The following is a 144,179-nucleotide window of genomic DNA, read 5'->3' as shown; positions in this document are numbered from 1 at the left end:
ACCCACACCCACACCCACACACACACACACACACACACGCTATGTACAAGCACACTATCCCAAAGACATGCGCACACACACACACACACACACACACACACACACACACACACACACACACACACACACACACACACACACACACACACACACACACACACACACACACACACACACACACACACACACACACACACACACACACACACACACACACGCAGAGAGAGGCTGTACTTTACAGATATCAGCTGTTATCCCCGTCTAGCATCAGTCCCCAGGCACTATGCTAACAGCCTCCTCTACAAGCCAATTTACAAGGATTCTGCTCGTGTTTACATTAGCCCTCTCACAGTGCATGAAAAGAGCAGGGCCGCGGCGCGGAATAGAAATGAGCAAATATGAATAATTCAATCTTCCTCCTGGCCATTAACACGTTTCCCTTGAATAAAGTGATAATAGGTTATCATCTGTGAAATGGAAATTGCATAACAGAGAGACGCGGAGAGAGAGAGAGAACGAGAGTCTCCGGTTACACCAGAGGAAATTAATTTCACAGCACATCTGCTCCGCAAAGCCCCGACCCTCCAATGCTAAGTATGAGAAAATGTAGTCGTTCGGCTCCGCTAGCTTTCTAATTAGATTAGCATGCTTATTTGAAGGCGGGAATCTTTGGTCTAGTCAAAGGAATTAGTGTTCCCTATTACAGATACCTAATATTTATAATAATGAAATGACTTAGCCAATTAGGGAGGGTTAAAAATGCATTACGTTAGGTTATTATATTAGCCAGATGGCACACTGAATGGCGGGTGTTGGTGCAGTGCATCTGGATGAGCACTATAGGGGCCCATTCTATAGAAACATGCTGTAGTAATAGCTTTGCAGTGGGCAGCTTGGCTCTCTCAGCTGCCTTTCCCCAAGAAGCAGCTTTAGCTTGAGGAACAATCAAAAGTTTAATGGGGGGAAAAAAGAGCCAAGCTTTTCTCCTTCCCTCTCTCGTACGAAAAGATAAAGGCCCCGCCTGAAACAAATCAATTTCGGGGAATTGAAAGCATCCGGGTTTTGAGGATAAGTAACTGACAGCAATGTAAACAGTTATGATTTCGATGGCTATCGGCGTAAGGAGGCTAACAATGGCGCCGAGCGAGTCAAACCTCATGAGGGAAAGAGAGGGGGACCATTGTGCCATTTAACTTCTTTTTTTCTCCCCTTTTCATCCATTTCTATCATTTTTTTGGGGGGGGTTTGTTTTGTTTTGTTGTTTACCGGTAGACAGCTGTAAATGATAAGAGATTGAGGGCCCGGTAATCTGAAATGGGGATCAGCAATCCCTCTGGTGCACCAAGCTATGAGACTCGAAGCAGCATGGCTTCATGCTTCGGAGGAGGAGGAAGCTGGCTCGCAGTGTGCAGTGCGTTGGATGATGAAGATGAGGAAGAGTGAGCCTCTATTGTTGAACACCTGCTGCTGCCATTTGTGGTCTATGACTGGTGCTGATCCGTCCTAAAGCCTTCCCGCCGTCTCGTCAGTCAACTTGACAACTGTATACTTGTGTTGTCAGTCAATATTCGGTATCAGCATGTGTTACTAGTAGTAGTGGCCCCTTTCTTCCGCTATTTATCCTTGATGGTCTTATCTATTAAAGTCCCTGTGAGTTAAGAAGAACTGCCTTCTGCGTACGTGCGTACAGTTCACGTTCACATTTGGACTCTTTCTCCGTGCCGCTACCTGAGAGAGTGAGCGGGTCTCGTCAAGGTTAAACCGAAACGATTGACACTTTGTTTTCCATTGGCAATTCTCCACTATAGTCTTCTACTTTGCTCTCGTCTCATAGAGAGTAAAAGGCAGTTGTATTATAAGCCACTGAATTAAGCTCAACCTCCTGTCCTCGCGATATATATATAAAACCCAATTCACCGCTCTTAATTTTGCAATCCCATCACACGGGGTGCTGCAAAGCCCTACTTCTCCATCAAAACCATTAAGGGCATTGAAGCCTAGAGTATCATCAACAATGGCAGGTAAATATTTAGGCTGTCTCAGTGGAGCAAATAAGCCACCCAAGGTCAAATGGCTGTGTTAGTCCATTCCAGCTTAGCTACATCAGGTCTTAAGCAGAAGCTATGTACACAAAGTCCAAGGCGGCGCGTATGGGAAGGATTTGTCCCTCAACTTGCACCGGGAAAATATTGCCGATACAGTCAAGGGGCTGTAATGCACGGTGAATACAAGATAATGTAACATTTAGAATATTCAGATAAGAGTCAAATGGAGAGATGTATACTTGTTTATACCATGCCTTTCACTTTATATCATATCAAGGCATCAAAAAAAGCATTCGCTGAAAACGAGGAACCAAACAATTGGATCACAGGGAAAGGTCATGCTAGCCTATTTGCCGCTCAACAAATCGGCACATCTTCAACAACTGACTTCTAAACACGTCATATATCAAATATATCTGATATATTGAAGCCATGCTTTGGGACGGGGGGGAAAAGAAATCATAATTGGAGTTTTTATCTCTTCCATTATTTCCTTCCATAACCTGTGTCAACAAAATCAAAATGCCTTTTTTGAGTCGGGCTTGGAAGTGCCGGCTCCGGGCCCAGCCACGGTGGCCTCAGAGATATGCTCCACAGGATAAGTAAGTAAGTGAGTTCTTTCGTTTTTTTTTTTTGTCAACAGGAGACTTTATAGCTTTGAAGTAATAAATCATAAAAAGCTACTCTGCTCCTAAACATTTATAGATAAGGGAGTTAGGAATCAAATCAATTTAAGTTTCTGTACACAAGGCCCCAGTGTGCTCATAGCAAACACACTTGCCGTCACACCATCTCAACGTGAACACACTGTAAATGGATTACCGTGAAGAGGAGAGAGATGGGTTCTGTTCATCCTCCAAGCACTGCTACAGTGCAACGGTCCATTCCAAACAGTGTATGACCCTGTAAACCAGTGGTGGGAAAAGTACTCAAAATCCTTACTTAAGTAAAAGTACCAATACTGCAATATAGAAATACTCTGTTACAAGTAAAAGTCCAGAATTAAAAATTTACTTGAGTAAAAGTACAAAAGTATTGGCATCAAAATGTACTTAAAGTACCAAAAGTAAAAGTACAAACCTATTTGAAAATAGCAGATCTACAAGCTCACGTCGCGATGCGACCCGTTGTGAGCTTGTAGATCTGCTATTTTTTTATTTTATTCTATAGTACAACATTTGCCTCTGAGATGTAGTGGAGTAGAAGTAAAAGTATTGGAAATTTGAAATACTCAAGTATAAATACCTACAAATACCTCAAAATTGTACTTAAGTTAATGTACTTACTTTCCACCACTGCTGTAGACAAAAAAAACGAAATGCAGCAAAAATGTTTGAAACAATGCTCTTATTTATACAGTAGAACAATGCACAGACTTCTGTAATGCAGGTTGGTCCGCATTCATTTTCATTAGAGGAATACCATATCAGTGTTGATTTGGATATCAAGTCTCTACCAAAGACCTGCACAATAAAAGACTAAATATAGATTATTATTATGAGTATTTATGACTACTGTATCTCTCTTTGAGTATCCATTTTTGAAAGCCTACAGTATAACAGAACAAACACTAGAACACATCACATGTTGTAATGTCTAGGTGGTGTTAGGCACCATGTTTAGTTATCTTAACTAAGTTATTATTTTCCCCAAACTTTGAGTTGATGACATTCTGTCAAGCTGGTGGTGAAGCAATAGTGCATATGGCTTTAGAAAACATGCTGATGTAATGTCCATTGTCCATGTATTTTCTTAATGATTACATTACACTAAAGATAACATGTAATTCAGCTATGTTTTCCTTACCTCAGACACTGTCATTCTCTTTTATTTGGTGTTAGAATGTATTTAGGTTAGCTTTAAACCCCTGAGTTAGTTTAGAGATTTTTGGTAACTAACTGACACTGCCCCAGCCTCCCTCTATCTTTGTCATTTTTGAATTCCATCATTGTCTCCGCCAGGTTGAAAGGCATGTTGAGAGAGTATGTTTTGCGCCCTGTCCGTCCGTCCGTCCGTCCGGTATACAGTACAGTATCTCTATAGTCATTAAACCAAACGGGTCTTTCAGATTTCTCATATTCCATCCTGATTGGCTAAGAATGGCTTCCAAAGTTAGCAGGAGTGCTCCGTTTTCAACAAAATGCCTCAAATCATAATCACAGCATGCAATTTCCGTAAAACTTTGCACGCACGCATAACTGCAATAATCTGTGTAAAACTTTGTATAAGCACTCCCGAGAGGCCAAGGAAAAAACATTGCCCTGCATATTTCACATCTGCCTTTTATAGCGCCACCAGGAGGCCGACTTATGTAAAACACATTTTTGGATATACTCCTTCAGCTTTTATCCAAATTTCACGCAAATCGGTACACATGATCTCTATAATAGTCATGTGATCAAGACAGATCTGTTTGATTTTTCATATTCCATCCTGATTGGCTAAGATTGACATCTTAAGTTTGCAGGAGTGGCCCGTTTTGAACAAAATGCCTCAAATTATGAACGCAGCGTCCACTTGCTGTGAAACTTTGCACCCACATTCGCACTACACGAGGAACAAATGCCACCCTTTCAACATTGCCCTATTATAGCACCACCAGGAGGCAGATTTTTGCACAAAAAAAAAAGTTATATTACTCCTACAAATCGGTACATCTTATCTCTTTTTTTCAAGTGATTTTTCAAGCCTGATTGGCGAATTCCAAACATTGATGGCCCACACTAACCTACCTGACCTGACGGAGACCTGTGCTCCGAGGAGCACTTTTTCTAGTTTGTTAAATGAATTATTCTTTACCACCATGTTTTGCTACTCCCTGTGCCCTAGACTCTTATCAGGGTCGTTAGATTAACACAGAAAGGTTCCATGGTTCCATTTGTACACTACTCTTCAGAGTTATGTTAAAGGAGCACTGGTGTCTCATTGCTGGGCTATGGACAGTTCAGTAACCTGCCTACCAGGGATATCATCAATGGAGATTCCAAGCTAATAGAAACTATACAGCCTTTCTGTTCCTGGATAGAGCAGAAGAAGACGTTGTTCTTGCATTAAAAAATATATATAATCTTGTGAAGGTGAAATGACCTAATCTCTCAAGACAGATATTGCTAACAGCAGAATCTGTCAGCACCACTGCCTTAAACATGTGATGTTGTTGTTAGTAGGAATAAACACAGAAGCAGCCGGGAGGAAGTGGACTAAGAAAGGGGAGGGGCCAAACCGAGTTCCAGTTTCACACCCAAAAAAAGGAGGTGGTGACCCAAGAGGCAGGGGGGGGGGGGGATATCTTTCCACAGAGCCCCATAACATTTCATTTCTCTGTATGGAATGTAAAGTTCCTCCTGTTCATGAATGTGGACTGCACTAATAAAGAATAATTAAGTGATGTTTTTGTAAAAACAAAACGTTTTTTGTAGTTAAAAAGTTTAAGTTATATTCCCTAACAGCTACGCATCTCTCCAGCTCCTAAGTAGTACATTTGAATACAAATTATATACCATTCATATCCAATCAGGAGAACTCCACAAAGAGCATTTATCAGAATCCTATATGTTATATCATTCCAGTTCCAATTTTGTCTGCTCTTTTTTCCCATCACTTCCTCTCTCTCTCTCTCTCTCTCTCTCTCTCTCTCTCTCTCTCTCTCTCTCTCTCTCTCTCTCCCCCTCTCTCTCTCTCTCTCTCTCTCTCTCTCCCCCCCCCCCCCCCACACTGGGTGTGGAGATGATCTATCTTGTATCATTGGGCACACAGCGTCCTTATTAAGCAGTGAGCATGGCGTCACAAGTATCTGTATGCTTATGCAGATTAGAGTAAATCTGTACACATACTTTCAAACAGATAAAGGTTACGCAGGGCAAGCCTAATATATCATAAGAACATAATGACTCCATATTTGGGCAAGGTTTCTGCCCGAATTGACCACCATTCACTTCCTCTTAAAAACAGCTTTTGCACTGGACAGACACACAGACAGACCCTCTTATAGACACACTGTAAAAACGACTTAAAGTGTCACTTAAAGTAGCAACATTTTTATCGTGGCGATTATAACAGATGTTTTATTCCTTTTAATAATATTTTTTCCTTTTATCATAATGGCTGCCAACTGTTTTTTTGCAACCAGATTCACTCACAATTTTATCCAAAAACACCATTTTAACGGTTAACGCGTAGAGAAATAGTGGGTTATCATGATTACACAACAAAGAACTTCAACGTCGTCACAATGGTGTAAATTCCAATTCGAACGCAGATTACACGCTGTAGCTCATACTTCTTTCCGTATCAAAAATGTATATTTCAGAACTTGTCACGGGGGCTGTTTGACTTGGCCCATGTGTGGGTGACAGGCTATTCATCACAGAGTTAAGTGTCAGCATTAAATTATCCCCACTATTATGACAGCGACATTATTCATCAGGATTAGGGGCTAGCCAAACAGGGCCTCCGCAGCTGCAGCCATCCCCCTGCTCCCTATCGATCGCTGTTCCCTCCATTACCAACACAGAGGCTATCTGCATGACACCAGCGCATCGCGCATGTTGATGATGCTCTTGTCTGCTACCAGGATGCGTGTATCATGAGGGAGGGAGAGAGAGAGAGAGAGGGGGAGAGAGAGGGAGAGAGAGACAGTGAGAGAAAGAAGGAGGGGACAACACAGACAAGGAAAAGAAGAGATAAAAGAGAGAGACTGTACGAAGAGACTCTCCAGAGAGTGGAGGTATAATGAAGTGCTGGATAGGTTTAATGCGAACGACAGAAGGGGCCACTGCCGTAGTCGAGAGCTGTTAATATCTCCCCCATTCCTTAAGCAAATCAAGTGATCTGCGACTGCCTGTGTTTTGATAAGGAGCGGATGAGGTCCGTTGAGAACAGCATGATTTAGTTGTTGTTTAAAGTGAATATCCAGATAGCTTGAACAGCATACTCTAGTATGATCTGAATCTGCTTGTATGTCTCAGTGGAGCCGTGCACTCGGACTGGAAAGGAGCCGAGATAAAACTGCAAGTGGCAGTCTGCATAAATCCCTCATTTCTATTCCCTCGCTCCCAATTCCTCAAACATGCCACAAGACATTACTTAAATAATGCCTGAAGGTGCAACAGCACTGACAGTGTCCCCCCTCTCCGTTCAATTTGAAACGCATCAAATCCTCTCTAATTCCACATTTCAGGGTTTTAAATTGCCGTGTGCTCTGAAACGTAACCAAGAGAGGCTGGAACTTTGTTTCAAGCCTTCGGTTTCTTTTGATTTTCTTTTAATGTCAACTTTGCACTATTCAGAGGAAGGGATGAGATAAGAGAGAGGGAGTCAGCCCAATTTTCCCCCCTCTGTTGTGACTGGAGTGTCCTCTGTCATTCACTCAGGCTATACAACATCCATAAAGATGGAACCACGCGGCCGAGGGCTTTCGATGCAGAGCCTTTTTTTACGGAGTGGAGATGAACCTCTTGAGGGAATTCCACATGGCATGTGTCTTTTCTGTTGTTAGGGGTCTCTCCGGACATCATTCCTTCAATGGCTCACAGGTGTGACCATGCAGGACCCCTATGTGCGACATGGTCTGTCTTCTCTCCTCTAGCATACCCCGCTGAGCATAAAGTCGGCTGCTCTGACTTAATGCGTTTAATCACTATGGAATTAGAGACAACATCACCAAGTAATGGAGCTTCTTGCTTTGCTGTACATTGCCACTTAAAGGAGCTGCCACTTGTCCTTCGGCTAACACACCTGGAGAATATCCAATATAGAGGATATGCTCTTTTTAATTCACGTGAAAGTGAAACTCTGTCAGTGTTAACTGGAAGGTGGGACGTACCTGTAAGCATCGGAAATCATAGCATTATGAGACATTTTGCTTTCATGAATGCAATTCTGCTCAATGGCCCTGATTCATAAAGGGATTTGCGACCATATTTTGTACGTACCGGCATTTAGGACAAGTCGTACATATCCACCTGATGCATAAAGATATTTTGGTCTGTGTTTTGTGCGTCAGGTGCGCACGTTCTCAGGTCAGCCCCGAGGCTGGCGTACCAGGGCTGAAATGTGCGCATGTCTTTAGAATGCTTTATTCTTCATGTCAAAATCAATTCAAAATCAACAGTGGCAAACCTCAAATAAAATATGTATGTGCCCAACATTTGTCAACACATGTATATAAAAAAATAAAAAATAAATGTCAAACGATGTATTGCTTAGACATGATGTAGATTCCACCGCTTTTTATATATTTTCTAGTCTATGAGTAGCATTTAGAGCTGAAAAGGTCCCTCAGTGTCACGTAATAATGAAAATAGGCTATCATGCCTTAATGAGACTGCGGAGGGACTGACGCACGTCAGTGTCCGTGCCGCGCTATTAATTTGTAGGCTAATAGTCTACTGTAGGCTACTCTACTGTATATTGATCACATGAACGCCACACACAACAGCCTAATAAATATTACCATCTGATGAGGAAACTAATAGTGGATGAAAGCTGTGTCCAGAAGATATATTCCCCATTCCGACGTAGGACAGTGATATATTAATCAAAACATAACTAATTTAATCAATAAGTAATCAATAAGCTCTGGTCCATAATCGGATAGCAGCGTTCCACTTGGATGCTGGATTTCATAATCTTTTTACCTTGGTAAAGGTGCGCAATGTTCATTAGAAAAGGCTTATATAATATCCTTTCCACGTTTTATTAGCCTTTTATTTTGTAATGGGGTTAAACCTTGTAAACTTCTTTATTCTCATTACACATGAGAGCATTTATTACGTGATCCGCTTCCAGACAGAACAGTAAGTTGGCATGGCGATGCGACACCGCATCTGTTATCTTTATTCTTTAGACGGCGGAGTTGAACTTGCATCAGCGTTGCCAGATGTTGTGAGAGAAATAAGCAACCAGGTCTATGAAAATAAGCCCAAAAGAAGCAACTGACAGCCCATTATAAGCACTTTAATTAAACCGTAGTGAGCTTGTAGATCTGCTATATATATAGTTTTAAATCTTGTAATAAAATGTGGAATATTTGGAAGATTTTTTAAACATTTTAACAACACAAATCTGCCTCCAGCGGGCACAAAACATGTTCAGATGGGGCTTATAGGGATAAATTAGCCTACATATTAACTTGGGGGTCCATGACATAAAAATATTTGACAACCACCGATTAAAATAATTGAACAATTGTTAAGCAAGCCCAAATAATGAACTACACTTTAGAAACAAGCCCAAAAAAACGCACCCCACAGCTACCAATATTTACAAGCAACTTTACAGAAAAATAAGCTCAGATTCGCTTATAATAAGCGGACATGGCAACACTGTTCAGTAAAGTGACAGATTTGATCAGAGCGAAACTGCTGAGTCACGGTTCACGCCTTTTATGGTGCAAAATGGGGCGTGGAGCAATGTAAATGAACCTCTCGGGATCATCACGCCCAGCTGGCTGTCATTATAATATAGAACTGGTCATACGCACGTCTCTGTCATATACGACACCCCTTTTGAATCGCACGTCCGTTAGTGAGTACCAGAAATACGACCTCCTTTACGAACTTCATTTACACCATATTTACGACCCTCGTTATGAATCGGGGCCATTATGAGTTAGATATCGTTGCTGTCCGGCAGGAACCAGCTAACTCCATTTTTCCGCTTTTGTATTTTTTTCCATAAATCAGGGCTATTGAACACCCTTTACGTCTGTGTGTTGGTAAAAAGAATATTGAACCGATGAAAAGTATTAAAAAGTGCTTCTGACAAAACCAGCTAACTCCATTGGATCCTCAAACTTTCTGCTAAACCAGCTAACTCCAGCAAAGGGCGGTGGAGTTAGCTGGTTTTGCTGACTCCAGGCTCCACCCCCTTTTGACCTCCAACCTTATTGTGAGCTTGGAGGTCCATTTAGCTGTTCTTATCAATGATGAACAAAACCTCCTAACTCTTGCCCCAAACAATCCTCATAATATGGGGTTGTGGTATAAAAAAGTAACCCCTGCTGTAGAACATTGAAAGTATCATAGTATTTTATTATAAACACAGCCTTGATAGAAAGTGTCATCCAGCTCTGTTTACATTAGCAATGGTGCTACTTGTGTAAAAAAAACATGTCAATTTCCAGAGGCAGATCCAGGCGTGTTCTCAGTGATTGCTTCCCAACAGCCTGATAAGACTTTTTACTGTACTGGCTAAATTTGAAATGTGTGTGACCGGAGGGTGATGATGAGAAATAGACGCTTTGTATCAGAGACATCTACGCGTGGTCTAGTGCCGGGACAATGTAACTCAAGCCACGGGTCGAAGTATAGATCCAGCAGTCCAAGAGCTCGTAAGGGGGATACGATCAGATAAGTCTACATGAGCAGTTGAGCTACACCACCTCTAAGCTGTTTTGAAAAGACGGAAACACGGAGAGTCCAAGCTCCCAGAGATGAAGGCAGCTTTATAAAGTCTGATTGCATTACCGCACAAAAAGCGGACCTTTGATGTTTCAAAAGAGAAACCGTGGTGAATCCTATGGTCTCTGTTTGATTAGCTTTACAATGGATGCGGAAGCTTATCTCACCAGGGAATCGTTCATCTACAAGTGCTGATGGTTGGATGATAATCGATGGTGATCGTATATATATATATACCCTACAACTGGGATCAAACCAAACACCAGTCAAAAAAGTCAATATTGACAATGATCGCCACCGCTGCCACTACCTTATATCATATCGCTGAGCCTGTGAAAACTTCCTGAGCGGCAAATCATTTTAAACTAAAGTAAAGGAACGCAGTGATACCTCAGTCTTTGTTCCCCACCCTTTTAGCTCCTCTTATCACGGCATTACAAATCTCCCCATTCAGACCAATGTCATTTTTCTCCCACGTAGCTATCAAGTGCCCCTGCCACCTCATGTATCGAACCACCCCCCACTCCCGGAGATCAATACCGAGCCTATGGAGGCGCGAACAAAAACTATAATTACTCACAAAGCTACAAATTCCTCGGCGATAACAGCTTATTTCATTCATTATCGGAAGCAAGAAAAATACACACGTTTTGCACACAGGGGCTAACTTGAGAGAGATTCCCATCTCCCTCATGTCACAGTTTATTTTTTAGCCAATCATTGAAATAATATCTGTTGGGGGTTTATATTAAGCAAAAGCTACTCATGCTCGCAACAATTACAACAGGGGTTCTCAAACTTTTCCATGCCAAGGAACCCCTAGTCTCGGATAGCCAGACTTTCAGATATCTACTGATTAGGCTATGCAAGACTAAAAAAAACCAAATAGCCAAATGCTTCCGGCTACATAGCTAGGCTATTCGCCTATTGCGAAAGGGCTTAAAAAATGGCTTAAACAGGGGAAAGGAACTGGTTGGAATAACGTGTTCCTTCCACGCGCCATACGTCCAACTAGGGAAACTCTCCCCTGTCAGGTGATAAGAAGGTCAGTTGGCTCTCATGCATTGAAGGAGGCATGAGCTCGGCCCTGGCCTCCCTAAGTTGGCAGAGGGAGTGTAGTGCCCAGGAATACATAGACAATTGGCACTGGGTGTAAAAAATGGGGTTACAAAATCGTGGGATAAAGATGGCTTAAACAATAAAAAAGAAAAACAGATTAACTACAAGCTTACAGCACATAAACTGGTACAATAATCTTATGAATATCATTTGAATTTAAATTAAATGTGTTATATTATACACTATAATACGTATCCCCCCCTTCTCCTTTCCAATTTCCGGCCCCCACTTTGAAAACCTGCATCCTACAACACAAGTACTGGATCAACACACTTTGAAAGCATAAGTCAGAAAAGCACGCTAGACCTGGTTTCTTTTCTCTTGGTTATTTTATAATACATATCCACTTTATGCTCTTCATCTCACCTTGGTGTCATCATCACCCATGTAACAAACAAGAGAACAAGGCCCGGCCCTGGGAAAAAGAAATCCATTTTAAGCCTTACCACTGAAGAAAGATGAATTATTTTCCACCGTGAGGAATAACGTGAGCAATAAAACCCTTCATGATACAAAAGGTAGGGTGGGAAAGGATAACAAACAAGTGGCCGAGATTTGCTACCTTTCAGCAACCCTCTTAAGTGGTAATGGGATAACCCTGGACACGTCAGGAGCCTATCAAACTGCCCCTCACATTCGACCCCTGGGTGAGACAGGAAGGGCCTGCTTTGTTTGCAGCAATTGGGTCTTGTGTGCAGGGGCCGTAATGAAGTGACCTGAAATAATGGAAAGCCCAGGGCCTCCTGCTCGGATGATTTTTGCCGGGATAAGAGCAGGGGGATCCTGATTTGGAGTCACAGTTCATTTCATTTTTCGCCTCTGATGAGATCTCCGCCGTTATCTGATAAAATTGAACAGCCATTACCGGGCAGAGGGGGCTCAGGCCTGGCCAAGCGGTAAAGCACTGCCGACTGCCGCCTAACAGAAATCCTATACACTCCACTTTGTCAGCAGTTTTGAATTCATCGTTGCTGTTGGGAGGGTTGAGACCAGATGATAGGAATAATCTCGGCCCCACAACCGAGATTGACACTTCATTTCAGAAATCAATATTTACAATTTACTTCTTTCAAAGTTCATTCTGCGGGAGAAGATTCCATATTATCCCTTTCCAAATAAGCTGATCATATCTCGCCCCAGCCCTGGAATGAGTTTTCCCCAAAATGTGAATTTTTTGGTAAAAAAAAAAATCAATGTTGCCATTGTGGGCTTTAATCTGCCCTCCGATGACAGTAAATCTTTATCTTTTTATAGGCAAACGGCTGTGGGCCGCTGACACCATTTCCTCCCAGAACAAAGCCCCTCGCCCCGTGTGGACTCTGGTAGATACATGGAGCCCTAATGTGGCTGGACATGCCACCGACGGGTCATTAATCAGACACTGTGACAGCCACCTCTTCCCAATCCACAGCCCCGGCCCCCCGGCCCCCCCTCAGACAAGCCCACTCAACTCCCTTACCCACAGGAGGCCATGCAGCCAGGGGGAGCAGGCAGGGAGAAAGAGAGAAGTGGAGGAGAAGAGGAGGAGGATGGAAGGAACTGGAGCAAAGAAAAGGATAGAAGGCAAGGGATAATTGACAAGCAGGAATGAAGTGCCGGTGATAGCATGGACAGACAGAGATCGGCAATCCTTCAAAAAATGTATTCCGCTATAAGGACTTCTGCTCCACATGGTGGGTCTAATGATAATAATGCTGGTACCCAAATCACAAGCTAAATGTATAGTCACACTTTAGTCCTTTCCAACGAGAACATCTCTCTCAAATGTCAAACATCTCAAATCATGCTTCTAAACCATCACGTGTACTGGGATACTATGGCTATATATATATGGTGATATGATTAAAGGGATATTATGATTAATTTAGTTCACAAAAAAAAAAAAATCTATCGATTAGTCACCCCATGGAGACTTGAATTCATGGGGAATTCATTCCTAAGCCAATAATTTCATGACCAGCGGACCGGTAGGCAGCGGTTCCGGTAGGAGACACAAAGGAGACTCTTTGTGTCTCCTACCGGAACCACTGCCGGTCATCAAATTATTGGTTTAGGAATGCGACAAAAAGTAAAAAATATCCATGAATTCAAGTCTCCATGGGGTGATTGATAAAAAAAAAAAAAGTCATTTTGGGGGTGAACTATCCCTTTAAGAGCTCAAATGAGTCTTTTGATTTTGACCATAAACAAAAAACAAAAAAATCCCCAAACCAATTCCAAACTGATATCCAGCATGTCAATAGGCTGTCTGTCGTTGAGACCGGACAACATCAGTCACATGGCAGCAGCTCACCAGGGAGGAGGTCAGTCACTGGCTCACTGGACCATCCCTATGGTCTGTAACTCAGTTCCTCACACCTAAGATAAAGACCTTATGCCACTCTCACTAAAACGTGTCACTGAAATCTCTCTCTCTCTCTCTCTCTCTCTCTCTCTCTCTGTCGCTCTCTCTGTCGCTCTGTCTTTCTCTGCCAACTTCTCCATAATATTAATGACACAAAAGATCTCGTATTGAGAGTTGTGACAGTTTCCCTCAAGATGTCAGGAATGAATGAATGAATGTCAGGAATGAATGCCACCCAGCGGCTTTCGCCTGCCAAGTGCTTTATGTGAAGGTCACAAACAGGAGGGACGTCAGGGCTATAGGGATCAGAACCGTTGACAGCTCAAGAATATCATTCTGACTACACAGCAGGCGTGATTTGTTTACCTTCTTCCCTACGTGTCTTTGAGCCATAGAAAAGGCGAGAGGAACAACACATTAACACAGATCATCGCCGGCAAGCCCTCAGAGGTATACGACCTGATGTAGTTAAAGCAGAAATAACCAATCACAACTTTGGCTTCAGTGAAAACCATAACGTGATTTGAGGCTAAGTTAGAGCCTGGTGAGCATGTGTGTTATCCAATTCCCCCCATTGTTTCCTTGGGATCGAGGTGATGTTCCAAATCATCTTATAGGAACAGCTAATGCGGTTTCAATTGATCACAGGTTTGAAGGAGAACCCGTTAGCTTTATGTCTGTCAGGATGCCTCGAGGATAGCATAAAACCCAGCGTTTACCTCCTCTGTGTGGGAAAAGAAATGAATATGTGAAAAGACTTGAATACATATGTTGTCTTTTTTTAACTGCACCCATGGGTGACAATAGTCATCCTCACACCCATGTTTGCCGGCGAGCTCCTGATACAGGGCAAGGCATGCTCCATTAAAAAACGTGCTTCACCATAGAAGGCCCCAGTGGATAAAATAAAATACTGCACTTCTCCTTTATTGACTGAGTGAAATGAAATAATCTATGATGCATGAACAAGCCCTAAATGAAATAATAATGTCCTTAGCGGTGAAAAACGGATTGGTGGTACAGTAATTGAGCAGATTTATTTTCACCCCTTTGGAAAACGGGTGGGGTGGGGGGGTGGTGGGGGGCTACTGGGGGCGGTAGGCTGCTGAAAACAGCTCCTGCTATTTTATTTAATCTCATATTGGGGGAATTATTGGCTGGTAATCCATTGTTAAACATCATTTAGAGTGATGGATGGGGGGCGTCAGGCTTTTCCCCCCCACGTAATCAATTCATATCTCATTAGCACGTATTATTTATGATTCTCATAATGTCCCCGCGGGGACGGGGGCGCAGGGGGGGGTGGGGGTAGGGGGCCACCCGCTGGAGGTCTCAGCTGTTGCTGAAATGAAGTGCGACATACTGTAGCTTATGACTTAATAACTGCATATATAAAAATGCTTTTGCTTGGCCGCTATTGATTTGTTTCATGGGCCATTCTGGAAATGAATGGAGAAGGTAAGGGGGTGGGGGGGGGGGTTAATGGTCCGGACCATGTACCCCCCCCCCCCTATTATACCTCCTCCCCTTCTCCAACCAAGAGCAAAAGGGCAATAGAGAGAAGAAAGAAAAAATAACAAACCTTACATCAAAGGCGAGAGATGTATGTTGCTCATATTCCCAAATTGGAAGCACAATATGTGTAATTGATTTTAGGCAGGGAGCACTCTGGAGGTGAACTCATTAGTATAACTGAAATGTTAATCTATGGGTGGAGAGGCTCATTGGGAAGTGGTTTGCAGTTTTTTTTTTTTCTTTTCTTTTTTCCAAAGCCTAAATTAATTTCCCGCAAACATAAACAGAGGCAGTAGTGCATGGGCTAACTGTTTTGGTGAAGAAAGGAAAACAGTGCAAAGACGATTTAACACATTTAGACCGCGGACGCATCTTGTGTCATTTTAAGATTTCTTTGGCTATTCCAAAAATAGTAGATATACAAGCTCATAGCACGGTACTCGCGCTATGAGCTTGTAGATCTGCAATGTTTTGGGGAAAATCGTGAACATTTTTAATTTGTGCTTCTGAGGGTGCCTGGAACAACATATTTTGAGATCGGGGTCCGTGGCCAAATACATATTATTTTGGGGGTCCTTGACATGGAAAAAGTAGGAGCACCACTGATCTAGCAACATACTGTTGGGATTTAGAAATCATTTTTAGATAAGTATGCTGCGGACCCCCATCTCAAAATGCTTTGTTGCAGGGACCCCCCAGAAGCAAAGATTTGAGTTACAAATGTTCGCTTTAAAAATATATATATTCAAAGATTTGCACACATTTTCACGATTTTTCAAAAAATAGTGCGGCGCTATGAGCTTGTAGATCTGCTATTTTTGAATAGCCCAAGAAATCTAAAAATGACACAGATGCGTTCCCGGTCTTAAGGGGTTAATACATTTTTCCTCAGACAATATCTGTTTCAGTGACCGGTCCTTCTGCCTGTGACTTACGAGCAAAAAGGACCAAGCTGGATGTTGTTGTTCTCGTTCCTGATGTGTGGCATTTCCAATCTGACCCTGTAAATAAACATGGCAGATAGCCTGAGGGACAATGCAACTCTTTGAATCGTTTTTTTCCCCCAAAATACAGTATCAACTTTGGCAAGCCGATGTTGTTGTAACACTACCGCCGCGGGGTACAATGCTTTACATGTTTTGTAAATTTCACTTCTAAACACATATCATGTGGTTGGGTTTGGCGACGTGATGATGAAAGACTTTCATATACACAAGTTTTCATATACAAGAACCCAGAACAGCTGTAAAGCCTGACAGGACAGTTTACAGTAGTTTCACGGAGCCCAGGAAAACATGTACAATGCCAAAACACGGTACACTGGGTAGATGTTTTCAAAGCATTTTTCGTTTTCTGTTCATACATGTGGCATGTTCTGTTCATACAAGTGCATAGCTATTAACCCATCAAGACCTGAGGCCGATTCTACAAAATGTCAGTTTTTTGAGAAAAAAAACGATGTTGCTACAGTATGTCAGTGGTTCTTAAACCTTTTCATGTAAAGGACCCCCAAAATGATATGTATTTGGCCACGGAACCCTATCTCAAAATATTTAGTACCAGGGACCCCCCAGAAGCAAAGATTTGAGTTACAAATGTTCATATGCTCATAGCGTGGCACTCTGTGCCACACTATGAGCTTGTATATCTGCTATTTTTGAATAACCAAATAAATCTTAAAATCACACAGATGCGTTCCTGGTCTTAATGGATTAATTATGACCATGATTTTTTTTTTTTGCAATCATACAGAGTGAGCTGAACATCACTAAATGCTAATGGTTGTGAAAAATATTCCGTTTTCTTTTTCCATAGATTCACTGATGCTATTGTGTGTGTACATTTTTTTGTACAATTAACTATTTTGTGCAGTCTTGAAAATAAGATTGAAGAATGTTTATTTCATATTGAACCATTATACAGCTCCTCCTAGCCTATCCTCCTCCTATATCTTCACTGGGAGGAGAGCGTTGAGAGGCTTGTGAGGTCCAAAGGCTTTAGATGTGTGATCAATACCCTGGACAGGGGCAATGCTGAACAGCGGCAGCTTTCCCTCTGTTCAGTGAGCCAGCACAGAAAAGGAAAAGTGTCATATTGTGATCTTTATCCAGTAATCGTCTTGACCCCCCAGTAAAGTGATATATGTGTCCACTGGTATATATATATGCTCCAGGGCTCTTTTGAGTGTCTCTCTCCCACACTCACTCTCTCTCTCTCTATCCCTTCTCTAAACCCACAGAGTGTTCAGCCAGCATCTGTGCTTGAGTCCTTGCTCTGGAGTGTTGCTCTTTGACTGGGTGGAAGCCATGGCAAGAGGAAGTGCACTCTAACCACTTTAAACCTGTGTTCCTAAGATTCTGGACATTACGCTGAAATGATGATGATGATGATGATTGATCTATCTTTTGGACACCTTTTGGGTATAAATAAGGTTAAAGGACCATACAAATGTTACTACGTCATTGTCCATTGCCAATGGCCACAGAGTTTACAGTACGTAAACCTCAACCATTTTTCCTAATTCTTGAGATATCATAATTTGTTTACACTTTGGCTTTAATGTTAAAAATGTACACACCTTTTGTCAGTGTTAGCTGTAACTCAGTGTCTTTAAGAACCTTCCTCAAGCTAAATATGAGTTTAGCTTGTAGTTGCAGCACTTGTACGGAACAATTGTTTCACGTGTATTGATACCCTGATGCGCAAACAAACAAATTTGAATGGCTTTTATTAGAGTAGTCTTGCGTTTTCCAGACGATCGTAGATCGGCCGATGACAAAAACAACACCTACTGCTTTGGAGACCAATCCTGTCACTTTCCCGAAATGAAGGACCGCCCCTAAAGACTTTGAATTGGTTCTGCAATGCAGTTGTTGTTGTTTTTTACTCCCTAATTATTTTCCAAAACTTCCCAATTTGTAATATTTCTTTGTAACAAAAGCTGGGAGATTGTCCCCAGTCTCTAGTTGAGGAAAGCGTTCAGAGACTGACTTGTACGTCTAGTAGGCTATTAGAGTCATTCTTGATCAAATAAACAGAGTAGTGGGATTTCAAAAGGGTGAAATACCAATACCTACAGTACCACTTTCAAAGTCTAGTAGAATGTTTTCCCACACCGTTTTAACATGAATGCCAGTGAATGACATTTTTGAATGTAGGTGGAGATCTACTAAAACATACACAGCATAGTTACAGCATGTAGGCTACTCAACATCACTGCTAATGGCTAGAAGTAGAAATCTGGCAGGGTAATTTAAGCCTAATTCATACGTATATGTAGTGTTTTCCACTTGTAAATAATATTTCGGCAAGCAACACGATGAAGTATGAAAAAGGGGTTGTGACATCCCCCCCCAAAAAAAATCTACCGTAAAAACAAGTTTTCAAACTGTTTTCATAGAGACCACGTGACGTACAGTATAATACATGATATTTTTGGCCCATGTCACAGGCCCTTTAAGGAAAAACAAGAAGAGTACAATGTAAGAAACAATACTATATACATTCCAACGTGTGTTGCACCTTTAATGCCATGAAACAGCACACACACATACTGTAGAAGAGGAATGTTACTGTATGTAAGAAAATGTTTGTTTTTAACATCGTACCAGCTTATTGCAGTCAAACTATAAGCAAACACGTGCAAAATGATAAAGTGGCATGCTGATACCATGCCAAGTATGTGTGTTTATTGTGCATTTACTCTATTTCAGCACATGTACCCTAGCGCATTGGTTCTCAAAGTGAGGTCCAGGGACCCCCAGGGGTCCTTGGGAAAAATTTGTTAATAAAGTGTCACAATCATTTAAACCCCTTTATCCATATTTTATACTTTGGCTATTAAAAAATAGCAGATCTACAAGTTCATAGCGTGTCACTTCGAGCAGGCTATGAGCTTGTAGATCTGCAATTTTATTTAAATATATCGTAATTTTTTTGCAAATCTAGATAAATACAGTATATATATATTTACTCAAATCTTCACATCTGGGGGTCCCTGGAACAACATATTTTTGAGAAGGGGGTCCGCAGCCAAATACATATCATTTTGGGGGTCCTTGACATGAAAATGTTTGAGAACCACTGGTTTAACTGGTTAAAATAACATAATACAAAGTATATAATCTCACACATTGTATATGAATAGAGGAAAGCGCTACTGCGCTTAGGAAGTATTATGTCTCTTTTCCACTACGGAGGGTAAACCAGAACCTTCCATAACCTGAAACTTTCCACAACCCGTGAAATACGTTTCATGGCACTGCACGGTTCACTTAGTTCTTCTAGTGAAAAAGAGCCATCAGTGAATACGAATAGGCGAGCCTCTCACTGATGACTTTGCTTATACAAACCTGCCATCTAGTGGACAACTGTTATACTCCACTCTTGCAGAGTCAAAGAGGATACTGAGACAATGCAAAGTTTACATACGTAATGTACCCTTTATCCACCCCCTTCATTCTCTGTCTGCTTCACTGAAAGTTGTTATTAAGTATAATGAATTAAAAAGAAAAAGTGAATCAATAAGTTAGTCGATAAAACCTTTCAGTAAATTGAGGACCACAGTTGGGTCTAAATATATGATGCTCTGAGATTGGAGTTCAGAGTGATGGCCTGTTATTATGTACATAATATTGTTATGCTTTACAAATTCAAAATATTTAAAATAAGGAGGGCAATAACTTAATGCATTTGTCCTGTAAAAGTAAGCCATTAGACTTTGCTGGTGGATTTTTCCACAGTGCTGCAATGTGCAGTGCAGAGGACAGCTGTCAAAGTGTATGAGCCTTTTGTTGCTTTTACTACGCTGTAGCAATGGAGAGGCATCTGCTAAGTTATTCATAAAGGCCCATTACTCCTTATGCATTTTTAATTAGCCAGACATAGCCTTTTTGTCACGATATGGAGGGCTGTAATGAATATTTACTGCCCAGTTATTAATGGTCTGGGCAATTAATAATATGCTGGGAGGATGGCACATCTAGGCAATTAAATTCCACCATGTTCATCATTTTACCAGTAGTGGTATTATAGATGGACTTTTAAATGTGATTACCATAATGTTGGGTATGGTTTTATTCATTGAGTATATTGAGCATTTATTTCTCACATGTAATGCTTTCATTTATGTTGTCACTCAGCCTAATATCTGTATGGCAAAAGATGAAAACCATCTCATTGTCTCTCATTAGTGTCTCAGGACCATATCACTGGGTCATAGGATATTCTTTGATTAACATTAATTCATATTGCTGCATTTTTATCATATTAAAAAAGTGCAAATATTTGGTCTGTGATTTGTGTTGATTAGACACTATTACATAGCCTTGTATTTGAAAATGTGCTTTACACATCTCCAATTATTAAAGGAAACTTCAACTCAAAATCCTTTCACAAAATTGCTAAAACATACATAATCATATGTATAATACAATCATAGTCTATAATTTTATACTGATATACTGAATTGCCTATTAAATGAGCATGCAAATTTCCTTACGCACACACATAAAGTAAAAGCACAAAGTTCTTGATCATTTAAACAGAAAATACTAAATACAAGTATAAAGTACAAAAGTATCTCGCTGAATTGGATGGTCCCTCGCCCAAGTGCTTTGGTGGTAATTTAGTCCCACAGACACGCAAAGGCACAGATACAAACCATGCTCACACAAACAGGCACACACACCCACACACACACAAGAAGTTACATGCACATGTACGTGCACAAACACACACACACACACACACACACACACACACACACACACACACACACACACACACACACACACACACACACACACACACACACACACACACACACACACAATAGCTGTCCCGTGTCTGTCTGCTTCTAGCATTTCTTTAATCACATTTGCAGCTGCATACCTGACCTGTGGTGTGGTGACATTAGACAGCTGATACCATAGTGTGACTGGACAGCACTGGAAATGTCTACAGCCATGTACCGAGAATAGTTAATGAACACACACAGGCTTAATCACACACACACATCCATGCACGCATACTGTATACTGTACACACTGACACACACACACACACACACACACATCTCCATGCCCAAATACTGTAGATATATAGGCCTACATACACGCACGCACACACACACGCGCACACGCACACGCACACACACACACACACACACACACACACACACACACACACACACACACACACACAAAGCCCTCTGTGGTTACATTGCAAAGTCAAGAAAGCAACATCTCTCTATTCCTCCCATGAATAATTATATTTATGAGTGAACTGAAAGTGAAATAAATAAATAAAAAAGTCCAACATTTCCAATGTATCTAGAGCAAAATTCCAATCTCCTTAATTGACGGAAAGGAAAATGGTATTGATATCAACCCCCGGTATTTCATGGAAACCATTTTTGACAGAGCTTCGGTGATTGAATTTCTAGATGGATGTCTCCTATTCTACAGGACACCTGTCTCTTATCTCCCTCTTATCTGCGAGGATCGAAGCATGCAGACTCTTGAATTACCTATCCATACAATGTCATCCGTTTGTCCCCCAAGTTGGTGTAACCCGACCTTGAAATCAGAGCCACCTAAAATAAATAAATTACAACCCTAATCAAAAATGCTGCTCTCCTTTTGGATGAGTGTCACCGTGGAAGGATGATCCGCCCTGATTTGATTTTGCCTCCAAACCACATGATGCATTCGGTACAATTAAAATTTCAACAAGTCATTCGCTGATAGCCTGTGAGTTGAGTGCTGCCAGGGCCGGGTTTGGGTTTTGGGTTTCCTTGCGGTTCTGCCGACACTCCGAGGGCAGGTTATTTGTTTTGGCCTATTGCCATGTCTGAGAAAACCATGTTTGTCTGAGTGTGTGTCTGGAAGCTGGAGAGAGAGAGAGCAAGGTCAAAAGTGTTCAAAGACCAATAGAGAGGCTTACCCTAAACTTCATATACTGTACTGTAAAGTTCAGCATGCTGTCCTTTCAAATGAGGCTGGACTGGTCATGTCTACTATAGGGGAACGCATCTGTGTCCTTTTAGATTTTAGCTACAACCATTATTTTATACTTTTACCATTCAAAAATAGCAGATCTACAAGCTCATAGACCTTGTAGATCTGCTATTTTTCAAAAGCATAAGTATAAAATATGGTTAAAGTGGTTACAATGATTGTGACTCTATATTAACTAATTTTGCTGGGGATCCCCTGGTACCCCCCAAGGACCCCTGGGGGTCCCCGGACCCCACTTTGAAGAACCAATGGCCTATATACTGCCTGAAGGTCAACATTCAATTCATCCCCTCAGTAAGGCAGGCATGCTCTTTTTAGCTCAACGGTATAAAAACAATGTCAGCGCTTGCATGGAGGACCCGGGTTTGAATCTCAGTTAGGACATAATAGTTACAGAGTGCAACTTTATCTCCATTTTATTTATTGTAGAAAGAGAATTCAAAAACATATGGTGCAGTACACATGGTACAGTAACCACTTGTCAAATAGACGCCTTAACAGACGACGTCACACTGATACGAAACAGTATGCGCACGCAGGTCGGCAGCAAAAGAACCCCACCGCTCATAAGATGCAATGTAAAAGTGGTCACAGTCTCACGTGTAAAAATGCATCCCATCACACTTTCAGATGCTGTTTTTCTCCCAGTGTGGAGGAAGAATGCTTAGGATTTTTACTGTGATCTCTCGCTCTTGAAATATATAATCCTTGGTTTCTGTTGTGTGTAAACAATAATAACAATTCAAAGCAGTTGTCCTCAAAACTCCACCTCCAGTGGCTGTCATAGGAACGGAGGGAGCGCTCTATGATCATGGCATCAGAACCTGCTTGGCTCGCGCAGCTGCAGCCCGTCAAGACTAATTTATGCTCCGTCCCGCGAAGGTGTCGCGCGCAGAGAATGGCCGAGAATAGCAGATCTCCAAGCTCACAGCGGTCGCATCCGTGACGCGGTTGTGAGCTTGTATGTCAGCTGTTCTCGGTGCGCTATACCGTTGCGCGATGAAGTATATATATGTGTCGCCAGGGCGCACCCCACTAGCCTACACACAGAGGAGGTTGAATGAACTGAAACAAGCTCACCCCAAAACAGCAGGTTTGGGGATCTGTTGGGAATTGATTACATGAAGCAGTCACCTGTGCGTCCAGTCTCAATGTTTGTAAACAAATAATTGGTCTATAGCATAAATATTAGCTCTACAAACTCACAGAGATGTATGTTAATCTAGACAGTCTATCTACAGCCAAATGTTCTATTTTCACAGAATGTTACTCCATTTTACGTGCTCAGAATATGGATGCTATAGGGGCAGGGGTCTTCAACCCCTATAGGGGATCCTCAGAGTTACAACAGGGGGTCCGCCAAATCTTTGTGTGATGGGGGAACGTTAGCTGAAAATAGCCAATCTACAAGCTCATAGCGCCTCGCGAGCGCTGTGAGCTTGTAGATCGGCTATTTTCGGAGGGTTGGTGTAGAGGGAAAAAGAGCAGTCCAAGTACAGAGCTCAACGGTCAAGTTGACAAAATATTGAGGGATTTGAAAGGTTAACTGTCTAAAATTACACATTAGCATGAATCCAACTATCTATGAAATCTATGTAAAAGTTTTATCTGAAACATAGTTTTATACAATATGTAGTGGGGGGTCCCTGCTTCACCTCCCTCACAGCTAAGGGGTCATTGGGTTGAAAAATGTTGAAGACCCCTGCTATAGGGTGCATAGAGTGGTACAGGGAATGATGATGTCTGTTTGGAGGCCGACACGGAAACTACTGCTGCCATGGCTTCTCAGTTCCCACCACAGATTTTCAATGGATTTGTTCAATGAATTTAGAAAATAAGCTCTGTAGCAAACATGCAGAGGCTTATGATATTAGCACGCTTTGTTCAACAAGAAAATCTCTTTGAACCACACAGGCAATTATTCTTCCTTTTTTTTTTTGTGTATGCGATAACATGCGATAACATTCAAAATAGAGATATTAACTAAATGAATCATGACACTCCTAGGTTAATATTTACCAAAGACCTTATTTTCTCAATAAATCACAAGCCATATTCTAAAAAAAAAAAAAAGTAATTTGTTGAGGGAAATGCAAATTCACTTCCAGGTTGTAGGACTGCGAAGTGTAGCCCTCCATGGTCATTGCGCAACTTACTCTGCCCATGACATACAGCTCAAGTATGAAAGGTAGTGGTGTTTTGACCAGGGGCGTCAGTTGGGTCATCAGGGGATGGCAATTGCCACCGCCTAGTGTTCACGTTTAACCTTAAATTCAGTTATTCTATAATTATTGTACCCAACTCTGAATCGTTTTTGCAGATTAATCTGATCTCATCGCAATCGATGCCCGTCCATCTACATGTGACACGTGTTATAATTTAGATAAGCGTTTTATTGTATGCAACCATTCATTTATGAACCACTTTCAACGTGGCATCCCTATTTTGGGAATGTCATTATATAGGCAACGTTTTCAAACATTTTCTCTTTTCGCCCCCAAAAAAATAAGTTACCACTTAAGCCCCATTTCTAAAATAGCGAAAATAGTGGATCTACAAGCTCGCAAAAAAAATAAGTGGTAACTTATTTTTTGCCACCCCCTATTTCTTTCTGAAATTACGCCTCTGATCTTGACCAAAGGAAGAATCTGAGTTATTCCAAGTTAGGGAATCGAAGCATTCTGGGTAGAGGTAACAGCCCTACTGCACACATTTAAGCATACAGGTGTCACAAATCTATGTATTATTATATTTATTGTATGTTATATTTACATATCGATGTAACAGCCACCTTGCAATATAGCCACTCATGAATGGTGGCTGATTCTTGAGTCCTGCAACATTAACTCATGTGTGCAAACGTTGTTCCTGTTAGCAGATGGAATTGACACGAGCTCCACGTACGCACGCATGTACACACTTTTTTGGAGTCACGCACGATTGCATTTGGATGTGCGTGCGTATATCGGTCGGCTAATAATAGTCAAGCTCCCCCTCAGTATATCCCCAATAAAAATCATCTGGCACCGCCACTGGGTAATGTAGTATCAGAGCGGGCCAGGGAATCCAGAGAAGATGGAGAGAAGTACAGCTGGTGTTTTTTGTATGCACACAGGGTGCAAATCCTGCCCGTATGCCACCATCTCTTGTTCTAGGTCTCTGTCCCTGAGATATGAGCGATTGCGTGATTGTAATTATTATGTCATCATGACCTTGAGTCCTAATCTTCTATCGTTTCAACCCAAACATTTCTTTGGGGCAGGTTACTGATGATTCCCATTTCCCAACAAATCTCATGAAAATCAGCCCATCCGTCAAATATGAGTTATTTCTTTTCACAGACAAATACTCAGACAGGAGCGATTACACACATTCCATACAAACCTTCCATACAATGCCATGGATGCATGTGGTCAGGGTTACTATTGGAGATAATGTGAAAATGGCGCAATATTCCTTCAACTATGTTCTACTGTGATATAATGAGTCTAGCCATTTAGCATGAGTGAAGGAATACTTGTACTCAAAATGCTACAAAAGTACTCTGTTGACCTGTCTCGCAACTGACTAATGTCCTCAGTAGTATAGTAACACAAATGTCTGTGTGAAGAAAGCACACTGTGTTTTGCAACCAGTGTGGCATGGAGGAGGAACTGGTGGAGATGAGAGAAAATGAAATGGAATGTGATTAAGATGAAGTCGTCAGCTATAATCTGCTTTTGCTACAAAGAAGCACTGCAGGGACTTTGTGTGATAGGCGGAGAGGGAACAACTTTACGTTGGTGGCCCATGGACGTCCAGATATGGGTGTGTGTGCAACAGTGCGTGACTGACCGCCCTGTACCCATAGGGCTCTGTCCGGAATGAGACTGACAGTACTGATGATGTCATCAAAGCAGGCCCCATGGGAAGATGTGCTTGAGAAAGAGGGGGGAGGGGGGGGTTGGCGATTTAGTAGGCAGTGAGGCATGGCAACGCCACTGCAGGCAAGTGAATAATTCTGCTCAACACAGAGAAGGGCATATCTAAAATTCAAAAAGCGGAGAGGAAAGTCGTATGGCTTCGACACAAATAATCAAATCCAAATAGTGTTCACTATACCTTCTGGCTGACTATGCTATTTTGTTCTTTCTTATTTCCCCTCTGTTGTGTTTTTTTCCCCCACCGGATTTTAATCTTAGACCCGAGAAAAGAACACTCTTCAAAAACAACTCAACAGGAAATGAGTAAATGAAAGCACTCTTCAAGGTTCAACAAAGTTCGTGAACTTTCTTCATGAGCTGTGCATTTTTTCTTTTCGTCTGCGTAGAGTAGGCTCGCTGTGTTTTCATTGAGGATAAATGCAAGTGTTGTATTGTGTATATTGTGCTTATTGCCTTTTGTTAAAGATGAAAGGATTTCTGTTACTATTCATCAATCATCACCATATACATCCTTGTCAGATTGGGGTGCTGTCTATGTAGGTATTGTCTGTCATTGTCGTATTAATGAATGTAGCCTATATACAAATAGCATTCATAAAAGAAAATCAATTAACATTAAAACAAAGCAACAAAGGTTGAAAACAGTTTGGAAACAATGATGGCAGGGGAAAATAATGGCAAGGACAAGCTGTGCCCTCAGACAAGGTTCTGACACATTTCAAACAAGGTCTTCTATGCCTATTTACACTTGGTCTTTTATTTACTTTGATTCAAACAATACAGAGCGGGTGTATGCATCGTATTGGCTACACTGACATAAATAATTCAATATGGCCTTGATCGTGTGGTAGTTGGCCCTTATAGGCTGCATTCACAATGAAGGCTGCGTTCCATAACAGTCGCAAACCTGCCATCAAGTGGCAGATTCTGTGAATTACAGCTGAATTATTCGGCAGCAAATACACATCCACATGATTACTGTGTCTTGAGGATCACTTTAACTTTAGTCAAGGCTTGCTGATTAACTGCTTAGTATTCTAAACAATATACGCCACAATATAAGTAACAAAAGATAATAAAATAACAACAAAAAACGATTCAGTAATGTCAGTTACCTTTTGCTGTGGCCAAACAATAATTTAATAATAATAACATAATATTAAAAATAAATTAAATAAAACTCTAAACTGCCATATGAGTTGCAGCCAATTTCAAAATTGCAAAGGCTGCATTAAATAGAGAGAGGGAGGTACAGAATGGACTTCTAAACCAGACATACAGTATTAATTCACTATCACAGAAGGCTATTCTCCCTAATCTCTATTCTTATGACTATTTTTGAAACGGCAAAGCACTGGGAGCTTGTAAAATTATTTTTACACCTGTAAACTTGTGATGTCACAATACATTTTCACAATAAACAGGCTGCTGAAAATAACCGATCTACAAGCTCTAGGCCTACATGTTGCACCGCGATGCGTTGTGGGGGGACATTTTCTAGATATCGTATCATCATAATATATGTCACGACAAAACTATGCTTCTAGAAAGATGGTTCTAGGAGTGCAGTCACCAGTGCTGACACTGTGGTCTACGGCTCTGGAACCCACTATATACAAGTGATTCCCCACCCCCAGTTTGATATGCATTAGGCCATGGACCCCCATGACTCAGAAGCACAAATGGGGCCAAATGGACCCATATTTGTACAACCTTGAAGTTACAGACCTGTAAAGAGTCATTCACACCAAACACTACAACTGCACTACATGTAGACCACGTTGCTGCGGCTGCCAGCGTGCACGTCCTGTGTGAAAGACCTGTAACAGGAAATGTTCAACTGTCATGAGTATTGGCCTAATAAAAGGGTACCCAGTGCGTTGACCCAGTGACGCCAATGGGGGTGAACAGTATGTGACATCAAGTTGAATGTGAGGATGTGTTAGAATATCAGTTGCTGGCTGACTAAATGTGGACCCAAACTGTTTTATAGCAAAGCCTGGGTGCTCTGCCCCTGCAGATGCCTTTTAATTTAGTTTATTCTGTGAAACAGCACCACCCTGTGGTAATCTATGTACAAGGTTTGGCATGTGTAGTCGATGTAACAGCCACCTTGCATTATAGCCACTCATGAATGGTTGCTGATTAGGGCTGCCAAAATTTAAGTTGACGATTAATTGCTCAAACACAAATTGATTTAATTGTGTGTTTGGCATTGAACATTATTGGAACATATGAAGCCTTTCGGGCTTCGTAAAGTTGCACAGGGCAGATATGACAAATAACTGAAATATGCAATGAAATGATTGACATATTATATTTTTTTTAATGAAAATTAAATAGCAGATCTACAAGCTTACAACCTTTCATATGTGAGCTGTATGTCTTGGGCAGTGTACTCAGTCATGTAAGGTTGCACATGTTTGTACATAGAAGTTTTTTTTTCTTAAAAGCCTGCAAACAGGAAATACCCCTTTTTGGGCATTTCCGGCTGAGAGTAGTTCTTGGTGCTCAGGTGAGTTTCAGTGATTTCTGTGGTCTGACAAAACATCTATAAATAATACTGCTTATACATGTAGGCGTACTCATACGAATACCAAAAACGCTCGCCCCCAAAACACAGTGGCCCCGGGTGCAAATCTGGCAACCTCGGAACGGTGTCTACCTGGTATTCCTAAACGTAACCTTAGTAAACTATTCCTGAACCTAACCTTATTCCTAACCTTCACCTCAGTAAAACGGTGCCAAAACCTAACCCTATTCCTAAACTTAACCTCAGTAAAACTATACCTAACGCTAAACCTATTTCTAACCTTATCCTCAGTAGAACAAATACGAGAATACAAGAACCGCCCCAGCGTGCAGTGGGCGGAAAATGGGGCGAGCTACTTCTCCAAAGAATCTTGGGTCTTCCTGTTACCACTCATACTACTATTACCTGGTACTTCCTGTTTACAGATGTATATCTGCTCAGATGGCTGTAGCAGCAGAGCAGTCATCAGCTCCTCAGTCTACGTGCTGTTGATCATTTTCCTGCAAGCAGCGTCTGTGAGTAAAGTTAAGTTTGATTATACGTAATGTCAAATTATTTTGTGTTGTTTTGTATCTTTGTTTGTGCTTGTACTGTCTGTCTATGCTATGTGTGTAGTATTAGTAGCCTAGCCCAGTGGAAACTTTTTTTGACTCAGTGCACCCCTGTAAATGACTTTTTCTTCCACGGCACCCCTGAACGACGTTGTACATTTTTAGAACCGTATGTCATATTACGCCACGTAATTAAATATGTAAATCTTTCTCTCTAATATACAGTATGTCACGAGGAAGATTTGAGAGAACATCTGTTTTCCATTAGAACAGATTGAAAATAACTTTATACTTTTACCACATTTAACCACTTGAATCCCAGCATCCCTATTAGGGAACATCTGCCATAGCCGATCTACAAGCTCAGAACGCATCACAACGTGACGCCTTCTGAGCTTGTAGATCAAACCAAATCCAATCAAATCAAACTTTATTCACATAGCACATTTACAACAATCAAAATTTAACAAATAAGCGCTGTACATGGAGGGCAACAACAGAACAGGCCTGTGCAACAACATAGTCACAAGACAAAGCAAAAGATAAAAACATATGACACAAGGTAAACGACAAAGAATCAAACAACATTAAAAGCTAGAGAAAAGAAATGGGTCTTCAGGCAAAATTATTTTAATAATTTTAAAATAGACAGGGCGCCAATGGAGTGCAGGAGTGATATGATCTCGTTTTTTTGTGCCAGTGAGTGCGGACTGCTCAATACCTATATACAGAGTTACAATAATCAAGCCTAGAAGATATGAAGGCATGGACAGCCATTTCCAGTTGTTTAGGGGAGAGGTAGGCTTTTACCGTGGCTAGGAGTCTCAATTGGAAGAAACTGCTTTTGACGACAGAGCTAATGTGTTTGTTTAATGTGATGTGAAATAATGTCGAGGGTAACACCAAGATTTTTGACCGATGAGCAGATGTTGGAGTTGAGGGTACTGAGGATGTTGGTGGTTGGGACAGTATCATGGTCAAAACATATTGCTATCATTGATGTTTATGGCCATCCAGGTTTTGACTTCATTTAGACAGTCGAGGGATTTAGTGTAGATTGAAAAAGAACACACCAAGTACAGAGCAACTCAAGTCTGTTTTATTAAGTATAGAGGGTTTAAGTGTTTAAACTGAAGTGATATTGGTAAATTCCACATTTTATCTATCGTAAGTATGAATTCTGGGCACTCCTGGACTTGCGTCAAGGCACACACTTTGAGAAACCCTGGCCTAGCCTACAAAGTAACTCTGAAAATGGCTGTATTGTGCTTAAAGTTTCCCAAAGTTATCAGTAAAAAGCTCCAAGATCAACACCCTTGCTGTGAAGTTTTGGGGAGTGATTAACTGGTGGGATAGCTAGCATTATCTGGTCTATACTATATATATTTTTTTTACAAAAGGTGTCACGGTGGTCCACACTGCCCACTATAAAGTCTGTTTCTGAGTATGAGAGCTGCTGTAACACCTTCATTTCCCCTCAGGGATGACTAAAGCAGTGGTGGAAAAAGTACTCTGATTCTTTACTTAAGTAAAAGTATCAATACTGCAATGTAGAAGTACTCTGTTACAAGTAAAAGTCCGGAATTCAAAATGTACTTGAATAAAAGTACAAAAGTATTAGTATCAAAATGTACTTAAAGTACCAAAAGAAGAAAGTACTCATTATGCAGAATGTCCCATTTCACAAATTTTCAAATGTATAATGTATAATGTATTTGAAATTAGCAGATCTACGAGCACACAATGCGTCGCATCGCGACAAATTGTGAGCTTGTAGATCGTCTATTTTCGAATGGCCGAAATGTATATAGAGCTGAAGTGGGTACGTTTTGTAATAATAATCAAAATCTACAAAGTAACTAGTAACTAAAGTTTTCAAATAATTGTATTGGAGAAAAAGTACAATATTTTCCTCTGAGATGTAGTGGAGTAGAAGTAAAAGTATGGAAAATCCGAAATACTCAAGTGAAGTAAAAAATATGTTAAAATTGTACTTAAGTCAGTACTTACGTAAAGGTACTTAGTTACTTCCCACCACTGGAATAAAGTACCTATACCTAAAGGAACAGCGCCCTGTGTAAAATTCTCAGAAACAGCCTCATATTTGTCACAAAAAAAAGCAAGTTAACACCTGCAAAACACTGAATAACACAGTCAGTGACAGCTATTTTAAAGTGGAGGAAATGAGACTCAAGTGAGAGCTGAGTACAGCACTTTGAGCTCTGTGTGTGTGTGTGTGTGTGTGTGTGTGTGTGTGTGTGTGTGTGTGTGTGTGTGTGTGTGTGTGTGTGTGTGTGTGTGTGTGTGTGCGTGCGTGCGTGCGGGATGTGGGCTGTACCACACTGTATAGTGTGGTACAGTGTGTACAGTCTGGTAAATGACACCATTTCAAGTATTCAGAATCAATAACAAAAACACATATTTCCGACAACACTAAATCTGATGGCTGCACACACTAGGAGTGAGTATAACCAATGCCCAGTGGGTATACCTACATGTATGTGCATACCCTCCACTAAAACACTGTCTGGTTGTATGCAAAACTGTTTCAACAGGAAATTGAGCTTTCCTGAGCATAGCAAACACTACACTTGGCAGTGTGCCTCATTGTCGGAGTCGTGACCTTTAGGCTTCTGACGTGTCAATAAGCGGGATCCTGTTCAATATGGAAATTATACTACTACTGCTACATTTGTGAAAAAATTGTGTGTAAAATATGAATTTGATAATGGGTGTAGGTGGGATAGTGGAGAGAAGAGAGACATGGAGGTGTATTTGTCATTCAAATGTGCTTATTTAAAAATAATGCAGGAGACCTGACCTGCTGCACCTCTGCGAGAGCAAAGCCAACCTACAGCGGCAATGGACTGTGACTCCACATTCTGTATTGAAGGTAAGTACGTGTGCTACATGTAGATGTTATAGGCAACCATCCCTGATTTCTTGATTTTCTTAGTTTTTTTGTGAGAAACTAATTGAAATGAATTTGCTTTGCAACCCCACTGAATTACTCTCTGTGAAAAGTGGATGATGATGATGACGACGAAGGTAATAACATTTTCATTAGGGCTATGTGCTTTATTTGCACACACTACATCATTATTCACATTATTACATTATTTGTGGTCGTGTGAAGTTGCTGATGTCTTGTTCTCTGCTACATCTTCAGAGATACAGAGCGACTGTCATAAAATATCAAATCAACCCCCTCTTGCACGGTGGATCAAGAACAATGAAAACTACATTCTAGTTCTACGGGAAGACCAGTTACGTTATGAACTGCGATCCAAAGTTCAGCAGACATCTGGTAAGATTCCAGCACCTGGACAGTGTGCTACATTCAAATGTTGTTGTTTCTGCTGTGTACAGGAATTGACCATACTGATTCAAATGAGTCTTTCGTTTTTTTTGCCAGTGCACCCCTATCCAATACCCAGGTCTTCTACACCCAATTAACATTTTGGCAAAGTTTCTGCTCTGAACAAGAATGTTTATTCAAATATTTATTGTGTCACTCATATAATTTAGAAAACGTATCATTTAACGCTGAATAACGCTGTTGGACCGATCATATGAAACTTTGCACGCACATTCCCAAAAGGCTCTGAGTCTGTGCATGACTGTTAAGGTGACTCTCCACCAAACAGACTATTTCAGACTACTTCAGACTACAAAAGTTGGCATTTAGTTCAGTACAAACTGTCGGCCGCAGCGCAAATTGTTGTGCAAATGCGTTTTAGCACTGGCAGGCTGGCCTGTTAGTGTTGCCAGGTCTGCTTATAATAAGCAACGTTGGCCTTGTTTTCCTGTAAAGTCGCCTGTAAATATTCACAGTTGCTGGTTGCTTTTGTTTGGGCTTGTTTCTTAAGTGTAGTTGCTTATTTGGGCTTGATTATTTTTGAAAATAGCTGATATAATAGGGCTCAAGTGGTGAAACCGGTCGCTGCTTTTGGCCTCGTTTTCATAGACCTGGTCGCTTTTTTCACTCACAGAATCTGGCAACACCGAAGCCGGCTTGGACCAAACCTTGACCCCCTCTCTCCCCTCTTTTCACTACCCCACGGCTCTACCAGTCGGCCCAAAGACGGAACATGCACGGTTTCTCTGAGTCGGGTTGATAGAGGTCCGAACCGACGGAACGACGCTATCCGACAACAATTTGTCGGCAGAAGTTGCTTTCCAACGCTTTCCGGCACCGAGTCGGCCCAAAATCGGTGCGGTGGAGAGCTGCCTTTTTTCCAGATTGTGGCATTTCCGTTTCCTGTCCCGGGTCACTCTCTCATAGCTTGGTTTGATTGGCTCAGCAACAGAATTGAACTGGACACACACGACACCTTCATAATGTGTCGTTATCATGTACCTTCAAAGTATATAATAACTAACCCCAAACCTATCCCTAATCCGTGGCCATGACAACGTTAACATGCAATGTGTCAGTGGTTTGCACAAACATAGCACAATGGTAATATTTCTTCTCTGGCGATTGGGTTGCATGGGGGACCCTGGTCAAGTATATATCATATCGTTTGCAACACTGTAAATGACTGAGATACAAATCTATCTATCAAAGGTGTGCTGTAAAAAATTAAAAAAAACATTGTTTCCCTTTTGTTGTTTTGTTTTTTCAGACTGTGAATTCAGAATCCAGACCTACAACAGAAAAAAAGATGATAAGGAGTGGGGGAGGGTAATAAGACTCTACACCACCACCAAAGATAACAAATACAAAGTTGTGTGCTGTGATAAACAAGGTGGAGTTAAAGTGGAAAGCCTGGTGAGTGTGCAGCACTGCTCAGAACCAATTAACAACTTTCTTTCTTTTCTTTGGAAGGTTATTATCTTTTAGTAGAGTGGGGCATAAATATTGGGGTCGGTGATGGTAGCAAACTGCCCCATAAACACGAAAAGGCTTTCATTAATTAAATTCATAAAATAATAATAATAATAATAATACTACATTTAAAAAGCACTTATCAAAACAAAGCTACAAATTGCTTTACAGAAAACTGAAATATTATCATATTTATGAGTTTCTATCTTCCTTCTTTCCCTATGATTCTGTAGGACATTTTTCCAGAGGAATGTGTGGATGATGGAGACAAGTTTTTGTTCTTCTTCAGGAAAGTCAACACGACCTTGCATTGTTTTGTCCCTCTTCTTTATTGCTCCCACGTCTTGGGATTTGATCATGGCGATGATGACAACTCTCCTATCAAACTGGTAATGCGTCCACAGAAAGTTGAAGTAGATGAACGTAGTCTCATGTCTGTAGAACCACCTGAGCCGGTGGTAGAAGTTAGAACCCACACGTTGAACGGATAGCATGATCACCAGGTTTAGTGTGGTTAAGGTGAGGAAAGGGATCTGAGGGCAGTTTATGTTTACACTTTAGTGATTGTGTGAGGGGGCACACTCAGGAAACATTGACAGCCCCCAACATGGGATCTCGCTGATCATTGATTGAGTCAGCAGGACTTCAATTTACAATTTTATATAAGATCAAATATAGATTCTGAATTTTTGTATACATTTTCACCACTTTTATCAACATGCAGAGGCTGTGCCCTCTGCATGTACATGTAAACATATTGTAAACATATTGTATTAAGGATTGTTTTCTTCAGGTATTTCCACTTTGTTTCCACACAGGAACGTATAGGCAGACAACTAGTAGGTAGTTAGGACCACTCTCCCATCATTTTTGTATTTATTTGAAATTCAGCACTACTTTAACTTCAACACTTGGTTGTTCCACAAAGACATTTTGGTTATAGCAGGACATGAACATGAAACATGCCAGCAATAGATTTTAAGACAATTTTCTATCGCACATTAGATTGACAACGTACCAAGGAGGTGTTGTCATGCAGACTGTAGAGTTTATCTGTTACAGCTGAGCAATTCTTTGATTGAACAGCAAAACTCCCTGTGTCAAAATATTGTTTTTATCAAAGCTGTATGTGACAGGGTCAAAGCAGGGGGTGAAACCATTTTGTAACATTTTTTATTGATGATGAAAAACCTGTATTATGCACTTAAAAACATCATTCTCTTAAATGTATTTCTGCACTGCATGTTTTATGGTTGACAATGTATTTCCCCCCCGGTCCCCGAGCCACTTGACATTGGACTCCCCTATAGGCTGCGTGACATTGACCTTGTGACTCCAGACGGCCAATGTCCCCAGGTCACGCTGGTGGCAGAGCAAATGAGGGCGGAGTAGGGTGTGGCCGCCACAAATACAAAAGTAGGCGCGGGCCATTCGAACAGGAGAGAGACAAGCACACAGGGGCAGTGTGGAAGTAACAGCCAGAAGGGACGGTTGTGCACAGGAGGAGCAGACATACCACGGAGCAGAGGTGGAGAATACAGCGATCGCGGCACGTACCAAGCCACCAGCAGCGGACGGTGAGCAGACGGCGCAGTAGCAGCAGAGACGGGGAGGACAGACAGACGAACCCAGGAACGGAGGAGAGGTCCAGTTGGCGATAACGTTGCGCGCTTCATACACTCATAGCCAGACACCTGTCTGGCTTGCGAGTAAGTGTTCTTCTATGCAACGTTACCTTTACAAACCCACGGTCCTAAACCCCATATGTGAAATATACCTGAACAGATGAACTGGTTCTAGTTTCTATGATTGCAGGCAATACGCACGAAGACAAGAAGAGACAGTGATTCTTGGCCTAAACCCCCGCTCCAGTTAAACCCCATACAAGGACATTCCCACCTTTTGCATTGAACCGTGATGAGTATATGATATAGCATTTGAATTGGCACTTGGCACTTTACTGCTTCAGTAATAGTTGGCACTTTAACGCTAAATTCATTATTTATTTGCTATAGGTTGCACAAGCCCTGTTTGTTTTAAGTATTTTGTGATTGTCTGTATTCCTGTATTTTAGTTAGTTAGTGGGCGCATTAGGAGGTTGAGGGTTTTAGTGTAGTGTTATATTGTGTTTATGTTTTTCAGTTTTAAGGCTTATAGATGCCAATGTTTTAGCTTAATAAAATCCGTTACCTTTTTATACAAACCTGTGTCCGTCCAATTCTCTTGTGGGATGTTGCAAAGTGTTGTTCTTACCTGGGCAAAACTGAACCTGTGAATAGCCTAAGACATTGTTATAGAGGACCCTACCTCTTAAATAAAAGGGTGGCGTAGTCTTGCAGTAGAATCACCATTATTATCCTCACAATAATTACGCACCCCGCACTTTATTGTGCACTCTATATTTTATTGTTGTGAGCTTAAATGTGGATGATAAATTACTTATTGGAAAAGGTCAGCATTCTGAAAAGAAGTGGCAAAGTTACATGTGACAGCCTGGCCACCGTCACATATTTGGCGTAGCGCGGCAGGACTGGGTAGAGAACAACACAAACAAATCCCTAAGAGAAATTGTACTGATATTTTGCTGTTTTGCTGCTTTTTGTTTTTGTTTTTGGGAAAAGTAATGATGATGATGCCAGTGTATCCAGGGGCCCCGTGGTTACCCAAATTTTCGGGCACAGAAGGTGAGGAGAAATATAGAGATTGGAAAGAACAGATTAAAGGATTATTGGGCACTCAAGAATTGACGGAAGAGAAAAAAGTTGCTTTTGTAGTGCAAACCCTTACGGAAGAAGCTAAACGACAAATTAGTGTGATTGACAGGGAAGACCGAAACACAGTGGCTAAAGTTTTCAAATGTCTAGATAACCTATATAAATCATCCATCTCTGCTTCCCAAGCTCGTGCCTTGTTTTATGGCTGTGCGCAGCGCGCAGGCGAAAATGTGCAGGCTTATATTCTGAGGCTTAGGGAGTTGTTCTGCGGGCTGCGGCGGCTCGACCCAGACACCGCTCCCTCCGATGCCATTCTGCGAGAGCAGTTGCTTGTGGGGCTGTCTGAAGGCCCTCTGGGCCAAGCCTTGAGAATATATGCCCGTCGAAACCCCACCGAAGACTTCGCAGCTCTAAAAGACGAGGCCTTCCTACTAGACACCGAACATAGACGAGAAGGAGCTACTGACATCTTGTGCCATGCTGTTAAACCTGTCTCTATCCCACACACCTCACAGGAACCTGAATGGAGAGAAAAACTGAAACAGGAGATTATGGCGGACGTCAAATCACAAATGCAGGGGTTTACGCAGGAGCTGATGAAGGAGATTCGACCGCTCCTTCGACCCGACACCACCGATCCACGAACCCGCGCTTCACCCCCACCTGAACGACGCCGGGCGCCTTACCCACGCAACGAGTGGGATGAGGGAGGTAGGCCGATATGTAGGAACTGTAGGCAGTCCGGGCACATTGCCCGGTTTTGTAAATCCGACTCCAACCATTTAAACTAGCACACCCTGTCGCCGAGGTCCGGGGGACAGGGGTACAGCGCACACTCGCCAGATCAAGGGCTAATGATGTATTTATCGGAGATTGTCCGACAATTGGGATCACCATGGGAGGAGTCCAATTAAGGGGGTTACTGGATACTGGGTCACAAGTTACTTTAATGCAGCAGAGCTTATTTGAGAAAAGATTCTCGCACCTGACATTGGGGAACGAACCCCTTGTATTTAAATTACGCGCCGCTAACGGTCTTGACTTACCTTATACTGGCTATGCCATATTGGACCTAGAACTGGAAGGAAGGAAGATACCAGGGAGAGGGGTCGTAATTGTTAAAGATGAACATTGTACGCAGCCACTGATTATTGGGATGAATGTCGTGAACGCTGTATGGCATGCCCTCTTTAAACGGCCTGGGAGGCCTGTGTCCTCATGTCAGCAGGGAAGGACGCTGTGGAAGGACGCATTCGCCACCTGTAGGAGGGTGGAGGCAGTGATGAATGGAGATGGGTCCATAGGTTACGTATGGCCTGTCGGCCGGCGGAGGATTCGAATCCCCGCGCAGAGTGAAGTGATGATCTGGGGCCGCGCTTGGAGAGGACCAAAAGGAGCGGACTACGAGGCCTTGATGGAAGCCTTGCCAGATGGAAAGGATTTGGGAGTGGCCCGTGCCCTCGTCACGGTGCGCCACGGACGCGTTCCCATACGAGTATGTAATCCACACGCCTATAGTCTGGTCCTGGACCGCCACCAGAAACTGGGGAGGCTGTACCCAGTAGAAGAAGCCGATGTCCGAGGCGGCAGGGACCTGAGCCTGTCCCTGGGGACCGACGGAGAGGTGGAAGTGGCCGTAATTAGTGTGGAGGATGATGGACCACCGAAGACCCTGCCAGAAGAGATGGAGGTGTTGACGGAGCGTGATGACCTGCCGGAGGCGCAGAAAAAGGAGCTGCACGAGATGTTATGCAGGTGGAAGAAGGTGTTCGCCATCCATGATGAAGACTTCGGACAGACGGATGCCGTGCAGCACCAGATACCGACCGGAGACGCTGCGCCCATACGAGAGAGGCACCGGCCGCTGCCGCCCTCCATGTACCGGGAGATGAAGACCCTGCTGAACGAGATGTTGGAGAAGGGAGTCATCAAGGAGAGTTGCAGTCCGTGGGCAGCACCTATAGTACTGGTTAAGAAGAAGGATGGCAGCTGGAGGTTCTGTGTTGACTACAGAAAGCTGAACGCCGTGACGCACAAGGATGCCTTCCCCCTACCCCGAATAGAAGAGACGCTCACCAGCCTGACGAAAGCGCAGTGGTTCTCCACGTTGGACCTGGCCAGTGGCTACTGGCAAGTAGGAATGGATCCCCGGGACCGGGAGAAGACCGCCTTTACGACCCCCCTGGGGCTATTCGAATTTCAGCGTATGCCGTTTGGGCTGTGTAATGCCCCCGCGACCTTTCAGAGACTGATGCAGCAGTGTTTGAGTGGTCAGGTGACGGAATCCTTGCTAGTGTATCTTGATGACATTATAGTATATTCACCTGACTTCTCTTCTCACCTACAGCACCTCGAGCTCGTATTCCAGCGCCTGTGGAGACATGGACTGAAGCTGCGGTTAGACAAATGCAAACTTCTGCGGAGGGAAGTGAAGTTCCTGGGCCATGTAGTAGACCAAGAGGGAGTGCGACCTGATCCGGAGAAAGTGGCAGCGGTGCGAGACTGGACACCCCCCTCTACGGTCCGCGAGGTCCGCGCTTTTCTAGGTTTAGCGGGCTACTATAGGCGTTTCGTGTCCTCTTTTGCCGCCATGGCACGGCCCTTAAACAACCTATTGATAGGAATCCAGAACGATGTAAAATCACACCAGTGTAAAGTAGAGTGGACTTTAGAGTGCCAGCGGGCGTTTGATGCGTTAAAGAGTGCCCTCACACAAGCTCCGGTGTTAGCCTATGCCGATTATACCAAGCCTTTCGTGGTTTACACCGATGCAAGTGGCCGTGGATTGGGGGCGGTTTTAGCGCAGGTCCAAGATGGTCATGAACGTGTAATAGCGTATGCGAGCCGTAGTTTACACCCAACTGAGCAAAACGATGCGAACTACAGCTCCTTCAAACTGGAGCTTTTGGCCCTTAAGTGGGCCGTGACCGAGAAGTTTAAAGATTACCTCACTGGCGCGCAGTTCACTATATTCACGGATAATAACCCCGTTGCGCATCTCCAAACGGCTAGATTGGGAGCTGTGGAACAACGGTGGGCTGCTCAGCTTGCGTCCTTCACGTTCGACATTAAGTACCGACCGGGCAAAAACAACGCAAACGCTGACGCCCTATCGCGGTTCCCAATACAGCCTGTAGACGTGGCGGCTGTACAGCTGACACCAGCAGCGAGGGAGGATGAGTGGAGAGAGACGCAGGATCGGGATCCAGATGTGCGCGTAGTGAAGAGGTGTGTGGAACGAGGGAGAGCTCCTAATATGGTGGAGAGGAAGAATTGGACTAGAGGAGCGCGGCAACTGTTACGCCAGTGGAACAAATTGATCATACAAAATCATGTGTTATATAGGAAAGTGACCGATCCCTATACCAAAGAACAATACTCACAGATCATTTGTCCAGGTTCACGCAGAGAGGAGGTGTGGAAAGGGATCCACGCGGCCGCGGCGCATGCTGGGTTGGAGAGGACCTTGGCCCAGCTGCGGCGTCGGTTCTATTGGCCAGGCATGGAGGGAGCGGTGCGTCAGTTACAACAGGGTTGTGTCGCCTGCAGCCTGCAGAGGAACAGGTCAGAGCCCCGGGCCCCCTTACAACCCTTTGAAGTCTCATATCCCTTAGAAGTAATAGCTATTGATTTCCTCACACTAGGTAGGCCTGCTGATGCGTGGCAGAATATTCTGGTGGCTACTGACTTATTCACCCGGTTTAGTTGGGCTATTGCCACCCGTGACCAGACTGCGCAAACCACTGTCCGCGCGTTATGGACGCACATCATCCAGCCGTTCGGGTGCCCGGCCCGGTTCCACTCGGATCGAGGCCCCAACTTCGAGTCCGAGTTAATGCACCATTTATGTCAGACTTATGGTATTGCAAAAAGTCGCACCACTCCGTACCACCCGGCTGGGAACGGTGCGGTGGAACGGTTTAATCAGACGTTATTGAACATGTTACGCTCGCTAGACACTGATAAACAGGGAAGATGGAATGAGCACTTGCCCGAACTAGTTCACGCATATAACAACACGATCCACAGCGCTACGGGTTATGCCCCCGCTTATTTGATGTTTGGCCGACACTTGAGGCGCCCTGTAGATGTCCAGTTAGGGGTGCAGACGGCGCAAAATCGCATGGAGGTGGGTGGTTGGGTACGGGACCACCAGCAGCGAATGGCGACCGCCTATAGGACAGCAGGGGAGAGGATGGAGGAAGCAGCGACGAGGAGAAAACAGGTTTATGACCGTAGGGCCGGTATTACGCCGTTATTACCAGGAGAACGAGTGTGGATTAGGAATCGGAAGAGGGACGGGCAGGGGAAATTGAGTACGTGGTGGGACCCCGAGCCTTACGCAGTGATGGAACAGGTGGGAGCTACGGGTTTGGTGTACCGAGTTAGACCCGAGAAGGGGGGGCGAGAAAAGACCATATATAGAAATGCGTTGAAAGTGTGTGTAGCCCCCAGGTCGCCCCACGAGGACCCCCCAGCTGTAGTGCAGCCCGAGCAGGTAGAAGCAACAACGCCGCAGTACTATGGGTTTTTCTCCGTCCCGAGAGCACCAGACGAGCCACGGCGCTCGGGAAGAGCAAATATAGGCCAGCCACCCCAGAGGTATGGACATGATTAGGGACAGTTGCAGGGACTGGCAACGGAAAAGTGGGGGGGGATGTGACAGGGTCAAAGCAGGGGGTGAAACCATTTTGTAACATTTTTTATTGATGATGAAAAACCTGTATTATGCACTTAAAAACATCATTCTCTTAAATGTATTTCTGCACTGCATGTTTTATGGTTGACAATGTATTTCCCCCCGGTCCCCGAGCCACTTGACATTGGACTCCCCTATAGGCTGCGTGACATTGACCTTGTGACTCCAGACGGCCAATGTCCCCAGGTCACGCTGGTGGCAGAGCAAATGAGGGCGGAGTAGGGTGTGGCCGCCACAAATACAAAAGTAGGCGCGGGCCATTCGAACAGGAGAGAGACAAGCACACAGGGGCAGTGTGGAAGTAACAGCCAGAAGGGACGGTTGTGCACAGGAGGAGCAGACATACCACGGAGCAGAGGTGGAGAATACAGCGATCGCGGCACGTACCAAGCCACCAGCAGCGGACGGTGAGCAGACGGCGCAGTAGCAGCAGAGACGGGGAGGACAGACAGACGAACCCAGGAACGGAGGAGAGGTCCAGTTGGCGATAACGTTGCGCGCTTCATACACTCATAGCCAGACACCTGTCTGGCTTGCGAGTAAGTGTTCTTCTATGCAACGTTACCTTTACAAACCCACGGTCCTAAACCCCATATGTGAAATATACCTGAACAGATGAACTGGTTCTAGTTTCTATGATTGCAGGCAATACGCACGAAGACAAGAAGAGACAGTGATTCTTGGCCTAAACCCCCGCTCCAGTTAAACCCCATACAAGGACATTCCCACCTTTTGCATTGAACCGTGATGAGTATATGATATAGCATTTGAATTGGCACTTGGCACTTTACTGCTTCAGTAATAGTTGGCACTTTAACGCTAAATTCATTATTTATTTGCTATAGGTTGCACAAGCCCTGTTTGTTTTAAGTATTTTGTGATTGTCTGTATTCCTGTATTTTAGTTAGTTAGTGGGCGCATTAGGAGGTTGAGGGTTTTAGTGTAGTGTTATATTGTGTTTATGTTTTTCAGTTTTAAGGCTTATAGATGCCAATGTTTTAGCTTAATAAAATCCGTTACCTTTTTATACAAACCTGTGTCCGTCCAATTCTCTTGTGGGATGTTGCAAAGTGTTGTTCTTACCTGGGCAAAACTGAACCTGTGAATAGCCTAAGACATTGTTATAGAGGACCCTACCTCTTAAATAAAAGGGTGGCGTAGTCTTGCAGTAGAATCACCATTATTATCCTCACAATAATTACGCACCCCGCACTTTATTGTGCACTCTATATTTTATTGTTGTGAGCTTAAATGTGGATGATAAATTACTTATTGGAAAAGGTCAGCATTCTGAAAAGAAGTGGCAAAGTTACATGTGACAGCCTGGCCACCGTCACATGTACGTTCAATACTTTAATTAGTGTGGTTGCCCAACAGGGCAACCAGACTATAGTACTCTACTAAAAAAACTTTGGACCGCATCTCCTCCCACAGTTTGTATCCCCCAATGTTGTGCCATATATCAAAATGACCGTCTTGAACGGGAATCGTGCGCTTGTATTTTGCTAAGGGATTGGTTGAATAGTTTAATAGTTTGATATTAATTTATTAGTGAATTACATTTCCCCATCCACTTCAATGGAAAATGGGAAAATGAAAAAACTAGATTTCAAGTATTTCTTTCTCAGAAACCGTAAAAGCTAGAGATACCAGATTTGGAGGGGAGGTTCATAATTTATTGCAAAATTATTCAAAAAAGAATCACACCAGTCAGCCTCATGGTGGCGCTATAACAGCCCCCTTTACGTTTTCGCCTATAACTCTTGAACCGTAGGTCGTAAAATCAAAATTCCTTTTTCCCTAGATTCCTTGGGTCAACACGCAACTTCCCATATAGGCCACGCCCATTTGCGTCAGGATAGATTTTCCGCCATTTTGAATTTTCTTCAAAACACACTTTTGGCACCTTTTCCTTCAAATTTTGTCCAAATCTCACACAAATCAGTATACATAATCTATGGACCCTTGCGATAAATATCTCCAAGTGGCATTTTGATAGTCCTTACCATTCATCCGTAAATGGCTTCCAAAGTTAGCGGGAGGAGCCCGTTTTACAAAAAAGGCCACAAATCACTAACGAAACGTCCAATCGATCCCAGATTTGAATCACATGTCGAGGGTGGTTTACTCAACGAATCCCCAAAAGCATTTCCACTTTGATCCATAGGGGGCGCCACAAATGCGTAAAATGTAACCGTTTGATGCAAAAACATGATTTTCGGGGGGATCAATCCTCTCAAAATGAAACGCAAGCCATCTCAGGAGTGACGACACAATGTAATTGGCGCAGCCTCCGAAGTTATTCCTCCCGACGTATTCCTCGAGTCCCGGCGGCCGCGACCCGCGACCGGCGTTGGCGCAACCACACTTTGCAATTTCCCCGGAATTGCGACGCGTCTAGTTCAAAATGGAATTTATACATGCAAAAATCGGTTCCTCTTTTCACTTCAATGCATTATGAACAAAAACATGTATAGTATTTGAGGTCATTTCTGAGCAAAAACAAAATGCTAATAGAAAGTTGCTTTCCTATCGCTGCACCTTATATATATATATCTCTGTTATATCTGCTGCTATTTTACCTGTCTCATTCCATTGCCATTTGTTCTAACCATGCACCTTATGAATATATTTTACTCTACGCATATCAGCAATATCTGACATATCTTATCTGTTTTTTAACACCTGTAATGTATATGTATAATAAAGAAGCTGAATTTGAAGAAGATGATTCTCTTTTTGGATCATTCTGACATCCAGGGTAGCAGACGCGTCACTAGCTCTCTACTAGGTTGGGGGCTTAGCCCCGCAGGCAACGGGCACGCGCGCGTGCATGTGCCCCTCCCCCCACGCGCGGATTTGGGTACTTTTCCCCCGTTTTTGTTACTTTATTTTGGTTTTAGGGTTAGGGGTAGGGTTAGGGTGATAGATATATAATTTCTATCACCCTAACTAAATAAAAAAAAATATTATTATTTTTCATTTTTATTGGTGGCTTTGGATAAAACATAGGTGGCTATAGCCACCGAAGCCCCCCCTAACGACGCTACTGCAGGGTAGAATTCAAACCCGCACAATTCCTAAAATTGCTAAAATTAGACATAGACCAATCCACAGAAGTGTCAGGGCCAATACTCCACTCTGCAGGGCGAAAATAAAGCTGTGCCATCTATCTATTCATTCACGAAAGCTGTCTGTACGTCTGTGTGTTCTTTGAGTTTTTTTATTTTATTTATTTTCACAATAAATAGGCTGCTGAAAATAACCGATCTACAAGCTCTAGGCCTACATGTCACACCGCGATGCGTTGTGGGGGGCCATTTTCTAGATATCGTATCACCATAATATGTGTCACGAAAAACTATGGTTCTAGAAGGATGGTTCTGGGAGTGCAGTCACCAGTGCTGACACTGTGGTCTACGGCTCTGGAACCCACTATATAAAAGTGATTCCCCACCCCCAGTTTAATATGCATTAGGCCATGGAACTCAGATGCACAAATGGAGCCAAATGGACCTGTGTTTGTACACCCTTGGAAGTACAGACCTGACGTGAAGAGTCATTCACTCCAAACGCTATAACTATAATGATAACTATAACTATCGTTCACCCTTGTCTTTGTTAAAGTTGTGGTGTGGACTCTGCCATCCACTTGACTTGGAACGATTTTTAAAACTATATCCTTAAAGTTATAGTGCTTGGTGTGAACGACCCTTAAGGGTCCATAAGGTTCCTAACAATCATTCATTTAGCAGGAGACCCACGCTGGAACCCCCTCAAGGACCACTGGGAACCGGACACCCACCGGATAACCGCTAAACTCTGAGAAAACAAAGTGCATGTTTTTCACCAGAGCAAAATCAATTGATTTTACAAACTTTTGCGTGCACTTTATCTGGTACACCACTTGAAAGAGTCCAACGTTATACACATCTGGGCATATGGATCGATGATAAATTCACCTTCAAGTTCCATATTGAGAACGGGATCAAAACATTGCGGGCAAAACTTGGTCTACTGTATAGAAATAAATGTTGTTTCCCCTTTAAAAATGGATTCCATGATCTCACTGGGTCAATTTAAAAACTTGCTCGCTAGTCTTGTCGTTTTAAATTGTCACTGTTTTAATTAAGCTGTCTTTATCATTGTTTTTATACTCTGTTCTTTGCTTGTTTTCACAATACATAACTTGTTTTATCCTGCTGTTCTTATTTCAATATTATTTACACTGTTGTATTATGACTTCTGCAATCTCGGCCTCACTGAAAATGAGGGCTCTGCCCTCAATGTAGTTCAGAGAAAATAGATAAAGGTTGAATGAATGAAACCACTGCACTATACATATAGACCACAGCGGCAAAGTTGCTGCGGCTGTCTGCCAGTAATAGTATGCACGTCCTTTGTGAAAGCCCTGTAACAGGAAATGGCCGCTCGCCAGAGAGGCATCGGAGGTCATCGCCCACCAGAAGGGGACACCCGTCAGTCAGCGCGCCAGGTCTCCCGCCCCAGCGTGGCCAGCACAGACAGGGCGAAGAGGAAAGAAGAAGCACAAGATGTACCTGGGGACTCCCCAGGACCAGCCTGCTAACCCACCACCACGGCCTGGTCATGTACCGACACAGGTGGTCGGCCCACAGCCAGTGCAAAAGGTACAGGCTCACGATGGGCCCTCTCAACCAACCTATCCTGACCAGTACTATGGTCAGGGGAGGCCCGCTTCTGGAACCCCCTACTGAAATAGTACCGGGGTTCGGGGTCAAACTCCATGGTTGTGAGGGTTAAGAAAAAACATAAAAACGTATACTTGTTGCTTAGAGCTATATATGTATTCATGCAATAGACAAATAGAGAGAACGGTGATACTGGCAGGTGGAACATGTAGTTAAACTTTTGACCCCAGTGACAGTGTGTTTGCGGTCTGCATGGTAAGAGAGACACACTGTGAGTGTAATCTTCCTGGAACAAAAGATTTTGCAGGAAGGCACTTAACCACAGCCACCGAATGTTGACCTGTATAAGACACATGAAGTCAGTATTCTAAAAAGTAATAGAGGAAATTGTAACAGAGTAGTTTGTGTCTCATTGCGACATATCTCTGAATGTCACGTATGCCAAATAAGGCATTTGCATCCCTCCTGACCAGACATTATAAAAGAGGTTGCGCTCAAAAGCGGGGGCTTCTCTTCTTTTTGGAATACCTTGTGATAACTATCTGAGCAGTGCTTGCATTTTCCTGAGCGTACAGCTCGCCCCTCTTTCATATCTTTTGTATTTTCATCCTTTATTTATAATAAAAAGCCCTATTTACTAGGGGACAAAAAAACTGGGTTTTGTCACCGCTCCATTCTTGATCAAAGGCCATCTGCAGTTTTACCATCGCTTGTAGGATTACAACTGCTGGGTGAGTCTTGAATGTGTTTTCTTGATTGCATAGCCAAATGTCTAATCTGGTGTCATTGGGTCTCGCGTCGACCGCCTGGGTGTCCAGGTCTGTCAGCAGAACCTGAGAGAGATGAACGGAGCCCGAGTGAGGGTCTCCCGGTGTCTCTGATGGGCTGGCAGGGACACTAAAGTTAAACAGAGGTTGAGCAAGATGACACTGGCTGAACTAAAGCCTGATTACTGATCACTAAGCGTGGTCTTTGTTGGTGTCCTAACATCAGCGGGGAACGGGGAATGTGTGCGAGTGTGTGTGCACACATTTCACAGGTGCAGGAAACCACTTCATCTAAGTGTGACAGACGGGTTCGGTTTGCTTCCATGTGTAAAGTCAGTCTACTCGATGGTACTCAGTCTATAAACAGTCAGACAGGGGTAGAATTATAAGACAGTTGATGCAAAGATGTTTTATTTGGCGAGATCACACAGTGCAACCCTCAGTGATTAGCACCCATCAGGGATCGAATATACTGGAGATAAATATTCTGTGACTACTTGAAAAAGCTATAAGAAAATTGAAAAATTGCAAGGGGGGGATTCGTGGCAGTGCGCCCAGTCGCCACATCTCTGCACCTCAGGTGCTGTGACACGGCCACTCAGAGCAGCAGCTAGCAGCAGCACAGTAGAAACTAGCGACTTCTGCTGTGTCATTTTCTGTGGTTGGTAGAGTGTGGGCTTCCCGGTTATAGTTCTGACCCGCGACCCTTTAATACTAAAGTTTTCAATAATTCTAGTACAATAAAAGTACAATACTTTGCGCACATGTAGTTAAACTTGTGACCCCAGTGACAGTGTGTTTCCTGTCTGCATGGTAAGAGAGACACACTGTGAGCTTAATCTTCCTCGAACAAGAGTTTGCAGGAAGGCACTTAACCACAGCCATCCAACTTGCCTAGCTGTGCAAAGGGCACGTTGCAGAGGCGAGTGTTGACCTGTGTAAGACACATGAAGTCAGTATTCTAAAAAGTAATAGAGCAAATTTAATACTAAAGTTTCAAATAATTCTAGTAGAATAAAAGTACAATATGTAGTGGAGTAGAAGTAAAAGTATTGGAAATTGGAACAGCGGCCTATGTAAAATTCTCCGAAACAGACTCATATTTGTCACTCAAAACTGCACTTGTCATCTTCAGCAAGTTAACACTCGCAAAACACTGAATAACAGTGAACAACACTCAACACAGAATAACACATTTTATTTTTAAGTGGAGAAAATGAGACTCAAGTGAGAGCTGAGTACAGCACCTTTGAGCAAGAGGTGAGGCTACTACATGTGGGAAGCTCTGTGTACATACACTACATTTGTTGTGACCTTTAGGCTTCTGTCGTGTCAATAAGCGGGATCCTGTTCAATGAGGAAATTATACTATTACTTTACTATTATTATACTGCTACATTTGTGTATAAAAAAGTGTGTAGAATATGAATTTGATAATGGATGTTGGGTGTAGGTGGGATAGTGGAGAGAAGAGAGACATGAAGGTGTATTTGACATTCAAATCAGCTTATTTAAAAATAATAGTCAGGAGATCTGAACTGGTGCGCCTCCACGAGAGCAAAGTCAAGCTACAGCAGCGATGCACCAGCACCGCACACTCTATTGAAGGTAAATACGTGTGCTAGATGTTATAGGCTACCACCCCTTTGGCACAATTAGATTTCTTGATTATTATTATTATTTATTTATTTTGGGGATGAATTTGCTTCGAAATCCCACTGGATTACTCTCTGTGAAAAGTGGATGATGATGACATTTTCATTAGGCCTATGGGATTAATTTGCACACACTACGTCATTATTCATATAGCCTACATTATTTGTGGTTGTGTGAAGTTCATGATGTCTTGTTCTCTGCTACATCTTCAGAGATGCAGAACGAGAAAAAAAAAGAATGGTGGATCAAGAACAAGGACAACTACACTCTAGTTCCACGGGATGGAGACCAGTTATGTTATGAACAACTAAACAACAGTCAGCTTCAGTCATCTGGTAAGATTCCAGCATCTGGACAGTGCTACATTCATATTTTGATTCAAACGCCTTCTGCTGTGTACAGGAATTGAGCCAGTGCTACCCTATCCAATACCCAGGTCCTCTACACCCAATTAAGATTTTGGCAAGTTTCTGCTCTGAATATTTAAATATGTACTGTATGTGTTGCTCATATCATTTTAAAAATGTATAATTTAACGCTGAATAACGCTGTTGGACCGATCATATGAAACTTTGCACCCACATTCCCAATAGGCTCTGAGTCTGTGCATGACTGTTAGTTCCCTTTTCCAGAAGGTGGCATTTCCATGTCCTGTTCCGGGTCAATTTCTCATAGCTTTGTTTGATTGTCAGATTTACAAAGTATAGTAAGTTAGTAACTATAGCTGTCACATCACTGTAGCGAAGAAATTATAATATTTGCCTTCGATATGTAGTAGAGTAGAAGTATAAAGTATCATAAACCCCTGGGGCACCTGGTCGCCAGAGAGTCACTATACGTTTCTGCAAAGAACAAATAACTTTGTTTACCTTTTGTTGTTTTAGTCTGTGAATTCAAAATCCTGACCTACCAAAGAGCAAACGTTGATGGGAGAGTAGTACTATTGTACACCAAAAAAGATGACAAATACAAAGTCGTGGGCTGTGATCACCAAGGTGAAGTTAAAGTGGAAAGCCGGGTGAGTGTGCAGCACTGCTCAGAACTGCTCAGAGACACTGTTGTATCTAAACTCTAAACCCATTCACATCTTTCTTTCTTTTCTTGGAAGGTTGTTATCTTTTAGTAGAGTGAGGCTTAAATATTGGTGTCGGTGATGATAGCAAACTGTACCTGAAACATGAAAATGCTTTCATTACATACTGTAGACATTATAAAATATTAATAATAATAATAATAATAACACATTCATAAAGCACTTATCAAAACAAAGTTACAAATTGCTTTACAGAAAACTGAAATATTCTCATATTTATAGGTTTCTACCTTCCTTCTTTTCCTATGATTCTGTAGGACTGTCTTCCAAATGAAAGTGGGGATAATGGAGACACGTTTTTGTTCTTCTTGAGGACCGTCAAGGGAATTTTCAACACCTACAACTTTGTGCCATTACTTTGTCACGATCACATCTTGGGATGTGATCATGGCAACTCTCTGATCAAAATGGTCACGCATGCACAGACAGATGAAGTAGATGAACGTACTAACATGTCTTTAGAAAGATGTCTGGCAATGACAGACCCCAAAATGGGATCTCGCTGATCATTGAGTGAGTCAGCAGGACTTCAATTTACAATTTTATTTATAATCAAATATAGATTTAGAATTTTTGTGTACATTGTCACCCCTTTTTTCAACATGGTAGAATTTCTTCAGGGAAAAGGTTTTCAGTGTGTTGTTTGGGTTAATTATGTGGACTTTCCTCTTTGGAAGAATATAATCACCTTTTTGCAAGGTGCACACTGCCTGTCAGTGTCCAAATCAGTTGTGTATCCACGACTGAAATTAAGGAATAACAAAAGTAAAGATTGGTACAATTTCTAGTAGTTGACTATTGACTTAAGTTTGTGACTGTTTAATCTCAGAAAATATTTCCCCTGCAGAGGTTGTGCCCTCTTGAATGACAAACCAAACCTTTATAGGAATAAACATACTGTATTCAGGATTGTTTTATTCAGGCATTTCCACTTTAGCCAGCATGAAGGTATAGTTAGGACTACTCTCCCATCATTTTTGTATTTATTTGAAATTCAGTACAGTACTTTAACTTCATCGATTGGTTGTTCCACAAAGACATTTTGGTTAGTAGCAGGACATGAACATGAAACAAATTTCTAAGGCACATTAGATTGACAAAGTAAAATGACCAGGAGTTGTTGTCATGCAGACAGTAGAGTTTCTCTGTTACAGCTGAGCAATTCTTTGATTGAAAACTCCCTGTGTCAAAATATTGTTTTTATCAAAGCCATAGGTTCAATACTTTCATTCAAAATGGAATTTATACATGCAAAAATGGGTTACTCTTTTCACTTCAATGCAAATAAAAAAAAAATCAGAATCAAAATGTTTTTAGGTCATTTCTGAGCAAAAAAAGATGCTTATAGAGAATGAAAGTTGCTTTCCTATGGCTGCACCTTATGTATATCTAGATCTGTGCTATTTTACCTGTCTCATTCCATTGCCATTTGTTATAACCATGCACCTCATGTATACATTTTACTTTACGCATATCAGTCATATCTGACATATCTGATCTGTTTTTTTTTTACACCTGTAAACCTGTGATGTGACAATAAAGAAGCTCTTTTTGGATCATTCTGACATCCAGGGTAGAATTCTAACCTGCACAATTCCTAAAATTGCTCAAATTAGACAGACCAATCCACAGAAATGTCAGGGCCAATACTCCACTCTGCAGAATGAAAATAAAGCTGTGCCATCTATCTATTCATTCAGGAAAGCTGTCTCTGTCTGTCTGTATGTCTCGAGTTCAGAAAAGACAGAGACAAGACAGGATCTGCCCCTTATAGTTGTTTCTATGGGTGAATTGAGATTGATAGCTAGTTCATAGTTTTCATCTGAGTCATTCACATTCACACGTACTGTACATGTCCTTCAGTCCTTCGCTACCCCTTTCGCCACAACCTGGATTACAACAGGGCCTCTTATTATTCCTGTCGGATCTCACTAAATGAGAGCTTTGTGATAGCAATACTCCACATGTGGTTCAGCTCAACCTCTAGAGGTCACCACAACATAGTATATCATCTCTACTCTAATAGATCTTTAGTCTTTCTTTCTGTCAGAAAGACAGACAGCAAAGGGTTCTCATGACCTGATTTGTATTAAATATTGTTTTACAATAGGTTATTTTTCATGGTAAGAAGGGGACCGGACTAGATAAGCATTTGCTTCTTTCTGTCCCTTCTTGAACAAATGTTTTGACATTGTGATGATGATGTATGGAGTCTTCTGTACTTTTAAATTGTTCAAGATAAATAAAGATCAAATCAAATCAAAAACCTGGCTGGAATAGATCACCTAATCATGCCAGCCAATACAAAACTCTCATGCACACTCTCATAACCTTAAACACAAGGCATACATGTAGATTCACATAAGCCTTTAACCACTTTCACTCTGGACAATCAAATGGCTATAGTTCACACTACAGCTGGTTTATAGCATAGCCGTAGGAGTAATACAGTATGAAAGAAATTGTTTTGCAAAATTTGGCCTCGTGGTGGCGGTATAACAGGCGGATGTGAAAATGTGTGTGCACAGTTTCACGTTGATTGGGCCAGAACACGACGCCAATGAACATGTTTCCACCCTTCTGGCCTTCGTCAGTATCCGACCTTCTAGCTGTCGTACTAGCTGTACTTTTGGATCATTGTCTTATTTGGATTAGTTTGCCTGTTATAATATGGACTGATCCTGCCTGCCTCACCTATCTGTCAGCCTTGCCGTTGTCCAATTTGTCCCTCTCTTACCTTATTAATAAATTCATTGTATTGCGTGCGTGCGTGCGTGCGTGCATGCGTGCGTGCGTGTGTGTTTTCAAAGGGCATAGGTTTATTTTCAACACTGGTAGGGAAAGGTTTTCTTTGCATAAATGGGTGCAGCTGTGCACCCAAACAAACACTCTCTGACACTATGGGCCCTATCTTGCCAATTATGCCAAAACTTACTAGCCACTACTGTATTTTACTATTTTTAAAATAGTTCAGCTAGCCGATCTACATCAACACGTTGTGAGCTTGTAGATCGGCTATTTGAACTATTATTTGCTTTTGGTTAACTTTAAAACAACTGCTCCTGGGGCATCCAGATGGCGCAGGGGTAAAGTTCTTCCCCACCACCGTGGAGACAGGAGCTTGATTACTCCGCGTTGCATCTGGCTTGCCCCGATATTTACAATGACAAGCCTTATATGGAGAGTTATAACATATTATTCTGTGGTCTGACAAAAAAATCAATTTAGCCTAGTGGAAACTTTTATTTATTTTATTTGTATTTATTTATTTTTAATTTAGAGTAGACAATAATTTTTTACCCCTTTTTCTCCCCAATTTAGTCGTTATGCCAATTGATTCCTCCTCACACACATTTCTGTGTTGTCACTGCTTTTGTATCCTACTGACTCACACACTTTGAGAAACCCTGGCCTAGCCTACACAGTAACTCTGAAAATGGCTGTATTGTGCTTAAAGTTTCCCAAAGTTATCAGTAAAAAAAATCCAAGATCAACACCCGTGAAGTTTTGGGGAGTGATTAACTGTGGGATAGCTAGCCTCATCTGGTCTATACATTATAATTATTTACAAAAGGTGTCACGGTGGTCCACACTGCCCACCATAAAGTCTGTTTCTGAGTATGAGAGCTCCTGTAACACCTTAATTTCCCCTCAGGGATGAATAAAGTACCTATACCTAAAGGAACACCAGCATAGTGGCCTTATGGTTAGAGTGTCCGCCCTGAGATGGGGAGGTCGAGGTTCGATCCCCGGCCGGGTCATACCAAAGACTCTAATAATGGGACCCAGTGTCTCCCTTCTTGGCACTCAGCATCAAGGGTCGGCCGCACGCTAAGGAAACAGGAGATAGGCTCCTGCCCTATGGGCCTCAGGGCTCGGCAAGGCTTACTTACCTAAAGGAACAGTGCCCTAGTGTAAAGAATTCTCAGAAACAGCCTCATATTTGTCACTCAAAACCGCAGTTGTCACCTTCAACAACAAGTTGCCCACTGCACTATACATGTAGACCACAGCGGCAAAGCCACAGCGGCTGTCAGTAATAGTATGCACGTCATGTCTGACATACAGTAGCCTGGTTCCAGACGAATCTGTCTGGCCACGCAAGGCTATAAGTGAAAGCCCTGTAACAGGAAATGTGTTTTCATACATAGCCATTCAATACTCAACTGTCGGGAGCATTGACATAAAGGGGTACCCAGTGCGTTGACCCAGTGACGCCAGTCAGTCATCAGCTCCTCAGTCTACGAGCTGTTGTTCATTTTCCTGCAAGCTAAGTCTGTGAGTATGGTTAAGTTTGATTACGCGTAATGGCAAATTATTTTGTATTGTTTTGTATTTGCACTGTTTTTTTTGTGCTAGCCTAGCTCTTGTACCGTCTGTTTATGTAGTATGTGTGTAGTATTAGTAGCCCAACCCAGTGGAAACTTTTTTTTTTGACTCAGGACACCCCTGTAAATGACTTTTTCATCCACGGCACCCCCGAACGAAGTTGTACATTTTTAGAACCGTATGTATTACGCCACGTAATTAAATATGTAAATCTTTCCCTCTAATATACAGTATGTCACAAGGAAAACTTGAGAGTATATCTGTTTTCCATTACAACAGATTGAAAATAACTTCATACTTTAACCACTTGCATCCCAGAATCCCTATTAGGGAACATCCGCCAAAAATAGCCGATCTACAAGCTTAGAACACATCACAACGTGACGCCTTCTGAGCTTGTAGGTTGTCTACAAGGGATTTAGTGTAGATTGAAAAAGAACACACCAAGTACAGTGCAACCCATGTCCATTTTACTAAGTATAGCGGGCTTAAGTGGTTAAACTGAAGTGATATTGGTAAATTCCACATTTTATCTACCGTAAGTACGTATTCTGGGCACTCCTGGACTTGCGTCACGGCACCCGCTTTGAGAAACCCTGGCCTAGCCTACACAGTAACTCTGAAAATGGCTGTATTGTGCTTAAAGTTTCCCAAAGTTATCAGTAAAAAGCTTTAAGATCAACATCCTTGCTGTGAAGTTTTGGGCAGTGAGTAACTGGTGGGATGGCTAGCATTATCTGGTCAATACATTATAATTTTAACAAAAGGTGTCACGGTGGTCTACACCATAAAGTTTGTTTTTGTTTCTGAGTATGAGAGCTGCTGTAACACCTTCATTTCCTCTTGGGGATGAATAAAGCAGCGGTGGAAAAAGTACTCAAATGTTTTACTTAAGTAACAGTATCAATATTGCGAAAGTAAAAATCCGGAATTAAAAATTAGTATCAAAATGTACTTAAAGTACCAAAAGTCGAAAGTACTCATTATGCAGAATGTCCCATTTCACAAGTTTTCAAATGTATAATGTATAATGTATTTGAAAATAGCAGACCCACAAACTCACAATGCATAGCTTGTAGATCGTCAAAATCTACAAGTAACTAGTAACTAAAGTTTTCAAATAATTCTAGTGGAATAAAAGTTGTGAGCTTGTAGAGCGTCTATTTTCAAATGGCTGAAATGTATATAGAGCTGAAGTGGGTAATGTATTTTATGTAATAATAATCAAAATCTACAAAGTAACTAGTAACTAAAGTTTTCAAATAATTCTAGTGGAATAAAAGTACAATATTTGCCTCTCAGATGTAGTGGAGTAGAAGTAAAAGTATTGGAAATTGGAAATACTCAAGTAAAGTACAAATACACCAAAATTGTACTTAAGTACAGTACTTGTACAAACTGTACTGGACAAGCTGTTCCCTGTGTAAAATTCTCAGAAACAGCCTCATTGTCACTCAAAACCACAATTGTCATCTTCAGCAAGTTAAGACCCGGAAAACACTGAATAACACAGTAAACAACACAGACTAACACAGCTATTTTCAAGTGGAGGAAATGAGGCTACCACGTGCGGGAAACTCTGTGTGAGTGTGTTTGGGGGCTGTGGGCTGTGGGCAGAAGAGTGTATGCACGGCTGGTGTCAATACAGTGTGGTAAATGACACCATTTCAAATATTCAGAATCAATAACAAATGACAACACTAAATCTCACTCCTAGTGCACAAACTAGGAGTGAGTATAACCAATGCCCACTGGGTATACCTATGTGTATACCCTCCACTACAACACTTGTCTGGTTGTATGCAAAACTGTTTCAACAGGACATTGAGCTTTCCTGAGCATAGCAGACACTACATTTGTTGTGACCTTTAGGCTTCTGTCGTGTCAATAAGCGGGATCCTGTTCAATGAGGAAATTATACTACTACTGCTACATTTGTGTATTAAAAAAAGTGTGTATAATATGAATTTGATAATGGATGTTGGGTGTAGGTGGGATAGTGGAGAGAAGAGAGACATGGAGGTGTATTTGACATTCAAATCAGCTTATTTAAAAATAATAGTTAGGACTCAGGAGATCTGAACTGGTGCGCCTCCACGAGAGCAGCTAAAGTCAAGCTACAGCAGCGATGCACCAGCACCGCACATTCTCTATTGAAGGTAAATACGTGTGCTAGATGTTATGGGCTACCAGCCTACCACCCCTCTGGCACAATTAGATTTCTTCTTTTTTTTTGTGAGAAACTAATGGGATGAATTTGTTTTGAAATCCCACTGGATTACTCTCTGTGAAAAGTGGATGATGATGACGATGATGATGACGACATTTTCATTAGGCCTATGGGATTTATTTGCACACACTACATCATTATTCATAGAGCCTACATTATTTGTGGTTGTCTGAAGTTGCTGATGTCTTGTTCTCAGCTACATCTTCAGAGATGCAGAACGAACGGTGGATCAAGAACAAGGACGACTATGTTCTAGTTCTACAGGATGGAGAACAGTTATGTTATGAACAGCGATCCAACAGTCAGTTGTCGTCATCTGGTAAGATTCCAGCATCTGGACAGTGCTTTATTCATATTTTGATTCAAACGCCTTCTGCTGAGTACAGGAATTGACCATATTGATTAAAATAAGTCTCTTTTTTTGCCAGTGCACCCCTATCCAATACCCAGGTCCTCTACATCCAATTAACATGTTTCTGCTCTGAAAATGTGTGTTTATTATTTAAATATTTATGTGTTGCTCATATCATTTTAAAAACATATTATTTAACGCTGCATAACGCTGTTGGACTGATCATATGAAACTTTGCATGCACATTCCCGATAGGCTCTGTGCATGACCTTTTCCAGAAGGTGGCATTTCCGTTTCCTGTTCACTTTTTCATAGCTTTGTTTGATCGTCTCAGCAACAGACTTGAACTGGACACATAACACCTTCATAATGTGTTTCCACAATTTATCAGTTAATGTTTGCAAAGTAAAATAGTAACTGAAGCTGTCACATGATTGTAGTGGAGTTAAAAGGACAATATTTGCCTCCGATATGCAGTAGAGTAGAAGTATAAAGTATCATAGACCCCTGGGGCACCTGGTCGCCAGAGAAAACGTTGGCCCTGTATGTTTCTGAAAAGCACAAGAAGTGTTGAAACTGGACGTTTTTAATCCCAGAAAAACGTTGCGTGTCAACATCTAGATTGGCCCATGTTGACTTAATTCTAGATAGAAAGAATTACATCCAAAGTATATAACTAACCCTAAACCTAACCCTGAACCTATGCCCAATCCGTGGCCATGACATTGAATGCAATGTGTCAGTGGTTTGCACAAACATAGCACAATGGTAATGTTTCTTCTCTGGCGATTGGGTTGCCTGGGGGACCCTGGTCAACTGAAGGTATATAGGTTTTAAGTGGTTAATGCTGCTTAGCAATATATTGTAAAGTGGCTGCTCAAACCTATTTAACATTTATTTTTGCCAATTTGTCATAATATTTTGTATTTTCATATTGTTTGCAATACTGTAAATCACTGCTGTGCTGTAAAATATTTATTGTTTTTGTTTCCCTTTTCTTTTTTAGACTGTGTATTCAGAATCAAGAACTACAAAGCACCAAAATATAAGGAGTGGGGGAGGGTAGTAATACTCTACGCCACCAAAGATGACAAATACAAAGTCGTGTGCTGTGATGACCAAGGTGAACTCAAAGTGGAAAGCCTGGTGAGTGTGCAGCACTGCTCAGCACTGCAACTCTAAACACATTCACATCTTTCTTTCTTTTCTTTGGAAGGTTATTATCTTTTAGTAGTGTGGGGCTTAAATAGTGGTGTCAGTGATGGTAGCAAAATGTCCCTGAAACACAAAAATGCTTTAATTAAATAGACATTATAAAATAATTATTATAATAATAATGATAATAATACATTTATAAAGCACTTATTGAAACGTTACAAATTGCTTTACAGAAAACTGAAATATCATATTAATAGTTCTCTTCTTTTCCTATGATTCTGTAGGACAGTCTTCCAAATGAAATTGGTGATGATGGAGGCACGTTTTTGATCTTGAGGTCCGTGACGGGAATTTGGAACACCTACAACTTTGTGCCATTTCTTTATCGCTCCCACATCTTGGGATTTGATTATATTGCTAACGACTCTCCGATCCGACTGGTCGCGCTTCCACAGAAAGATGGAGTAGATGAATGTACTCACGTGTCTCTGTATGAGAAACTGTAATGATCAAGGCAACATACATTCCCAAAATGCATTTCAGACCAATAACCCATGTCGCAAATACCGCCATCTTGGATATCCCGAACTGCATTATGGGTATGCACAAAGCCTTATGGGTGTAATAAGTTCCACCCGCATCTCAGCCGCTTTGATAGGCTTTGGCTGTAGTGCGATGACGGCAGGATGACACAGGCGGACGATCAATTCAGTAATTTAATTTGTTTGTCAGTTAAGGCAGTATTTATTAGACAGTGATATTGTTGTGTCAAATGCATTTAAAAAATCACACCCTGTGTGAAGGAAGCGGTGTCTTTGATGAGTTTATTTAATTGGGCTATATATGAACTAGAGAAACAATGTTAAATCCCTGTAAATTTATTCCAAAAATGTGTTGTACTAAACTCTTCCTCCTGGTGGCTGCACACTGTGTGTGTGTGTGTGTGTGTGTGTGTGTGTGTGTGTGTGTGTGTGTGTGTGTGTGTGTGTGTGTGTGTGTGTGTGTGTGTGTGTGTGTGTGTGTGTGTGTGTGTGTGTGTGTGTGTGCAATCAGCGGCAGCTGTTGAGGTCAAGCTGAGGTCGTGCTCAAACAGACACACAGACAAAGTCAAATGTAGAGCGGTTGGCACCGCTAAAAAGGATTTAGTTGCCCGTTGCTGTGCAGCATGTGTTTTAAATCTTCAACCTAAGGCTACACCAAAAGAATATGATAAAGAAATACAGAAGCAGAGCCGGTCCGGTTGCAGATTGGCTATTTTCAAACATTTTAGTACTTTTACTTTTGGTACTTTAAGTATATTTTGATGGCAAAAATACTGTACTTTTACTGAAGACATCCAGGTAACATTTTGAACACATGCCTATTAATTAGAGTATTTTCATATTGTGGTATTGATACTTTTACTTAAGTAAAATATCTGAGTACTTCTCAGTAAGACAGTAATAGGCATGATACTAAAAACAAAAATATATGCAAACGAAATGGCTCCTCTTTTCACTTGAATGCAGTATGAACAAATTTAAAAAAAAAAAACATTTGTTGAGGTCATTTCTGAGTACAGCAAAATATGCTAATAGAGAATGAATGTTGCTTTCCTATCACTGCTCCTTATGTATATCTCTGTTACTATATCTGCTGCTATTTTACCTGTCTCATTCCATTACTCTTTGTTCTAACCATGCACCTTAATTTATGTATATATTTTACTCTACGCATATCAGGTCTGTTTTTTTTTTTGCACCTGTAAACCTGTGATGTGACAATAAAGAAGTCGAATTTGAAGAAGTTGATTCTTTTTTTGACATTTTCGACATCAAACTCAGCGTGTGTTACCAATGACCCGGGGAAGTGTTGTGCCGAGTGGGAATTCGGTCGGACCAGCAGTTGTCCAGATCCAAAAATCCACTTCTGTCTGTCGCTGTCTGTGTTAGTGTGTAGTGGGGTGCAGGCATCAGCTTCCTTGATTGGCCAACCCAATATATCGGCTTCACGGATTGGCCAAGATTTGCATCATGTTTGTGCCGCTGCACCATTATAAGTGGAAGCTTGACTTTAACATGTTATATCACATTGTTAATCACCATCACAATAGTGGTCGGGGGAAATCACATTTATACATTCTTCGATAAATCAAAAAATTCAGCCCTACTTTTTATTTTATTTTATTTTTGGTGATATGTTTCCACTTCATACTGTATGTTGCTATCATCACAATCAACCCATCTCCAAAATGATATCAAATTAAGTTTGGCCCATTATTTGCTAGTAAAGCAAACACTTTCATGACTAATCCAATAACTAATTATATATTACTTTTGAGTACAGTACCTAAAATCAGTATCAACTGTAATCATGGTCAACAGTTACTATTCATTATCTATCATCTTTGCTATTACTGATTATGATTATGTCAGCTATTCAGATCGATTCATGCTGGTCTGATGAATCATTCTGTCAAATTCTAAATTCTAATATTTACACTGTGGGGAGACTATAGCCTCATTTTCAGAGGTGATTTCAACTTCGAGACCAGATCTTCTGCATCCGACAGGAAAGAGAAATTAACCTGTTATACTCATGGACTCAAAAATATGGATATAGGCTACCTGTCATTCCCCAACTATTAAATTAGGAATGTATCCTGTATTATATTCTTGTGAACATTGAGGAAATGAAAGCGCCATACTGTAGAATCGATTTCAGAAAACATTTTTGTTTTTCCACACAGCTGTAGGCAAAGAATGGCCATCAGACTGCAAAGACAAAGATGCCATGAGGTCAAGAGTCCAGGAGAACAATTTGAGTAAAACAAGCGAGAACACGACAGGGTCCCTCTGTTCCATTGTCTCCTCCCTGAGAACACAAGCCTATGCATCATCATTAGCCTATAAGTCAAACTAAAGTCGGGGGAAAAACAACAACTGTAACTTATTCTGGTACTTTTATTTCTGGGAACTCATCATCTGTAGCGTTTCCCTGGCTCCTGATGGCTGGCAGGACGTGGGATACATTGACCCCCGCACTCACTTTATCCCTGCAACCACTGGGGTCATCAATATGTCCATACACGGACAAATGTGTCCGTGGCAAGACTTGTCCTTGTCCATGGCAAATTTTTGATTTTGTTTTGACACATAATGTTCTTATTTTGAACATAACACCGAATTACTGAATGTCTCAGTCTCCAGGTTTTCAGAATATGTATGACACTGATTTACTATGACACTATGGCACATTAGGAGTCCACCAGTATAGTGGTTCTCTAACTTTTTTATTTTCAAGGACCCCCTAACTCTGAGAGTGTACAAATGGAACCAAATGGACCCATAAAGACCTATAATGGTCCACTTGACCACCTTCAAATAACCCCGAAGGTCCCTCAACCCACTTCGAGGACGACAGCACTAGTAGTGTGCTCTGTTTCTGGTCATATTTGTACTGTACTGTATGTCCATGGCAAAAAAACTTTATACAAACATTTCCACCACAAGCCAGCATGGCGATGAACCCTGCCTGCAACCAACAGAGGTTGTTGGAACAAGACAGAATTATTCCCCTTTCCTATGTGTCTATGGGTGAATTGAGATGCATTGCTACAGTACAACATTTTTAACTAATTTTGATTGATTGGCGTTTTTGACAAAAATACATATACTGTACATGAACATGCTCATCAAACTATGAACCTGGATGGTGTGCCTGGAGTTCAAAAAAGACAGAGACAAGACAGGATTAATTCTGCCCCTTATAGTTGTTTCTATGGGTGAATTGAGATTGATAGCTAGTTCATAGTTTTCATCTATGAACCTGGCCTGGCCTGGATGAGTCATTCACATTCACACGTACATGTCCTTCTTTACCCCTTTCGCCACAACCTGGATTACAACAGGGCCTCTTATTATTTCTGTCAGATCTCACTAAATGAGAGCTTTGTGATAGCAATTCTCCACATGTGGTTGAGCTCAACCTCTAGAGGTCACCACAACACAGTATATCATCTCTAGTCTAGATAGAACTTTAGTCTTTCTTTCTGTCAGACAGACAGACAGACAGACAGACAGCCAAAGGGTTCTCATGACCTGGCTGCAATAGATCACCTAATCATGTCAGCCAATACAACAGCCATGCACACTCTCATAACCTTAAACTCAAGGCATACATGTAGATTCACATAAGCCTTTAACCACTTTCACTCTGGCGTCCCTATTTCAGGTATGTCATTACTCATTATAGGCAAACATTTTCTAAAATATTTTTAATTTTTTTATGTTGACATTTTTCAGTTTTTTTTATATATATATCCCCCCCCCCCCCAAAAAAAAGGTCATTATAATGCCAACTTGTCTTAACAATGCCAATAATGCCAACTTAATGCCAACTTGTTTAACAATGGCCACTTCTTTAATAGGCTACTAGTCTCTACATCAACAAGCTTTGGTAGGTACTGTGAAGAGGTGTGTGTGTGGGTGTGCATGCACAGTGCACATCCATGCATGTCATGGAAAATTGCCAATGTTGCCAAATTGCCATGGCCATTGCCAATCCATGATAAGGTAGCAGCACTAACTCGAGGGGGTGAAGAGGGACAGTCAACAAGAGAGACAGAGAGAGAGAGGGAGTGAGCGAAGGAGAGAGATGTTTTCTCCTGTATTTAAATATAAAAAACATGGGCTGGGTTGGGTTTTAGCACCCGTGAGCACGAGCATAAATCGGGGTCTTGGCTGCTTATAGGCCTACTCAGAGCCGTATAAGAGAGAGTCGCGTCACGCTTTGATCTCGCCGCAAAGCGGGCTGCTATGGGCTGTAGTTCCAAACATTGGAACTTCCTCATTGAGATAGACAGAACATTTCCGCATTCCATTCTTACAATGAGAGTCAACGCTAGTGTCGTCGCTCTCATAGTTATACCACACTAGCCCTACTCATACTGGGTTAGGGTATTTCTTGTTTATGGACACTTGAACTACTTACAGAGGTCCTGTAGCCACTCAGATGGCTGTAGCAGCATAGCAGTCATCAGCTCCTCAGTCTACGTGCTGTTGTTCCTTTTCCTGCAAGACAAAGCAGCGTCTGTGAGTATGGCTACGTTTGATTATGCGTAATGGCAAATTATGTTGTGTTGTTTTGTATTTGCACAGTTTTTTTGTGCTAGCCTAGCTCTTGTACTGTCTGTCTAAGCTATGTGTGTAGTATTAGTAGCCTAGCCCAGTGGAAACGTTTTTTAAATGTATTTAAATTTATTATTTTTAAATTTAGAGTAGCCAATTATTTGTTACCCCTTTTTCTCCCCAATGTAGTCGTTATGCCAATTGATTCCTCCTCACACACATTTCTGTGTTGTCACTGCTTTTGTATCCTACTGACTCACCTGCCAGTGAGGAGCCCCCACCAGGAGGACGTAGAGCCTTCGTCCTACTCCTCCCGCCCAACACTCCCCGCTGACAGGTGCCGCCCCAGCCCGTAGGAGTACAGGCAATGACCGATATCACCCTGCCCGCCCGGCTTCCCTCCCCCAAACACGGGCCAATTGTGTTCATGTAGACACTCGACAAAACTTGTTTTTGACCCCTGCAAATTACTTTTTCATCCAATGCACCCCTGAACGACGTTGTTAATTTTTTTAACCTTATGTCATATAACGGCACGTACAAATTCAAATCTTGAGAGAATATCCGTTTTCCATTTGAAATAACATTATACTTTAACCACATTTAACCACTTGAATCCCAGCATCCCTATTCTGGGGGGAACATCCGCCAAAAATAGCCGATCTCTGTGATCGCGAACTAGGCGTCACGCCTTAGTAGAGAGGAACCCATGTCCATTTTACTAAGTATAGAGGGTTTAAGTGGTTAAGTGATATTGGTAAATTCCACATTTTATCTATCGTAAGTACGTATTCTGGGCACTCCTGGACTTGCGTCACGGCACACACAAACCCTGGCCTAGCCTACACAGTAACTCTGAAAATGGCTGTATTGTGCTTAAAGTTTCCCAAAGTTATCAGTAAAAAAAACAAGATCAACACCCTTGCCGTGACGTTTTGGGGAGGGATTAACTGTGGGATAGCTAGCCTCATCTGGTCTATACATTATAATTCTTTACAAAAGGTGTCACGGTGGTCCACACTGCCCACCATAAAGTCTGTTTCTGAGTATGAGAGCTCCTGTAACACCTTAATTTCCTACAATAAAGTACCTACAGTATACATAAAGGAACACCAGCTCAGTGGCCTTATGGTTAGAGTGTCCGCCCTGAGACGGGGAGGTCGAGGTTCGATCCCCGGCCGGGTCATACCAAAGACTCTAATAATGGGACCCAGTGCCTCCCTGCTTGGGGAGGCACTGGGCACCTTGATGTGCCCTTGGGCACCTTGATGTGCCCTTGAGGCACATCAAGGGTCGGCCGCACGCTAAGGAAACAGGAGATAGGCTCCTGCCCTATGGGCCTCAGGGCACGGCAAGGCTTACTTACCTAAAGGAACAGCGCCCTAGTGTAAAGAATTCTCAGAAACAGCCTCATATGTGTCACTCAAAACCGCACTTGTCATCTTCAACAACAAGTTGCCCACTGCACTATACATGTAGACCACAGCGGCAAAGCCACAGCGGCTGTCAGTATGCAAGTCATGTCTGACATAGCCTGGTTCCAGACGAATCTGTCACGCGAGGCTATGTGTGAAAGCCCTGTAACAGGAAATGTGTTTTCATACATAGCCATTCAACATTCAACTGTCAGGAGCATTGACATAAAGGGGTACACAGTGCGTTGACCCAGTGACGCCAGTCAGTCATCAGCTCCTCAGTCTACGTGTTGTTGTTCATTTTCCTGCAAGCTAAGTCTGTGAGTATGGTTACGTTTGATAACGCGTAATGGCAAATTATTTTGTGTTGTTTTGTATTTGCACTGTTTTTTTTTGTGCTAGCCTAGCTCTTGTACTGTCTGTCCATGTAGTATGTGTGTAGTATTAGTAGCCCAACCCAGCGGAAACTTTTTTTTTTGACTCAGGACACCCCTGTAAATGACCTTTTCATCCAAAGCACCCCCAAACAAAGTTGTTTTTTAGAACCGTATGTATTACGCCACGTAATTAAATATGTAAATCTTTCCCTCTAATATACAGTATGTCACGAGGAAAACTTGAGAGTATATCTGTTCTCCATTAGAACAGATTGAAAATAACTTCATACTTTAACCACTTGAATCCCAGCATCCCTATTAGGGAACATCCGCCAAAAATAGTCAATCTACACGCTCAGAACACATCACAAAGTGACGCCTTCTGAGCTTGTAGATCGTCTACAAGGGATTTAGTGTAGATTGAAAAAGAACACACCAAGTAAAGTGCAACTCAGGTCCATTTTACTAAGTATAGAGGGCTTAAGTGGTTAAACTGAAGTGATATTGGTAAATTCCACATTTTATCTACCGTAAGTACGTATTCTGGGCACTCCTGGACTTGCGTCACGGCACACACTTTGAGAAACCCTGGCCTAGCCTACACAGTAACTCTGAAACTGGCTGTATTGTGCTCAAAGTTTCCCAAAGTTATCAGTAAAAAGCTTTAAGATCAACACCCTTGCTGTGCAGTTTTGGGCAGTGAGTAACTGTTGGGATAGCTACAGTAGCATTATTTGGTCTATACATTATAATTTTAACAAAAGGTGTCGTGGTAGTCCACGCCATAAAGTTTGTTTTTGTTTCTGAGTATGAGAGCTGCTGTAAAACCTTCATTTCCCCTTGGGGATGAATAAAGCAGTGGTGGAAAAAGTACTCAAATGTTTTACTTAAGTAAAAGTATCAATACTGCGAAAGTAAAAGTCCGGAATTAAAAATGTACTTGAGTAAAGTACTAGTATCTTTAATAGTAGTAAGAGTATTAGTATCAAAATGTACTTAAAAGTACCAAAAGTCGAAAGTACTCATTATGCAGAATGTCCCATTTCACAAGTTCTCAAATGTATAATGTATAATGTATTTGAAAATAGCAGACCTACAAACTCACAATGCATAGCTTGTAGATCGTCAAAATCTACAAGTAACTAGTAACTAAAGTTTTCAAATAATTCTAGTGGAATAAATTACAATATTTGCCTCTCAGATGTAGTGGAGTAGAAGTAAAAGTATTGGAAATTGGAAATACTCATTTCGTGGGAAACTCTGTGAGAGTGTGTGTGGGCGGGGGGGGGGTGGGGGGCTGTGGGCAGAAGAGTGTATGCACGGCTGGTGTCAATACAGTGTGGTAAATGACACCATTTCAAATATTCAGAATCAATAACAAATGTATTTCCGACAACACTAAATCTGATGGCTGCACACACTAGGAGTGAGTATAACCAATGCCCAGAGGGTATACTTATGTGTATACCCTCCACTACAACACTGTCTGTATGCAAAACTGTTTCAACAGGAAATTGAGCTTTCCTGAGCATAGCAGACACTACATTTGTTGTGACCTTTAAGGCTTCTGTCGTGTCAATAAGCGGGATCCTGTTCAATGATACTACTACTGCTACATTTGTGTATTAAAAAAAGTGTGTATAATATGAATTTCATAATGGATGTTGGGTGTAGGTGGGATAGTGGAGAGACATGGAGGTGTATTTGACATTCAAATCTGCTTATTTAAAAATAATAGTCAGGACTCAGGAGATCTGAACTGGTGCGCCTCCGCGAGAGCAAAGTCAACCTACAACAGCGATGCACCGCACATTCTCTATTGAAATACGTAAAGGTAAAAACGTGTGCTAGATGTACCCCGCCCCTTTGGCACAATTAGATTTCTTGATTTTGTTTGTTTTTGTTTTTTTGTGATTAACTAATGGGATGAATTTGCTTTGAAATCCCACTGGATTACTCTCTGTGAAAAGCAAATGAATGGTGGATCAAGAACAAGGACAACGACTTTCTAGTTCTACGGGATGGAGAACAGTTATGTTTTGAACAACTAAACAACAGTCAGCTTTCATCTGGTAAGATTTCAGCACCTGGACAGTGCTACATTCATATTTTGATTCAAATGCCTTCTGCAGTGTACAGGAATTGACCATACTGACAAAAATGTGTCTTTTTGAGCCGGTGCACCCCTATCCAATACCCAGGTCCTCTACACCCAATTAACATTTTGGCAAAGTTTCTGCTCTGAATATTTAAATATGTATGTGTTGCTCATATCATTTTAAAAATGTATAATTTAACGCTGAATAACGCTGTTGGACAGATCATATGAAACTTTGCACGCACATTCCTAATAGGCTCTGAGTCTGTGCATGACGTTAGTTCCCTTTTCGAGAAGGTGGCATTTCCGTTTCCTGTTCCGAGTCACTTTCTCATAGCTTTGTTTAATTGGCTAACAGAATTTAACTGGACACACGATACCTTCATAATGTGTTTTCACAATTTATCAGTTCATGTTTGCAAAGTATAGTAACTATAGCTGTCACATAACTGTAGCGAAAATTGACAACATTTGCCTCCGATATGTAGTAAAGTAGAAGTAAAGAACAGGAGAACTGTTGCGCCTTTCTTTGTCCTTTTGGTGAAGATTAACTGCAGGTGCGGTGGTCTCGAAAAACATAAAGGTAAACTGACAGAAGGAGACTCACTCACTGCATGGAGGTTAAGGAAAACTCCTTAGACAAGACTTCAAGAAAAAATGTTTTTCTTGATTTTGAGATGCCCATAATGTGCTTGGTGCTCAGTGGATGAAAAAGCAAACGTTTGAGTCCTCCCAGGACCCCCAGGACCTTCGCAATCTATAAGATTATAACACCTGCCTTGTGTCAGTTTACCCGTAGAGTAGAAGTATAAAGTATCATAAACCCTGGGGCACCTGGTCGCCAGAGAAAAACGTTGGCCCTGTATGTTTCTGCAAAGAACAAAAAACCTTGAACCTTATCTTTTGTTTTTTTTAGACTGTGCATTCGGAATCCAGACCTACAGAAGAACAAAACATGATGAGATGGGGAGGGTAGTAATACTCTACACCATCAAAGATGGCAAATACAAAGTCGTGGGCTGTGATCACCAAGGTGAAGTTAAAGTGGAAAGCCGGGTGAGTGTGCAGCAATGCTCAGCACTGCTCAGACACACAGTTGTGTCTAAACTCTAAATCCATTCACATCTTTCTTTCTTTTTTTGGAAGGTTATTATCTTTTAGTAGAGTGAGGCTTAAATATTGGTGTCAGTGATGGTAGCAAACTGTCCCTGAAACACGAAAATGCTTTCATAGACATTATAAAACAATAATAATACAATCATAAAGCACTTATTAAAACAAAGTTACAAATTGCTTTACAGAAAACTGAAATATTCTCATATTTATAGGTTTCTATCTTTCTTCTTTTCGTATGATTCTGTAGGACTGTCTTCCAAATGAAAGTGGGGATAATGGAGACACGTTTTCGTTCTTCTTGAGGGAAGTCGGGAGAAGTTGCAAAATCTACAACTTTGTGCCATTTCTTTGTCGCTCCCACGTCTTGGCATTTGATGATGGCGACTCTCCGATCAAAATGGTCACGCATGCACAGACAGATTTAGTAGATGAATGTACTAACATGTCTGTAGAAACATGTCCGGCAAGGCGGCAACAGAGAACAAACCCCAACATGGGATCTCGCTGATTATTGAGTGAGTCAGCAGAACTTCAATTTACTATTTTATTTATGATCAAATATAGATTTTTACTTTACGCATATCAGTCATATCTGACATATCTGATCTGGGGTTTTTACACCTGTAAACCTGTGATGTGACAATAAAGAAGCTCTTTTTGGATCATTCTGACATCCAGGGTAGAATTTAAACCCGCACAATTCCTAAAATTGCTAAAATTAGACAGACCAATCCACAGAAATGTCAGCGCCAATACTCCACTCTGCAGAATGAAAATAAAGCTGTGCCATCTATCTATTCATTCTGGAAAGCTGTCTCTGTCTGTCTGTATGTTTTTTGAATTGTATTTATTTGCACACACACAAACAAACAAAAAGCATCTGCCCCCAGCATAATCCAGGCACCGTCCGACTGATGGACATCAAACTCGGCATGTGTCACCACAATGACCTGGGGAAGTGTTGTGCCGAGTGGGAATTTTGATCGGACCAGCAGTTGTCCAGATCCCAAAATCCACGTATGTCTGTCGCTGTCTGTGTTAGCTGCAGTTTACAGGTCTGTACAGAAAACGGGTGTCGTTTCCAGATGTTGTGAGAGAAATAAGCAGCCATTTCTATGAAAACAAGCCCCAAATTGGCGACTAGGCTGCATTAGCAGGCTGCATTAGCAATTAACATTGGCTATTTGAAATTAGCCGATCTACAAGCTCACAGTGAGCTTGTAGTTGTATCTGCTATTTTCAAAAAGATCTATATTTGATATATCTATCTATGTATATCTATCTATCTATCTATCTATCTATCTATCTATCTATCTATCTATATATATCTATATATATATATTATTTCACTATTTCTTTTCAAGATCTTTTTGAAAATAGCAGATCTACAAGCTCACTGTGAGCTTGTAGATCGGCTATTTTCACCATATGTATTTATTAATTCAGATGGGGGTCTGCGAAGAAATACAATAATTTGACATGCATGTTTGAGGACTGTTTAAACAATGATACAATCAAAAATCTAAAAAGTAACTGACACTTTAAAAACAAGCCCAAAAACACGCAACACGCAACAACCAATATTTACAAGGAACAACTTTACAGGAAGAACCCAAAGCCCAAAGTCGCTTATAATAAGCGGACATGGCAACCCACAGATCAGCTGCCTACCCTACAGCGTTTTCAATCAGTGGTGCGTCATCATCTAAAAGCAAAAGAAAAAGTGAAAACGCAACGACACTTTGACGTTTTCACTAGAGATCTAAACGTGGCCTAGTGTGTAGGGGGTTGCAGGCATCAGTTTCCTTGATTGGCCCACACAACATATCTTGTTGTGTGGGCCAATATATCTAATATCTAAGATATTTTTGGGTCTTTTTCTGCCTTTATTGATAGGAACAGTAGACTGACAGTCTACCGTCAGTCTACTGGGGAGAGAGATGGGGGGTGACACGAAGCAAAGGTCGTCATAGGATCCCGTGACACGCTGTCAGGCGATTACCAGCCTAGGTGCCCAGGCGGTTACGCCAACCATCCAGGCCTCATGATGAATTGATGAATCATTATTCTGTCAAATTCTAAATTCTAATATTTACACTGTGGGGAGCCTCATTTTCAGAGAAGATTTCAACTTCAAGACCAGATCTTCTGCTTCAGACAGGAAAAAGAAAAAAAACTGTTATACTCATGGACTCAAAAATATGGATATAGGCTACCTGTCATTCCCCAACTATTAATTTAGGAATGTATCCTGTATTATATTCATGTGAAAATTGAGGAAATTAAAGTGCCATAGAATCGATGTTAGAAAACATTTTAGTTTTTCCGCACAGCTGTAGGCAAAGAATAACCATCAGACTGCAAAGACAAAGATGCCATGAGGTCAAGAGTCCAGGAGAACAATTTGAGTAAAACAAGCGAGAACACGACAGGGTCCCTCTGTTCCATTGACTCCTCCCTGAGAACACAAGCCTATGTGCATCATCATTAGCCTATCAGTCAAACTAAAGTCGGGGGAAAAACAACAAGTGTATCTTATTCTGGTAATTTTATTTCTGGGAACTCATCATCTGTGGTGTTTCCCTGGCTCCTGATGGCTTGCAGGATGTGGGATACATTGGCCCCCGCACTCACTTTATCCCTGCAACCAGGGGTCATCAATATGTCCATACACGGACAAATGTGTCCGTGGCAAGACTTGTCCTTATCCATGGCAAATTTTAGATTTTGTTTTGACACATAATGTTCTTATTTTGATCATAACACATAATTACTGAATGTCTCAGTCTCCAGGTTTTCTTCAGAATATGTGTGACACTGATTTACTATGACACTATGGCACACAAGGAGTCCACCAGTACAGTGGTTCTCTAACTTTTTTTTCATTTTCAAGGATCCCCTAATTCTGAGAGTGTACAAATGGAACCATACGGGTCCATTTGGTTCTATTTTTACACTCTCAGAGTTACAGACCTATAATGGTCCATTTGACCATCTTCAAATAACCCCGAAGGTCCCTCAACCCACTTTGAGGACCACAGCACTAGTAGTATACATATAGGGCTAACTCTGTTTCTGGTCATATTTGTACTGTATGTCCATGGCAAAAATATAATCTTTACAAACATTTCCACCACAAGCCAGCATGGCGATGAACCCTGCCTGCAACCAACAGAGGCTGTTGGAACAAGACAGAATTATTCCCCTCTCCTATCTGTCTATGTGTCTATGGGTGTATTGAGATGCATTGCTACATCGTTTTTAACAATTTTTGATTGATTGGCGTTTTTGACAATACATATACTGTACATGAACATGCTCATCAAACTATGAACCTGGATGATGTGTCTGGAGTTCAGAAAAGACAAAAACAAGACAGGATCAATTCTCCCCCTTATAGTTGTTTCTATGGGTGAATTGAGATTGATAGCTAGTTCATAGTTTTCATCTATGAACCTGGCTGTACCTGGATGAGTCATTCACATTCACACGTACTGTACATGTCCTTCTTTACCCCTTTCGCCACAACCTGGATTACAACAGGGCCTCTTATTATTTCTGTCAGATATCACTAAATGAGAGCTTTGTGATAATACTCCACATGTGGTTGAGCTCAACCTCTAGAGGTCACCACAACACAGTATATCATCTCTAGTCTAGACAGAACTTTAGTCTTTCTTTCTGTCAGACAGACAGACAGACAGACAGCCCAAAGGGCTCTCATGACCTGGCTGCAATAGATCACCTAATCATGTCAGCCAATATACGACACTCTCATGCACACTCTCATAACCTTAAACACAAGGCATACATGTAGATTCACATAAGCCTTTAACCACTTTCACTCTGGCGTCCCTATTTCAGGTGTCAGATGTCATTACTCATTATACTGTAGGCAAACATTTTCTAAAATATATATATTTTTTTATGTTATGTGGTCATTATAATGCCTACTTGTCTTAACAATGCCAATAATGCCAACTTAATGCCAACTTGTTTAACAATGGCCACTACACTTTTTTAATAGGCTACTAGTCTCTGCATCGACAAGCTTTGGTAGGTACTGTGAAGAGGTGTGTGTGTGGGTGTGTATGCACAGTGCACATCCATGCATGTCATGGAAAATTGCCAATGTTGTCAAATTGCCATGGCCATTGCCAATCCATGATAAGATAAAAGCACCAACTCGAGGGGGTGAAGAGGGACAGTCAACGAGAGAGAGTGAGCGAAGGAGAGAGATGTTTCCTCCACAATTTAAATATAAATAACATGGGCTGGGTTGGGTTTTAGCACCCGTGAGCATGAGCATAAATCAGGGTCTTGGCTGCTTATAGGCCTACTTACTCCGTAAGAGCCGTATAAGAGAGAGTCGCGTCACACTTTGATCTCGCCGCAAAGCGGGCTGCTATGGGCTGTAGTTCCAAACATTGGAACTTCCTCATTGTGATAGACAGAGCATTTCCGCATTCCATTCTTACAATGAGAGTCAACGCTAGTGTCGTCGCTCTCATAGTTATACCACACTAGGCCTACTCATACTGGGTTAGGGTACTTCCTGTTTATGGACACTTGAACTACTTACAGATGTCCTGTAGCCACTCAGATGGCTGTAGCAGCATAGCAGTCATCAGCTCCTCAGTCTACGTGCTGTTGTTCCTTTTCCTGCAAGACAAAGCAACGTCTGTGAGTATGGTTAAGTTTGATTATGCGTAATGGCAAATTATTTTATGTTGTTTTGTATTTGCACAGTTTTTTTGTGCTAGCCTAGCTCTTGTACTGTCTGTCTATGCTATGTGTGTAGTATTAGTAGCCTAGCCCAGTGGAAACGTTTTTTAAATGTATTTAAATTTATTATTTTTAAATTTAGAGTAGCCAATTATTTTTTACCTTTTTTTCTCCCCAATTTAGTCGCTATGCCAATTGATTCCTCCTCACACACATTTCTGTGTTGTCACTGCTTTTGTATCCTACTGACTCACCTGCCAGTGAGGAGCCCCCACCGGGAGGACGTAGAGCCTTCGTCCTACACCTCCCGCCCAACACTCCCCGCTGACAGGTGCCGCCCCAGCCCGTAGGAGTACAGGCAATGACCGATATCACCCTGCCCGCCCGGCTTCCCTCCCCCGAACACGGGCCAATTGTGTTCATGTAGACGCTCGACAAAACTTGTTTTTGACCCCTGCAAATTACTTTTTCATCCAATGCACCCCTGAACGACGTTGTTCATTTTTTTAACCGTATGTCATATAACGGCACGTACAAATTTAAATCTTGAGAGAATATTTGTTTTCCATTTGAAATAACTTTATACTTTAACCACATTTAACCACTTGAATCCCATTATACCTATTCTGGGGGGAACATCCGCCAAAAATAGCCGATCTACTTGATCGCGAACGTGACGCCTTAGTACAGAGCAATCCATGTCCTTTTTACTAAGTATAGAGGGTTTAAGTGGTTAAACTGAAGTGATATTCGTAAATTCCACATTTTATCTATCGTAAGTACGTATTCTGGGCACACACTTTGAGAAACCCTGGCCTAGCCTACACAGTAACTCTGAAAATGGCTGTATTGTGCTTAAAGTTTCCCAAAGTTATCAGTAAAGAAAACAAGATCAACACCCTTGCCGTGACGTTTTGGGGAGTGATTAACTGGTGGGATAGCTACTGTAGCATCATTTACCATTTATCATCTGGTCTATACATTATAATTCTTTACCAACGGTGTCACGGTGGTCCACACTGCCCACCATAAAATCTGTTTCTGAGTATGAGAGCTCCTGTAACACCTTAATTTCCCTTCTGGGATGAATAAAGTACCTATACCTAAAGGAAAAGCGCCCTAGTGTAAAGAATTCTCAGAAACAGCCTCATATTTGTCACTCAAAAGCACACTTGTCACCTTCAACAAGTTAACACCCGCAAAACACTGAATAACAGTCAGTGACAGCTATTTTCAAGTGGAGGAAATGATACTCAAGTGTGAGCTGAGTACAGCACTTTGGGAAGCTCTGTGTGTGTGTGTGTGTGGGGGGGGGGGGGGGGGGGGCTGTGGGCAGAAGAGTGTACCCACGGCTGGTGTCAATACAGTGTGGTAAATGACACCATTTCAAATATTCAGAATCAATAACAAATGTATTTCCGACAACACTATATCTGATGGCTGCACACACTAGGAGTGAGTATAACCAATGCCCAGTGGGTATACCTATGTGTATACCCTCCACTACAACACTGTCTGGTTGTATGCAAAACTGTTTCAACAGGAAATTGAGCTTGCCTGAGCATAGCAGACACTACATTTGGCAGTGTGCCTCTGCCTCATTGTCAGAGTAGTGACCTTAGGCTTCTGTGAGGATCCTGTTCAATGAGTAAATGATACTACTACTGCTAAATTTGTGTAAAATCTGTGTGTAAAATATGAATTCAATTAAAAGCTGCTTATTTAATAATAATACAGTCAGAAGACCTGAACTGGTGAACCTCCGTGAGAGCAAAGTCAACCGCAGCAATGAACTGTGACTGTGACTTCACATGCTGTATTGAAGGTAAATACGTGTGCTAGATGTTATAGGCTACCAACTTTTGGCACAATTAGATTTATTGATTTATTTATTTTTTGAGAAACTAATGGGATGAATTTGCATTGCAACTCCACTGGATTACTCTCTGTGAAAAGTGGATGATGATGATGATGATGATGATGATGATGACAAAGGTAATTACATTTTCATTAGGCCTATGTGAATTATTTGCACACACACTTACACATAACACCTTCATAATGTGTTTCCACATTGTGTCAGTTAATGTTTGAAAAGTAAACAGTAACTGAAGCTGTCGCATAATTGTAGTGGAGTTAAAAGGACAATATTTGCCTCCGATATGCAGTAGAGTAGAAGTATAAAGTATCATAGACCCCTGGGGCACCTGGTCGCCAGAGAAAACGTTGGCACTGTATGTTTCTGAAAAGCACAAGAAGCGTTGAAACTGGACGTTTTTAATCCCTTTGGCACAATTATATTTCTTGATTTATTTATTTTTTGAGAGACTAATGGGATAAATTTGCATTGCAACTCCACTGGATTACTCTCTGTGAAAAGTGGATGATGATGATGAAGATGATGACGACGACGACGATGATGAAGGTAATTACATTTTCATTAGGCCTATGTGATTTATATGCACACACTATGTCAGTATTCATATACAGAATTTATGGCTGTGTGAAGTTGCAGTATGTGTTGTTCTCAGTTTTATCTTCAAACACCCCTTCTGAATGGGTGATCAAGAACAAGGACAACTATGTTCTAGTTCTACGGGATGGAGACCAGTTTGGTTATGAACAACTATCCAAAAGTCAGCAGTTGTCATCTGGTAAGATTCCAGCATCTGGACAGTGCTTTATTCATATTTTGATTCAAACGCCTTCAGCTGAGTACAGGAATTGACCATATTGATTAAAATAAGTCTTTGCCAGTGCACCGCTATCCAATACCCAGGTCCTCTACACCCAATTAACATGTTTCTGCTCTGAAAATGTGTGCTTATTTAAATATGTATGTGTTGCTCATATCATTTTAAAAATGTATATTTTAACGCTGCATAACGCTGTTGGACCGATCATATGAAATTTTGCACACACAGATGATGACGACGACGAAGATGATGACGACGAAGGTAATTACATTTTCATTAGGCCTATGTGATTTTTTGCACACACACTTACACATAACACCTTCATAATGTGTTTCCACATTGTGTCAGTTAATGTTTGCAAAGTAAATAGTAACTGAAGCTGTCACATAATTGTAGTAGAGTTAAAAGGACAATATGCGATATGTAGTAGAGTAGAAGTATAAAGTATCATAGACCCTTGGGGCACCTGGTCGCCAGAGAAAACGTTGGCACTGTATGTTTCTGCAAAGCACAAGAAGCGTTGAAACTGGACGTTTTTAATCCCAGAAAAACGTTGCGTGTCAACATGTCTAGATTCGGCCCATGTTGACTTAATTCTACAAAATTACATCCAAAGCATATAACTAACCCTAAACCTAACCCTGAACCTATGCCTAATCCGTGGCCATGACATTGAATGCAATGTGTCAGTGATTTGCACAATGGTGCAATGGTAATGTTTCTTCTCTGGTGATTGGGTTGCCTGGGGGACCCTGGTTAACTGAAGTATATAGGTTTTAAGTGGTTAATGCTGCTCAGCAATATATTGTAAAGTGGCTGCTCAAACCTATTTAACATTTATTTTTGCCAATTTGTCATAACATTTCGTATTTTCATATTGTTTGCAATACTGTAAATCACTGCTGTGCTGTAAAACATTTAATGTTTTTGTTTCCCTTTTCTTTTTTTAGACTGTGTATTCAAAATCAAGACCTACAAAGGAGCAAAATCTAAGGTGAAGGGGAGGGTAGTAATACTCTACGCCACCAAAGTTCACAAATACAAAGTCGTGTGCTTTGATAAACAAGGTGAACTCGAAGTGAAAAGCCTGGTGAGTGTGCAGCAATGCTCAGCACTGCTCTGAGACACTGTTGTGTCTAAACTCTAAACCCATTCACGTCTTTCTTTCTTTTCTTTGGAAGGTTATTATCTTTTAGTAGAGTGGGGCTTAAATAGTGGTGTCAGTGATGGTAGCAAACTGTCCCTGAAACACAAAAATGCTTTAATTAAATAGACATTATAAAATATTAATTATAATAATAATGATAATAATACATGTATAAAGCACTTATCGAAACGTTACAAATTGCTTTACAGAAATGTATAGTTCTCTTCTTTTCCTATGATTCTGTAGGACAGTCTTCCAAACAATCTTCCAAAGAAAATTGGTGATGATGGAGGCACGTTTTTGATCTTGAGGTCCGTGACGGGAATTAAGAAGACCTACACCTTTGTACCATTCCTTTATCGTTCCCACGTCTTGAGATTTGATCATGATGCTAACGACTCTCCGATCAGACTGGTCGTGCTTCCACAGAAAGATGAAGTAGATGAATGTACTCACGTGTCTCTGCATAAGAAACTGATAGCATGATCAAGGCAACATACATTCCCAAAATGCATTTCGCAAATACCGCCATCTTGGATATCCCGAACTGCATTTTGGGTATGCACAAAGCCTTATGGGTGTAATAAGTTCCACCAAATGCATAAAAAAAGGATTTAGTTGCCCGTTGCCGTGCAGCATGTGTTTTAAATCGCCAACCTAAGGCTACACCAAAATAATATGATAAAGAAATACAGAACCAGAGGCGGTCCAAATTGTAATTTGAGGTATTTTTACTTTACTACTGGAGTATTTCCCATTTTCAATATTTTCTACTTTCTACTCCACTACATCTCAAAGGCAAATATTGTACTCTTACTCCACTACAATTACTTGAAAGCTTTAGTTACTAGTTACTTTGCAGATATAAATGATTACATTATAAAACATACTTTAGCATTAACCACCTATTTTATACCTAGGCTTTTTGAAAACGTGTCGCATCGCGACGCGTTGTGAGCTTGCAGATCGGCTATTTACAAACATTTTAGTACTTTTACTTAAGTATATTTTGATGCCAATACTTTTGTACTTTTCCTCAATACATCCAGGTAACATTTTGAACACATGCCTTTTACTTGTAACAGAGTATTTTCATATTGTGGTATTGATACTCGAATTGATACACTCTGCAGAACGAAAATAAAGCTGTGCCATCTATCCATTAATTCACTGGATGTCTGTATGTCTGTATGTCTGTGTGTCTTTTTAGTTTTTGAATTTTATTTATTTGCAAACAAACAAACAAACAAAATGATCTGTCCACCGCCCGACTGATGGACATCAAACTCGGCGTGTGTCACTAATGACCCGGGGAAGTGTTGTGCCGAGTGGGAATTCGGTTGGACCAGCAGTTGTCCAGATCCAAAAATCCACTTCTGTCTGTCGCTGTCTGTGTTAGTGTGTAGGGGGGTGCAGGCATCAGCTTCCTTGATTGGCCCACACAACATATCGGCTTCACGGATTGGCCAAGATTTGCGTCACGTTTGTGCCGCTGCACCAATATAAGTGGCAATATAAGTAAATTGTTCATTAGAACTGAAGCTTGACTTTAAATTGTTATCACAAATTGAATCACCATCACAATATTGGTGGGGGGGAAATCACAATTAAACATTCTTCTATAAAAAAAAAGTTCAGCCCTACTTTTTATTTTATTTTTGGTGATATGTTTCCATTTCATACTGTATGTTGCTATGATCACAATCAACCCATCTCCAAAATTATATCAAATTAAGTTTGGCCCATTATTTGCTAGTAAAGCAAACACTTTCATGACTAATCCAATAACTAATTATATATTACTTTTGAGTACAGTACCTACAATCAGTATCAACTGTAATCATGGTTTACAGTTACCATTTTTATCTATCATCCTTGCTATTACTGATTATGATTATGTCAGCTATTCAGATCGATTCATGCTGGTTTGATGAATCATTCTGTCAAATTCTGTCAACTTCGAGACCAGATCTTCTGCATCTGACAGGAAAAAGAAACAAACCTGTTATACTCATGGACAAAAAAAATATGGATATAAGCTATACTTATCTGTCATTCCCCAACTATTCATTTAGGAATGTATCCTGTACTATATTCATGCGAAAATTGACTTAATGAAAGCGCCATAGAATCGATGTTAGAAAACATTTTAGTTTTTCCGCACAGCTGTAGGCAAAGAATAACCATCAGACTGCAAAGACAAAGATGCCATGAGGTCAAGAGTCCAGGAGAACAATTTGAGTAAAACAAGCGAGAACACGACAGGGTCCCTCTGTTCCATTGTCTCCTCCCTGAGAACACAAGCCTATGCATCATCATTAGCCTATAAGTCAAACTAAAGTCGGGGGAAAAACAACAAGTGTAACTTATTCTGGTACTTTTGTTTCTGGGAACTCATCATCTGTGGTGGCTGGCAGGACGTGGGATACATTGGCCCCCGCACTCACTTTATCCCTGCAACCAGGGTTCATCAATATGTCCATACACGGACAAATGTGTCCGTGGCAAGACTTGTCCTTGTCCATGGCAAATTTGAGATTTTGTTTTGACACATTATGTTCTTATTTTGACCAAATTACTGAATGTCTCAGTCTCCAGGTTTTCTTCAGAATATCTTCTGACACTGATTTATTATGACACTATGACATATTATGAGTCCACCAGTTCAGTGGTTCTCCAACTTTTTTATTTTCAAGGACCCCCATAACTGAGAGTGTACAAATGGGAGTGTACAAATGGAGCCAAATGGAACTCTGAGACTGTACAAAGGGAACCAAATGGACCCGTATGGGTCCATTTGGTTCCATTTGTACAGTCTCAGAGGCAACCAACAGAGGTTGTTGGAACAAGACAGAATCATTCCCCTTTCCTATGTGTCTATGTGTTAATTGAGATGCATAGCTAGTTTATCGTTTTAAACTATTTTGATTGATTGGCGTTTTTGACAAAAATACATACTGTACATGAACATGCTCATCAAACTATGAACCTGGATGTACCTGGAGTTCAGAAAAGACAGAGACAAGACGCCATTAATTCTCCCCCTTATAGTTGTTTCTATGGGTGAATTGAGATTCATAGCTAGTTCATAGTTTTCATCTATGAACCTGCACCTGGCTGTGCCTGGATGAGTCATTCACATTCACACGTACATGTCCTTCAGTCCTTCTTTACCCCTTTCGCCACAACCTGGATTTCAACATTATTCCTGTCCGATCTCACTAAATGAGAGCTTCGTGATAGCAATACTCCACATGTGGTTGAGCTCAGCCTCTAGAGGTCACCACAACACAGTGTATCATCTCTAGTCGAATAGAACTTTAGTCACTTTGCCAGCCAATACAACACTCTCATGCACACTCTCATAACCTTAAACACAAGGCATACATGTAGATTCACATAAGCCTTTAACCACGTTCACTCTGGCGTCCCTATTTTGGGTATGTCATTACTCATTATAGGCAAACATTTTCTAAAATCTTTTGAAAATTGTTGGCTTTTGTTTCACGTTGAAAAACGTTGAGCAATTTGAAAATATGGGTTAAGTGGTTAACTCTTACTTACTGACTGTCACTGAAAATGACTCATTTAATCACCCAGCCTTTGGGCTCCAGTACAACAGTAATAGTGCAACAACCTGAATCAACATAATATCAGCACATACACAGGCAGCTGCAGCCCATAGAAAAAGGGGCACAATGCCTACCATTTAAGTGAAACTGCTTTCTGCAGTAATTCTAAGTCTCAATTGACACCAAAGTGAATGAGTATTTCAGATTGTACATTGCCATAATTCTCTAGTGTGTATCAGCCATGTATTTATTTATAACACAACTCAAGAGATAAGGATTAAGATTTAATTCACCCTCCGGTTTAACCAAAAACATTGTTGTCCAATTCATTATAATGCCAACTTGTCTTATAAAAGGTTAACAATGGCCACTACACTATTTTATAATAGGCTACTCCATTCCAGTCCAAGTGTAGAAACAAACAGAGGGCCAACTGCCATTGTCAGGAGGTGTAATGCAGGGCTAGTGTAGTGTGTTAATGACATATACCAAACCCTGTCTATACCGTACACAAAAAATAATGATATGCAATCATTCTTTATCTGTCTTGATATTATGAACAACTATTTGAACAAACTGGTATGAAATGAACATTGAGGTAGGAGACCATCACAAATAAGTTAGCCTCAAAGGGTTTTCCAAACAATCAAATGGCTATAGTTTACACTACAACTGTTTTATATCATAGCTGTGGAGTAATATAACAAAATGTGTTTTGCAAAATTCAGCCTCCTGGTGGCAGTATAACAGGCGGATGTGAACAGTTTCACGTTGATCGGGCCAACGGTGAACACGTGGCCAATGAACACGTTTCCACCCTTCTGGCCACGTATGTCTGTCGCTGTCTGTGTTAGTGTGTAGGGGGGTGCAGGCATCAGTTTCCTTGATTGGCCCACACAACATATCGGCTTCAAGGAATTGGCCAAGTTTGTGTCACGTTTGTGTGGCAATATAAGTAACACGTGGCCAATGAACACGTTTCCACCCTTCTGGCCTTCGTCAGTATCCGACCTTCTAGCTGTCGATGCACTTTTGGATCATTGTCTTATTTGGATTAGTTTGCCTGTTATAATATGGACTGATCCTGCCTGCCTCACCTATCTGTCAGCCTTGCCGTTGTCCAACTTGTCCCTGTCTTACCTTATTAATACATTCATTGTATTGTGTGTGTGTGTGTGTGTGTGTGTGTGTGTGTGTGTGTGTGTGTGTGTGTGTGTGTGTGTGTGTGTGTGTGTGGGCGTGGGCGTGGGCGCGTGCACGTGTGTTCAAAGGGAATAGGTTTAGTTTCAACACAGGTAGGGAACGGTTTTCCTTGCATAGATGGGTGCAGCTGTGCACCCAAACAAATAATGTCTGACACTATGGGTCGTATCTTGGTTCTCAAAGTGGGGTCCGGGGACCCCCAGGGGTCCTTGAGGGAGTTCCAGGGGGTCCCCAGCTTGATGATGGATAGTTAGGAACCAAATGGACCCTTATGGGTCTGTTACTCAGAGAGTGTACAAATGGAACCAAATGGACCCGTCATTTGTACACTCAATATAAATTGGGGTCCCAGAGATAGAAATGCCATTAAATGGGGGTCCGTAGCCTAATGCATGTCAAATTGGGGGTCCTTGAAATTAAAATGGTTGAGAATCACTGCTTGAGCCCTAAAAATCTTCCCTTATGTGGGGTCCCTGGCATATCTTTTCAAATCGGGGTCCGCGGGCTAAATAAGTGTCAATTTGGGGGTCCTTGACATGAAAAAGTTTGAGAACCACTGCTATAAAAGAGAGGGTTCCGTCACGCTTTGATCTCACCACAAAGCGGGCAGCTATGGGCTGTAGTTCCAGACATTGGAACTTCCTCATTGAGATAGACAGAGCATTTCCACATCCCATTCTCAATAATGAGAGTCTATGCTAGTGACGTAACTCTCTCTTCAACAGGTCTGGGCCTAGTCATACTGGGTTAGGTACTACTTCCTGTTTACGGACTCTTGAACTACTTACAGATGTGTAACCGCTCAGATGGCTGTAGCAGAATAGCAGTCAGCGTGCTGTTCATTGTCCTGCAAGACAAAGCGACGTCTGTGAGTATGGTTAAGTTTGATTATGCGTAATGGCAAATTATTTTATGTTGTTTTGTATTTGCACAGTTTCGTTTGTGCTAGCCCAGCTCTTGTACTGTCTGTCTATGCTATGTGTGTAGTATTAGTAGCCTAGCCCAGTGGAAACTTTCTATTGACTCAGGGCACGCCTGTAAATTACTTTTTCATCCACGGCAACCCTGAACAACGTTGTACATTTTTAGAACGTTGTTACTAGTCATATTACGCCACGTAAAAATGTAAATCTTGAGAGAATATCTGTTTTCCATTTGAACAGATTGAAAATTACTTATAATTTAACCACATTTAACCACTTGAATCCCAGCATCCCTATTCTGGGGGGGAACATCTGCCAGAAATAGCAGATCTACAGGCTCAGAACGCATCACAACGTGACGCCTTCTGAGCTTCTAGATCGTCTACAAGGGATTTAGTGTAGAAAAAGAACACACCAGTTCTCCGAAACAGTTTTGTAACTCAAAACCACACTTATCATCTTCAACAACAACCGCAAAACACTGAATAACACAGTCAGTGACAGCTATTTTCAAGTGGAGGAAATGAGACTCAAGTGAGAGCTGAGTACAGCACTTTGAGCAAGAGGTGAGGCTACTACATGTGGGGAAGCTCTGTGTGTGTGTGTGGGGGGGGGGGGGGTGTGTGGGCTGTGGGCAGAAGAGTGCATGCACGGCTGGTGTCAATACAGTGTGGTAAATTACACCATTTCAAATAGTCAGAATCAATAATTAACAAATGTATTTCCGACAACACTAAATCTGATGGCTGCACACATGGAGTGAGTGAGATAACCAATGCCTATGTACTGTATATACCCTCCACTACAACACTGATTGTATGCAAAACTGTTTCAACAGGAAATTGAGCTTGCCTGAGCATAGCAATCACTACATTTGTTGTGACCTTGAGGCTTCTGTTGTGTCAATATGCGGGATCCTGTTCGTTGTGGAAATTATACTACTACATCTACATTTGTGTAAAATCTGAATTTGATAATGGATGTTGGGTGTAGGTGGGATAGTAGAGAGAAGAGAGACATGGAAGTGTAATTGTCATTCGAATCTGCTTATCTAAAAATAATACAGGAGACCTGACCTGGTGCACCTCTGTGAGAGCAAAGTCAACCTACAGCAGCAATGGACTGTGATTGTGACTGTGACTCTACATTCTGTATTGAAGGTAACGTGTGCTAGATGTTATAGGCCAGTGGTTCCCAAACTTTTTAGCCCATGACCCAAAAGAGAAATGTGATGTCTCCCCGGGACCCAAACCGGTGAAGCAACGCGTCGTGAGCTTGTAGATCGGCTATTTTCACTTTCACTTAAAAGTTAAATGTGTGGACTTCATGGAATTTCTTTTAATTGTTTTAATTATATTCATGAAATTCTTTAGAAAAAACATTTCTTTTATGAAAAACATTTAAAAAACATTTGAAAATCTGTTGAAAAATAATGATTAAAAATAAAGGCAAAAAAGGGGGGATATTTACTTGCAAACCACAGAAATCGGTCCACGACCCACAATTGGGTCCCGACCCACTGTTTGGGAAACAGTGTTATAGGCTACCACCCCTTTGGCACAATTAGATTTCTTGATTTTCTTTGTTTGTTTGTTTTGTGAGAAACTAATGGGATGAATTTGCTTTGCAACCCTGGATTACTCTCTGTGAAAAGTGGATGAGGATGAGGATGACGATGACGAAGGTAATTACATTTTCATTAGGCCTATGTGATTTATTTGCACACACTACGTCTTTTTTATTCATATACAGAATTTGTGGTTGTGTGAAGTTGCAGTATATGTGTTGTTCTCTGCTACATCTTCAGACATACAGAGCGACGGTTTTAAAATATCAAATCATGGACCCGCTCGTGAACGGTGGATCAAGAACAAGAACAACTACGTTCTAGTTCTACGGGATGGAGACCAGTTATGTTATGAACTACGAACCAAAGCTCAGCTGTCGTCATCTGGTAAGATTCCAGTACCTGGACAGTGATTCAAATGCCTTCTGCTGTGTACAAGAATTTTCCACACTGATTAAAATGTGTCTTTTTTTGAGCCAGCGTACCCCTATCCAATACCCAGGTCTTCTACACCCAAATAACATTTTGGCAAAGTTTCTGCTCTGAACATTTATTAAAATATTTATTGTGTCACTCATATAATTTAGAAAACGTCACCATCATAATGCGTTTCCACAATGTATCAGTTCATGTTCGCAAAGTACATAGTAACTAAAGCTGTCATATAACTGTAGGGGAGTAAAAATGACAATATTTGCCTCCGATATGCAGTAGAGTAGAAGTATTAAGTAGAGACCCCTGGGGCACCTGGTCGCCAGAGAAAACGTTGGCACTGTACGTTTCTGCAGAAAAACGTTGCGTGTCAATGGTCTAGATGCGGACCATATTGACTTAATTCTAGATTTATTTTACGTTCAAAGTATATAATAACTAACCCTAAACCTAACCCTACCCTAATCCGTGGCCATGACATTGAACATTGAATGCAATGTGTCAGTGGTTTGCACAAATATAGTACAATGGTAATGTTTCATCTCTGGCGATTGGGTTGCCTGGGGGACCTTGGTCAACTGAAGTATATAGGTTTTAAGTGGTTAATGCTGCTCACTCAGCAATATATTGTAAAGAGGCTGCTCAAACCCATCTAACATTTAAGAAAAGGAGAAGGTGCGCTTCCTCTGGATGCCTTTTTGTTTAGGCAGTGGGTTCTCAGCTATAAATATAACTAGATTCAAATACTACTGAAGTGGAAAAAGTGACAAAATGAAGGATGCAAGACTGGCTCTGATAAACAATTCTCATTTATTGGGAACGCTTGACGTGTTTCGGCCTCAGCCATCCTCAGAGCAGATTTTATGTTCTGCTCTGCTCTGAGGAAGGCTGAGGCTGAAACGTGTCAAGCATTCCCTATTTAACATCTATTTTGCCGATATGTAATAATATTTTGTATTTTCATATTGTTTGCAATACTATAAATCACTGAGATACAAATCTATCTATCAAAGGTGTGCTCTAAAAAAATGTTTTTCCCTGTTATCTTTTTGTTTGTTTAGACTGTGCATTCAGAATCCAGACCTACAAAAGAACAAATCATGCAAAGAAGGGGATTGTAGTAATACTCTACGCCACCAAAGATGACAAATGCAAAGTTGTGTGCTGTGATGCCCAAGGTGAAGTTAAAGTGGAAAGCCGGGTGAGTGTGCAGCACTGTTCAGCACTGCTCAGTCTGTTGTGTTTAAACTCTAAACACATTCACAACTTTCCTTCTTTTCTTTGGAAGGTTATTATCTTTTAGTAGAGTGGGGCTTAAATATTGGCGTCGGTAATACATTTATAAATGTAAAAACAAAGTTACAAATTGCTTTACAGAAAACTTAAATATTCTCATATTTATAGGTTTCTTCTTTTCCTATGATTCTGTAGGACAGTCTTCCAAATGAAATTGGTGATGATGGAGGCACGTTTTTTTTCTTCTTGAGGAAGAAGGGAATTTGCAACACCTACAACCTTATCCCATTTAGTTGTTGCTCCCGCGTCTTGGGATTTGATCATCATGCTAACGACTCTCAGATCAAACTGGTCACTCATGCACAGAGTGATGAAGTAGATGAATGTACTCTCATGTGTGTATAAGAAACCTCATATGTTGAACTGATAACATGATCAAGGCAACATACATTCTCAAATAATGTCGCAAATACCGCCATCTAGGATATCCCAAACTGCATTATGGGTATGCAAAAAGCCTTATGGGTGTAATAAGTTCCACCAGCATCTCAGCCGCTTTGATAGGCTTTGGCTGTAGTGCGATGACGGCAGGATGACACACACGGACGATCAATTCAGTAATTTAATTTGTTTGTCAGTTTTTTTAGAAATATTTATTAGACAGTGATATTGTTGTGTCAAATGCATTAAAAAAAGGATTTAGTTGCCCGTTGCCGTGCAGCATGTGTTTTAAATCTCCAACCTAAGGCTACACCAAAAGAAATACAGAAGCAGAGGCGGTCAAATTGTAACAAAGTACATTTACTCAAATACTGTACTTTTACTGTACAATTTGAGGTATTTTTTACTTTACTGGAGTATTTCCCATTTTCAATACTTTCTACTCTACTAAATTTCAAAGGCAAATATTGTACTCTTACTCCACTACAATTATTTGAAAACTTTAGTTACTAATTACTTTGCAGTTACTAGTTACTTTGCAGTAAAAGTACTTTTGTACTTTTACTCAAGACATCCAGGTAAAATGTTGAACACATGCCTTTTACTTGTAATAGAGTATTTTTATATTGTGGTATTGATAGTTAGTAAGTAAAATATCTGAGTAGTTCTTCCACCACCACTGGTCAACTGGTCATGGGTTGTCTTTGTACTTCTGCTTTTTTCTGACAGTAATAGGTCTAATACTAACAATAATATATGCAAACAAAATGGTTCCTCTTTTTCACTTAAATGCAGTATGAACAAATACAAATAAAAAAACATTTGTTGAGGTCATTTCCGAGTACAGCAAAATATGCTTATAGAGAATGAATGTTGCTATCCTATCACTGCTCCTTATGTATATCTCTGTTACTATATCTGTCTCATTCCATTGCCATTGTTCTAACCATGCATCTTATGTATATATTTTACTCTAAGCATATCAGATCTGTTTTTTTACACCTGTAAACCTGTGAAGTGACAATAAAGAAGTTGAATTTGAAGAAGTTGATTCTCTTTTTGGATCATTCTGACATCCAGGGTAGAATTCAAACCCTCACAATTCCTAAAATTGCTAAAATTAGACAGAGACCAATCCACAGAAATGTCAGCGCCAATACTCCACTCTGCAGAATGAAAATAAAGCTGTGCCTAAAATAAATCTATAAATATATCTATTAATTCACAAATGCTGTCTTTCTGTATGTATGTCTGTGTGTGTTTTTTGTATTTATTTGCACACACACAGACAAAGAAATCTGTCCCGGGCATAATCCAGGCACCGTCCGACTGATCGACATCAAACTCGGCATTTGTCACCACAATGACCTGGGGAAGTGTTGTGCCGAGTGGGAATTCGGTCGGAACAGCAGTTGTCCAGATCCAAAAATCCACTTATGTCTGTCGCTGTCTGTGTTAGTGTGTAGGGGGGTGCAGGCATCAGCTTCCTTGATTGGCCCACACAACATATCAGCTTCACGGATTGGCCATGATTTGCATCAAGTTTGTGCCGCTGCACCAATATAATTGGCAATATAAGTAAATTGTTCATTAGAACTGAAGCTTGACTTTTAACACAAATGTAATCACATCACAATATTGGTCGGGGGGGGGGGGGGGGGGGGGTTCTGAAAATCCAAATATTCAGCCTTACTTTTTCTTTTGGCGATCAAATTAGGTTTGGCCCGTTGCTAGTAACAGTGTCATTACCAGCAAAGACTTTCATGACTAATCCAATAATAAATCATGTACTACCTTGGAAAGTAAAGTACCTAAAATCAGTACCTTCATCAACTTTCATGGTTTACAGTTACCATTTTGTATCCATCATCCTTGCTATTACTGATTATGATTATGTCAGCTATTCAAAACGATTCATGCTGGTTTGATGAATCATTATTCTGTCAAATTCTTAATATCCTAATATTTACGCTGTGGGGAGACTATAGCCTCATTTTCAGAGAAGATTTCAACTTCAAGACCAGATCTTCTGCATCCGACAGGAAAAAGGAAAAAAAACGTGTTCTACTCATGGACTAAAACATATGGATATAGGCTACCTGTCATTCCTCAACTATTAATTTAGGAATGTATCCTGTATTATATTCATGTGAAAATTGAGGAAAATGAAAGCGCCATAGAATCAATATTAGAAAACATTAGTTTCTCCGCACAGCTGTAGGCAAAGAATAGCCATCAGACTGCAAAGACAAAGATGCCATGAGGTCAAGAGTCCAGGAGAAAAATTTGACTAAAACAAGCGAGAATACGACAGGGTCCCTCTGTTCCATTGTCTCCTCCCTGAGAACACAAGCCTATGCATCATCATTAGCCAATAAGTCAAACTAAAGTCAAACTAAAACAACAAGTGTAACTTATTCTGGTACTTTTATTTCTGGGAACTCATCATCTGTATCGTTTCCCTGGCTCCTGATGGCTGGCAGGATGTGGGATACATTGGCCCCCGCACTCACTTTATCCATGCAACCACTGGGGTCATCAATATGTCCATACATGGAACATAACGTCAGATCTCTCACAAAAAGAAAAAAAAAGAAAAGCTATTAAAATATGCTATCTAACGCAAGGCGCACGTTTTAAGCTGTGGCGGACCCGGGGTGGAGTTATGACATTTTTCTACTGTACCATTCATCCTAAGATATCATAACATCATAGAAAAGGTAAGAAAACTGTGGTCCAAAATTCCCCTTTAATGCCCCAGCTGACTGTACCACTTTCTCCTCTGTCTCTTTCTTGTCAATATGTAGACACCAGTGTCTCTTTCTTGTCTTGTAGACACCAATGTATTTTGTTGATATTCTGAATTCTCCCCATCTTTAAACCAATCCAGTGACTTTGATTGGTGCAGGCTGAGCTGATCGGATTGTAAATACCATAATTCATTTATTTCACTGCAGATAAGTCTGTATATTAAATTTGAATCATCCTTAAATTCTATGAATTCTTTCAATGGACTAAATTAATTGATGGCGTTCCTGCCCTGGCATTTGGCCTTTGAGCCTTCATAAAATGGACAACATCAAATACCAAGTGGCCCCTAAAATGCCGAAATTCCAGGCCTGCCTATAATGGTCCATTTGACCATCTTCAAATAACCCCGAAGGTCCTTCAACCCACTTCGAGGACCACAGCACTAGTAGTATACATATAGGGCTTGCTCTGTTTCTGGTAATATTTGTACTGTATGTCCATGGCAAAAATAGATTTTTTTCAAACATTTCCACCACAAGCCAGCATGGCGATGAACCCTGCCTGCAACCAACAGAGGTTGTTGGAACAACACAGAATTATTCCCCTTTCCTATGTGTCTATGGGTGTATTGAGATGCATATAGCTTTTTTGAGCGGTGCAACCGCTCCTATAAGAGCGTTTAGGACCCATCCGTGGTGAAAGTTTTTCTTTCCGTCGTGAAAATGTGTCTTTCGCTGTGACGCCATGCTGTGGAAAACACGCCCATAGGCGTGTCTTCCCAGCCATAGAGCTGGGAAGGGTGTGATTATTTTTTAGCAGGACGTGCTGTGATTGGCTAGTGAGAAACATGATGAAATTAACTTAAAACTTCGCAGACGCGCTTTGATTGGCTAGCGAGACGCATGATGAAATTAATAATAATGTAAAAAATGTAAGCACGTCACTTCGCAGGACGTGCTGTGATTGGCTATCGAGATGCATGATGAAATTAATAACTCATAAATATCACCGCTCACTTCACACTGGGTGTGATTTTTGAGTGGTGCCAACCACTTTGTCCGTGTGTCCGTATGTCCGTCCATCCGTATGTACGTCCGTCCGTATGTCCGTCCCTATGCTTGAGCACGGCTGATTGGTCAAGCTTCACGTGACACGTGACAATATGTTGTCACGTGTCACAACATGTTGTTGCTGATTGCAACACAAGGATGCAACCAGTTACACTTTCAAAGGCACCACTCTCTTCACACTGGGTGTGATTTTTGCGGTGCCAACCGCTCTACGTTTGACTCTGTCTGCGTGTCCGTCCGTCCGTTCGCCTGGGATGAGCACGGCAAAGAAGCAACACATACAAACACACGCACACACACACACACACACACACACACACACACACACACACACACGGACTTGGAGATTGCCTATGCCATCTCTCCTCTCATTGGCCACACGAGCCACTGGTTATCAAAGAGGGGTCCAGGGACCCCCAGCGTATGTTATGTCCGTCCGCCCGTATGAGCACGGGATGAGCACGGGGCTATAACTCCAGTTTGCAGCATGCCACCAACTCCAAATTTGGTATGTGGACTTAGACCACCAATAGGGACGAGCATGAATTGCTGAAGTTATAAAAGAGGGGTCCAGGGAGGGACCCCCAGCGTATGTTATGTCCGTCCGCCCGTATGAGCACGGGATTTTAAACAGCTATAACTCCAGTTTGCAGCATGCCACCAAGTCCAAATTTGGTATGTGGACTTAGACCACCAATAGGGACGAGCAAGAATTGCTGAAGCCCCGCCCCCTCTGTCTTCCCATTGGCTGGCCTTTAAACAGCCATAACTCTAGTTCGCAGCATGCTACCACGTACAAATTTGGTAAGTGGACTCAGACCACCAATAGGGACGAACTGAAATGAGTTAAGCCCCGCCCCAAAGGCACCGCTTCCTTCACACAGGGTGTGATTTTTTAGCGGTGCCAACCGCTCTACGTTTGACTCTGTCTGCGTGTCCGTCCGTCCGTTTGTGTGAGCACGGGATGAGCACGGCAAAGAAGCAAACAGCTATAACTTCAGTTTGCAGCATGCCACCAAGTCCAAATCTGGTATGTGGACTTAGACCACCAATAGGGACGAACTGAAATGAGTTAAGCCCCGCCCCAAAGGCACCGCTTCCTTCACACAGGGTGTGATTTTTTAGCGGTGCCAACCGCTCTACGTTTGACTCTGTCTGCGTGTCCGTCCGTCCGTTTGTGTGAGCACGGGATGAGCACGGCAAAGAAGCAAACAGCTATAACTTCAGTTTGCAGCATGCCACCAACTCCAAATTTGGTATGTGGACTTAGACCACCAATAGGGACGAGCATGAATTGCTGAAGTTATAAAAGAGGGGTCCAGGGAGGGACCCCCAGCGTATGTTATGTCCGTCCGCCCGTATGAGCACGGGATTTTAAACAGCTATAACTCCAGTTTGCAGCATGCCACCAAGTCCAAATTTGGTATGTGGACTTAGACCACCAATAGGGACGAGCAAGAATTGCTGAAGCCCCGCCCCCTCTGTCTGCCCATTGGCTGGGCTTTAAACAGCCATCATTCCAGTTTACAGCATGCTACCAAATACAAATTTGGTAAGTGGACTCAGACCACCAATAGGGACGCACTGAAATGAGTTAAGGCCCGCCCCAAAGGCACCGCTTCCTTCACACAGGGTGTGATTTTTTAACTAGTTTTGATCGATTGGCATTTTTGACAAAAATACATATACTGTACGTGAACATGCTCATCAAACTATGAACCTGGATGATGTGTCTGGAGTTCAGAAAAGACAGGATCAATTCTCCCCCTTATCGTTGTTTCTATGGGTGAATTGAGATTCATAGCTAGTTCACTCACTTTCACTCTGGCGTCCCTATTTTGGGTATGTCATTATAGGCAAACATTTTCTAAAATCTCTTGAAAATTGTTAGTTTTTTTTATGTTTAAAGGGCAAGACCACTTTGGTAGAGGTTTGGGTTGTGTAGTTACCTTGCCATGATGTAACTCCAAAGGTGGGCAAGAAATAAAAAATAATTGCTCCATTGATTAGAAATTGATAATTCAAAATATGCTCCTCATTGACTTACATTGTACGGTAAAACTGCTCTCAAAGTCACTCTTTTAGGACAAAAACGAACGCAAACAAAGTTGATTCAGACAATATAGAACATCACTAAACCCAGTACTGTTTTTTTTTTTAAATAAAAATGTCAACTTCCTGTTGATTTTGCCATTTTTAATAAGTAGAAAACCCGGACTGGATCGGCGGATCCGGATCCAGATCTTCAAATAGTAAAATCAACAGGAAGTTGACATTTTTATTAAAAAAACAAACAGTACTGGGTTTGGTGATGCTCCATATTGTCTGAATCAGCTATGTTTGGGTTCATTTATGTGCTAAAAGAGTGACTTTGAGAGTTGTTTTACCGTACAATGTAAGTCAATGAGGAGCATATTTTGAATTATCAATTTCTAATCAATGGAGCAATTATTTTTGATTTCTTGCCCACCTTTGGAGTTACATCATGGCAAGGTAACTACACAACCCAAACCTCTACCAAAGTGGTCTTGCCCTTTAAGAAGAAGTTCTGTTTTTTATATATATATATTTTTCCCCCCAAAAAAACGTTGAGCAATTTGAAAATATGGGTTAAGTGGTTAACTCTTACTTTCTGACTGTCACTGAAAATTACTCATTTAGTCACCCAGCCTTTGGGCTCCAGTGCAACATCAATAGTTCAACACGGTGAATCAACAGCATAGCAGCACATACACAGGCACCTGCAGCCCATAGAAAAAGGGGTAATGCATGGCTAGTGTAGTGTTAATGACATATACCAAACCCTGTCTATTAGGGGTGGGACGATATATGGGTACCTCACGATACGATATATATCACGATATTAGGCCCACGATAACAATATAGGGATGCAAATTATCGATCAATTCATTAATTGATAATTGATAACCTTATCAACCGATTAACCGGTTAACTGATAAGCGGCGTTTTTTTTTTTATCTGAGAATCTTAATTTCAGATTAAAAAAAAAATCCAAAAAAAAAGTGCTTAGGAGCCGCGATACAGCCTTTTTCAGTAAGTTAAACAAGAAGTGAATGGAGCAGAAAATCTTCAAATCATCATATCTTGGGTTCTGAACATTTAAAAAAAAAACTTTTTTTTTTTTCAATTAATTGTTAATTGTTTGATTTAATCGGATAATTTCTTAATCGATTAATTGTTAACATCCCTATAACAATATATATCACGATATTCAATATATTGCGATATATTGCGATATCACGATATTCGTTATATATTGCAAGAAATTTCACCAACGATATATCACGATAGTCCTTGTATTCAATTCATAAACACATAAAATAGCACCAAACAGTTAAAAATCATCATTACACAATTACAATCACAAACTAAAATTTTTAAAAAAAAAAAGATTATTTTTAATATCGATTTAAAAAAAAATAATATTGATTATTTATCGCGGGAGAAAGTATCGTGATATATCGATATATCGATATATTGTCCCACCCCTACTGTCTATACATACAAAATAATGATATACAATAATTCTTTATCTGTTTTGACAGTATGAACAACTATTTGAACAAACTGGTATGAAATTACCATTTATGTAGGAGGATGTCACACAAAAGTTTGCCTCAAGGGGTTTTCAGAACAATCATATGGCTATAATTTACACTACAGTTGGTTTATAGCATTTAGTCACTGTGTAAGAGCTAACATTAAGGTAAGGATGAATAGGCCTGACAGAAAATGCTTGGGGACAAGAACACGCGTGGTGCTAACACCCATGCATGTGCCCTTTGATTGATCGAGGATGTGACCAATGAAATTGCGCGAACTTCACTTCACTCCTGCGCAAAAAGTGTTGGCTGAGGACCATATATAACTTGTGGTGTAGTGGTGGTGCATACTGTATAAAGCAGGCATATATGGCATGTGCAGTAACAGTAGGCTATCTAACTTTGAAGAGTGATTTAGCATAGTAGTCACCTAAATAGTGAGTGATACCGACCAATGTTGGGAGACAGTAACCAATTAAATTGGGTCGTTTCATTGTAGTTCTTCAATACATGTCTGATTTAACAGCCAAGGCAACCTCTGCATATTTTGATTTGACCATGATTGACTGCAGACTGCAGTATAATATAACTCTAGCTATCTACTGTAACTGTAATTTACATACATAGACCATAATGCCCAGGTGCTCTCAATAATGTTTGCCTTAATAACTCTTTTCCTGCCATTGACGAGATTTCTCGTTTTTCTCTGCATGGCTCAGCCAGCCATCGACGAGAAAAACAAGTTTTTTAAATTTTTCGTTTATCACAAAGGAAGCAGGAGATAACGCGATGCGAAGATTTTCTGCTCCATTCACTTCAATGTTAAAAAATAAGACAAAATTCACATTTTACCTATTTTTGCAATGTATTGTCTCTGGCAGGGAAGGGGATAGATTGTGTATATACTCAGGCAGTTAAAGAGTTAAGTAGTTTCTTACTTTGGAAAGGTGTCCCTGCAGGCTACAGAGCAAAATAGAAAAAGTGCTCCTCAGAGCACAGGTCTCCGCCAGGTCAGGTAGGTTATTGTGGCCTCCTGGTGCCACTATAACAGGCCAATGTGAAAAGGGTAGCATTTCTTCCTCGGCCTAGTGGGAATGTCCGTGCAAAATTTAGGAGGCTTCTTGTTCATCCGGGTCTGGATGACGAGAGGCTGCACGAGGACATGCAGACCTCCGTAGCTTCAGAAAGCAGAGAGGAGATGCAGACTGCCATAGCTTCAGGAAGCAGAAGGGCCTTGAAGTCTCACTTGGAGAACTCACGCTCTATGAATCCTTTGTCGCTTGGAGCTCTTGAGAACTTTGAACTCTTCTTTCACTCGCTCTTCTCGCTCTTCATTTCTCTTTTTTTGCAGACGGAGGGGAGAATATGGATGAAGATTCTATTGATAGACTGTTATGCATATGAAGGAATTTGCATTGATTTATGTTGCTAAGGTTAATACTGATCTCCTACATAGTAATCAGTGTGTAATTAATGCACAGGCTTAATTAGGGGCCGGAATGTAGGGGCCAAATGGGTTTTTTGTATTTGTATGCACTGATTGATGTGATAGATGTAGGCACCGCATTGGCACCTTATTGGGGGGTGGCCTCCAGCGGCTATAACTAATGGCACTCACCTGCTCACCCTAAGGCTGGTTTGACCGTGGAGGTAGGGTGAGCTGGATTTGTGAGAATTGTGAATTGCTATCAGCCGCAATAGCCCACCATAAAGTCTGTTTCTGAGTATGAGATCTGCTGTAACACCTTAATTTCCCCCTGGGATAAATAAAGTACCTATACCTAAAGGAACAGCGCCCTGCGTTAATAATTCTCAGAAACAGCCTCATATTTGTCACTCAAAACCGCACTTGCCATCAGCAAGTTAACACCCGCAAAACACTGAATAACAGTCAGTGACAGCTATTTTCAAGTGGAGGAAATTAGGCTCAAGTGAAAGCTGAGTATAGCACTTTGAGCAAGAGGTGAGGCTACTACGTGTGGGAAGCTCTGGCTCCCCGTAGCAGCTCGCATTCAGTTTAAAACCCTGGTGCTAGCCTATAGAGCAGTGAAAGGAACAGCTCCTTCTTACCTCCGGGTTTTGGTCAATGCCCACACCCCTGCCCGACCACTCCGGTCGGCCACCTCGGGGCGACTGACTCCCTCGCCACTCAACGGTCCTTCTGGTCGATCGACACGGTCACGACTTTTTTCTGTTCTGGCCCCACAGTGGTGGAATGAACTTCCCACTGATGTCAGGACAGCAGAGTCACTGCCCATCTTTCGCCGCAGGCTGAAAACCCACCTCTTCAGGAAACACTATCCTTCCTCTTTGCCTGGCCTACTTGTTGTTAACTAGTTGTACGAACTCTTGTTTTATTTTTTGTATTGTTTTATTGGATCTTGTTTAGTCGACTCACTTATTTGTTTTAGCTCGTGCTCATTTGATTTTGCCATTTTTGTCTCATCTGTTTAAGAAAGTAGGTAGCTGATATATTGCACTTTTACCTTAGCGCTAGGTATACTCTTGGTTGCTTGTTTTTGCAGGAAATGTACTTAAAACTTCTGGTGATTAGTAGTTTTCGTTCCCTACCTATGTTGAATACACTTATTGTAAGTCGCTTTGGATAAAAGCGTCTGCTAAATGACTGTAATGTAATGTAATGTAATGTGTGTGTGTGTGTGTGTGTGTGTGTGTGTGTGTGTGTGTGTGTGTGTGTGTGTGTGTGTGTGTGTGTGTGTGTGTGTGTGTGTGTGTGTGTGTGTGTGTGTGTGTGTGTGTGTGCAGGGTTGTGGGCTGTGGGCAGAAGAGTGACACCCGGCTGGTGTCAATACAGTGTGGTAAATGACACCATTTCAAATATTCAGAATCAATAACAAATGTAAATTTCCAACAACACTAAATCTGAGAGAGAAAACGTGAGAGAGCAGTTGTGAGGTTCCTGAGAAGGAGACCTATCTTTATCAAATATGGACCCCAAGCCCATGCATTCCCAGTAAGAAAAAGAGTGGTGGAGCTGAAAAGACAAGAAAAAAAGGCCTGTGTCTGTCCTGTGGAGGAGGCTGTTTCAAAATGACTGATATTCAAAGCCCCCAGTCAGTCAAATATGCTGCTTATGCTGCAGTGGGCTCAAACAGTCCACTGTTGGACATAACTGTACTGATATAATATTGAGTTATTTGTGTGTTCCTCGGGATTATAATACTAAGCATTGTATTCTCACCAGCCTATAACACGCTGTAAAGATTTAGCTCATAACATGACACAATTGGTAGGCTATTCTTATGGCTGAATACCGATTTGTGAGAATAGTGGACAAAATCTGTAGGAGTAGCAGCAAACATTGTTTTGAAGAAAATTGAAGGAAAAGTGTGTGTGTGTCTGTGTGTGTGTGTGTGTGTGTGTGTGTGTGTGTGTGTGTGTGTGTGTGTGTGTGTGTGTGTGTGTGTGTGTGTGTGTGTGTGTGTGGTGGGAGGGTGGGTGTTTGTGTATTTCTGCCTTACACTTCCTTATTGCTACAGATTGCGCGCAACCACCAACAGAGATATATCACATTTTGCTTAGCAGGTTTAATTATCTACTGTAGCAGTAATCTAATCAAGCCAGGAGAGGAAAATACAACATACTGTAGTGTACAACACTATTTGTGGTAAAGAGTTACTTTTCAGGTCTATAATACCGGTAAAATGTCTGAACATATTTATGCTGTGCCAGACCCGACACAGACGGTGATATATAAAGAAAGAAGACCGAGAGATGGAAACAGAAGCCATAGAGGTGACAATTTGGACAGGGGACAGTTGAAGCTGAGGAGACAGGACGAGAGAGGGGAGCACATCTACGAGAGCCTGGATGATGTTAGAGGTCGTGACACCATCGCTGGACCACAGGAGGTCACAGCAAAAAGACAGCCTTGGCGTGAGTTTGACAAAGTTGTGAATTGTTGTGAAGGTGATTTCTTGGTTGCAAAGTGGAAAAAGAGTTTAATGTCTTGTTACAAAATGTCTTTCCTGCAGCAGGGAAAGATGTTATCGAGGCAACTTTATCTATCCACAAGTTTCCGAGGGTGTTGTGGGCATCACTTCCTGTCGATTTGATCAGGTATCAGGGATCAAATCGACAGGAAGTGATGCCCACAACGCCCTAGGAAACTTGCACCTTTCATACACCAGGCCAACTCAGTCCTTCACAGAATAAAAACAAATGCAATCAAATGTGATGCAACAAATAATAAAATGTGAAAATAAAAAACAGCACAGCTCAAATAAAACCCAGGCAACACCTAGCTGTTCTTAGCCATCATTAGGTAGAGTAGGCAGTGTTGAATAACGTTTTTTTTAACTTAAAGCAGGCAATATGTAGTGGCCACTTTGGACACAAATAGCCAACGTCTTTGACTTCATTACCCAAGATTCTCTGCAAGCATGTCCAGCAAGGATGCGCTGTGATTGTCCAGTCGTTGCATTGACTGGCAGTTCTGCCATGGCGCCTATGCAAATGCCAGGATGAAACTTATTGTCTCCCCTATACATAGTACAGTCAAGCCCCTAGCAGGGACCCCCTGAGTCTATACATTTATGGAAGGATTATTGTCATTGCTTAAACATCTAAATGTATAACTTTGTGGGACATAATATGCTATATACTGTAGTTGTTAAAAAGTTACATGGTGCTGCTTTAAACTTAGCTCTGATTCATAGGCTTGCTCCGTTACTCCGCTACGCCCAGTTCTTGTCAATAGAAAAATTCCATTGACCGGATCTGTAGAGGGCGCAGCGGAGTAACTAAATAATGTTTGCTTTCTGGTGAAATATTTAACATTTTGGCCAAAAAGTGTATTTTAGATGTGAGGTGGGGGGAAACAGAGTGTTCCCACTTAGTAGAGTTGGCTTTCAACTCCATAAAACCAAATTTGTTTTGGTGAGTAGCGAAAGAGTATTTTTAGCGGTGCCAGCCGCTCTACATTTGACCGTGTCCGTCCGTCCGTCCGTCCGTCCGTCCGTAGCCTATGTATGCGGAAGGCAAAGATGCAACACACGCGGCACTTCAAGAAATGCACAAACAAACAAACACACACACACAAACACACAAGCCAGCACTGCACATGTGCGCACGCACACACACACACGCACACACGCACACACAGACTTGCGAGGCGCACCGTTGCAACACATGCGCCACTTAAAGACATGCACAAACACACATACACACACACAGACTGGCACGCACGTGTGCACGCACACACACTCACACACACACACACACTAAAACGACCGTTCTACAATGTGAATAAAAATTATTAAAAGTAAATAAAGTGAGTACAAATATTTAAAAGTAAATACCTTAAGTAAAAATACTTCAGAGTACTTAAATTGAGTAAAAATACTTCAGAGTACTTAAATTGAGTAACAATACTTAAAAGTACTCAAAATGAGTAAAAATACTTAAACTTTGATTAAAAAAGAGTAAAAATACTTAAAAGTTGTAAAAATTAGTTAGAAAAAATACATTAAAGTTAATAAAGTGATTAGAAATACTTTCAAGTAAATAAATTGAGTAACAATACGTAAGAGTACTTAAATTGAGTAAACATACCCAGTAGTACTTCAAATTAGTAAAAATACTTAAACATGGTTAAAATGAGTAAAAAATACTTAAAAGTCTATTAAAAAAAGTACAAATACTCTTTTAGTACCGCCTCAATACCAGTCTGAATGCCAGCGCCCACACATCAAATAGATTTCTTCCGCCTGAATGACAGCACACACTCATCAAACAGAGTAGGCACAGGCATTTTTTTATTTTTACTGCAGACGAGAGGCTATGCAGCCTGTGGTGCGAGCACAAAGAATCGAAAGTGCCATAGCCTTAAGGAGAACTCCTTCAAGGCTATGAATCAGAGTTACTTTAAACATAAAAATGGCCAGGGTTAAGGTTCGTCTAATGTCATCTGGAAGGATATTCCAGGTTTGTGGCGCATGGTAGTACTGTACATAAAAAATGTAAAATGTAAAATAATTTCTCTGGGAGACTGGTAGCTAATGTAAGGATTTTAGGACTGGTATATGTTGGCATTGCCATTATTAAAGGTCAGATAGCCGACATTAAGATGTTAAATGGAGGAATAAAAGACACATACACACAGCATGTTGAGTTCACTAACACTGACCGATGTGTCACCTGTGAACAATGACCCCGCATTGATTACAGATTACATAACATCAGTGTCAGAGCACATTCAACACCGTCATTGTGCAGCAGTTCAACAACCACACTTGCTCTTCATACTATTTGGTGATCACTACATTTTACCTCACACTCATAATCTTTTAAGTATTGACAAAGTATTCTTTCCCATCTTGGTTAACGTGTCTTCGTCTTAGTGTCTTAGTGTTAGCCAGTGTCTCTGGCTGAAGTTATTCGCCTGTGTCGCCTTGTCAGCTGTTGATAGGTGGGTTGCAGCTCTCTTGGGTGGTGAAAATTATCACCACCCATTTCTCTGTTTGACTCTCAGTGACAGAGTTGTGGTGAATTTCACCAACCTGTTTTTGAGCACTTTTCCTGTGTTTGGGTAGAACTCTAAATAAGCAGGGCTGTTCTTGTCATAACCCACAAAGATCTCTTTTTCACAACTTGGGTCAAACTGTCCTGTAACCGGTTTCCATAGAACACAGAGAAGATCTAAAATGACACAGATGCGTTCCCAGTCTTAACGCGTTGAGTCCACTGCCCGGGTCGCAGTCCACCTGGTCCTTGAATGCAAACATGTGATTTTCTTCATCTACTGCTTGTTTCACTTTATCCTCGTGCAAAAAAACTGCACCACTGTCTCTGTTCTCTGAGCTCACATGCTAGTCTGGTTTTGTTGTCTCTTAAGGTCCTTACATACCGGCGAATATAGCGAATATACGCAAAATTCGGACTCGTTCCGAATAATTAAAAGACGCTTTTTCGCTTCGCTTTTTCGCTTTTTCGCTCCATGTACGGAGCCATTGACTTTATAAGGTTTTAAAAAAAACCGCATTATTCGCACGAAAAAATCGCCTCGGTGTGTAACAACCTGTAGCCTCTGCAAACTTACTAGCTGTATTTTCCATTGCAGGACAGAGCTCTAAAACAGTGAGAAGAGTTGTTGCTCTTTGTCTGGGGATGATGTGTCTTACGCTGCTGGTTGTGTTCACAGGCCTGACCGTGCACTGTGAGTATTCCATGTCACAAAAATAAATAAATAAAAGAAAAAATCATTTTCTAGTTATGGCAACTACAAAAGCTACTACAGCATTAACCTAAACCTTTATATGACATCGTTTTGTAATTGTTTTTTTTACCCATTTCTCATTATTAGAGGCTTGTTATGAGTATGAGTACTTGCATTTACAAAGTACAATGAAGAAAGTGGTGTTAAAATGTTATGCACATAAAAAAAAAGATTATATCATTGCGCTTTCTTTTTCTAAAAACAACTTTTCCACAGATGCTTGACCTCATCATGAACACTAGCAACAGCAGTGTTTATAATCACAATGTTTGTTCCTTTGCAGATAAATTAGCCTATGAACAGTTACAGATCAACTACAAGAACCTGGCACTGGAGAAAAATGAGTTACAGACCCGCTATGACAACCTCACCCTGGAGAGAGACATCCTGACCATAGAAAGAGACGACCTGACCCTGGAAAGAGACAACTTGACCCTGGAAATAGAGGACTTGACCCTGGAAAGAGACACACTGGTCGTGGAAAGAGACGGCATGGCCCTGGAAAGAGACACACTGGTCCTGGAAAGAGACACACTGGTCGTGGAAAGAGACGGCATGACCCTGGAAAGAGATAAATTAGCCTATGAACAGTTACAGATCAACTACAAGAACCTGGCACTGGAGAAAAATGAGTTACAGACCCGCTATGACAACCTCACCCTGGAGAGAGACATCCTGACCATAGAAAGAGACGACCTGACCCTGGAAAGAGACAACTTGACCCTGGAAATAGAGGACTTGACCCTGGAAAGAGACACACTGGTCGTGGAAAGAGACGGCATGGCCCTGGAAAGAGACACACTGGTCCTGGAAAGAGACACACTGGTCGTGGAAAGAGACGGCATGACCCTGGAAAGAGATAAATTAGCCTATGAACAGTTACAGATCAACTACAAGAACCTGGCACTGGAGAAAAATGAGTTACAGACCCGCTATGATAACCTCACCCTGGAGAGAGACATCCTGACCATAGAAAGAGACGACCTGACCCTGGAAAGAGACAACTTGACCCTGGAAATAGAGGACTTGACCCTGGAAAGAGACACACTGGTCGTGGAAAGAGACGGCATGGCCCTGGAAAGAGACACACTGGTCCTGGAAAGAGACACACTGGTCGTGGAAAGAGACGGCATGACCCTGGAAAGAGAAAACCTGACACTGAAGAGAAAACATTTACAGACCAAATACAAGGACATTACCCTGGAGACAAACACTTTACTGACCAAATACAACAACATGAATCTGGAGACAAGCAATTTAGTGACCAAATACAACAACATGACTCTGGAGACAAGCCATTTACTGACCAAATACAACAACTTGACTCTGGAGACAAGCAATTTACTGACCAAATACAACAACATGACTCTGGAGACAAAAACGTTACTGACCAAATTCAAGGACATGACCCTGGAGACAAGCAATTTACTGACCAAATTCAACAACATGACCCTGGAAAGAAATCAGTTGGAAAGCTGGAGTGTTGGTGAAAAAGGTTACAAACCGTTTTGAAGAAATATCAATCAGCGTATTTACACATTGCTGATTGACCTAGATTTGTCAAATTTGCTGTAAATAATTCAGCCTAGGGAGTGACAGAGTGTAGGCTTCACAACATCATAGCCCTGTACTCAAATATGGTCTCAACAATATCACCTTAAATAAAACAATACACAATAATAAATCAAATCTTAACAAAATAACACAAATAAGGGGGGGGGGGTACATTTGGCCTAAATGTAAAGGAGTAAAAATACATTTTCATCACAAATACACTTGATTAAAAGTGAAAAGACCTGCTATTTTAACTTTGTACTACTCTTTTATATGACAATATTAAATATATTATATTAAAATAGGGCTTTCGTGGTGTTAAAGCGGCACTATGTTCATAAAATGTAATTTATTTTGTTCTGTATGGTAGAGTACGTTAGCAATATAACTAGAAAAAGTGCTCCTCGGAGCACAGGTCTCCACCTGGTCCGGTAGGTTATTGTGGCTTCCTGGTGGCGCTATAATAGGCCATTGTGAAAAGGTTGCCATTTCGTCTTAGGCCTTTCACGGCAATCGGACACTGCATTCATGATTTGAGGCATTTTGTGCCAAAAATGTGTTTTGCTAAATTAGACCTGCTGGTGGTGCTATAACAGGCCATTGTGAAAAGGGTGGGTGGCATTTCTTCCTCGGTCTAGTGGGAATGTGCATGCAAAATTTCACGGAAATCACATCGTCTCGGCCATGCCTTTCGGCCTGGCGGAGACAATAAGACAATCATGTTTTCATAATACCATCGCATAGTATTAGCATATATTAGTCCTGTTGTGACTGTTGTATTGAGGGACACATTTTGTTGACAAGATTTGATGGTATGTTGTATGTAGGGAATAGAAAAGCCAGACTGGACTGGATATAGAACTTTTGTGTGACTGTTGGTACTGTATGTGGAATAATGATTTTTGGTGATTACGGAGCCAATGTGGAAAGGAATAATGCTGTAACTGTTGAATTCATATGGATTGCTCCTGTGACATACTGTACAGTAGAAGTGAGTGTTGTAGTGACTACTACTGTAGGCCTACAGTGTGTGGTACATGTTTGTATTTTTGACAAGAAACATCATCTCAGACCAACTGTTATGGTCTTAAGTCACATGTGTGCACGCGCAAGGCATGTGTGTGAGTGTGGGCGGCAGGTGCGTTCATGTGTGTTCATGTAGCCTAGTATTTGGGTAGGGTGGCCTGGAACGGTTAGTCCATGAGCCAGAGCCCCCAAATTGAGCAATGATTATCGAAAGAGTGGGCAAAACCATACCTATATTAAAATTAAAATGCAAATTAGGCATTTAGTCCATGAGCCATAGCCCCAAAATTGAGCCAAATATTAATATTCCCTTGTTAAAAACCTTTGACTCCAACATCTTAACAAAATGAAATAAGAATGTTGACTCTGGCTTTGTCCAATGTTCCAATGTTGATTCTGGAAAGTTATGCAAATTCGGGCATATTTTCCTAATTTGCATATTTAAATATACAATTTCAGAAAACTTGTAATACGATAAATCATTGTCTTCATGTAAGTAATCAACTGGGGAAGTTTCATTATAACTATTTTTTAAATGTTGCAATTTTTTCACCTGTCATGTGCGTATGGGGAAAATAACAAAATGTGTGATAAATATGAAAAAGCTGCTCCTGTGGAAAGGTTATCATATATTTATTTACTTATATTGACCCTATAAACAATTTAATATAGGTATGGTTTTGCCCACTCTTTCGATAATGAAATCTTGTCTGGCTCATGGACTAGGTGTATGATAGTGATGCGCGAGTAAGGTTTTTTATAACCCACCCCGCACAGGAGCCCAACCCGCACCAACCCGCCCCGCGAAAATGAATATGAATCAACAACCCGGCCCATCCTGCAACCCGCCAAAACAATTAAAAATACAAATAAAAAGGAGAGCAGGCTTTTCAACAAACAATCAAGTCCATTCAATTGCTTTCCGGAGAGAGAGAGAGCGAGCGCGCGAGAGAGATAGAGGTTTCGTTCGCGATAATTGCGTCGGAATCTATAACCCGTCCGCCCGCCCCGCGGTTCACGGGCTACGGAGTATGACTCCCGGCCTGAATTAAAGGGCCAGTCCGGGCTTGGTCAGAGTAGTGACCTTATAGGCTTATGTCGGGTCAATAAGCGGGATCCTGTTCAATGTGTAAATTATACTACTACTGCTACTGTGTAAAATCTGAGTGTAAAATATGAATTTGATAATGGGTGTAGGTGGGAAAAGGGATAGTGGAGAGAAGAGAGACATGAAGGTGTATTTGTCATTCAAATCTGCTTATTTAAACATAATACAGTCAGAAGACCTGAACTGGTGAACCTCCACGAGAGCAAAGTCAACCAAGCAATGGACTGTGACTGTGACTTCACATTCTGTATGTGCTGTTCTCTGCTATATCTTCAGAAATACAGCACAACGTCAAGTGGATAAAATCAGGTCCAGTCCGTGAACGGTGGATCAAGAACAAGGACAACTACGTTTTAGTTCTAGGGGATGGAGACCAGTTATGTTATGAACAGCGATCCAATAGTCAGCTGTCGTCATCTGGTAAGATTCCAGCATCTGGACAGTGCTACATTCATATTTTGATTCAAACGCCTTCTACTGTGTACAGGAATTGATCATACTGATTAAAAAAATATATCTTTAGCCTATCCAACACCCAGGTTCTCTACACCCAATTAACACGCTGTCTGCTCTGAAAATGTATGTTTATTTAAATATTTATGTGTTGCTCATATAATTAGGAAAAAGTATAATTTAACGTTGAATAACGTTGTTGGACCGATCATATGAAACTTTGCACTCACATTCCCAATAGGCTCTGTGCACAACCTTTTCCAGAAGGTGGCATTTCTGTTTCCTGTTCACTTTCTCATTGCTTTATTTGATTGGCTCAGCAAAAGACTTGAACTGGACACACAACACCTTCATAATGTGTTTCCACAATTTAGAGTTAAAAGGACAATATTTGCGTCCGATATGTAGTAGAGTAGACGTATAAAGTATCATAGACCCCTGAGGCACCTGGTCGCCAGAGAAAGCATTGGCACTGTATGTTTCTGAAAAGCACAAGAAGCGTTGAAACTGGATGTTTTTTAATCCAAGAAAAACGTTGCGTGTCAACGTGTCTAGATGCGGATCATGTTGACTTAATTCTAGATTTTAAAAAATGACTTCCAAAGTATATAATAACTAACCCTAAACCTAACCCTGAACCTATCCCTAATCCGTGCCCATGACATTGAACATTGAATGCAATGTGTCAGTGGTTTGCACAAACGGTGCAATGATAATGTTTCTTCTCTGGCGATTGGGTTGCCTGGGGGACCCTGGTCAACTGAAGTATATAGGTTTTGAGCACCCTGGGCAAGACCTGGGATGTTGGCTGTCTAGGAAGTTGACAACCGGAAATGGTTGAATTTGGCGAAAGTACCACCCAAGGAAATGACGTTGATGCTTTACAAATCTGTTAACATTCTCCGTGAATTAAACGAGTGTTGTGATTGGTCAAAACATATCGTTTCCGGGGGAAACGGAAATCCTGTCCACTCAGGACTTCCTAGACACTCGCTGCTTTAGGTCGTGACCAGGCTCTTCTCTTCGCAGATGAGTGAGACTGGGACCGAGGCTAGGTTTTAAGTGGTTAATGCTGCTCAGCAATATATTGTAAAGTGGCTGCTCAAACCTAGTTAACATTTGTTTTGCCAATTTGTAATAGTTCATATTTTCATATTGTTTGCAATACTGCAAGTCACTGGTGTGCTGTAAAATATTTATTGTTTTTGTTTCCCTTTTGTTTTTTTAGACAGTGTATTCAGAATCCAGACCATGAAAAGAACAACATTTGATGTGAAGTCGAGGGTAGTAATACTCTACACCATCAAAGATGACAAATTCAAAGTTGTGTGCTGTGATGACCAACGTGAAGTTATAGTGGAAAGCTGGGTGAGTGTGCAGCACTGCTCAGAGACACTGTTATGTCTAAACTCTTAACACATTCTTTCTTTTCTTTGGAAGTTTATTATCTTTTTGTAGAGTGGGGCTTAAATATTAGTGTCGGTGATGGTAGCAAACTGTCCCTGAAACACAAAAATGCTTTAATTAAATAGACATTATAAAATAATAATAATACATTTATAAAGCACTTGTAGAAACAAAGTTACAAATTGCTTTACAGAAAACTGAACTATTCTCATATTTATAGTTGTCTTCTTTTCATGTGATTCTGTAGGACAGTCTTCCAAATACAATTGGAGATGATAGAGAGACGTGTTTGTTCTTCGTGAGGACCGTCATGGGCAACACCTACAACTTTATCCCATTTCGTTATCACTCCCACATCTTGGGATTTGATCATGATGATCATGGCGACTCTTTCAAACTGGTCACGCTTCCACGGGAAGATGAAGTAGATGAATCTACTTTCATGTCTCTGTATGAGAAACCACATATGTTGAACCGATAGCATGATCAAGGCAACATATATTCCCAAAATATATTCCAGACCAATAACTGTGTCGCAAATACCGTCATCTTGGATATCCCGAACTGCATTATGGGTATGCACAAAGCCTTATGGGTGTAATAAGGTCCAGCCGCTTTGATAGGCTTGGGCTGTAGTGCGATGACGGCAGGATGACACATGCGGACTATCAATTCAGTAATTTAATTTGTTCGTCAGTTAAGACGGTATTTATTAGACAGTGATATTGTTGTGTCAAATGCATAAAAAAAGGATTTAGTTGCCCGTTGCGTGCAGCATGTGTTTTAAATCTCCAACCTAAGGCTACACCAAAAGAATATGATAAAGGAATACAGAACCAGAGGTGGTCCAAATTGTAACTAAGTACATTTACTCAAGTACTGTGCTTTGCTAGTACAATTTGAGGTATTTTTACTTTACTGGAGTATTTCCCATTTTCAATACTGTCTACTCTCTACTCCACTACATCTCAAAGGCAAATATTGTACTCTTACTCCACTACAATTATTTGAAAACTTTAGTTAGCGTTACTTTGCAGATATACATTATTACATTATAAAACATACATTAACCACTTTAGCATTAACCACCTATTTTATACCTTGGCTATTTGAAATTGGCAGATCTACAAGGTCACAACGTGTCGCATCGCAACGTGTTGTGAGCTTGCAGATCGGCTATTTTCAAACATTTTAGTACTTTTACTTTTGGTACTTTAAGTATATTTTGATGCTAAGACTTTGGTACTTTTACTCAAGACATCCAGGTAAAAATTTGAACACATGCCTTTTACTTGTAACAGAGTATTTTTATATTGTGGTATTGATAGTTACATAAAATGTCTGAGTACTGCTTCCACCACTGGTCAACTGGACATGAGTTGTCTTTGTACTTGGACTGCTTTTTTCTGCCAGTAATAGACCTAATACTAACAACAATAATACATGTAAACGAAATGGTTCCTTTTTTCACTTGAATGCAGTGTGAACAAATACAAATAAAAAAACATTTGTTGAGGTCATTTCTGAGTACAGCAAAATATGCTTATAGAGAACTAGAGTTTCGGGGGGCTACGCCCCCCTCAACCCCAGCCGCGCACGGGGCTTTGCGTTTGTTGGTCCCTCCGTGTCCCTGTCTCTGTATCCGTGTAGCTGCAGCACAGAGTGGGCAGTATAGATGGGGATTATGGCTGTTAGAGGCATGTACGCGCACAGGGCCCGCGTGGGCGTGTGTATATGGGGGTAGACAAATTGTCTAAGTAACATTTGCAAAAAGGGAAAAAAAAAAAAATATTGTAAGAAAGTGTAATGTAAAAGTTACAAAATGATGAAAAATAAGTAGAAGAAATTATATTTTGTATGTTTCGCGGACCACCAGGGGGTCCGCGGACCCCCTAGTGGTCCGCGCGGAAATGGTGGGATTAAAATTTCCAAAAGGAAAAAAAAAAAAAAAAAAAAAAAAATATGAAGGTGGTTGCTTGTTTTTCTGAAAGCTGGCGAATGGCAGCCCTTTCTGCAAGATGGCGGCCGCCTGGTGTTGTTGTGATTTGGTCGTGCGCACGTGCTCTCGGTTACACAGCGTTGTACTGGCGAAGTATAGTTCTCGCTTACACAGACATGTCCAGACATGTTGTAGGTCCCTCCGTGTCCCTGTCTGTGTGTCCGTGTAGCTGCAGCACAGAGTGGGCAGTAGAGATTTCTGGCGCAGGCTGTGCAAACCTGGCAACCCAGCGCATGCTGCCGCACGTTACACCAGAAATGGTGCCTGGAGAAAATGGTGACCAAAAAAAAAGTTTGGAAAAAAAGGAAAAAACCCCCGCAGCGGCTGGCTGCTGTTGTGGTGATGAGGTCGTGCGCACGGTAAACGGTACGAAGCTGCCTCCCCTTCCGTTTTGTCCGACATTTGGTGAGTAGAATTAATTATGTTGCGCGGTGGAAAAGGTGTAGTGAGCAGTGAGATGTCCCCTACGCGAGGCGTAAATTCAGCGCGGCCGCCGTGGCGAGTCAGTTGGCGACATGTGGTCTGGCGGTGCGTTGTTTATTCGATAACAGAGCTGTCGGGTGTCGACACCGAGGGTGCGGAAGTCGGTCGCCATTTATATAGTTAGATGAATGTTGCTATCCTATCACGGCTCCTTATGTACTATATCTCTGTTACTATATCTGCTGCTATTTTACCGGTCTCATTCCATTGCCATTTGTTCTAACCATGCACCTTATGTATATATTTTACTCTACGCATATCAGATCTGTTTTTTTACACCTGTAAACCTGTGATGTGACAATAAAGAAGTTGAATTTGAAGAAGTTGAGAAGTTGGGGGGGGGGGGGGGGCATTAAACATTCTTCTGAAAATCTAAATTTTCAGCCTTACTTTTTCTTTTGGCGATCAAATTAGGTTTGGCCCATTGCTAGTAACAGTGTTATTGCCAGCAAAGACTTTCATGACTACTCCAATAACAAATCATGTACTACCTTGGAAAGTGCAGTACCTAAAATCAGTATCTTCATCAACTGTAATCATGGTTTACAGTTACCATTTTTTATCTATCATCCTTGCTATTACTGATTATGATTCCGTCAGCTATTCAAAATGATTCATGCTGGTTTGATGAATCATTATTCTGTCAAATTCTTAATGCTAATATTTACACTGTGGGGAGACTATAGCCTCATTTTCAGAGAAGATTTCAACTTCAAGACCAGATCTTCTGCATCCGACAGGGAAAAACTTGTTCTACTCATGGACTATTAATTTAGGAATGTATCCTGTATTATATTCATGTGAAAACTGAGGAAATGAAAGCGCCATAGAATCAATATTAGAAAACATTTGTTTTTCCGCACAGCTGTAGGTAAAGAATAGCCATCAGACTGCAAAGACAAAGATGCCATGAGGTCAAGAGTCCAGGAGAACAATTTAAGAAAAACAAGCGGGAACACGACAGGGTCCCTCTGTTCCATCCGTGCCTATGCATCATCATTAGCCTATAAGTCAAACTAAAGTCAACTAAAACAAGTGTAACTTATTCTGGTACTTTTATGTCAGGGAACTCATCATCTGTAGTGTTTCCCTGGCTCCTGATGGCTGGCAGTACGTGGGATACATTGGCCCCCGCATTCACTTTATCCCTGTAACCATGGGTCATCAATATGTCCATACATGGACAAATGTGTCCGTGGCAAGACTTGTCCTCGTCCATGGCTATTTTTTTATTTAGTTTTGACATATTATAACGTTCTTATTTTGATCATAAGACCCAATTACTGAATGTCTCAGTCTCCAGGTTTGCTTCAGAATATGTATGACACTGATTTACTATGACACTATGGCACATTAGGAGTCCACCAGTACAGTGGTTCTCTAACCTTTTATTTTCAAGGACCCCCTAACTCTGAGAGTGTACAAATGGAACCAAATGGATCCTACTGGTTACAGACCTATAATCAGGGCAGGAATTTCAGGGAGGCCACGAAGGCCATGGCCGTCGTTGCCCCTCAGTTTGGCCTTGTGCCCCTGGCATGCCCTGAGGTGGCCTTAATGCCCCAGCTGACTGTACCACTTTCTCCTCTGTCTCTTTCTTGTCAATATGTAGACACCAGTGTCTCTTTCTATTCTTGTCTTGTAGACACCAATGTCTTTTGTTGATATTCTGAATCTTTAAACCAATCCAGTGACTTTGATTGGTGCGGGGCTGAGCATGGATCGGATTGTAAATACCATAATTCATTTATTTCACTGCATATAAGTCTACATTTTAAATTTAAAATCATCCTTAACCCTTAAATTCTATTAATTATTTCAATGGACTAAATTATTTGATGGCCTTCCTGCCCTGGCATTTGGCCTTTGAGCCCTCATAAAATGGACAACATCAAATACCAAGTGGCCTTGCCCCTAAAATGACGACATTCCAGGCCTGCCTATAATGGTCCATTTGACCATCTTCAAATAACCCCGAAGGTCCCTCAACCCACTTCGAGGACCACAGCACTAGTAGTATACATATAGGGCTTGCTCTGTTTCTGGTAATATTTGTATTGTATGTCCATGGCAAAAATAGAATTCTTACAAACATTTCCACCACAAGCTGGCATGGCGATGAACCCTGCCTGCAACCAACAGAGGTTGTTGGAACAACACAGAATTATTCCCCTTTCCTATGTGTCTATGGGTGTATTGAGATGCATATACTGTAGCTAGTAAATTGTTTTTAACTATTTTTGATTGATTGGCGTTTCTGTCGAAAATACATATACTGTACATGAACAAGCCCATCAAACTATGAACCTGGATGTGCCTGGAGTTCAGAAAAGACAGAGACAAGACAAACATTCATTCTCCCCCTTATAGTTGTTTGGGTGAATTGAGATTCATAGCTAGTTCATAGTTTTCATCTATGAACCTGCACCTGGCTGTGCCTGGATGAGTCATAACGTCCATATGTCCTTCAGTCCTTCTCTACCCCTTTCGCCAAAACCTGGACTACAACAGGGCCTCTTATTATTCCTGTCAGATCTCGCTAAATGAGAGCTTTGTGATAGCAATACTCCACATGTGGTTGAGCTGAACCTGTAGAGGTCACCACAACACAGTATATCATCTCTAGTCTAGATAGAACTTTAGTCTTTCTGTCAGACAGACAGCCCAAAGGGTTCTCAGGACCTGGCTGGAATAGATCACCTAATCATGTCAGCCGATACAACAGCCATGCACACTCTCATAACCTTAAACACAAGGCATATGTAGATACTGTATGTAGATTCAAATAAGCCTTTAACCACTTTCACTTTAAGAAATTTGAAAGTAGTTAACTCCACTGAAAATTACTCATTTAGTCACCCAGCCTTTGGGCTCCAGTACAACAGCAATAGTGCAACAGCATGAATCAACAGCATAGCAACACATACACAGGCAGCTGCAGCCCATAGAAAAAGGGGCACAATGCCTACCATTAAGTGAAACTACTTTCTGCAGTACTGTTATTCTCAATTGACACCAAAGTGAGTGACTATTTCAGATTGTGCATTGCCATAATTCTCTAGTGTGTATCAGCCATGTATTATTTATTTTATAACACAACTCAAGAGATAAGAAATAACATTTAATTCACCCTCCGGTTTAACCAAAAACATTGTTGTCCAATTCATTATAATGCCAACTTATCTAAGAAAATGTTAACAATGGCCACTACACTTTTTTAATAGGCCACTAGTCTCCATTCCAGTCCAAGAGTAGAAACAGAGCCACTGCCATTGCCAGGAGGTGTAATGCAGGGCTAGTGTAGTGTGTTAATGACATATACCAAACCCTGTCTATACATACAAAATAATGATATACAATCATTTTTATCTGTCTTGACAGTATTAACTATTTGACCAAACTGGTATGAAATGACCATTGAGGTAGGAGACCATCACAAATAAGTTAGCCTCAAAGGGTTTTCCGAACAATCAAATGGCTGTAGTTTACACTACAACTGGTTTATATCATAGCTGTTGGAGTAATATAACAAAATGTGTTTTGCTATATTCGGCCTCCTGGTGGCGGTATAACAGGCGGATGTGAAAATGTGTGTGCACAGTTTCACGTTGATCGGGCCAACGGTGAACACGTGGCCAATGAACACGTTTCCACCCTTCTGGCCACTTATGTCTGTCACTGTCTGTGTTAGTGTGTAGGGGGGGTGCAGGCATCAGTTTCCTTGATTGGCCCACACAACATATCGGCTTTACGGATTGGCAAAGTTTGCGTCACTTTTGTGTGGCAATATAAGTAATACATGGCCAATGAACATTGTTTCCACCCTTCTGGCCTTCGTCAGTATCCGACCTTCTAGCTGTCGATGCACTTTTGGATCATTGCCTTATTTGGATTAGTTTGGACTGATCCTGCCTGCCTCACCTATCTGTCAGCCTTGCCAATGTCCAACTTGTCCGTCTCTTACCTTATTAATAAATTCATTGTATTGTAGTGTGTGTGTGTGTGTGTGTGTGTGTGTGTGTGTGTGTGTGTGTGTGTGTGTGTGTGTGTGTGTGTGTGTGTGTGTGTGTGTGTGTGTGTGTGTGTGTGTGTGTGTGTGTGTGTGTGTGTGTGTGTGTGTTCAAAGGGAATAGGTTTAGTTTCAACACAGGTAGGGAAAGGTTTTCCTTTCATAAACAGGTGCAGCTGTGCACCCAAACAAACACTGTCTGATACTATGGGTCCTATCTTGGTCCTAAGTGGGGTCCGGGGACCCCCAGGGGTCCTTGAGGGAGTTCCAGGGGGTCCCCAGCTAAATGATGGATAGTTAGGAACCAAATGGACCCTTATGGGTCTGTTAATCAGAGAGTGTACAAATGGAACCAAATGGACCCGTCATTTGTACACTCTCTGAGTTAAATTAACATTGATTTTACAATATAAATTGGAGTCCCAGAGATACAGTAGAAATGCCATTAAATGGGGGTCCGTAGCCTAATGCATGTCAAACTGGGGGTCCTTGAAATTAAAATAGTTGAGAATCACTGCTAGAGCTGTACAAATCTTCTCTTATGTGGGGTACCTGGCATATCTTTTCAAATGGGGGTCCGCGGGCTAAATAAGTGTCAATTTGGAGGTCCTTGACATGAAAAAGTTTGAGAACCACTGCTATAGAAGAGAGAGTTCCGTCACGCTTTGATCTCGCCGCAAAGCGGGGCCGCTATGGGCTGTAGTTCTAAACATTAGAACTTCCTCATTGAGATAGACAGAGCATTTCCGCATTCCATTCTCACAATGGGATTCTATGCTAGTGACGTAACACTCTCTTCAACGGGTCTGGGCCAACTCATACGGGGTCAGGGGGGTACTTCCTATTTACGGGCTCTTTAACTACGTACAGATGTACAGTACTGCAGCCACTCCATGCCTCAGATGACTGTAGCAGCATAGCAGTCATCAGCTCCTCAGTCTACGTACTGTTGTTCATTTTCCTCAAGACAAAGCAACATCAGTGAGTATAGTTAAGTTTGATTATGCGTAATGGCAAATTATTGTGTTATTAGTGTTGTTTTGTATTTGCACAGTTTGTTTGTGCTAGCCTAGCTCTTGTACTATCTGTCTATGCTATGTGTGTAGTATTAGTAGCCTAGCCCAGTGGAAACGTTTTCTGACTCAGGGCACGCCTGTAAATTACTTTTTCATCCACGGCACCCCTGAACGACATTGTTAATGATATTATGCCACGTAAAAATGTTAATCTTGAGAGAATATCTGTTTTCCATTTGAATAGATTGAAAATGACTTTATACTTAAACCACATTTAACCACTTGAATCCTAGAATCCCTATTAGGGAAAATCCACCAAAAATAGCCGATCTACAAGCTCAGAACTCATCACAACGTGACGCCTTCTGAGCTTGTAGATTGTCTACAAGGGATTTAGTGTAGATTGAAAAAGAACACAGCAATTCTCCGAAACAGTCATATTTGTCACTCAAAACCACACTTGTCATCTTCAACTAGTTTACACCCGCAAAACACTGAATAACACAGTCAGTGACAGCTATTTTCAAGTGGAGGAAATGAGACTCAAGTGAGAGCTGAGTACAGCACTTCTGCCCACAGACCCCCCCCCCCCCCCCCCCCCCCCACAGAGAGAGAGAGAGAGAGAGAGAGAGAGAGAGAGAGAGACTGTGTGTGGGGGGAGACTGTGTGGGGGGCTGTGGGCTGTGGGCATAAGAGTGTACGCAATACAGTGTGGTAAATGACACCATTTCAAATGTTCAGAATCAATAACAAATGTATTTCCGACAACACTAAATCTGATGGTTGCACACACTAGGAGTGAGTATAACCAATGCCCAGTGGGTATACCTATGGGTATACCCACTGGGCTTTGGTTACATTGGACACTACATTTGGCGGCAGTGTGCCTCATTGTCAGAGTAGTGACCTTAGGCTTCTGTGGGGATCCTGTTCAATGAGTAAATTATACTACTACTGCTACATTGTGTGTAAAATATGAATTTGATAATGGATGTTGGGTGTAGGTGGGAATTGGAATAGCGGAGAGAAGAGAGACATGGAGGTGTATTTGTCATTCAAATCTGCTTATTTAAAAAATAATACAGTCAGAAGACCTGAACTGGTGAATCTCCGTGAGAGCAAAGTCAACCTACAGCAGCGATGGACTGTGACTGTGACTTCACATTCTGTATTGAAGGTAAATATGTGTGCTAGATGTTATAGGCTACCACCACTTTGGCACAATTAGTTTTCTTGATTTATTCATTTTTTGAGAAACTAATGGGATGAATTTGCTTTGCATCCCCACTGGATTACTCTCTGTGAAAAGTGGATGATGATGATGAAGATGATGATGACGACGGTAATTTCATTTTCATTAGGCCTATGTGATTTATTTACACACACACACTAAGTCATTATTCATATACAGAATTTATGGCTGTGTGAAGTTGCAGTATGTGTTGTTCTCTGCTACTTCAGACATACAGCACGACAGTTTCATACCAAGTGGAGCCCCTCGTGAACGGTGGATCAAGAACAAGAATAACTGCGTGCTAGTTCTACGAGATGGAGAACAGTTATGTTATGAACAACTAAACAACAGTCAGCTTCGGTCATCTGGTAAGATTTCAGAATCAAGATTTTCAAGAATTGACCATACTGATTAAAATAGTTTAGCCTATCCAATACCCAGGCCCTCTACACCCAATTAACATGTTGGCAAAGTTTCTGCTCTGAAAATGTTTTGTTTATTGAAATATGTGCGTTGCTCATAACATTTTAAAAACGTATAATTTAACGCTGAATAAAGGTCCTTTCACACGGCAAGCGGTCAACGCGCCTATGTAATTCATTTTCAATTAAAGGCGGGCGATTATTTGGGACGCGCGGAGAAGTTGAGGGGCGGTGAGGCGAGGTCCCGTGAAGTGCACACGCGCGTGGGCGGCAAGTGCTGGATTGTGGTGAGCTTTTCTTTTCACCACACAGGAGGAAAAAAACAACAATGGTTGCGGCGCGATCACCGCTGATCCGAGCGGTACCGCCCGCGTGAACCGCTTGCCTGTGTTACGACCTTAACGCTGTTGGACCGATCATATGAAACTTTGCACGCACATTCACAATAGGCTCTGTGCATGACCTTTTCCAGAAGGTGGCATTTCCGTTTCCTGTTCACTTCCTCATAGCTTTGTTTGATTGGCTCAGCAACAGACTTGTTTCCACACTTTAGAGTTAAAAAGACAATATTTGCCTCCGATATGTGGTAAAGTAGAAGTATCATAGACCCCTGGGGCACCTTGTCGCCAGAGAAAACGTTGGCACTGTATGTTTCTGAAAAGCACAACAAGCGTTCAAACTGGACGTTTTTAATCCCAGAAAAACGTTGCGTGTCAACGTGTCTAGATGTGGCCCATGTTGACTTGAACATTGAATGCAATGTGTCAGTGGTTTGCACAAACATAGCACAAAGGTAATGTTTCTTCTCTGGCGATTGGATTGCCTGGAGGACCCTGGTCAACTGAAGTATATAGGTTTTAAGTGGTTAATGCTGCTCAGCAATATATTGTAAAGTGGCTGCTCAAACCTATTTAACATTTATATATTTGCCAATTTGTAATAATATTTCGTATTTTCATATTGTTTGAAAGTCACTGGTGTGCTGTAAAAGATTTTATGTTTTTGTTTCCCTTTTGTTATCTTAGACTGTCTATTCAGAATCCAGACCTACAAAAGAACAACATTATTTGAAGAGGTGGGGAGGATAGTAGTACTCTACGCCAAAGATGACAAATACAAAGTCGTGTGCTGTGATAAACAAGGTGAACTCAAAGTGGAAAGCCGGGTGAGTGTGCAGCACTGCTCAGCACTGCTCTGAGACACTGTTGTGTCTAAACTCTAAACCTTTTCACATCTTTCTTTCTTTTCTTTGAAATGATCTTTTAGTAGTGTGGGGCTTAAATAGTGGTGTCAGTGATGGTAGCAAACTGTCCCTGAAACACGAAAATGCTTTCATTACATAGACATTATAAAATATGAATTATAATAATTATAATAATAATAAAGCACTTATCGAAACAAAATTCCAAATTGCTTTACAGAAAACTGAAATATTCTCATATTTATAGTTTTCTTCTTTTCCTATGATTCTGTAGGACAGTCTTCTAAATGAAATTGGGAATGATGGAGACACGTCTTTGTTCTTCTTGAGGTCCGTGACGGGAATTATAAAGACCTACAACTTTGTGCCATTTTTTTATCGCTCCCACGTCTTGGGATTTGATCATGTTGATCAGGACGACTCTCCAATCAAACTGGTCGTGCGTCCCATAAAGAAAGATGTAGTAGATGAATGTACTCTAGCATGTCTGTATGAGAAACCATAGCATGAACTGATAGCATGATCAAGGCAACACACATTTCCAAAATGTATTCTAGACCAATGGTGCTCAACCCCCTGGTGCTGCTGGTTTTCTTTTTTGCCAACTTAAAGTGAACAATGGAGTTCTTATAAACAAATGTGGTTTTGTTTACTGTACATTTAAAATCGTTCGCTTTGCATGTAGCACTGCTCCACCCTTCATTTCATTATGTGGTTTATGGAAAGCTCCCTTTCTCCAAATTTATGTTCTACGTTATCCTCAAACGATATTACCCACAGGTTCAATTGTTAACTTTTAATAGCGTTCATTTCAGGTGTAAGTACTAAGTAGGCCCTAAGTAGATGGTTTTCACGAGATTGCCACCCTTGAAAGGTTGTGTAGATATACAAACATGCCACTCAAGTACAACCATCAGAGGTTGTTGGAATAAGTAATTGCAGACTACTTATTACCGGCAGAGTCTCCGGTTGAGTCTCCTACTGACTGATGATCCGGTCATCAAATTATTGGCTTAAAAAAAATCTGCAAGAATTCAAGGCTTCATGGGGTGTGTAATTGATAGAAAATAAGAAAAAAGTTTTGGGTGAACTACTCCTTTAAGTGTGTGTAAAATGACCAAGGAAGTATTGTCATGCAGATTCTTTGATTGAACAGCAAAAATCCCTGTGTCAAAATATTGTTTTATCAAAGCCATAGGTTCAATACTTTAATTCAAAATGGAATGTATACATGCAAAAATTGGTTCCTCTTTTCACTTGAATGCAGTATTAAAAAAAACATGTTTTGAGGTAATTTCCGAGTACAGCAAAATATGCTAATGAAGAATGAATGTTGGTTTCCTATCGCTGCACCATATGTATATCTCTGTTATATCTGCTGCTATTTTTACCTGTCTCATTCCATTGCCATTTGTTATAAACATGTACCTTATGTATATATTTTACTTTACGCATATCAAGAATATCTGACACATCTGATCTGTTTTACACCTGTAAACCTGTAATGCGACAATAAAGAGGTTGAATTTAAAGAAGTTGATTCTCTTTTTGGATATTTCCAGAACTTACTATTTGCTAGTAAAATCGTTATTACCAGCTAACACTTCCACAACTAATCCAATAACTAATCATGTACTACAATTGAAAGTACAGTACCTAAAATCAGTACCTTCATCAACTGTAATCAAGGTTTACAGTTACCATTTTGTATCTTCCTTGCTATTACTGATTAGGATTATGTCAGCTATTCAGATCGATTCATGCTGAATTGATGAATCATTATTCTGTCAAATTCTAAATTCTAATATTTACACTGTGGGGAGACTATTGCCTCATTTTCAGAGAATATCCTGTATTATATTCATGTGAAGATTGAGGAAATGAAAGTGCCATAGATATTAGAAAACATTTTTGTTTTTCCGCACAGCTGTAGGCAAAGAATAGCCATCAGACTGCAAAGACAAAGATGCCATGAGGTCAAGAGTCCAGGAGAACAAACCTCTGGGTAAGCGAGAACACGACAGGGTCCCTCTGTTCCATTGACCACAGCCCTCCCTGAGAACACAAGCCTATGCATCATCATTAGCCTATAAGTCAAACTAAAGTCTGGGAAAAACAACAAGTGTAACTTATTCTGGTACTTTTATTTCTGGGAACTCATCATCTGTAGCGTTTCCCTGGCTCCTGATGGCTGGCAGGACGTGGGATACATTGGCCCCCGCACTCACTTTATCCCTGCAACCATCAGAGGCTGTTGGGACAAGACAGAACTATTCCCCTTTCCTACAGTATGTGTCTATGGGTGAATCCACGGCCTCCACTGCCTGTCTGCATGTCAAACAAAGAATCCACTTTAAAATGCTCCTCACCAACTACAAGGCACTACACAATCTGCCCCCCCCCCACCTCTCTGACCTCCTCAAGCCACATGTACAGAACTTCCCTCCGGTCTCCTGGAGGTCCCCAAGACCAGGAGGTGGGATACATTGGCCCCCTGCTCTCACTTATCCCTGCAACAATCCCCTTTCCTATGTGTCTATGGGTGAATTGAGATGCATGGCTAGTTCATAGTTTTTAACAAATTTATTTTTGATTGATTGGCGTTTTTGACAAAAAATACAGATATTGTACATGAACATGCTCATCAAACTATGAACCTGGATGTGCCTGGAGTTCAGAAATTAATTCATTCTCCCCCTTATAGTTGTTTGGGTGAATTGAGATTCATAGCTAGTTCATAGTTTTCATCTATGAACCTGCACCTGGCTGTGTCTGGATGAGTCATAACGTCCATATGTCCTTCAATCCTTCTCTACCCCTTTCGCCACAACCTGGATGTCAACAGGGCCTCTTATTATTCCTGTCAGATCTCACTAAATGAGAGCTTTGTGATAGCAATACTCCACATGTGGTTCAGCTCAACCTCTAGAGGTCACCACAACACAGTATACCATCTCTAGTCTAGATGTAACTTTAGTCTTTCTTTCTTTCTGTCAGACAGACAGCCCAAAGGGTTCTCAGGACCTGGCTGGAATACATCATCTGTAGTCAGCCAATACAACAGCCACACTCTCATAACCTTAACACACAAAGGCATACATGTAGATTAACATAAGCCTTTAACCACTTCAATCACTCTGGCGTCCCTATTTGGGGTATGTCACTATAGGCAAACATTTCCTAAAATCTATTTTTTATGTTGAATAATTCAGTTTTATTCATTTATTTATTTCAAAGAATGTTGAGCATTTTGAAAATATGGGTTAAGTGGTAAACTCTTTACTGTCACTGACAATGACTCATTTTTCACCCAGCCCTTTGGGCTCCAGTACAACAGCAATAGTGCAACAACGTAAATCAACAGCATAGCAGCACATACAGAGGCAGCTGCAGCCCATAGAAAAAGGGGCACAATGCCCACCATTTAAGTGAAACTACTTTCTGCAGTACTTTTAAGTCATTCTCAATTGACACCAAAGCGAGATGAAAAGGTATTTCAGATTGTACATTGCCATAATTCTCTACAGTGTGTATCAGCCGTGTATTATTTATTTTATAACACAACTCAAGAGATAAGGATTAAGATTGAATTGCTGTCCAATTAATTATAATGCCAACTTGTCTTATAAAATGTTAGCAATGGCCACTACACTATTTTAAAAGGCTACTAGTCTCCATTCCAGTCCAAGAATAGAAACAAACAGAGGGCCAACTGCCATTGCCGGGAGGTGTAATGCAGGGCTAGTGTGTGTTAATGACATATACCAAACCCTGTCTATACATACAAAATAATGATATACAATCATTCTTCATCTGTCTTGACAGTATGAACAACTATTTGAACAAACTGGTATGAAATGACCATTAGGGTAGGAAACCATGTCACAAAAACATTCGCCTCAAGGGGTTTTCCGAACAATCATATGGCTATAGTTGACACTACAGCTGGTTTATAGCGTAGCTCAGTTTAGTCACTGTGTCAGAGCTAACATTAGGGTAAGGATGAAAAGGCCTGACAGAACATGCTTGGGAAACGCGTGGGGCTAACTTCACCCATGCATGTGCCCTAAGATTGATAAAAGGATGTGACCAATCAAATAAGGCGAACTACACCCCTGGCTGAGGACCATATATACAGTGTAACTTGTGGTGTAGTGGTGGTGCATACTGTATGCAGCAGGCATATCTGGCATGAAGGCCTGTCACAATTATTACATAATTGCCTAATCGCAATTATTTGAGCTAATCGCAATTATTTTGCATAATCATCATAAATATAAATAATAGCAGATCTACAAGCTTGTAGCTTGTAGATCGGCTATTTCCACGATTTTGTAACACATTTTAAGTGTAAAATATTAAATATGGCTTATTTGGCCCACAATACATTATTTATTTAGATTATTGGTATCGGGCATTGTCAGTCATTTCTTTGTGTATTTATGTTTTTATCATACTGTATCTGCCCCGTTCAACCTTTGTTTACAAGGCCTAAAAGCCACACAATTAAATTGTTAATCGCAATTAAAATGCATGACAATTAATCATCAAGTAAATGTCATAATTGTGACAGCCCTACTGGCATGTGCAGTAACACTAGGCTACCTAACTCTGAGGAGAGTGATTTAGCATAATATTAGATAACCTAAATAGTGAGTGATTACAGACCAATGATGGGAGACAGACAGCAACCAATTAAATTGGATCATTCCGTTGTAGTTCTTCAATGCATGTGATTTAACAGCCAAGGCAACCTCTGCGTATTTTGATTTGACCATGACTGACTGCAGACTGGAGTATAATATAACTCTAGCTATCGAACTGTCATTTTCGTGGCAGACATTCAATATTCATAAGCCTACGTTTTGAAATTTAACTGTGAGAAGAACCATTTCTCATACTTCAGAGATTTTACAAAGACCATAATGCCTAGGTGCTCTCAATAATGTTTGCCATAGTGTCTCACTTTGGAGAGGTGTCCCTGCAGGCTATGGGGTTATTTTGCACATGGAATTTGTGAATTAAATAGAGTGAGTAATCATGCAGAAACAACAAAAATGTCTTCTACAACTCTTCCCACACACCATCACAATCTCACTTACCCAACAGAACACGGAGCAAACAATACCATAATGATGATGGCAAAATACCTGTATCTGATGTTGTCGAGCTCCTGAAGTAAAACTTCTCTCTCTCTCTCCTGTTGGTCTGCTGCCTATCTGTTGCTATTGTAAGTTCCTCGCTCCTGCATGAAAATAACACATTAGTAACTAGAATAATTCACTCCTCGGAATGTCTCCGCCAGGGCAGGTAGCTTATTGTGGGCCAGCAATGTTTCACGGCAATCGGACGCTGCGTTCATGATTTGACAAGCACTTGGAATCGTACGAGTTGAGGCCTTAATCGACTCGGTTCCACAGATAAATGTTGTGAAAATAGCCGATCACAACGCCTCGCTTGTAGATCAGCTATTTTCACGATTCTTGCCTCTTTCTTATTTGACAATTTGGCCAATGTTTGACCAGCTTTTATAGAATAGTTTGTTGATTACTTTTGATGCAGTAATGGTCTTTATATCATTTCATTTATTTTTTCGGTCTTAAACGTCCTTAAATTGTCACTTCACTGTCATCTGGGGACTCCACCAAAATCATTATGGAAGTGATTAATGCTGGGTGCAGATTTTAGACATACATAATGAAAAGATAATAATATTTGCAATAAGTTTCAAGCTTATTATAATGCAGCAGCAGCAGTCACAGAAATGAACATTGTTTCCACCCTTCTGGCCTTCGTTAGTATCCAACCTTCTAGCTGTCGATGTACTTTTGGATCATTGCCTTATTTGGATTAGTTTGCCTGTTATAATATGGACTGATCCTGCCTGCCTCACCTTTCTGTCAGCCTTGCTGTTGTCCAACTTGTCCCTCTCTTACCTTATTAATAAATTCATTGTATTGAACCTGCTCTGCCTCAGGTCGTCTGCATTGGGTCCTCCTTGCCCCGAGTGTGTGTGTGTGTGTGTGTGTGTGTGTGTGTGTGTGTGTGTGTGTGTGTGTGTGTGTGTGTGTGTGTGTGTGTGTGTGTGTGTGTGTGTTTCAAGGGCATAGGTTTTGTTTCAACACTGGTAGGGAAAGGTTTTCCTTGCATTAATGAGTGCAGGTGTGCACCCAAACAAACACTGTCTGTCTGACACTTTAGAAGAACAGAACTCATCAGGCGTCGCAAGACTTCACCTCAGACCCTGTCTTCAGTATATCTAATCCTGTGACTGTTTTTGTTCTGGCGCTGCCTTCAAAATGTATGTTGATGCATGAGGCTGAAACTAGAGACCCTGAATATCAATATTGCCCATATTTTAAAAGTATGCCTTGTTTGTTTCACCAATGTGAATTATGAGACCTCACCTCACACCCTGCAACCTGGCTGCCACTCCACGGTTTTGGCGCCTGTCGCTCCACCTGTTTTCTCTTGTCCTTGCCCTGCTGCTTCAGCATTCTCCTGATGAATTATACAAGTAAGGAAGGTTCTTGTTTGCAGTGGTGGAAAAAATATCAATATTACAATGTAGAAATACTCTGTAAAAGTACAAAAGTGTTGGTATCAAAATATACTAAAGTACAAAAGTAAAAGTACTGATTATGCAGAAGGTCCCATTTCCCAAGTTTTCAAATGTATGACAAATCTTTTGAAAATAGCAGCCCACAATGCGTCGTGACGCATTGTGGGCTTGTAGATTGGCTATTTTTAAATGGCTGAAATGTAGCCTACTCACACATTTAACAAACACAAACTGTTAAGATTGTTTGTTAATGCTAAACATACCTTCTTTAGGCTGTATAGGGCATGAACCTACAAGTCCAAGCTTTCCAGGGCAACCAATTTCTCAGAGTACAAGGTTTCAACAACAACGTGTGTGTGTGTGTGTGTGTGTGTGTGTGTGTGTGTGTGTGTGTGTGTGTGTGTGTGTGTGTGTGTGTGTGTGCGTGCGTGCGTGTGCGTGTGTGTGTGTCGTGTGACGTACTTCTTTAGCTCTGGTCTAGCGTTAGAAAAAGTCCATTAACCAGGTCTGTAGGGGGCGCAGTGGAGTAACTATTATTTTCCCCTTTCGGTGAAATATTTTCTTATCTGGACAAAAAGTGTATTTTAGACGTGAGGTGGGGGGCTCCGATCCTCCCCACTAAGGAAAGCAGGCTTTCAACATCTTCTTAAACGCGTCTTTGTTTCGGTGAGTAGAGTGTATATTTAATTGTTTACTACAGACGAGAGGCTGCCCTACCGGGGGTGTGCGAGCAACGGCTCGAAAGTAGAACGTGCACTCGAGAGTAGTAAACAGAACTCCTTCTAACGCTTGGACCAGTCCAGGGCTAGTATTTCTCCATATCCGTCTCTGTTATTGTGGGAGGCAATTGGACTGTGGCACTTGCTCCTCATGGCTTCCTCAGGTGATGAAGACAGTTTGATGCCATCTGGTTTACCTCGGCCCCTGAGTTTCTCCAAGTCAACTCAGTGCCAGCGTTGCCAGATTTTGAGAGAGAAATAAGCAACCAGGTCTATGAAAACAAGCCCAAAACTGGTCCAGAGCGTTATAGTGAGTTCTCTCACTCACAAACGCTCTGGACCAGGGATAAGGCCATATGAACACTTTGAGCCTATCAGCTATTTGAAAATAGCCGATCTAGAAGCTCACAACAGGTCGAGATGCACATGTAGATCTGCTATTTATTTTTCTAAGAAAAATCTTGAAAAATAATGTTTTTTAAACATTTAAATGAAAAAGAAAAAGTTTAAACTGCAAAATCATTTGTAGTGGGGGTCCCTGCTTCATCTCTCTCTCTCATCTAAGGGGTCCTTGGCCTGAAAAAGGATTGAGCTTGTGGATCTGCTATTGTCACTAGATTTGAAACGGCAAGTGGTTCATTCATAATGTATTTTTGTTAAGTTTGGGTCCAAAGAGTTGAAATGTGAAATCTTGAGCTTGAAAAAAAAAAAAAAAACTCTGACTCACTTTAACTCTCATCATCTTTAATAAGATCAAATACATCAACAGACATCATCACTCACTGTCACATAGAAACTATATGATTCAAACCTGATCCATAAATGACAAACATTACAATATAAACTTGTTATCGGTAATAATCATATCAAACATGTCACCTTTACACCAATATAATTACAACAAGATAAAATGTTATCAGGAATCATTTTATCTGTTTAACTATCTGTCTGCCATATAGCTGTGTATTGTAAAGCACAATCTGTCTGTCTGTCTGTACTTACACAAGAAAATATGTTATTAAATCACTTTAAATGAATGGATAGCTATGACCCAAGGGTCATATGTGTATATTTCCCTGTGTTGTGTTGCCCTGTGTATTGTCTTTCTTCCCTCATTGGTGTGTGTGTGTGTGTGTGTGTGTGTGTGTGTGTGTGTGTGTGTGTGTGTGTGTGTGTGTGTGTGTGTGTGTGTGTGTGTGTGTGTGTGTGTGTGTGTGTGTGTGTGTGTGTGTGTGTGTGTGTGTGTGTGTGTACTCAATTTTGCACAGTCCCAAAAGTAATGGATAAGCATTGCTGGCTGCAGATTACACCGTTGATAGGTGGCATCTAGATCCAGGTACATTTGGATAAGCCTACTCCTTGACAGGTGTAGACTGTGAAAAATGTTTAAATTGAATCACACTGTGTCTGACACATATGGAAGTGAGTTCCAGAAATCAATATTTATCTCCTCACCAAAGTCTGCCTCCCATTTCAGTGTATTTAAAGAAGGCGAGGGAACCGATATAGCAAGACATCATACACCCGTGATATGGAAATGTATTCACTGGGATCTTTATGAATACCGTCTTCTAACTTCACTTCACTTAGTTTGCAATAACCAGCTGGCAGGGGGCTGGGAGGGGAACGTGTTGAAGTTTTTCTTTACGAAATCCCTGATTTGCCTGTACCTGAATAAATGTGACGGTGGCATGTCAAATTCCCTGGTCAACTGGGTGAAGGACATGGAAATACTGTTATTGAACAAATCAGACACCTTGCTCAGACCTTTACCAGACCAACGTTGGAATGCTGCTGTGTCTAACATTGAAGGTTTAAATAATGGATTACCGTTGATTGAAATGCAAGACAATGCCTGCTTAATCCCAAAATGTGTCCAACACTGTACCCAGATCTTTAAAGTGTCTTTAATGGGTTCCCTGCAACCTTCAGGTTAATAGGCAGTGGAGCACTCATACATATAAAGTTAACAAACTTTCCACGGTGCTTTATGCAGCAATGTGAGAAAAAAAAAGTGAAACTCCCCCCCATTCTCTCTCTCTCTCTCTCGGTGGCTCTGTTGTGGTTTTCTACTTTGTTCTTCCTTGTCAAAAAAACAGTGCGAGCCACAGAGACACAGGGTCACTTCTTATTTTTAATGATGTAAACTGTTATTTAGATGTAGTTCCTCTCATCAAAACATGTCGGATACAGTTATTTAGTTACTTTGCAAAGCTCTCATCATAACCTGTCAGATACAGTTATTTAGTTACTTTACAAAGCTCTCATCAAAACCTGACAGATACAGTTATTTAGTTACTTTTACAAAGCTCTCATCAAAACATGTCAGATACAGTTATTTATGCCACTCCAAACTTCACAAAGAGAGAGAGAGATGGAGACAGAGGATCAGTGTCGGGCAAGTTACTTTTATTTACTTATTACCTTCATTTTAAAGTAATACATCTCGTTACATATTACTGTCTGAGCAAAAGCAATGTATTACTTATTACTTATCACTGTTTAGTTACTTTTGCCAAACTGCTCAAATACAATGACTAAATACAAAATCGCTGGGGTGCTTTGTTTATTTTTGGAACACACTTCTTATATGACGTGATCTAAGATTTGCCTATGGGGATTCCAATACAAAAAATTACTCTGTGACCCAGCGTTAGTGGGAGTGACGTCAGGACTTCGGTATTTTATTTACTGTATTTATACGGTGGTGATTGCGAACAGGGAGTAGCTGTGATAAGGGGCGGCCATAGCTGAATGGTTAGTGAGCCCACCTAGGACTCCGAAGGTCTCGGAGATCCCAGGTACGATTTCAGCTGAAAGCTGAAAATGTTCTTCCGTGGGATGTGATAGGTACTGTATACAGATCCTATATGCAGAATTAGAATATTCTGTAATATAATTCAAAACGTGAAATGTTCTAGATTCATTGTGCATGATGTGAAATATTTGAAACCTTTTTTGTTTTAATCTTGATGATTATGGCCTACAGCTCATGAAAATCAAAAATCCATTTCTCAAAATATTAGAATATTACATGAGACCACTCAAAAGAAGGATTTATAATACAGAAATGTTGACCATCTGAAAAGCATGTTAATTTATGCACTCAACACTTTTGAACAAATGACTTCATTAATGGGGCGGGGCATGGAGGTGATCAGCCTGTGGTTCTGTTGAGGTGTTATGGAAGCCTGTAGGTTTACTTTGATAGCAGCTTTAAAAAAACTTTTGGTGATTTTATCGTCTACTCAGGCCTTTGTGAGCCCCCCAGACAGTTTTTAAGTTGCTTGATTCAGTATTTAGATATTTGATAATCATTTTATCAGACACGCCCCCTTCCTATACAAACCCATTGTAACTTCAAACTCCATTTTAACCATGTTAGATTCATCAAAAACACCCGTCCTTGGTTCTGGATCTCCTTGGATCCCTCCTAATGCGTGAGGGGGCCGTGTTTTTTCGATAACTCTTTTCATTTATTTTTAATATTGTTTTTGGAAAATGAAAAAAATTAAATACAATTCAAAAATTAAATAAAATAAATGAAAAAAGTAATCGAAAAAACACGGCCCCCTCATGCATTAGGAGGGCGGGATGATTCACCAGAACCAAGGACGGGTGTTTTTGATGAATCTAACAGGTTAAAAATGGAGTTTGAAGTTATAATGGGTTTGTATAGGAAGGGGGCGTGTCTGATAAAATGAATATCAAATATCTAAATGCTGAATCAAGCAACTTAAAAACTGTCTGGGGGGCTCACAAAAGCCTGAGTAGACGATAAAATGACCAAAGGTTTTTTTTAAAGTGAAATATCCCTTTAAGCTTTATCTGCATGGTTGGGTCTTACAGTGTCTCTCATCTTCCTCTTGACAATACAACATAGATTCTCTGTAGGGTTCAGGTCAGGCCAGTTGGTGTGGTCAGTTAAGCACAGTAATACCATGGTCAGTACACCCGTTACTACTAGTAGTTTTGGCAAGCAGAGACAATGGGCTTCCATAACCCCTCAACAGCGCCACAGGCGGATCAGCTCCATGCCACGCCCCATTGAAGAAGTCATGAGCTGTATGCCATAAAAATCCAGATTAAAACAAAAATAGGTTTTGAATATTTCACTGTATGCGCAATGAATCTAGCATATATAAAAGTTTCATCTGTATATATATTTTTTAAATAAGTAAAGGGTGGTCTGTCTCCACTCATTGATTGAACTTGTGTTAATCATCATAACTTCATTAATTTATTTGTACTTTATGTTCCAGGACAAAGATGTAAACTAGTCAGAAATCCTCTCAGGGTTGTTTCTGTGTTTCTGGGGATTCTGTGTCTCATCCTGCTGGGAGTGATCACAGGTCTGGTCATATCCTGTGAGTATTAAATGTCTCTAATGTTTTACTGGTGGATTTCCAATGCATTGATAATGAATGAATGAATATCAGTGGTGTAAAGTAACTAAGTACATTTACTCAAGTACTGTACTTTTGAGGTACTTTTACTTTACTGGAGTATTTCCAATGTTCTACTTCTACTCCACTACATCTCAGAGGCAAATATTGTACTTTTACTCCACTACAATTATGTGAAAACTTTAGTTACTAGTTACTTTGCAGATTGAAGTATTACATTATAAAACATACATTAACCATTTTTGCCCTATTTTATGCCAAGGCTATTTGAAAATAGCTGATCTACAAGCTATTTTCAAACATTTTAGTACTTTTACTTTTGGTACATTTTGATACCAATACTTTTGTACTTTTAATCAAGTACATTTTTCTTGTAACAGAGTACTTCTACATTGCAGTATTGATACTTTTACTTAAGTAAAACATTTGAGTACTTTTTCCATGTGACTCCATATTTGGGCAAAGTTTCAGCCTGATCAGAGCTTCATTGACTTCCAGTATAAAATTAAAATTAAATGTGTAATAAAGTATAAAAGATGCAGGGAACATGGGGAAGGTACTTCTGTAGCCTACAGGCAGTGTGCACAAGAAACACACACGGCTACACAGACGCACACACAGATTTGAACCTCTTACAGACTTCTAGCGTCCTGTAGATTCACCCCGTAAAAGATAATAACTTTAAGATTTGTGTTTCTCAAAGCTCATTTTACACACACATACGCTTCACTTCATCATGAACAATAACAACAACTGTGTTCATCATGTATCACCATGTGTTGTTTTGTCCTCCTGTAATTCAGCTAAAAAACAGGTAAAGACCAACCTGATCCAGGACCAGGACAGAGACCAGCTGATCAACAATCTGACCCAGGACCAGCTGGTCAACAACCTGACCCAGGAGAAGAAACAACTAGAGACTAAATACCAACTCTTGACCATTGAGAGAGATCAGCTAAAACGTCAACTTACGAGAGAGACAGCAGGTGAGGGGTTAATAAGAAAGTTGATTATATGATTGATATTTTTTTATATTTTTTAAAATGTAGACACATGAAACTATTGTCAGCATGCAGTCTACTGGGGAACAATGCAAGTTGGAAATTGAAGTAAAACTTTGTTTCATATAATAATAATAATATAGAAATCAAATAATAATAATAAATATAATATGTTTGCTGTTTAGACAAGTCGTGTCCTGGATGGAATAAGTTTGGATGCAGCTGTTATTATACTTCTAATGAAGAGAAAACCTGGGAGGAAAGTAGAGGAGAATGTCTGAAGATGGGAGCTGATCTGGTGGTCATTGACAGTGAAGAAGAACAGGTTTGTGTGTGTGTGTGTGTGTGTGTGTGTGTGTGTGTGTGTGTGTGTGTGTGTGTGTGTGTGTGTGTGTGTGTGTGTGTGTGTGTGTGTGTGTGTGTGTGTGTGTGTGTGTGTGTGTGTGTGTGTGTGAAATGTGTCTGAAAACCTGAATGTAGAGAAGATGAATTAATGATGATTCAATCGTGTTCAAATCAACAGGATTTCATCAGAGGATTGAGAACTGGGTCTGTAAAATCTTGGATTGGTCTGAAGGAGTTTTGTGACGAATGGAAGTGGGTGGATAATACACCACTGACAACACAGTGAGACATTTTACATGTTTTTCTATTGTAATTATATCTAAATCACTGAATGTGAGTGACTGAGTGGATGTGATTAAAATACATCATGTTTATTCTTTAGGTATTGGGCCAGTGGAACGCCTGGTGGCTATGTAGACTGGGACTGTGCAGAATACATGCACTATGACGGAAAATGGGCTGACGGGACATGTCCACAAACACACAAGTGGATCTGTGAGAAGAAATGTTTCTCTTAACTTTAATGATGAAACTGCAGCTTTGTGTTCTGCTTTGTCAAGTTAAACAGTTGTAATTAGTATTAAACTAAACATGTCATAGTGCAAACTGTTAAATATAAACCAGCAGCTATTATGTCTTAGTGTGGTTAATCATTTTGCTTTAAGTAAGCATTAAGACACCATTAATTTCTAAGTGTAGTAACTCATAATGTGAGAATGTTCATTGACTACAGTTCATTCAACACCAGTGTAATTGAGAGGCAGGACAGTCCTGTCTAAGGGAATCTAAACCCCAGCTCACAATCTGCAGCTGCATGTGTTGAACCTGGTGTCTCTATGTTGGCCATTCAACATAGCTAATTTTAAAAACATTTCAAAGATCAAGTAAAAAAAAAATAGCAAACAAAAGACACAAATCTTGTAGAATGTCTATTGTCACAGCGTGACACTGTTGAACTGTGAAGTACAGTACTGTATGAATTGGGCGTGAAGTGGTTAATTAAATGTTACATCATTTTGTTCTATTTAGCAATTTATACTATTATTTTTGCTTTTATTTTAATCATGCATTTAAGTAGGACTACAATGATGTCACATTCACACACGCTCGCGCGCGCGCACGCACACGCACACGCACACACACACGCACACACACACACACACACACACACACACACACACACACACACACACACACACACACACACACACACACACACTTACATTTACATTAAGACCGTTACAGTTATTGTGTAAACTGGGCAGTGGAAGTATTTCATAAAACCTGACATGACAGTAGTATTATTATTCTTGTCTGTTCATTAACATTATGGAAAAATACCTGATAATATTTTTCTCATGTGTTCAGAATAAAACATCTCAAAGTTTTAAAGACTTACTTACATTTTTTTAACGTCCTGTTAATAACATACAATGTAACAAATACATACATGATGATATATTTAATGACACAAACATCTCTGCTGTTTCCTGTAGACAGGAAGTGCTTTTAGATGCATGTTTAAACGCATATCCTGTTGGGTTTATAAATAGAGAGAGAGAGAGAGAGAGAGAGAGAGAGAGAAAGAGAGAGAAGAATTCTAGTCCATGACAATAGTAAAATATTATGCATGGATTCTCAACTGAGATCAACAACTGAGTTCCTATTAATTTCAGTATTCAATGACTGCTGATGGAGAGTTATGGAGAGTGACTCCATTAAAAGTATGAGCATTAAGTATGGATGTTATTGTGGTGGTCTACAGCCGACAAAATACCACAAGCTGATGATGTATTATCTACTACAGTATATAATTCAGTGCCGACAGACAATGACAGAGAAAAACAGTGCAGTCTGAGCAGGTAATAGACAACCTTCGATTAGACCCTGCATGTGCCAGATGCTGCTTCAGTCAACTTCTGCTGTCTCCATGACAACACACATTCAAAGGAAAGAATTGGCGTATTAAACAGATCTGCTTCAATCTATTTAATGGTGAGAGGAGAACGCATGGTAGCACCCGACACATTTGCTAGACATTTAGGCAGAGATATAAGACAGTAACTGGAATGGGAAATATGTAGCGTGGGGATATTTCCTATTTGCAGAAGATTATTGCCTGTGACGTGAATCCCCACTTCAAGGCATTATTGTGGAGCCACACAGACTTGTGCACAAGGGTGTCACAAAGTCAAAGTCAAGTTGCTATTAAGAGCTTGAATGGCACCTGCTGTTTGATGTGAAGAGTGCACATAACGCCACGCCCCCTCCCGCTCCCTCAGGTCGGGTGATGCCAACCTCCTGGACACCCTCAGGACAAATAAGCGGACCTGGGGTGACAGGGCCTTCACGGCGGCTGCCCCCTCACTGTGGAACTCACTCCCAGCTAACATCAGACCTGCCCCTACCCACACTCAAAACCCACTTTTTCAGACTCGCAATCCCTACATAAAAGTAAAAAAAACAACCTACCCCCCCCCCACACCTTTGTTTTGTTACCTTTCTTTCATAGTTTTAACTTTTGAAACTATTTTTTTATAATAAAGTTGTTTTTATATCTGCTCTGTAAACTTTGAGTAGGCCTACCTAGAAAAGCGCCATATAAATTGTATGTATTACATTGCAGTTGCATAAAACAACAAACAAGAGCCACTATAGGCCTACATGGCAGACGTGTAGGAGTTTCCAGGAAAAGTCACCAGGATTAGAATGATCTATTTACTTGTGATTGAAAAAGTTTAAATCAAACATTTAATCAAATCGTGACCTTAGCATCGAAAGTCAAATCGAATCGTAGGTTTTGAGATTTGTGATACCCCTATTGTGCACGCACTGTCAGAGGTGTTTGCGTTATGGCATTTCAGTTTTATTCATTTCAGTCAAGTGTCAGGTCACAGAAGCCTGTTGTTATCAGGAGATAAACATTTCTATGAATAAAACAGAAATTGCAAGGCATCCATCCGACCGCTCACGACTCCCCTTTGTCAGATGATTAGCTGCCGCCGGTTCCACTGCTATATGCTAATGATAACCTTCTCTGCATCTCTCCAACACAACCATGATAGCTGCCACCCACTCTACACTTTAAAAATTATCTCATGAAAGTAAATTACTGCACAATTTCTGTGACTATATCACCCCATAGCCTTGCCACCTCTTTTGCCAGTAGGTGGTGCTGTAATACATTATGTAAAAAATGTCTAAACCTTTTGACCAACATATCTAAAAATCAGGAGCTTGCTGAATGAGTATGACTTTGCCAATAGGACCCTTAAGCTTCACCTATATGACTGCATGTTTTTATTTTACTCCTTTAAAAACATCTGATAAACTGTGACTTAACATAAAACTGGGTATGTCAACATTTGTCAACTAGAAATATTATGATTAATTTACTACACTGACACAAAACCTTTAGTGCACCAACAACGCCCTGTTAAAGGTAGGGTAAGTGATTTTCTTTGGTTAAAATAAGTGTTAAATAGCTCTATATTCTGATAGTACTCATTGCTATAGAGTGTCTGATCAGTAACAGGAGTCTCCATGTCTCTCCAGTTCTTTATAAAACAGAAATTGCATTTTTCTTTCAGTTTCAGTTTCATTTCCAATTTTATCCAATAAGCATAGAGAACTCAGTCAGGATACAGATTAAACAAATGAAATTGGAAGTGATGACACTAAGAAATGAGCTGACAAAATGGGAACTGGAACACTATAAAAATTAAGCTGATAAATGGGTACTCTCTTCTGATTGGCTGAAATATTGTCACCTACCAAAAAATGTATTTTCTGTCTATTAAAGAGCTGGAGAGACGGGGAGACTCCTGTTACTGAACAAACACTCTATAGCAATGGTTACTATCAGAATATAATGCTTTAACCTTTTAACAAAATACTTTTTGTTTTAACCAAAAAAAATCACTTACCCTACCTTTAAGTAAAGGAAAGATAGTGGATATTGTGGAATCAAACTAGAAATGCCATTTATTACCAAGTTGATTAATAAAAGTATATTTAACTTTGTTAACTTAGGTTAAATGAATGATTGGATTGTTTGCTCATCTCTTTCCATCTTGTTTCCGTTATGGATAAGATTCCAGTGATGAGGAGAGAGAGAGAGAGAGAGAGAGAGAAAGAGAGAGAGAGAGAGAAGAATAACAGAGAGCTAGAGGAGAGGGACTCAGGGAACAGGGAACCATCTGTAGTAGTAATGGTGTTTGGAATGCTTACAACAACAGTAAATATGATAAAGCCGTGGGAATATATACAGTCTGTCTGAGGTGAGGTGTCATGCAGATGGAAACCTCTCGTTGCTGCCATGCTGATGTAGTTATTATTTGCACTTACTTTGAGTCATTGTGCTGTAGGCTATGTGAAAAATGCATACCACCAGTACTGTTTATGAGAAATGTCGGAAATTAAACTAAGTGCAGACTTGAGACTGCGACAGTACAGATCACATAACAGCCCAATGCAAAAATGCTACAGTAAATGTGGGCTCATTTCCTGATCAACGTACCAAAAGGTCTTCAACATTCATCAGGCCAAGGACCCCTTAGCTGAGAGAGAGAGATGAAGCAGGGACCCCCCACTACATATTGGATTCATGTTAAATGTGTGTTTTCAGACATTTAACCACTTTAAATCCTCAATACTTTGTAAACTTGACCTTTGGCTCGGTACTTGGTCTGCTCTTTTTTCCCTGTACACCAAACCTCTTCATAGAAAATAGCCAATCTACAAGCTCATTTGAGAGAGCTTGTAGATTGGCTATTTTCGGGTAATGTTTCCCCCAGAATAGGGATGCAAGGGTGGCTGATGGGGGTTCAAGTGGTCCCCATCAGATCACACAAAGATTTGGCGGCACCCCTGCAGTATCTCTGAGGACCCCCTAGGGGTCCCGGGCCCCCTGTAGAATACCCCTGTACTAAAGAGAAAACTGCATGAGAACAGCCACGTAATCGGTCATTATTATGTCACTGTAGCACGAGTGCTGCTGTGGGTTGTTGCTGACAAAATTGATGAGATTGTTTTGTAATTAAAGAAGCTGCACTTTATTGACCCCACACACACACACACACACACACACACACACACGTACGCACGCACACACGCACGCACGCACACACCGACACACGTACAGTGTTGGTGCAGCACATCTACAGTATAGCCTATAGATAGGTGTGTGTGTGTGCGTGTGCGTGTGCGTGTGCGTGTGCGTGCGTGTGCGTGCGTGTGTGTGTGTGTGTACTCCAAAGAGGAGAGCAGATGCCCCTCAGTTGACATGACACTGCTCATGTACCAAGTCACCCCCCGCTGTCTCCACCCACGGCTATTTTAGTTCAGTAAGGGTTCACAGAAATGCTAGTAAACATCTTAAATTTGGCAAACATGAAGTGAATCTGCATCCTCACTAAGGCCGTGCTGCTTGTGATACAGTACATCTTGTAACATTTAGAAAAAATTAACACTAACTCCAAATCGTCATTTCCATTTGGCCAAAATGAGGCATCACCACACACCAGGCCACAAGCACAGTGCAGCTTTGCCAGTGAATTTAGAGACTTACTATCTATAACTACTGTAGCTAAAATTGGACAAGGCCAGCATCCCATCATTAGACTTGTATGTGGCTTCATTCACAATAGTGCATGTCACCATTATTATGAATCTAACCATGGGTTATTCAGTAGAGTATTAACACAATTATCCAATATGACTAAAGGTTAGATTGAAAAATGAGGGTCTTTATTTTCTCTAATGTCAGCTACCAAGCATGAAAGGGAAGAACATGTGTCTCTTGGCAGCTCTGACAGCTCTTGACACATGGAGCACCCACTTTCTGTTTTTTCCCCATTAGATCAATTTAGCTCCTCTCTCACCTCTGCCTCGGCAGTCTTTTCTTCAGTAGCCAGCAACACTTCAGTGCCCTTCCTGGAAGAGAGGGGAGAAAAACAACCTCTGAACGTGATGTTCTTCTTCCCTTTCTCTTATGACAAAAAAAACTATGGGAGCTTGGACAAAAACGAATTTCACATACTGTTTTACACCTGTAGACCTGTGATGTGCATGACAATAAAGTTCATTCTGATTCTGATTAGAAAAATATAACATATAAAGATATGATAGAGAAAGCGAGAAAGAGTGACACATGGACACGACAGGGATGGAGAAGTGGTGATATGAGGTAAAGATTATAGTCACGATCACTTTTGCACATATACGTGATCTGGCCGTTGCAGCAAGAGCAAACACTTACTACCCTTTGTACGAGGTCGCTTGTAGATGCAATGTAATACGCCTAACTCTATTCAGTGTTGAACCCTTTATTGTTGTGTCCATGATTCAACTGAATGTAATAAAGCAACCATATGAGCTGTGTCAACATGGCTGTATACCCAGGAGGTCATTGATATCCTCAATGGTAGCTATGGCTGCCAAACTAGCCTAAAATAATTCCTTTTGTCAAAATACCAAGTGAACATACATACCTGTATACCTTTTTAACTCCTTGAACACCTTGATAGTAGAACATGCATTATATGTATTACTGATGAATTGAGTACAAAGGACCAGAATGGAAACTACATTTTTAGCATAACCTTTGACTACATGTACTGTTAATAAGTATTCAATCAATCAATCAATCAATCAAATGGCCTTGTGTGGACATAATTATGCGTATGAAACCAATTTGTTCTTGCAGCGCAGCTTTTTGCAAAGACTTTTTTTTAACCATAAAAACAAAAGCGAAAATTAGTCAAATTAAATATTTTGTAAAAGTGAATCTTCTTTTCTTTTTATAAAGAATACATCACATGGATGCACCTGGGATGTATCATCAGTGTTGTAGCCCGGGGTCATAGGATGTTTTGGGTCTCGCAACATACACCCTCGCCCAAGTGACCCAGCCGGGTTTGATCAAGCCCCAACTTACATCCCAGGTTGCTACCCATGGTCAGTCCTATAGGGAAAGACAGGGCCACTCAGTCCGCTTCTCCGGAACTACTCTGCCTGAACACGGGGAGGCTCTGGCACGTGGAGGGACTAGGCTCTGTGGGTGGCCTCCTGGCCGGGCTCCTCCTTCGTCTCACCAGGTCCATGACCTACCAGATCCGCTGCACCGCCCCGATCCAAACATTTCCTTCTGGCGTGATGGTTCCTTGGGCCGATACCACTAGATTGGGCCGTCTAATGGTATTAGCTCCGCTTGCGGTTTGCTGGAATGGCCCTCCTAAAGGCCTCACCGTGGGTTTGTTGGGCTTCTGAATATGTTCAATTGAAGACAAATTGCGGGATTCAGGTCTTTTTTTGGTGTTCTCCAACACTTCTCTCATATTGTTGCAAAAACATACAGCTAAAAAGAGCATTCTGAGAAGTATCATGACCTACTAGAAAACTGTTTAAGAATCTGTTTTTCTTTTTTCTATTGAACCTTTTTCTATTGAATTGTCCATTATCCAACTTCTCCTCAAATGCTTCAGGAAAAGATACTTCATGCTTCATACAGATTTGTGCAACTCATCCACTGCCGACAGCTGCTTTGATATTTCATATAGGTGATTGAGGCTTTTACAGCTGCAGAATGATCTGGGCTGCACAATATCTCACCATCATGAATCCTAACTTCAATGTACTCAGAGTGTCAACCAGGGAGTGGAAACTCAGACTCTTTCATCTAAAAGCTTTGTCTATCTGCAGAGATGTGAAACTATTACTTCTCTGGATAACATTCACTGAATGTCCTATCTGACTCCTCCACAAGCTTCTTCTCCCTTTTTTAAATTATTTTCTTTTGTTCTCCTCCCCATACCAGGTGCTCGTAGATCGGTTATTTTCGGTGAGCCTGGGGATTATATACTTCGTCAGCCTGTTCTTTTCCTCTGACAGCGAGGGAGGGCATAATGCATGTAGAGCACTGTTTCCCAAGCAATGGGTCGGGACCCATTTGTGGGTCGCGGACACATGTTTATGGATCGGGACTAAATATCCCCTTTTTTGTTTCCTACATAAAAAAATAAATAAATAAAAAATATATATATATATATATATATAAATAATTTCAAAATATTTGAATTTTAAACAAAATATCACAACTTTTCATCAATTAAAAGCAATTCCAACATAAAAAAAGAAAACAGTAATTTCTATGAATAAATTAAAAAACATTTAAGAAGCAGTGAAAATTGCAGATCTACAAGTTGTCTACTCGTAGATCTGCTATTTTCACTAAATTGTGTCCCAGGGAGATGCAAAAATGTTTGGGGACCACTGATGCAGAGGAACCAGAGGCCTATTCACCGTAGAGGCAAGAGTGGCGGCCTGTGTGCCATCTCGCCTCTCTTAGAAAAACACTGAAATGTGTGCTCGGGCCTTGGCCCAGCCAATAGAGCTCTTGCCAAGGCTAGCTGCTGAAAGACGGAGGCGAGAAAAAATAAATCTGCTCCTCCGACAACAATAGATACATTGGCTGCCCCATTTGCACCTTTTACCAAGCTAGAAAAGCAGCCGACTCGTGCATAGCGATGGTCTATTGGGTGACCTGTGAAGTACTGGAGTCTGTATAGGAGGCATAGGCTACTGTCAGATGTCCTGAAGCAGTCCTAAAGAGAATGGATTCATGAATTAAATTACAGAGATGACGCGACTTGCGGCTATAGCCGATGAGTGTGTGTGTGTGTGTGTGTGTGTGTGTGTGTGTGTGTGTGTGTGTGTGTGTGTGTGTGTGTGTGTGTGTGTGTGTGTGTGTGTGTGTGTGTGTGTGTGTGTGTGTGTGTGTGTGTGCGCACGCGCATACTTGTTTGAAGCTGTTTGCTTAGATACAGCAGCCTGACACGCATTGACACCATTCATCGTTCTTGCCGTCTCGATCTTTCTTCATCGTCACCCCCTCTGCCCTCTAGACTCCATATTTTATTAACCACGCTGACAACAGTTATGTGATTTGAAGTGATTAACCTGCGTGGTCGTGGTGACAGCCAAGCTGGAGTCATTGTGACACGATGCATTTATCACTCAGATCTTCCCTTAAACATGATAGCGGGGAAGGCCAACAGCAACATTTCTAATGAATTTCAGGGGCCTCAGTGTTTTTACAGTCTGTCTGTGTGTGCGTGTGTGTGTGTGGGTGTGTGCGGCTGTGCGCGCTCACTTGCTACAAGTGACAAAGTCACACGTTGATAAGGAACCAATAGATTATCATCACAGTATGGTGCTAGTAAATGCTAGGAGAGTGTGTTATACTGTTGTTTTATGGACGTTTGAATTATAGTTTATATCTGGGAATCAACAGGACTGCCGTGACATCGCGACACCTGTCAGTCTGAAAGACACCTGACCTACTATTTTGAGGAAATTGAAGCGCCAAGTGGCACATGTGGCCCGCACAGCATCGGCCAGGCCCAGTCAGGCCCGGTTTCGCCTCCCTAAAATGTCATTCCTGGATATGCCACTGGACCTACCAGTTCTGTTCCTTGCTGAATAGGCACCCGGCCAACCTGTAGTCAATTGTGTTGGGGTGCCCGGGGCAAGCCAGATGCAACGCGGACTCGCGGAGTAATCGAGCTCCAGTCTCCACGGTGGTGGGGAAGAACTTTACCCCTGTGCCACCTGGACGCCCCATAGGAGCAGTTGTTTTGAAGTTATCCAACATCGACTGGTGGTAATAGGTGGTAATAGGCCAGGCCAGCTGCATGTGACCCAGTAGCCATGCATCTGTTAGAAGAGGAATCAATGAGGACTATAGGAAGAAGTAAGCCTCGACAGAACTTCTCTGTAATTGGGGAGATGCCTTTCTACATGTTTACCATCTAATTTGTAATGGCTCTCTAGAGTATCCCTATGCTGATCGCATTCTAAGCCACTCCATCACAGGGAGTGCTGAGGAATTAACCCTTCAATTGGTTTTGGGTCTCCATGAACCTGAAGGAAGAAGTACACACATACTGTATGTATGTACGAGGAGCCGAATAGTGACAAAGCTCTGAACCGGAAGTTTACGGAATGCACTGAAGTCCAGCGTGATCTAATAATATGAGAGTGACGACACTAGCGTTGAATCCCATCGTAAGAATGGAATGCGGAAATGCTATCTCAATGAGGAAGTTCCAATGTTTGGAACTACAGCCCATAGTGGCCCGCTTTGCGGCGAGATGAAAGCGTGTCGTACAGTAACTCTCTCTCTCTCTATGGGTCTGCTGGAGTCTATGAGCGTTTGTCACTATTTCGAGTTTACATGAACCACGTGACTGGCGCTGTTTCTGCCCCCTCATTGACGCAACTCTCCAATAGAAGGCTCTGCACCGGTGCACCCGCCTATATGCACAGCCACACCAGAACAACATGCTCTCAGCCTCCCAGGCTCCAAAACACGCACACTGGACAGAACCTTTCTCCTGTCCAGAGCATGTAGTTGATTGCATCACAAACAACGGTCTTCAAGCCTTTAAACGCAGAGTTCATAGACATCTCCCGACCCCATCATTTGACGTTGGTTGCTATTGTTCACAAGTGCATCTAATTAAAAAATCATAAAAACACGACGTCAGCAGTTTCTGACGACATCAGGGAGCCCTGTAACTCCACATTTAGTTCATTGGTCATATCGTCTCTGTCGGGTGGAAACCTCATATATCCATGTTACTTTTTCAGGATTCAAATTCAAAAATAGCAAAAATAGCAGATCTACATAAGTTCAAAACACGTTTCGAGTTTATGTACTGTAGCTATTTTTTATACTTTTGTATGACTCTGTAGTATGATCAAGTAGGGTGTTAATTTACGGGGAAAAAACACAGAAAGTTAAAATATGGAGATAAGAGGTTTCTTCCCGACAGCAACGATATGGTAGTGGGTACTGCACTGGGTACTCTGAGAACGGGTACAACGGGTATTGCATAACAGGGTAGAGTATGTGTTCCCAACTTGCATTATTCCTGATTGACATTGTTCCTGACTTGCGTGGTCCCAGAGTTGTTTTTATTCATTATTTTATTAATTACTGAGAAACTATTAATCTTTCCCAACAACAGCCATTGAATATAACTGCGTGCGTGCGTGCGTGTGTGCGTGCGTGCGTGCGTGTGTGTGTGTTTTAAATGTTTTAAATGTTTTGCCTTTATTTGTAAGTAAATTGTGTTTATTTTCACCATTAAAGATTGTTTTAGCGGATTTCTCAAATAGCATGTTCTGACTATTGAGAATGTAAGCACAATGCAGCATGAAAAATGTGTCTCTGTTAGCAGGGACATCTGTTATTCTCTTTGGGTGGCCATGTCTCTCCTCCCTGTCTCTATCATTAATTGATGTTGATCGACCGTGTCCCTGGTCTGCATCTTTTATCTGAAAATAAAGAGATCATCTGCCAAAAAAACATTCTTGTTATACCAGTTGTTATTTAAAAGGTTCACTGGTTAATAGGCGGTGCTAGTCCAGCAATTTGGCATACTTGATTTTGTATGGCTGTGAAGTTTCTGAACCAACTGAATAAATAATCGTAAGCCTAATGTATATTATGCCTTTTTGTATGACTGTCACTTTCAGGAAATAACGTGTAGTATTTTTCAGAGAACTTGTCCTGCAGAAACTTCAGGGGACTGGGAAATTCCCTTGTGGTTTATTGTCTTAAAGAGCTGTTTACATTATATGTGGGCATCGTACCATAGTTTTCTTCAAATATTCAAACCAGGGTTCTAGTCAGAACACAGGTCCAATCGATAGCAATTTGTTATAGGTTGTCCCCTTGGTGGGGCACTGAGGCAGCTCTCAACCAACATGAGCCTGGCCTGACAGAAAGCTTTGTTTGGGTCAGGCATAAAAACAAGACTACACAACAAAACCTAGTTTAGAATGTCTGGATCATGTATGACTGGCGGTAGTCTTGTGTACTCATGAAACTGAGAAAACAGCCAGCACCAGTTAAAGGAGTAGTTCACCCAAAAAAATACTTATTTTCTGTCAATTGCACACCCCATGAAGCCTTGAATCCATGGATTTATTTGTGTTTTTGTCGCATTCCTAAGCTAATAATTTGATTCCTGTCTCCTACCGGCTAATGTATCCGGTAGGATATGCATGTATTCAAGGCTTCATGGGGTGTGCAATTGATAGAAAATAAATCATTTTTTGGGTGAACTCTTCCTTTAAATGTCCTTTTTCACACTTTTGTTTTATTTTACCTCTCCACGGACAGCTGCTAGATATTTGTGAGACACTGGCACATGTCCCTCTCTTCTGAGGCAATTGGGAGAGGGACATGTACAGTACCAGAGAAACCTATTCCTCTTCCAACTTCCAAATACTATTTTATGCACCACTGTACAATTATGCTACAGACAGACAGTAGACAGTAATCAGACAGGGACAAGTTAACCTTCACTTAATGACTGCGTAGGTTGGATGAACATAATTCGAACTGTGCTGGTGCCAGCCTGCCAGGGTAAATGCTTTAAAGGTCCACGGACAGGTAAAATAAAAAGTGGACATTTACGGTGTGCTGGCTGTTTTCTCAGTTTCATGATATTGTTGAGCCGTGCGCCTCAAGTGTGTAGATAGTGTAGATGAACATGAAATATTAAAAATTGTCAATAAATTCAAAAATAAAAAATCAACTGACTACACAAACATTGACATGATGATAGTTAAAAATATAATCAACACCATTGTAACACCGTTTACCCATATCTGCAACCTATCATTCCAAACCGGCATTTTCCCTGACAAAATGAAAACAGCCAAAGTGATACCAATATTTAAAAGTGGAGACAAGCACCAACTTACAAATTACAGACCGATCTCTCTCCTATCCCAATTTTCCAAAATCCTGGAAAAACTTTTTGTGGAAAGGCTTGATAGTTTCCTTGACAAACATCACTTACTGAGCACTCACCAATACGGTTTCAGAGCCAACAGGTCCACGTCAATGGCAGTAATAGAACTGGTTGAAAATATTTCAAAAGCAATAGATAACACAGAATACACAGTAGGAGTTTTTATAGATTTAAAGAAGGCTTTTGACACTCTTGACCATGGGATACTGCTAAAAAAACTGCATAGATATGGAATTAGGGGTATTGCCCTATCTTGGCTCGAAAGTTACCTTAAAGATAGGAAACAATACGTCAATTTAAATGGAGTTGACTCCGAAACCCTACAAACAACATTCGGAGTTCCTCAGGGCTCGGTCCTGGGCCCTAAACTATTCATTCTCTACATAAACGACATATGTGAAGCCCTGCAGGATATGCACTGCGTTCTGTTTGCAGATGATACCAGTCTGTACTCTTCAGGTGCAGACCTTGGGCAGCTCTTGCATGCAGTGGAAAATGACTTAAAAATCTTAAAAAAGTGGTTTGACATAAATAAATTATCATTAAACATAAGTAAAACAAATTTCATTATCTTCGGCAATAAAAAGATTAACATTCCAATCCATTTAACCATAAATGATATTGAATTAGAGCAAGTAAACCATACAAAATTCCTAGGAATAATTATTGATAACAAACTTACTTGGAAGCCACATATAGACATCTTAAAAAGAAAAATATCCAAAACAATAGCAATTTTATACAAAATGAAAGGAATCATAAACAAAAAATCACTCCAGACACTATACTGCTCCTTACTACTGCCATATTTAACATACTGTGTGGAAGTGTGGGGAAATACTTATAAAACAATAATTCAACCTATATTTATGTTACAAAAAAAAGCTATAAGAATAGTTAATATGTCTGATTACTATGCTCCAACTAATCCACTATTCATAGAAAGCCGCACACTGAAATTGAAAGATCTAGTCAACCTCAACTCCACTGCAATAATGTACAAGGCACACAACCAACTACTTCCAAGCTGCATGCAAGAGCTGTTCAAGCCTAGAGAAAGCAGATACGAACTCAGGGGAACTGCCATATTCAAAAAAACAAAAGCAAGGACCAACACCAAAGAGAGATGCATATCGGTCATAGGGGTTGATCTGTGGAACTCATTGGGAAACGAAATCAAAATGTCTAACTCAATAAAAACATTCAAGAAATTATATAAAGCAAAGGTAATTGATAGTTACATACACATGCAATGAATAGCTATAAATATGAAAGTGAGTATCCATATGTGTGTGGGCATACTTTCATATGCACGCATACATATGTGGAGAAATATGTATGTGAGTGTGTATTTGAGTGCATATATTATATGTATGAAGCAATCACTTCATATATATGTAAAGTGTAGCGGAAAGTAACTCTACAATAGAAAGGATAAAGTTTATAAAAAAATTGATAAAATAAAATAAATGAATAATAAAAATAATACATTCTAAATAAAGACGGTATAAATGCTGCTAGTGATAGAAAATATTGTTATAATATAAATAGAAAAAGCTATAAACAAACTGTTTACGTCTGAAAAACTAAACAAATTGTTGTTTCTTTTTGTTTCGTCTGTTCTGAAATGTAATATTTGAAGCTCTGTGTTTGTTCATTTTCTTTTGTTTGCTCTTATGCTACTTTGATAACATTTTTTTTTTATGGTAAAAAGGTGGGCAAAATAAGCTTCGGCTTCAGCCCATACCTTTTCGGTCAAATAGTCATCTTGTTGACTAAG

The 144,179-nt window shown here is 41.0% G+C and overlaps 4 protein-coding genes and 1 long non-coding RNA gene across 9 annotated transcripts; all 5 read left to right on the top strand.

Moving 5' to 3' along the window:
• Positions 1-56,643: 56,643 nt before the first annotated feature.
• Positions 56,644-58,721, top strand: LOC311042024 (uncharacterized protein). The gene is made up of 3 exons (XM_084052528.1): positions 56,644-56,759; positions 57,799-57,938; positions 58,235-58,721. The coding sequence occupies exons 1-3, from the start codon at positions 56,651-56,653 to the stop codon at positions 58,454-58,456; spliced, it is 471 nt and encodes a 156-aa protein (XP_083908654.1). The 5' UTR covers positions 56,644-56,650; the 3' UTR covers positions 58,457-58,721.
• Positions 58,722-74,511: 15,790 nt separating this feature from the next.
• LOC311042581 (uncharacterized protein) lies at positions 74,512-77,132 on the top strand. Its single transcript, XM_084053387.1, has 6 exons — positions 74,512-74,614; positions 74,746-74,784; positions 75,170-75,214; positions 75,321-75,443; positions 76,436-76,575; positions 76,879-77,132. Exons 1-6 carry the CDS (start codon positions 74,578-74,580, stop codon positions 77,116-77,118), a joined length of 624 nt encoding a protein of 207 aa, XP_083909513.1. The 5' UTR covers positions 74,512-74,577; the 3' UTR covers positions 77,119-77,132.
• A 5,043-nt stretch (positions 77,133-82,175) lies between these two features.
• On the top strand, positions 82,176-87,052 carry LOC311042584 (uncharacterized protein). Of its 3 annotated transcripts, none has more exons than XM_084053393.1 (6): positions 82,176-82,275; positions 83,397-83,490; positions 83,985-84,014; positions 84,138-84,284; positions 85,391-85,530; positions 85,766-87,052. In XM_084053393.1, the coding sequence occupies exons 2-6, from the start codon at positions 83,448-83,450 to the stop codon at positions 85,775-85,777; spliced, it is 372 nt and encodes a 123-aa protein (XP_083909519.1). In that variant the 5' UTR covers positions 82,176-82,275; positions 83,397-83,447; the 3' UTR covers positions 85,778-87,052. The 3 variants fall into 3 exon arrangements, with proteins under 3 accessions (XP_083909519.1, XP_083909517.1, XP_083909518.1); XM_084053391.1 differs by having other exon boundaries at positions 85,761-87,052; XM_084053392.1 differs by lacking the exon at positions 83,985-84,014 and having other exon boundaries at positions 84,108-84,284; positions 85,761-87,052.
• A 26,485-nt stretch (positions 87,053-113,537) lies between these two features.
• On the top strand, positions 113,538-118,044 carry LOC311042582 (uncharacterized protein). Of its 3 annotated transcripts, none has more exons than XM_084053390.1 (6): positions 113,538-113,647; positions 114,768-114,859; positions 114,992-115,024; positions 115,144-115,284; positions 116,364-116,480; positions 116,814-118,044. In XM_084053390.1, the coding sequence occupies exons 2-6, from the start codon at positions 114,823-114,825 to the stop codon at positions 116,828-116,830; spliced, it is 345 nt and encodes a 114-aa protein (XP_083909516.1). In that variant the 5' UTR covers positions 113,538-113,647; positions 114,768-114,822; the 3' UTR covers positions 116,831-118,044. The 3 variants fall into 3 exon arrangements, with proteins under 3 accessions (XP_083909516.1, XP_083909514.1, XP_083909515.1); XM_084053388.1 differs by having other exon boundaries at positions 116,364-116,503; XM_084053389.1 differs by having other exon boundaries at positions 113,623-113,656; positions 114,768-114,850; positions 116,364-116,503.
• Positions 118,045-129,139: 11,095 nt separating this feature from the next.
• On the top strand, positions 129,140-129,825 carry LOC311041524. Its single transcript, XR_014600425.1, has 3 exons — positions 129,140-129,212; positions 129,413-129,552; positions 129,751-129,825. It is a non-coding gene; the product is annotated as an uncharacterized lncRNA (long non-coding RNA).
• Positions 129,826-144,179: the final 14,354 nt, after the last annotated feature.

The sequence above is a fragment of the Gymnoscopelus microlampas genome (assembly GCF_963454915.1).
Source record: "Gymnoscopelus microlampas genome assembly, chromosome: 3".
Classification (NCBI taxonomy): domain Eukaryota; kingdom Metazoa; phylum Chordata; class Actinopteri; order Myctophiformes; family Myctophidae; genus Gymnoscopelus; species Gymnoscopelus microlampas.
The sequence above is the reverse complement of the archived record's forward strand: the minus strand, read 5'-3'. Positions and strand labels throughout refer to the sequence as shown.

Coding starts and splice junctions, on each gene's coding strand:
- LOC311042024 (XM_084052528.1), top strand. CDS start 56,651: ATGCAGAACGAACGGTGGATCAAGAACAAGGACGACTATGTTCTAGTT. Junction 56,760..57,798: donor CAGTCAGTTGTCGTCATCTG/GTAAGATTCCAG, acceptor TTTCTTTTTTAG/ACTGTGTATTCAGAATCAAG. Junction 57,939..58,234: donor AACTCAAAGTGGAAAGCCTG/GTGAGTGTGCAG, acceptor ATGATTCTGTAG/GACAGTCTTCCAAATGAAAT.
- LOC311042582 (XM_084053388.1), top strand. CDS start 114,823: ATGGACTGTGACTGTGACTTCACATTCTGTATTGAAG. Junction 114,860..114,991: donor CTTCACATTCTGTATTGAAG/GTAAATATGTGT, acceptor CTCTGTGAAAAG/TGGATGATGATGATGAAGAT. Junction 115,285..116,363: donor CAGTCAGCTTCGGTCATCTG/GTAAGATTTCAG, acceptor TTGTTATCTTAG/ACTGTCTATTCAGAATCCAG.
- LOC311042581 (XM_084053387.1), top strand. CDS start 74,578: ATGAACTGTGACTGTGACTTCACATGCTGTATTGAAG. Junction 74,615..74,745: donor CTTCACATGCTGTATTGAAG/GTAAATACGTGT, acceptor CTCTGTGAAAAG/TGGATGATGATGATGATGAT. Junction 76,576..76,878: donor AACTCGAAGTGAAAAGCCTG/GTGAGTGTGCAG, acceptor ATGATTCTGTAG/GACAGTCTTCCAAACAATCT.
- LOC311042584 (XM_084053392.1), top strand. CDS start 83,448: ATGGACTGTGATTGTGACTGTGACTCTACATTCTGTATTGAAG. Junction 83,491..84,107: donor CTCTACATTCTGTATTGAAG/GTAACGTGTGCT, acceptor GTGAAGTTGCAG/TATATGTGTTGTTCTCTGCT. Junction 84,285..85,390: donor AGCTCAGCTGTCGTCATCTG/GTAAGATTCCAG, acceptor TTGTTTGTTTAG/ACTGTGCATTCAGAATCCAG.